Genomic DNA, 143,812 nt, shown 5'->3' on the forward strand with positions numbered 1-143,812 from the left:
ATATGTGACAGGACATAGACACTGAACTCAAGAGTCCTTTTCTCCAATTCCTATAGCTGTGTTACAGAGACTTCTTCACTATTTGGAGGGGAACAAACTAAAACAGTTAGAAATGGAGTCTAAAAAGCTAAAAATTCACCTCTAGACTCTTTAGGGTTCCTTCCCCTCCCCAGAATTATCATCCATCTAGATTCCTTTGGTCACACCTCAAGGGTTCCCCATATCCACACTAGGCATAGTGTGGACAAACCCCATATTGAATGTGTTGCAGAGACTGGGCAGGCCAAAATGGCAAAGGGGTGTAGGGAGATGAACCCCCCTCTGAATCTCGAGATTACTCAAGCTATCAACTGCAAGGTACCTAATCAGTACACCCATGAACAGTAGTAAGAAAAGAAATCCTAAAGCTGTAACGCACTGTTCTTTCATGGAATGGGCCATGTTCTCAATCTCTACTTCCTGTCCATAGGTGGTTCTACCCTAATATGCACTGGCTAAAGTTAAGAGGTTTGGAAGAGTAACCTTCTTTCCCCTCCCCCACTAGGGGTAAAAATGCCAGGAGCCATGTGACACCTCAGTCCCCACCAGCTTCTTCCTTCTCTTCTTCTTCTCCTCTTTCTCCTACTCCTCCTTCCTCTCTTTCTTCTCCTCCTCCTATTTTTTCTCCTCCTCTCTCCTCTTCTTCTCTTTCTACTTTCTTTCTCTTGTTCTCTTCCTCTTTCTTCTTTTCCTCTTCCTTCTTTTCTTCTCCTCCTCTCTTTTCCCATCTCCTTCCCTCCTTTCTCCATATTTTTCTTCTCTTCCTCCTTCTTCTTACATCTTATTCAATAAAATTATATAGACTGCATCCCTAGAGAAATAAAAAGAGCACTGTCACCTGAAAAGAGACAGAACAAGAAAATAAAGATGGCCAACTCCTTAAGAACTATAAAAAGATTGACAGCCCAATTTCTCTTTGGCTTTGGATTGATTACACAACTGCCTAGGTGAGCATGAGACTGGCAGTACCTGATCCCTAATATTAAAAAGAGTCAGATAAATGCCCAGCAATAATGGGTAAAGCCTCCAGTGTTTAACTTTTTGTGGAACATTAAGATTTACAGTGTTTTCTTCAAAATAAAAGACTGTGTCATGGATAGTATGAGGATTATTATCCCAATTTTGCATATGGAAAAGGCATTTAATTTAGTTAAATATCAGGGTCTGAATTTGAACCCATATCTCCCTTTGCCTACACCATTTATTCTTGCTAAGAATGGTTTGGGTTCATAAATTATTTGAGATGGGTCCCTAATTATAATATAATGTTTTAAGAGTAGAGATTTCATCTAGGCAATTAGATCCAGAAACACTAGCCTCCTTGTTCTTCCTCCCACAAGAAAACCCATATTGGCTCTGGGCACTGTCACTGGCCACCACACATGCCTGGAATGTTCTCTCTCATCTCTGGCTCCAGGCACTGGCTTCTTTTAAATCTTAGCTAAAATCCCATCTTCTGTGAGTTTTTCTTGGTGTCCCTCTTAATGCTAGTTACTGCCTTCCTACTGAGAGTATCTCCAAGTTGTCTTGTATATATAATTTGTACACAGTATTCATTTATTGTCTCCCCTATTAGCTCCTTGAAGGGAGGAACCATTTTTGCAATTCCTCGTATTCTTGGATCTTAACATAGTGTCTGACACAAGGCAGATAAATAATAAATGCTAATTGACTTGACTTGACTCCATTTAACTAGATGATGTGGTTTGTAGAGTTTTAGGCTTAGAGGTCAGGAAAACCAGAATTTGAATGCCAACACAGACATTTACTAGCTGCATGATCCTTGACCAGTCACTTAACCTCTGTCTGCCTCAGTTTTCTCATCTATAAAGTAAGAATTAAAAAAAAAACCTTACCTTCTGTCTTAGAGTTAATACTGTGTATTGGTTCCTAGGCAGAAGAATGGTAAAGGCTAGGCAATGGGGGTTAAGTGACTTGCCCAGGGTCACACAGTTGGGAAGTGTCTGAGGCCAGATTTGAACCTAGGACCTCCCATCTGTAGTCCTGACTCTCCATCCACTGAGCCACCCAGCTGTCCCCTATAAAGTAAGAATTTTAAAAGGCTCAGACAAGATAACATATATAAAGGGCATTGCAAACTTTAAAATGCATTATAAAATATTAGATATTATTGTGATTATTTTCTCTCTTCTATCTGACCCTAGAGCAAAGGTTCATAACTCTTTTTTGTATCATGGATTCCTTTGACAGTCTGATGAAGTCTATGGATCCCTTCTCTGCATAATGCTTTTATGACAAGGGAAAATAATTATGTTGAAATACAAAATATTTTTTAAAAACAAAGGTTCCACACCCTAGATAAACAAACCCTGCCCTACAGTGTCTAGAACAGGGCTTGGCACAAAATTCAGGTACAACAAATGCTGGCCAGCCTGACTGTTCTGGTCCAGCTTACCCACACCCTGAGCCTTCCAATTTACAAGGGGTTATATCAGGACAACACTGTCCCCTACCCAGGTTAATTGGGCCTGAAGTCAGTTAGTTCTTACTGGGTCCAGAACTTAAAAATGAATAAATTCTCTTTCTTTTCCCCTGCACTTTACACATAGAATATTCTATTCACCAAATATAAATTAGCAAGCCCAGAGCAGATCTCTGGAGCAGTGGGAGAAAGAATATGCAGCCCCTGCTACTGAGAACCAAGAAGCACCAAGATGGTTCAGCAAACACCTTGTTAACCTCAAGAAGGGAGCTGGACCTGGCCATGACTTGTTTCTTGAGGCTCAGCTTTGCTGATTGTTTCAGTACCAACTTTTGCAAAAGCTGCTTCCTTTCCTGAGCTAAAGGGATTGTATCATTTGGATCTGTGGGTCTTGTGTATCAGAATGACTTTTTTCAGAGGCTAGAAAGTTCCCTTGTTCTCCTACATGGCTGTGGGTCACAAGACCTATAGGGAGTACTTGTCCATTCAGTCTGAGACATTCAAGCCTACCAAAGCCCTCCCTTTATCCCAGGGAGTCCTGGGAACTGGACATTCCCAGAGATCCATTCGTCTGGTTAGGAAAAAAGCCCTTTTTTTTTTTTGGTCCTTGGTAAGAGTCCCAGTTTCCCTGTCATCGGGAAGTCCTATTTAGCCAGGAAATGGAAGAGGTCTGTTTGCTAACAGTGCCCAGGCAGGACACAATGCCAGACCCTCCAGGCACAGGCCAAACCCAGCAGTTTGTTATCAAGTCTCTGCTAAGTTTGGATTCATTTGTTGCCACAGGAGAGGACTGTTTCCCTCTCTCCTTATTCATAATTCCACATACTTTTCCTTCCAAAAAGTCACATTTCTCAGTTTATATAATCCTTACAACAGCCTTGACATACAGTGCTTTACATATGGTAGACACTTAATGTTAGTTTGTTGTGCTGGGTTGCATTATTTCACACTGTGCAGTAGGGAGGACTAGAATTATTAGATCCATTTTACAGACAGAACCCAGAAGAATAATAGGTTTTACCCAAGGTCATAAAATCAAGAAAAGCTTCCTGGGCTCTTCTTGCCAACCAAAGTGTTGACAATAGGAGGGGAATTTAGTTCATCTAGTTCCAGCCAGGAACTCATCCTGCCAGAATCCTTTGTCTTATGGTTTTCAATTCACAGTTGAACTCCATTAATTGGGAATTTGGGCTTTCCTCTGTGTTTACAGTATACGTACCTTGTCTTATGTCACACACCTTTGGTTCTTGGATCATCTAAAACTTCCCTGGAGCATTCAGATTTTAGCTCTCCCTGGCTCAACAGACTGCATTCAAGAGGATTGTGGCTTTCTTCCTACAGTCATATTAGTAAAAAGTACCAGCAAAGGGCAGGAAGGGGACCAAAAAAAATTGCTTCTTAACACTTCAATAACCAGGGTAGCATGCTTCTTCTTTTAAGCCTTCTGACAGGGAGCCTTAAGCCCTCATTAGGGTGACCCAGAACCCCTTGAGGGTAAGGAGATGCTCATAGATTTACAAACCAATTCAGCTTCATGGCCTCACCCTCTTTCCTTCAGACCCACTTACCTAATGGGTCCTCCTCCCTCCTCTGGGTACCATCTATCCTCCCCCCCTCCCCATACCTGTTTCTATGGAAACCACTGTGTTCCTGCATCCCTTTCATCTGAAAGTCTGGGAGGCAAGGCTGGCTCTGCTGGCACCCTCAGCAGCCAGGCTCGACCTTTCTAACCTGTCCCAAAAGACCAGAAACAGAACCAAAGAAAAAGTATCCAAAAGCAAAAGGGCTAAGGATGGAAAGAATATTTAGAGGCAGTCAAGAGATGGGGGTCTAGATTCTGAATGTTTTCCTTTGATGAAACCAAAAATACCACCAGATGTTCAAACCACAGCCAGGTGGATGTACAGCCTGGAGTTGTTGTTTTTTTCTTCCCTTTTACTCCTGCTGTCCATCATAACAGCAATCCCTCTCCCTATGGAGAGTCATATTGGAGGATTAAAGGAGGGAAGAGAATGCCTCCAGAGGGCAAAGGGGCTCCTTGATCAGGGGCATGGAGTGAATCAGCCTCAATTACCCTTTTCCAGGATGGTAGTGGGAGGAGTATTAAGCTCTAACCCCTGGGAACACTGGTATCACAGAGAGGACTTGGCCTTGGGAACACTGTCTAATTGACTTAAAAATTCCACGTCAGTTGTCTCACAGAAACACGAGTATTTGCTAAATAGAAAGGGAAATCAAGAAAAGTTCCTGTGATCTTCTTGCCAAAGTTCAAGTCTTGGCTCTGATACTTATTAGCAGGGTGATTCGTGAACGCATTTATTCACTTTGGGCCTCAGTTTCCTCATCTATAAAATGGAGGTAATAACATTTATGCCAAGAAATGTCAAACATGGGAGTAGACTAAAATATGATTGGGAGATAATTAAATAAAATATAATAGAACATAATTTTAATATGTAGTTTTCTAAGTCAATATGTAGCCAGCGGAAATTCTTATGTATGCTTTAGTGGCACCTATTTATAGTAGATTTTGACATCATTGCCTTAGATCCTTCCCTCTTAGATGAGACTGAGAGACTGGATAAATGATCTATAAGCACATTAGGACCTCAAATGCACAAAATTCTAGGATTCCTCCTCTTGACCTTCCCCAGTCAGTCAGAGTTTGTCTTTTGTGCTGGGGAGGGGGTATGAAAGAGAGGTTTGTCGCTGTCCAGCAACTATCCCTTGAGTATAGAAATGCGTATAAGGGCAGAGGGAACTTCAAAGACTTAAGCTTCCCCATTTTAGGGCCTGGAGAAATCCAGGAGTGGCACTTCCCAGAAAGAGCACAGAATAGCTGAAGTCATGTCTCAAGAATTTCAAAACAAGAGTCTATGGATGCTTGCAAGATCAGGTTTAATTGTTACCTTAATTCTATTGTAACGATATTCAGCATCTCTCTAGGCATTATCTGTCCAATTTCTACAACTATTGGAAAAAAGATACCATTCTCCATTTCCTAGTAAATGAAATGAGAAGTCTTTGGTCTTTGGCCCTAGATGAGTCAGGAACTCACCAGTTAATAACTCAGAAATCTGTTCTGCTCAATCTATGTTCCCGGTAGGAGACTGCCCTCCTATGGGGCTCCAACCTTCATGATCCACTGTCTTTCCAGGATGGTGCTGGCCAGGAAATTTCTTAAGAGTTTATCCCTACCAAAGCCACAAGGTTGATTCCATTCCCTTTAGGGAAAAATTGGCATCTGTGATCAAGGCTAGCTGAACATAGACACAAGTAGTCTTCAGTTTCCTGAAGAAGGATTTCATTCCAGTTTCCTCTCCCACTTTTCATCAGGCACAGCAAAGAGAGGTGGTCTCTATGCAACCAGCGTGGATACAAAAAACCATGTGGATGGGCAGAATCAAGGAGGGATTGAACAGGAAAGAAAGAAATAACTCATGTCATCTGGCATTTTTTAAAGTCCTAAAAATTCATATAGACATAAATCATCCTATAATTTCCATCAGGCAGGTAACCCATTCTCCCTTTTGGACCAGCAGCAGCAGCAGTACCAGCAGTTGCCCTCAGACTATGATGTTCTTTTGTCATTTACGACAGCAGTTTCATGGAGAGAGTACTGACCTAAAAATTAGAATATCTGGGACTAAGTTTGTGACATTGGGCAAGTCGTTTCATATTTCCCTGATACTATTTCTACACCCCTAAAATGGGGATTATAATTGGTTGCATCTCCTAAAGTTGATTGAGGAAAGAAAGCACTTGGTAGACTGAATGTAAACTAGTATTGTTGCTCAAAGAATATGAAGTAGAACAAACCTTCCAGATGATGTAGTCCAAATCCTCATCTTTTAGAGATGGAAAAACTAGGACCCAGATTGGTTGGTTGGTTGGTTGGTTTTTTTTTTTTCACTTCAAGGCTGCCTGCCCTTCATGTACATCTCAACCATAAAAAATGTTGGGAAAGAGGAGTAGAGTGTAATTTGCCTTGACCCAGCCTCTCTCCTTCAGGGATCTTCCCTTCACTTAACAGATAAGATCTCTTCTTCTCTAGCCTCTCCTCTCTCCTACTGACCTCTCTGATTCACCTCCTTCTCCTCCCTCCTCTTTTCTGAAGACTGTTCAGCTAACACTCATTAACACATGTTAATGAGCATTAATTCACAACTCTGCTGTTCCTAGTGATGGAGCAGGTGGGGAGCAGGAAGGGGGTACAGAGCTGCCAAGAAGCTGCCGGGTAAGGCAGGCATCTACCAGGCTGTGCTTTCCTGATGGCAAGGTCCTGGGCTAAGCTTCTATGGCCCAGGGCACAAGGGCAATGCCAACATGCCCATCGAGGAAGCACCGGCACTAAAAGTCTTCATTTTCTCCAAGAGGTGGTTCAGAACCTCCCTTGGTCAAGCTTGGACAAACTCTGGCCAAATCCCCAGAGAGCAGAACTGGGCTAGGTCTCTTCCTCCCCACTTCTAATTCTGGACGGCTCTGTGAATCCTGACCCCAGTGAACCCACATGCTCCCTCCACAAATAGAACAGGATGGAGACAGTGTGGGGACAAGTAGCTAGTCCATCCCACTTCCCTCGGGATCCCACCATTAGTTTCGGCAGGTCCCTCTTGTCCCAGACGTGGGCTGTGGGCAAGGTGAGATCACCAGGATGGAGAGGAGGAGGGCAAGTCATCAGAAAGTCCGATGGGGCAGGCTCATCACGTCCCCTCCTCATTGTGTACCTTCCTCAGGATCAACGCTGCCCAGTCCCATCCTTGCCTTCCAGATCCCAAGACTCGTTCGCTGCATCCGTGCGCCCTCTAGTGGGGGCCGCTCCCCGCGCGCACTCTCCCGAGGCTCTATATAAAGGAGGAGAAGCGCCTGGGCTGGTTGCAGTACTGGGGATCCAGAGCCGGGGAGCCGCAGGGAGAGCGCAGCGCTGAGCCTTGGTCCGACCCACCCATCCATCATGGCAGGACAGCAGCAGCCTCCTTACCTGCACCTGGCCGAGGTGACGGCGTCCCAGTTCCTGGACATTTGGAAGCACTTTGATGCTGACGGTCAGTAAGAACTGAACTTTATTTTTCTAAGCCAACCCTGGGTGCTGATGGTGGAGAGGGTGGTAGGAGATGGGGGCGCAGGGAGATGCCGGGGCAGGAGAGGTGTGTGTCCACCCATTCCCGTCCCGGGGCTCCTGGGGCTCCACACCTGGTCTGGCTTTGGGACAAAGTCCGTCCGTTCTCGTCGACAACTGCCAAACAACTTTTCCTCCCAGAGCAGTTTAGGGATGCTTCTCTCTGGCTTTCTCCTCTCCACTGCGGGCAAGTTAGAACATTCCTAGAGAGATGGAGAGGGTGGACGGAGTCTCCAACCACCGCTCCCAGATAGAATAGTTGGCTGGTTCTAGCTCCTCTGTCCCTAAGGTCGCTGCCTCGAGGCTCAGGTCCTGCGCACTCCCCCCTTCCTAAATGAAAACCGCATCCGGAAATCCCCCGCCTTTTATCCTCCAGATTCTGCCTTTAGTTTAATAACTGAGCCCCTACACTGCCTGCTGCTAACCTGTGACTATGGGGAGGGGAGATGCTCCTGGGATTTTAAGACCTGCCCTCACTTTGGTCCCTCTATGCCAGCTGCTGTGACCTCAATCCCAAACCCATTTAGATCAGGGATCCTTAATGTGGACAGTCTTCTCTCCCCAAGCGGAAGCAGTGCAGGGTGTGGCACCCCAAGAGCTGGGCAGGGCACTAGAGCCAGGGTGACGCTGAGAGGCCTCTCCTTGAAGATCTAGCAGAATGGGAAAGGGAGCCAAAAGTACTGGAAGGTCTAGAACCGGCCATCTACATAAAGACTGGGTGCTGGACAAGCCGACCTCTTGATGTTCCTTCCAGCACAAAAGCTCAAGGATTCTGCAGAGCTGTGATGTAGTCAGGCATGAAAGCTTCTTGCTATGGTTTTGCATGGCCAAGGAAATCTCCTCCATCTGTTCCAAAACAGTCGAACCAGCTCTCTGCTCAGAGATCTTAGCTAAAGGGAGCACCCAAAATCCTTTTAGTGGAAAAAGTGTCCCTCAGCAAGATTAGGGAAATGGGGAGACTGATGGTCATGTAGAAGAACTTAAATTTCTGAAGCCCACTCAGATTTTCCCCACCATGAGCACATGAAAGAAAGAAGTGAGAAAAGTCAACAAGGACTGAATTCCAAGGTTCAATCTTTTGTTCTACCTCAGAATAACCACGGGCTGTTTTCCTTATAATGCCTCAGTTTCCCAATTGGTCAAATTGGGGATGACAGAGAAACAAAAGGGAGATTGGTCTTTCAAAAAAGTATGTGTCTATCAAGTCTCTTAAGGGACTTAAGAAATGAAGAACTATCCTCAAATGATGCATGCAATTCCCTTAAGGATCCTTTGTTCAATTCTCAGCTCCAAAGACTTGCATGTGATTGAAAGAAATTTGCCAGATAGCCAGGTTATGCCAACCCTCTCTTGTCAAACAGTTTTGATAAACTGGCTTTGTTTTTCCCCCTTTAGATTTTATGGGGAACAATATAAACCCTTGTTATTAATTACACAATGACACTTGTATAAATTATACTTTCAAAGCATTTTCACATCCTAATACCCATGCACACTCCCACATCATGTCTACACCAGACCAGATTGATTTTCTCCATTTTATGCCTGAGGAAATTGGAAGACTGGTTCAAAATTTTTTTCCAAGGCCTTGAATAAAGTAGAGGTTTAACCAGGACTAGAACCTGATCCTGTCTCGATTCTATTTCTCTTTATGCCCCTTGGCTCATCTGTTTGGGTCGGACAGTAGTTTCCAGGAGTATTAAAAAGGATTAGTATGTAGTTTGTCTTATACGGGGTCCCAGAGGCTCAGACCTAGAGTAGTTGTCTTTATTCCTTAGATATGAATCATTCCAGAGAAGGATCTTGACTCCCATGAGTAGCCTCAAGAGCCCTCAAAGGCCACACCTCTCTACCCCAAAAGCCCTAGTCTAATAAATAATAACTAGTATGTCTATGCTGTTTTAAGGTTTTAAAAGCACTTTACATATATATTAATCTATTTGTTCTTCACCACAATACTCTGAGGTATGTGGCTTTATTATCCCCATTTAACAGATAAGGAAACTGAGGCTGAGAGATGAAGTAACTTGTCTGGAGCCATATAACATAAGGATCTGAAGCTACATTTGAACTCAGGTCTTCCTAACTCCAAATCCTGCACTCTATTCACTGAGTCACCTCATCTTTATGGGACATACTACCAATAGGGCAAAGGGAAGGGATTCCTCATTTACTTTCTCTCTACATCAAGTACAGAAGTTTCAATCTCTCAGGAGTTTTCTGAGAAAGCATTTGAGCAAATAATTTCACACCAGCTCTCATGTTGTCCTCATGAACACAATGAAGGAATATGGGCAAAATGGTAGTACAAGTAACTAGTTTTGGAATTGGCTGAATGACCAGACCCAAAGGGTAATTCTTAATGGGCTGATGTTAACTTGGAGGGGATCCCTAATGGAATAGTCTACAGATCCTTGTGCCATTGAACCTTTTTACCAGTTTCTTGGTGGAAAGAAAATTTGCAAAGGATACAAAGCTGAGAGGAAGAGCTAGCTATAGCTAGCATCATAGCTGTCAGAGTCACGATACAAAACAAAATCATGGCAGGCTAGAATGATGGGATGAACATACCAAGATGAAATTTAAATTGGGATAAATCTAAATTTCTTCACTTGGAAAACTCACTTTCACAAGTATAGGATGATGGAGGTATGGCTAACTAGACAATGGGGGGGTTGCAGGGGGTGAGATATAAAGACTTTAGTTGACTGCAATTTCAATGAGTCAATCGTGTGATGTGGCAGCCCAAAAAATAAATAAATAAATGAAAGAGACATCATGTCCAGAACAAGTGTGACAGTTCTCTTATACTCTGCCCTGGTCAGGTCACACCTGGAGTCTTACATTAGGTCTTGGAGCTATAGTTCAGGAAATATACTGACTACATAGGGTTCATACCAAGTAAAATGACAAAGATGACGAATCCTTGTGAGGAGGACCAGTTGGAGAAACTAAAGATTTGTGGGGAAGAGGGTAAAGGGAAGACAACACAATAACTTTCTTCAGAAACTTAAAGAACATCAAGTGAAAGAAGAAAAATAAGAGCTGGTATTTGCATAGTGCCTCAAGGTTTGTCAAAATGAAATGCTTTACACACCAACCCTGCCTTTTGTCAAACAGTCACAAGGTACTAATTTGATGCCTGCAACACATGATCTCATTTGAGAATCACAACAAGGTAAGCTACTAGAGGTATTATGATGTCCAGAGGGAAAGAGGGCTTAGATTTGTTTTGTTAAAGCCCCAGAGGACAGACATAAGAACTATGGATAAAAGTTACAGAGAGGTAGATTTAGGTTCCAAGTAAGGAAAAAACATCCTAACAACTGGAGCTGTCCAAAAGAGGGAGGGGAGGCAGTTCCCTGTCACTGAAGTCCTTCAAAGCTGAGGCTGAATGACCATTTATCAGGAATGATAGAGAAATTCCTTTTTTTCTCATCCAATGAACTGGATGACCTCTGGCATCCTTCCTACCTTATCTATCCTGGGATTCAGTGGGTGTAGATTTAACGAGTTGGAGGGAACCAATTAAAATCATAGGACAACTTTTCAGAGATGAAAAATGACTTTGGGAGGACAACCAAAGGGTACAACTAGCCTGGAATTCAATAAAGGGAGGCTGTGCCAGGTATTTAGGTTCTTAGTGCAATTTCTGTTGACTCTCCTCTCTCCACCCACTGACTTCCTCCTTTACTCTTCTGTCCATCCCACCTGCCTTCTCCTTGGCCCCCTCCAGGACTCTCCTTAATGGTGGGGTTTTTTATTTTGTTTTTGGCTCTGGCACCCTTCCAACCCCTAAAGCTCCCACTGCCACTCAAGCCCTCGGAGACATTCCAAGAAAGCCTCCCCTGGCTCTCCTAGAGGCACCTGGGGCTCACTAGAGTCCAATTATCAATTCCCTACCACCTGTGAGAGGCACTGACTCCCCATTCTCTTCACCCAGTAAACAAATGGAGAGGTAGATCCTTGGAAAAAGCTGGAAACTGAGGTATGAGTGCAACTGATTCCAGGCATCACTTCTAAAACCTTGGGAATAAGACTGTCTCCTCAGTAGAAAAAAGGGGGAGGATAGTCTTTTGCCAGGGAGATGTCTTCTTTTGCAGGGAGCTGTGTCCGTCATTTTAGTACCTTTCTCCAAGGTGATGTAATATATTCACATGGATTCATTTCATCGACTCTTATGACTCCACTTTGGGGTTGAGAAGGAACAGATTTTTTTATTCCCATTTTTGAGAATGGAAATCTGGGGCCCAAGTAGGAGAGAAGTACCTCACACTTGTCACAAAGCAAGGAAGCAGCAGAGCCAGAAACCAAACCAAGAGGTTGGTTGTCCAGTCCATGAACCTATTCCACTGATTCTTACCCTGAGGTCTTGGAACTTGTGTGTGTGTGTGTGTGTGTGTGTGTGTGTGTGTGTGTGTGTGTCTAACCATACATAAAATATTTCAATGTTGTAGATTTCTTATAACTGTATTTCAACATAATTGGTTTCCTTTGTCATTCTCTGTATTTTATTTTGCACACCATGAAACTATTCCAATAAGGAGTCTAAAGGCTTATTAGTTTGTCACCAAAGGAGCCCAGGATGCAAAAAAAGGATGAGAACCCCTTCTATAGACCCTCCTAGAGCAACCTTTCCAATGTGACTGCTGCTGTTCACACTCTCCATTATGCTGGTGTAAGAGAAAAGCTCAGGCTCTCAAAAGTGGTGTTCCTGAAAAGCAGCCCCAAGCCATTATAGACATTCATGCCATTGTTTGGCAATCCTTGCTCCCTTCCCTATGATGTGATGGGGACAGTGTTAAGATGTCATTGCTCTGAAAAAGGCAACATTAAGGAATCTTGGTGGAACAATGGATAGAGTGTTGGACGTGGAATCAGGAAGACCTTAGTTCAAATCTTACTTCATGTACTTTATTTTTTTTAAACCCTTACCTTCTGTCTTAGTATCAGTTCTAAAATAGAAGAGTCACAAGTGCTAGGTAATCAGAGTTATGTGACTTGCCCAAGGTCTCACAGCTAGGAAATATCAGAGGCCAGATTTGAACCCATATCCTCCCAACTCCAGACCTGGCTCTCTAACTGCTGAGCCACCCATCTGCCCCCTTCATGCACTTTACAAGCTAAATGACCCTGAGCAAGTTGCCATTTTAACCTCTTTCAGACTCAGTTTCCTCATCTGTAAAGATGGGGATAATAATGGCACCTATCTCCCAAGGTTGGTGTGAGGATCAAACAAGATGGCACACATACAGAGCTTACACAAAATTTAAGATGTTCTATCAAGGCTAATGGCTATTGTTATTATTACAAGCTAAAATCAGCTGCTGCCAGATCATAGGCAAGTGATGCCTTTTGCTTACCCCATAAAAGCCAACACATGTTCAAAAGAGGCAGGCTGGCATCCACCATGTTCCCTATCTCACAGGCAAATGGATGTCAAGATGCTTGGAAGGCCAGTACCTTTCCATTGCTGCTAAGGGGAGAAAAATATTAGCCAGACCAACAGTCAGGGGGAGAGAAAGAAACCAGAGCTCAGAATATCCTGATCTAAAACTTTACACAATGTTCTCACACTAGAAGCAATGTAGTTTAATGGGGAAAGGGCAAGAGTTCAAGTCCTACCACTGGCAAGAATGCCAATTTTGAAACCTTTCTTCTAGGCATCTCTCTATAACACAGTGGTAGAGAAGATACTGACTTGAATCAGGAGAGGAGATGTCCTCATCTGGAGGCTAATAATACCACTGAAAGAAGTCCCAAATCCCAAGTTATGAGATGATATAGAATCAGAGGAGCATTGAAATGGAGGTGGAGAGGCTCTTTCTATCCAACCCTTCTGTTTTACATTTGAGGAAACTGAGGCAGAGAATGGTCAAGTGACTTACCCCACAGTCACAAAAAAATAGCTAGTAAATTTGAGAATCTGTTTGAGAACATCAAGTTTATGTCAGAGCAAGGAGTGCCCATTAGATTGTGAGTTCCTGGGGGGGGTAGCAAGGTAGCTCAGTGGATTGAGAACCAGATCTAGAGACTGGAGATTCTGGATTCAAATCCAGTCACTTCTTGGATGTGTAACCCTGGGAAAGTCACTTGGCCCCCACTGACTAGCCCTTATCACTCTTCCATCTTGGAAGCAATACACAATATTAATTCTAAGTCAGAAGGTAAGGGGTTAAAAAAAAATTTTTTTTTAAGATTGTGAATTCCTCAAGGGCAGGGACTGTCTCTTGTCTTTCTTTGTATCCCAGGCACTTGGCACAGTGCCTGGCACATAGTGGTGCTTAATAAATGTTTATTGTTTGTCTGAAGAGCATCCTCTCAGAGTCAACTGGACAACTGTCTGATGGTTTAAAAGTAAGGACATTAACAATTACAGCAGCAATAATAATAATAGCTAGCCTTTGTATCCTCACAATGACCCTAAGAGTTTTTTTCATTATTTTACTTTTATTCTTTTAAATTTTTTATATTTTTTTTAGATTTTATTATTTTCTTCACTTTACAGATAAGCAAACCAAGGCATATAGGTTATGTGACTTGCCCAGTATCCCACAGATGGTAAGGGTCTGAGGCAGGATTTGAACTCAAGTCTTCTGACTCCTCACCTTATCTATTGTGCCTTATTGCCCTCTGGGGTGTACCCTTGCTAATGTGGAAGGCTCTTCATCTCACTAAGAGACCCTTCTCTTTCTTAGACAGAGGTAGCAATAATTTTTGAAGGTTTTGTTTATTTCTGAAATACTACTCCCACCTCCGATCTCTCTTCTCATCCTCAGCTGGCCAAAATGGAGTTGTTGGGTTTTAAAAAAAAACCAAGGCTCCTCAGGCTTGCCAGAGGGCACTTGTAGGGGGTAGAGGACTGACCGCAAGCACCACCCTGGTCAATGCCATGATCCCTACCCAGCACACCTTGTTTACTCCTCCTCCAGACTCAAGCAATTATTCCAACTCATCCCCTCTGAGAGGTTTCCAGGATTAAGGAAGCCCTTGAGAAATTGGTCCCAACCCCCAAGGAGCATCAATTAATAGCCGTTCAAGCTCGGAGTATTTCAAGAACAGCCTCTCAGCCAATGGCCTGACAGGCTCTCTCCGGTGATGTATTCCATCATCTTTCCTACATCTTGCCTCTCTCCTTTCTCTTGCTACCTAGTGGCTCCACCTTTCTCCCCTTCCTTTTTGTATGCATTTCTAGCATATCCCCCTTCCCTCTCGGTCCCTGTCCCTCCCATTCCCCAGTCCCAGGCATCAGCCCAGAGAAAGCCTCTGAGCATCACCAGACTGGGGGGCCTCCATCCCACTGGAGTTCCTTCCACCCGACAGACCCCAGAGTTTATTGGCCAGACAATGTGTTTCCATTTGTTGAATCCCTCTGGCAAGTATTAGGATACAGACAGGAAAGAAGGGGAATACCCAGACGCCGCTCTAACTAGAAAATGTACTGAGTAGATGCAAACTAAATTAACAAATGCATACAAGGAGGATACAAGAAGACACAGACCACCTCCCAGACACCCACTGGGGACCCATCTTTGTCTGGCTCTGGGTAACGAGGCTGCGCATGTAACTGCTCTCAAAAAGCTGGCTCCATCCAGAAAACAAGAGCCCAACCGCCAGACGGCTCACAGATTCTCGGAGCTGTCCATATTTATGAGTTACAAAAGGGGAACCAGAGCATCTTCTGTAGACTCAAGTAATACTAGCAATCTCTAGAATCTATACAGCCTTTAAAGATTTGCAAAGCGCTCGATATATTCTCTTACTCCATCCTAAAGACAATTCTTCGATGGAAGTACTATTCGTATCCTCCCCATTTTGCAACCAAGGAAACTGAGGCAGAAAGGTTAAGTGATTTACCCAGGGTCAAACAGCTGGATCTGAAGCAGGATTCAAACTCAGGTCTTCTCCACTCCAAGTCCAGTAGCCTATGCAACTGGACCACCTAACTGGGTAGGTCAGATAAGCCTAAACACAAGGGTTGGTAGCCCCCAAGGATATCTTTAGTCACTCTCTCTTTATCTGTATGTCTTTCATCCCACTCTGGGAGAAGGGGCTGATCTGACTGACCTGCATCACTCAGGTTGTCTGAGAGAAACATCTTTGGGTGCTAACTTGATCAGAACATCTTTGAGTAATTTATTTCTCAAAAAAAAAAAAAAAAGGTAATCATTGATGGAATTCTTTCCTCCTGAATTAAAAAAAAAAAGTATATCTTTGGGTTATTTCTGGTCATTCTATTTTATTTTTGCTCTTAAGAAAATTTGCATCTTGTTCATCAAAAGAACATCAAGCTACATTGAAAAAGAAGACTTACATAGATGTGTGAGGCATTTATTCAGCCTGTAGAAAGCATGTTTTTTTTTCTGGATTTAAGTATTCAGAATTTCTACCACAAGCCTGTGGGGTGGGAATGACTATGCCAACCTTCAGGAAGGTTGGGAGTGGTATGGGCTTATTGTACCAGCAAGCAAGCAGCAAGGAGAGGACGAAGGGAACTGAGGCAGGGTCTCCTGTGGGCTCCAGATGGCCTCTGAGGTCCCTTCTGTCTCTAGGTCTATGATCTCGTGATCCCTGTGGGTTCTGGGGAAATAGAAGGCAGTCCAGGCCCCTAAGGATTTTTAACCTTTCCTTTGTTGTGTCTGGCAAAGCCCATGGACTCCTCAGAATAATGTTTTTAAATGTATAAAAAAAATACAAAGGATAACAAAGGAAACCAATTATAGTAAAATAATATTATCAAGCATATATATGAGTATATATACATGCATATATATATTTATTTGTTTGTTTATTTACTTATTTATTTAAGTTCATGGCTTTGGTGGAGAAAGAGACAGGCCTGGAGATGGGAGGTCCTGAGTTCAAATGGATCCTCAAACACTTCCTAGCTAGATGACCCTGAGCAAGTCACTTAACCCTCATTGTGTAGCCCTTACTTCTCTTCTGCCATGGAACTTAATATCAATTCTAAGACAGAAGGAAGGTAAAGGTTAAAAAAAATAGTTCATGGTCTCCAGATCAAGAACTTAAGGCTAAATGGAATTGCACATCAGCTACAGGAGGAGATAGAAAGAACATGAATCTTGTAACCATGGGAAAATATTCTAAATTAATTAATTAAATAAAAATTTCCAAAACTTAAAAATTAAAAAAATTAAATTTTAATTAAATTTTAAAATAACTTAAGGCTAACAGGATTTATGACAAGGTACAGAGTACATATAAAAACTAAAACAAACTCAGATACTTCCTAGCTGTGTGACCCTGGACAAGTCACACAATTCTCTTTGCCTAGCCCTTGCCCTTCTGCCTTAGAGCTGTTACCAAGACAGGAGTTTCAAATAAACCAAAAAAAATAAACTAAAGCAAAATTAAAAGCCACATAAGTAATAAGTTGTGCAGTACAGATATAACTGCTCAGGGAATTCAGAGACGGGAGCTCTAAGCCTGGAGGGCAGGAAGCCTCAGATGGACCCTGAAACATCTGGTGGGGAGGGTGGAATCTGTATGGCAGAGGGAGTTTCATCACCTACAAGTTCCCTATCTGGTCCCAAACTCTCCCTTTGCTACTTTATTAATATTGCAAACGATCTGGCGATTTCACGGATTGCAAGTTCAGAAGGAGTCAATAGGAAAGCCAAAAAGCCAAAGGCTAGAAGAGGCAGAGGGAAAAGAACAAGAGGGGGTGATTCTACAGCACCCCTACCCCTATCAGGCCATTTATGTAGCCCATTCCAGGAGCCAGAGCTTGAGAAGGGTGCTGATGAACCAGAATGCACCCAGAAAACAGTGACTGGGGCAGGGAGAAGCCTGGAAACTGTCATACAAGGATATGGTAGTGTTTAGCCTAGAGAACAGAAGACTTAAGGATAGGCAGGATAGACATCTTCAAGTCATTTCTAGTCATTTTATTATTAAATTAATAAATTTAATTATTTTATTTAATTTATTATAATCATGTTATTATTTAAAGGGCATAAGTGCCCTTTAAATAAAGCATCCTGGTCCAGCTCAGAGTCTAGACCCAATTGAGTTGGTTTTGGTTGAGTGCAACCAAGAGTCTAGTTTTTTAAGCAGAAGAGGCACAAGCATGATTCCAACCTATTCTAGTCCCATGTCAGTAGAGCCCCTGGATGATAGGTTGGTGCCGCCATGAGAATTCCTGCCCTCATTGCTTCTATCTTAGAGCCTTGTCTCATGTGGAATGGGAAGAAGTGGAGACCTTATACTCTTGATTAGTCTCTTTGTTTGAACTCCTCAGGCTTCACTTCCTTTTCCATCTCAAACCCATTTGGAACCAAGAGCCAACCACTGATACTCCAAGAGGTAACAACTGGAGGATTAGATATTCTTTCTTTGTATCCCCAGTGCTTAGCCCAGTGTCTAGGATGTAGTTGACATTTAATAAAGCTTGTTGACTTGACTTGACTATAGAGATTTCCAGGCACAGAGTGACTGACATTTTAAGACTGGAATGTAACTCATTCATTCTAACAATATTTGTAAATACAAATCTCACAGGGATGCAAAGAGGCTTCTTTCTCTGTTCTTATGGCAGGGTTCTCTGGCACTGATAATGTATTGAGCCTATCCATTGAGGAATAGCTAAACAAGTAAATGAGTGTAATGGAATATTACTGCGTTGTAAGAAACAGTGAATAAAATAAATTCAAAGAAATCCAGAAAGACATCTATGAAGTGATGCCAAATGAAAAAACAGAAGCAGGAAAACAGTGCCTAAAACCATGGAAATGGACAGCACAACCACAAAACATTTTCACCGGAATTCTATGAAATCAAAATGTCCATGATTGAAAATTACCACAAAAAAATAAATAAATATAAGAATACACCTCCCTCCCTTCTTGACAGAGATGGGGAACTCTGTGGCACTGTGACAACCTCTGACTTTTAGATAGGATTTTCCTTTAACCAAGAAGATGGATGGCAGATGGACGTGAGCCGTTTCTTGGCACAGATGGAGTGTGGAACTCTTCAAATAATGCCAAGGGTTTTTTTTTCAGTTTGCTAGTTTTACAAACCTGTTTTTCCCCCTCTTTTTTATTCTTTGTTTTCTGGGAAGACTCTCTGGGAGGTGTGGGCGAAGGATATATGCTGGGAAAGGTGATAAGAAACAAAAGATATCCTTTAAAAATTAAGTTTTTAAAACTGCATCAATCAGTCAAGAAGCACTAAATATTTGTGATCTCAGTATTCAGTGGAAAGACTGTTACCCTCATTTTGTAGATGGGAAAACAGAGGCACAGAGAGAACAAATGAACTAACCCAATACAATTCACTGTAGCATGCCTATAAAGTCAGAAAAAAAAAGACCCAGGATCCTTGGTTTCCCAGATTAATTCTCTTTCTGTGCTGCTGTTCATGGGAAGCAGATTTGTTAAAAGGTTAAGAAAAACTGGTAACTATGGTAACCACATCCTTATCCATGCCCAGAAGTGAGGGGCTTACCTAGTGGGCAGGAGCCCTGCAGATGTTGCTTTTGAGTGGAACCAAGAATCTAGTTTTTTTTTGTTTTTTTTTACCCAGAAGGGGCACAAGCATGTTCCAGCCCCATATCACTAAAGCCCTTGGATGACAGGTTGATGTCTTCATGACAGAACCTCTAAGTGTTTAATAGCATCCTAGGAGGCACTGGTGTGCCAAGTGTTTTCAGCATACTTGATATGGACAGGACTGGCCTCAGATGGGCAGGGCCTGGGTCCTAAGAAAGACATTTGCCTGTAGATGCTTTCAGGTTTTTTAGAAAAGTGAATGGACCGCCGCCTTGGCCAGGAGCCCCAGACCTGTCCCTGCTCTCTACTTCTCCTGCGTCTGAATCCCACACGCCCACCTGGACCTCCAACCAGCTTGGTCTAGAGATGCTCCAACAGGGTACTAGACTTTTAAAAAGTCAGGAGACGGGATTTCTGGTTTCCAGCCTGCCACCATCCAGCAAACCTTAAGTGAATTATTCGACCTCTGGGTTTAGGATTCCTCGGTTGAGGAATGTCGGATGGACGTGACCCCAAGTGATGGTGTCCTCTTGACTAAAAGGAAACTGTGAATTAAGTCTGAGGCCATCAGTCACCACAAAGAGAGACAGGGGAGAAAATACAGAGGCCATAGCATTGGGGCTGGAAGAGGTCAGCTAGTTTAAGCCCAGTTTTACAGAAAAGGAAAAGGAGGACCCAAAAGGTGAGTGATTTCCCCAAAGTCACACAGACTTTGTCATCAATAACAGAACTAGGATTCCCGTTAAGGTCTTCTGACTTTGGATCCATTTAACAATATTTCCAATGCATTTTTCTTTAACATCAAGGGAAACCATTAAACAGGCAACTGCACTGTTCCCTGAAATGCCACCTTACCCTCCCCAACCAACCTGTCCAATGAACTAATTTGCTTTGGCATTTAAGGAGGTCTTGACATTTCCTCTTCCAGAAGCCTCCCGAGACTAATCAGAAGAGATGGGGCATATTCTTCTCATTCCCTTCTCCCCCCCTTCCCTCCCATTCAATATGCAATGCCAAGAAAAAAAAATGATCCTTCTTTTCCTTTCCTCCTCACATTTCTATCCTGGACTTGCAGACGGTATCCATAATTCATGTCACTTATTTCTCTACGTGTTCAATATTTAGTGTGTGATTAATAATGTGCTGGACACGTGGAGGTCCCTTTCCGGGGTTGTCGAAGTCTAAAGTCCCCTGGGTGAGGGGAAGAGAAGGAACTGAGAAATGAGATTCTCAAGAGGCCAAGAGGAGACATCTTACTCTTTTCCCCCTACAAATCCTAGAGAGAAAAAAAGGAAAGCAACAAGCATTTGTTAGGAATCTACTAGGTGCCAGGTACTGCACTAAGCACGTTTACACATATATCCTCATTTAAATCCTCACAATCACCCTAGGAGGTAGGTGCTATTATCATCTCCATTTTATAATTGAGGGAACTGAGGCAGGCAACAGGTAAAGTGATTTTCCCAGGGTCCCAGAACGAGGAAGTATCTTAATCTAAATTTGAACTCAAGTCTTCTTGACTCTAGTCCCAGGGCTCTATCCCCTGTGCCACCTACCCTACCTTTGAAGAGGTCTTTTCCAATCAAGACACTGTGTTTACTGATGACATCTCTATTTTCTTAGACAAGCCCCTTGACTTCTTTGGGACTCAGTTTCTCCCTGTGTAAAATAAGAGTTCTAATGGGCTAAAAAAATTTTTTTGAATTATCCCTGACAAGTTACTCAATTGCACATTCCCTCTGACTCAGAGAAGTCATTATGGTTTTGATCCCCTGAGAAGTTAAAGATCAGAAAAGACCCAGAGGTAGAAAAATATCCAGAGCAGCAAAACAGCTAGAAATGAAATCTGTGCCCAGCGATGGGGGGTGGCTGAACAGATTGTGGTAGATGAATAGAAGAAGATATTCTTGGGCCCTATGGAACAAAGATTGGGAGGAGTTCAGAAACCTGGGAAGATGTGAATGAAGAGAAACAGAGGGGAAAAGGTAAGTCTAAAGAACAATGGTCATGACTACAACAATGCAAGTTAAAAGTCCAAAATGGGCCATCGTGGCTTGACTTTTTCCATGGAACAGGCTCTGAGAAGGGATGCTGCTTGGTTGGTTGGCTTGTTCGGTTATCTGTTGTGTCCGAACAACATGGGTCCTTTTTGTTATTTAATTGCATCTGATTCTTCATGATCCCATTTGGAGTTTTCTTGGCAAATACTAGAGTTTACCATTTCCTTCTCCAGCTCATTTGACAGATGAGGAAACTGAGGCAAAGAGGATTAATTGACTTCCCCATGGTCACACAGCAAGGAAATGTCTGAGGCCAGATTTGGACTCAGGTCTTATCCTCGATCTACTGGGCCACCTAGTTTTAAAATCTACTTGAACTAAAATGAGGAAGCTGGGGTCCCTTGCAGCAATTCCTCTCTGTGGCTATAAGTTCTGTCTTCCATGAAACTTTCTCTTATTCCACCTCGGATGAAGCCTGACCCATGCAGAACTCTTAGTGCTGTATTATCTTGTGTGTATTTGTGCACGCACATGTGTGAACTGTGTCTTACAAATTCCACTGTTCTGCCTCCAAGGGGAGGGCAGTATCCCCCTATAGTGCCTAGCCCAGAGTCACACAGTAAATATTCAGTGAATCTTTGTTTGGTTGATTAGGTGATTTATTGACAAAATGACAATTCCAGCCCTCGCATCACCCAGACTTCCTTCTCACCCTCTTCCAGCATCATTCCCTGGCCCTGTGCTTGATGGCTGATTGTTTTTCTCATCTTGCAGGAAATGGATACATTGAAGGAAAAGAACTAGAAAATTTCTTCCAAGAATTGGAAAAGGCAAGAAAAGGAGCTGGCATGGTAAGGAGGATTTGTGTTCAAATTTTCCTTTTTTCTTCCCTTGCTTGCACTGACTCTCTTCTGCCTGTAGCTGGAACCTGGACAGAAGCCAAGCCAGTACCCCTGCCCAAGGCTTGTATGGTTTTGTTGAAAGGTAAAAGGAGCTGGTACCTTCCTATGCCTCTTTCTTTCCTTCCCTCCCTCCCTCTCCCCACTTCCTTCCCTTCTTCTCTCCCTGCCTTCCCTCCCTCCCTTCCTTTTTCTCTTTTCAGTTTCTCTATGCCACTCAGGCTAAAAGTACAGAGCCATCCCACTGCCGATCCATTCACCCCTCCTTGTCAGCCTGGGGACCCTCTGCTCTTGGGGACTTAGGGCAGACACTATTCCATCTTAGAACTCCAAAGCTCAATAATCTACCGGCGTCACTACAATTGCACACCTCCATGCCCAGCTGAGTTTTTGTTTTCCAGGGAAGAATGATGCAAATACTATGGAGCAGCTGATCCCTAAATTGAACAGCTACAGAGCACATTCCCGATTACTCTACATTCAGAGTTATTCGTATTTAGAAACCTACAAAATGAGTCAGAGAAAAAGCTCAAAATGTCTTTCAACTACACCACTGGATGGACTGGCCAGTGAGCCAAAGAGCTTGCTTGGAAACAGACTTCCCAGCCCCTTCCATGGGAGAAATGGCACCAGCAGTGCTCTGTACTTGCCCATTGGGGACTAGGCTCATTGGCCAATCCCTCATCACATCCAATTCAAGGCCAATGCTCTTAGCTGGGCATCAAGAGCTATATAATGGGCAGACACTAGAGGTCAGACTCTCATTGTCTAGTGCAGCCTACAGTTCATCTGACTTGCCTAAAATGAATTCAAAGTTACTTCCAAAGCAATTAGAATAATGAGATTATTTCTACCTTAGCCCAATGGGGAGGATGGGGCAGACAGATGTTCATTCATTAAAAGTCATCACTAAGGCCTAAGGTAAGACTTTTCCTAGAGAAAAGAGCCTCCTCCAGTAAGAAAACCAGATGTTTTCCCCAAATATGACTGTAGATACAAAGAGGACCTCTGAAGTCCCTTCCAATTCTGAAATTTCATGAATTCTATCAAATATTGCCCAAGAAATTGTTTATTATTTTAATATTAATTGTTAATAATTAATTGATTGATAATTGAAATAATAATAATAAATATTTAAAAGTTGGTTCAGACGAACGGCTCCTTAGATAGCAGATGTGGATAGATTTAATTCTTGAGCATCTAAAGGCACACTTGCAAGTCCACTAAATAAGCAACTCCCAAGAGTACTGAAGCTGAAGCTCCAATACTTTGGCTCCAGAAGAAAGGGATCACTGGGAAAGACCCTGATGTTGGGAAAGATTGAAGGCAAAAGGAAGAGGGGATGGCAGAGGATGGCCTGGGTAGATAGTGTCATGGAAACAATGAACATGATGAACAGATTCCGAGAGATAACAAGAGGATAGAAGGTCCCAGGGGGCTATGGTCCATGGGGTCACAAAGAGTCAGACAAGACTGAGTGACTGAACAACAAAAATAGTCCAAAAGCTGCATTATTAGGAGGTGATTAGGATCAAGCAAAAAGAAATTCTGTTCTAAACAACAGAAATTAGCTCTATTGCCGGCCACATGTAACATGTAACATTGTCCTCTCTGTGCCTCAGTTTCTTCTTCTGTAATAGGAAGATGCGATCCTCAGAGACTCTAATTCTAAGTCAACCTTAAATGGATTAGATGGCCCCTTCCTTGTCATTCAGTCATCCAATTGTGACTGACTCTTCATGGCCCTGTGGACCACAATGTATCAGTGCTGTCCATTGGGTTTTCTTGACAAAGATACTGGAGTGGTTTAATATTTTCTTCTCCAGTGGATGGAGGAAAACAAAGGTTACAAGACTTGCCCAGGGTCACACAATTAGATTTGAACCTAGGTCTTCCTGACTCTATCCACTGTGACCTAGCTGCCCAGTAGCCAGAATGACCACTATATGATGTTGAATTCAATGTCCGCATAATGTCTGTAGGATGTGGGGAATGCTAAAGTCCAAGAGCATTCATTTTCATTTGGTTGTAAGGTTTAGGGTGGAGTACAATTAGTTACTATTCAGTCAGACATGCTGAGGCATTGCAACTTCCTTTAGAAATTGTGTAATTAGGACAGGGCTAGGTCTTAAAAAAGTTAAAAATGGGCAGCATGACCTAGTGAAGAAAGAGCTGGGCTTGTGTCAAAGTCTGGCCTCTGACAGATATTAGCTAGGTGACCTTGGGCAAGGGGCCCAGGCAGTTCTCTAAGGTCTCCAATGGTGGTGGGGTTTCTCACCAGGAGGTCCTTACACCAATGAGATCACAATTTTTTAAAAGTGAAAGGAACCCAAACTAGATGAGCCAGCCTGACAGCCCAATGTGGAGAATGTTGGCCGTTATCCATGATGAACAACTAGCTATAAACTTGTCCCATCCAGTACCATGTCACAGAGAAATTCTGTGGGGGTAGCCTAAGGGTTCAAAAGAACAAGTCCATGAGGATCATCTTCTCTTGTCTTTCTGAAGGACTCAAAGAGTGGCAACTTTGGGGAGAAGATGAAGGAGTTCATGCAGAAGTATGACAAGAACTCAGATGGAAAAATTGAGATGGCAGAGGTGAGTTCTTGTGTCCTAATCAAGCACCAGGGCACTGGGGGGGTGTGGAAAGGTGTAGAAGTGGAGAGTCTCATGTCCTTCGGGACGTCTTCCATCTATCCTCTCTGGTTTAGGCTTTGGAGCTACCCTGAAAGGCTGGGGTTTAAGTTTAGATGGAGCACAGGATGGGATGAACCCAAAGGGCATGGGGGAATTCATACTTGCTTCCTGAGAGATGGCATCATTGAGAAGAAGTAAGAACACCTGAGGTCCAAATGGCTGCTTTGTGACCCTGGGCGTATTACTTCATCTCTAAAATAAGAACAGTCCTGGGTGGTTGTGAAGATTAAGTGAGATAACATAGGTAAACTATTTTGAAAACCTTAAAGTACTATATAAGCTATTATTATTCATCCTGTTCTTTTACCCTCCTAGGAAGTAAGAGAACAGCAATGGTTCCTTGGTCTAACATCATGGAAATTTACTAGGTTTTCTTTGGGGAAGGTTGCCTACTCCTGCCCAATACAGGCAGGAGCACTCCCCCTCTCTGTCTCTGTCTCTCTCTGTCTGTCCCTCCCTCCCTTTCCCTCTCTCTGTCTCTCTGTCTCTCTCTCTCTCTCTGTCTCTCTCTCTCTTTCTCTCTCTCTTTCCTTCTCTCTCTCTCTTTCTCTCTTTCCCTCTCTCTCTCCCTCTCTCTTTTTCTCTCTTTCCCTCCTCTCTTTCTCTCTCTCTCCCTATCTCCCTCTCTCTTTCTTCTTCTCCCTCCCTTTCCCTCTCTCTGTCTCTGTCTCTCTGTCTCTCTCTCTGTCTCTCTCTCTCTCCTCCCCCCTCTTTCCCTCTCTCTCTCCCTCTCTCTTTCTCTCTCTTTCCCTCCTCTCTTTCTCTCTCTCCCTATCTCCCTCTCTCTTTCTTCTTCTCCCTCCTTTTCCCTCTCTCTGTCTCTGTCTCTCTGTCTCTGTCTCTCTCTCTCTGTCTCTCTCTCTGTCTGTCTCTTTCTCTCTGTGCCTCTCTCTGTGTGTCTCTCTCTGTGCCTCTCTCTCTGTCTCTGTCTCTGTCTCTCTCTCTGTCTCTGTCTCTCTCTCTCTCTCTGTGTCTCTCTCTGTGCCTCTCTCTCTGTCTCTGTCTCTGTCTCTCTCTGTCTCTGTCTCTGTCTCTCTCTCTGTCTCTCTGTGCCTCTCTCTCTGTGTCTCTCTCTGTGCCTCTCTCTCTGTCTCTCTGTCTCTGTCTCTCTGTCTCTCTCTCTCCTCCCCCCTTTTTCTCTCTCTCTCCTCCCCCCTCCTCCAAATATAGCAGAGCAGGGAGCCCAAGTCAAAATGATGTGGGGCAAATTAAGCCACAAGATTGGCAGTTTCACATGTGCTCATATGGGTGGATTTTTTTACTATGGGCCAGAGCCACTGCTAGACAAACACCAAAGTCAAGGAATTGGGCCTAACTTTTGATCGAAGGATAAAACATGTAGAGTGTTTTGCACACCTTAAAACCTATATAAATGCCAGTTATTATTACTTAGTTCCTCCTTACCTTGCCTATCACTGGACCCTTCCTGGTGGGCTTCTCCCACCTCCCGGCCCACGTCCCAGATGCCCATCTAGGATTTTTTTTCTTGCCAATACCCAGGATTTCATGTTAGAGAACCCGTGTTCTATTCCTGGCTCTGCTATATACCACTATGTAACCGTGGGCAAGAACTTCATATTTCTAGTGTACGTTTTTTCATCCATAAGACCTCTGAAGTCCCTACTAGCTCTAAGACCTAAGAGGCCAATTCTCTCCAAAGCCTTCCATTCATAAGCTGTTATGACTCACTGTAACTGAATTCCAGCTGCATTTTAAAGAGCTCCTACTCTGCCCTTGTATCCCAGGACTTCAGGGGGACTTCAAGGCAGGGGGAGGGTCCATCTTCTTCCACCTCCTCTTCTGCTTCGAAGGGAATAAGCAAAAGAAGGTGCCACCTTGGCAAGGTGGCTGAGAGACCTCCCAGCAGCCAGGTGAAGGATGGGACCTGAAAGGAAATACTCACCAGCCTCTTCTCTGTTCCCTTCAGTTGGCTCAGATCCTGCCTACAGAGGAAAACTTCCTGCTCTGCTTCAGGCAACATGTGGGCTCCAGTGCAGAATTCATGGAGGTAAATTCTGGGGTGTCCTGGGAGGCCCATGCCTGCCTTTCTTCTTCCCATAAGACAGATGCTCTTCCTGAAGTTGCCATTCATTCAGAGAAATAGCCCAGAGCCCTGTTCCAAGAGGAACAGAGCCATCCAAGAAACCAAGCTCTTGGGCTTCCTCTGGGACTGGAGAGGCCCCAAGGTTGGCCTTCAGCACAATGTCCTAATGACCAGTTGGGTCGATCCAACAATTTTCTTCAGGGAGTTTTGAAATACTTTGCAGGCATTCTGTGCCCCTTCATTATAACCCCCCGAGGAAAGGAAAGGGAGAGGGGCGAATGCATTCTTGATTTTTTTTAACTCTTATCTTCTGTCAGAATCACTACTATATATTGGTTCCAAGGAAGAAAAGTGATAAGGGCTAGACAATGGGTTTAAGTGACTTGCTCAGGGTCACACAGCTAGGAAGTGTCTAAGATCATATTTGAACTCAGGACTTTCCATTTCTGGACCTGGCTCTCAATCCACTGAGCCACCCAGCTACCCCCTAGAATGTATCCCTAAAAAAAAAAAAAAAAAACTTATCTTGTGTCTTAGAATCAATACTATATATTGGTTCCAAGGCAGAAGAGAGGTAAGGGCTAGACAATGGCTTTAAGTGACTTGCTCAGGGTCACACAGCTAGGAAGTGTCTAAGATCATATTTGAACTCAGGACTTTCCATTTCTGGACCTGGCTCTCAATCCACTGAGCCACCCAGCTACCCCCTAGAATGTATCCCTAAAAAAAAAACAACAACTTATCTTGTGTCTTAGAATCAATACTATATATTGGTTCCAAGGCAGAAGAGAGGTAAGGGCTAGACAATGGCTTTAAGTGACTTGTTCAGGGTCACACAGCTAGGAAGTGTCTAAGATCATATTTGAACCCAGGACTTTCCATTTCTGGACCTGGCTCTCAATCCACTGAGCCACCCAGCTACCCCCTAGAATGTATCCCTAAAAAAAAAAAACAACTTATCTTGTGTCTTAGAATCAATACTATATATTAGTTCCAAGGCAGAAGAGAGGTAAGGGCTAGACAATGGGTTTAAGTGACTTGCTCAGGGTCACACAGCTAGGAAGTGTCTAAGATCATATTTGAACCCAGGACTTTCCATTTCTGGACCTGGCTCTCAATCCACTGAGCCACCCAGCTACCCCCTAGAATGTATCCCAAAAAAAAAAAAAAAAAAACTTATCTTGTGTCTTAGAATCAATACTATATATTGGTTCCAAGGCAGAAGAGAGGTAAGGGCTAGACAATGGCTTTAAGTGACTTGCTCAGGGTCACACAGCTAGGAAGTGTCTAAGATCATATTTGAACTCAGGACTTTCCATTTCTGGACCTGGCTCTCAATCCACTGAGCCACCCAGCTACCCCCTAGAATGTATCCCTAAAAAAAAAACAACTTATCTTGTGTCTTAGAATCAATACTATATATTGGTTCCAAGGCAGAAGAGAGGTAAGGGCTAGACAATGGCTTTAAGTGACTTGTTCAGGGTCACACAGCTAGGAAGTGTCTAAGATCATATTTGAACCCAGGACTTTCCATTTCTGGACCTGGCTCTCAATCCACTGAGCCACCCAGCTACCCCCTAGAATGTATCCCTAAAAAAAAAACAACAACTTATCTTGTGTCTTAGAATCAATACTATATATTGGTTCCAAGGCAGAAGAGAGGTAAGGGCTAGACAATGGGTTTAAGTGACTTGTTCAGGGTCACACAGCTAGGAAGTGTCTGAGGACACATTTGAACCCAGGACCTCCCACCTCTAGGCTAATGCGTTCTTTTGCTAAAGATAGATAAACTGAGGCCCAAGAGAAGGAAATATCCTGAATTCGAGTCTGTCTTCTGCTTCAGACTCATTGTGTGACTACAGACATCATGTCTTCTTCCCACACCTCAGCTTCCCAGCTAGACGCTGGGTACGCCAAGTTTCCCAGGCTTTATATATTAAAAAATAACCGGAGCATTCAAAGATCTTACATGGCCTTTGCATCCTTGTACAGAACTGACCACGGCTCAAGCAGACCAGGAATGATTTGCTAATAATCTGCTTGTCCTTCCCTTGATCGCTCCCAAAGCCAAATCCAAGCCATACCCACAGCCTGCACTCTGTGTCTTCTCAGGCAAACAGCCAGAGCTTTTACATGGAGATTTTCACAAGTGGAATTCATGTTACTGTTTTAATCGTGTGTTAACTCCATATCCATCTAATCATCCTACCACCGAATTTCATTGCCAAAAAGGGACTAGAAATCGAACCCAAGAAACAAAAAGCCTTCAATGAAATCCTCAGAGGGAATTCACACTGGCGAGGAGCTAACAGTGTCTCAGGGTGGGGGACGAACTTTTGAAATCCCACCATTCTTGGCACCACAAACTGGCATTTGCCTTCAAATGGGAGCCCCATGAAGTAGCAGCGCCAGCTGGGAGGGGATCCAGCACATCCGTAGCCTTCTTTGTCTAATATGTAACTAAAAACGGTTTTTAACTCGTTTTTCCTGCAAGGAAGTCCAAGTACATTCCTGGCTGGCACACGGATTAGGGTCACCTATGCTTGGTTATTCACCTGACTAAACAAAGGAAATAGCTCAGGGTGGCCCATCTCCAAATACACCAATTACCTCTTGAACCCGTCTAACTTCGCTTTTCCATGATTTATTTTTTTTCATACCTAGTTCCTTCTTTTCCTCATGAGTATGCCAATTAGTCAGTCAACAACTATTTTTTAAATGTGTTAAGCTCTAGGATACAAAGAAAAGCTAAAATGGTCCCTGCCTTCAAGAAAGATACATTCCTCAATAGACAGAGCCAGGTCTAGAGACAGGAGGTCCTGGGTTCAAATGTGACCTCAGACTCTTCCTAGCTGTGTGATCCTGGGCAAGTGACTTAACTTTAATTGCCCAGCCCTTACCACTCTTCTGCCTTGGAATCAATACTTAGTATCAATTCTAAGATACAATGTAAGGATTTGGGGAGGTTTTTAAGGGATACATTCTAGGGGTGGCTCAGTGGATTGAGAGCCAGGTCCAGAAATGGGAGGTCCTGGGTTCAAATGTGTTCTCAGACATTTCCCAGCTGTGTGACCCTGGACAAGTCATTTAACCTTAATTGCCTAACCCTTACCACTCTTCTGCCTTGGAACCAATACTTAGTATCAATTCTAAGATACAAGGTAAGGATTTGGGGAGGTTTTTAAGGGATACATTCTAGGGGTGGCTCAGTGGATTGAGAGCCAGGTCCAGAAATGGGAGGTCCTGGGTTCAAATCTGTCCTCAGACACTTCCCAGCTGTGTGACCCTGGACAAGTCATTTAACCTTAATTGCCTAGCCCTTACCACTCTTCTGCCTTGGAACCAATACTTAGTATCAATTCTAAGATACAAGGTAAGGATTTGGGGAGGTTTTTAAGGGATACATTCTAGGGGATAGCTGGTGGCTCAGTGGATTGAGAGCCAGGTCCAGAAATGGGAGGTCCTGGGTTCAAATCTGCCCTCAGACACTTCCCAGCTGTGTGACCCTGGGCAAGTCACTTAACCCCCATAGCCTAGCCCTTACCACTCTTCTGGCTTGGAGCCAATATACAATATTGATACTATGATGAAAGGGAAGGACTCAAATAATAAAATAAAATGAAAAAATAAAGGGATGGCAAGATCTATACAGAGTAAATGAAAAAGGGAGGGCAGGGAGTGAAGAATAGTCCTATCTAGAACCAGAATATCAAGATTAATTTGAGCAGAGTGGGGAGATAGATTAAAAGGGAGCTGAAAGCAGGCCAAATATCTGTGATCGTCCTCCTCTCGGGGGCTGAAATGGTTTGGAATCCATCTCGGGCTTCAGCTCTCCAGAGCAGCACAATAGCTAAAAGGCAGATGTCCCGGGATAATAACCTCCCGAGTCTTTCCCCCTTTCAGCTTTTATCAGCCAAAAACATGAAATAGGTTTGCTCAGAAGCCCTGAAAGGTTTGTGCTCTCAGAGAACATGAATCCCACCTGCTCCGGGCCGGCGCGGAGGCTCTCTAATTTTAGCCAAGCATCCGGACTCCTTTGGAATTTCAAAAACCTCCAGGCTAACTCTTTATCTCAAATGACAAAAGAATAATGATCCAATGGCATTATGCTAAGAGATGAGAGGCGAGCAGAGCAGAGCGAGGGAGGGAAGGAAGGGAAAGTTGGGACTTGGAATGATCTCACTTCAAAATCTGGTGCAGACCTTTCACTCTCATTCAGGGAATGGCCTGGGGTCTGAGCTGTCCTCTCTCCAATAGCCAGCCCCCCTCCCCCCCCTTCTGTCCCGTCTTCTTTCACTAGAGAAAGGTTGTGGATGTCCCTTTCCCATCCTTTAAAGGAGGCATTTATCCATTCATTCTTCCTCCATCCAGGAATCCAATGGAGTTTTTTCTCCAAGAAAGGAGGAGCTCTCCTAATGGGATATCCTCCAGTTAGTTTGCTGTAACACAGAACTGAAGCTATTGACTAGGCTTTGTTTTTCTGCTCAGTGGAAAAAGCAATAACTTTAAGAGGGGGAAAGAGGTCATTTGTCCTCATCTTTAAAATGGGGGCACCAACTACCTTACAGAATTGGGGGTTTCTTTTTACATTCTTTTTTTGAGTTCCAAATTCTTTTCCTCCCTCCGTCCCCTTCCCCACCCATTGAGAAGTCAAGGAATATGACACTCAATTATACATATTTACACAGTAGCCACATTGAGAGAGAAAAAAAGAAAAAAAGATTTTTTTTTTTAAATTTACAAAGTTGTTATGAAGAAAGTACTTGGCTGGGGCAGCCAGGTGACTCAGTGGTAGAGAGTCAAGCCTGGATACAGGATCTTCTGGGTTCAAATGTGGCCTCAGATATTTCCTAGCTGTATGATCCTTAACTCTTGTTGCCTAGCCCTTACCACTCTTCCACCTTGGAACCAATATTTGCATTAATTCTAAGACAGAAGCTAAGGGTGTATAGAAGGAAGGGAGGGAGGGAAGGAGGAAAGGAAGAAGGGAAGGAAGGAAGGAAGGAAGGAAGGAAGGAAGGAAGGAAGGAAGGAAGGAAGGAAGGAAGGAAGGAAGGAAGGAAGGAAGGAAGGAAGGAAGGAAGGAAGGAAGGAAGGAAGGAAGGAAGGAAGGGAAGGAGGGAAGGAAGGAGGGAAAGAGGGAGGGAAGATCTAAATTATTATCCTGCATATCCAACTTCAAGTTGACTATCTCTACCTCCAGAGTCTATCAGTTTTTCAAATTCAGAATGTCCAAAACCATAATTATCTTTCTCCCTTAATTCCCTTGTTCATATCTTCAGTCATCCTTATTTCTTCCTTTTCCTTCACCCCTCATTCATACTATATACAGTATTTGTGTGTACCTTCACACTCCTCTCAAATCCCTTTCCCTCCAAATTACATGGCTAACACACACACACACACACACACACACACACACACACACACACACACACACACACTTCCAAACCCTCACAAAGATTATTCTAATAGCCTAACTAGTCTCTCTCCCTGGGCAATAAGGTGACATAATGGATAGAGCATCAGATCTGATATCAGGAAGACCTGAGTTCAAATATGGCCTCAGACACTTATCAGCCAAGTGACCCTGGGCAAGTCACTAAACCCTTCTTGCCTCAGCTTCCTCATCTGTAAAATGAGCTGGTTAAGGAAATGGCAAACTAATCCAGTGTTTTTGTCACAAACACCCTAAATTGAGGGGACAGCTGGGTAGCTCAGTGGATTGAGAGCCAGGCCTAGAGATGGGAGGTCCTAGGTTCAAATCTGCCCTCAGACACTTCCTAGCTCTGTGACCCTGGGCAAGTCACTTAACCCCCATTGCCTAGCCCTTACTACTCTTTGGCCTTGGAGTCAATACACAGTCAATACACAGTATTGACTCCAAGACAGAAGGTAAGGGTTTAAAAAAATAAAGAAAACCCTAAATTGAGTCACAAAGGATCAGATATGACTGAATAACAACAAATAGTTTCCATGGCCCTAGGCTCTACCTTCTTCAATCCTGTACTGAGCTACTAAAATGACCTAAGGAACAGGTCTGATCATGTCAATCTCCTGCTCACAAATCTTCCATGGTTCCCTAGTGCCTCTAGAATAAAATATAAACTCCCCGGCATGTCCGTTAAGGTCCTTCACCACCTAACTCCAGCCTGGTTCTCTAGCTTTATTTCACTCCTTCCTTATTACAGGCAAACCACAGCAGCTTGCTGTTCCCCAGACTCCCCATTCTAAATTCACACTCCATGAAGAAGTATTTTCCCAAATATGAGAGGGATGGCTTTTTGTCCTTATCCCCACCTCTCGTCTTCCTTTGAACATCAGCTTGGGTATCACCTCCTCTCCAAATGCCTCTGCCTGACCTTCTCAGTCAGTGCTCATATACTTTGCATCTGTCTTTTGAACCTGTTCATTTATCCTGGACCTGCCCTCCTCTCACCCTCTCCATCCCAAGGTAATTTAAATTCCTGAAAGGCCAGGAGTGTTTTCATTTTGTCTTCTTATCCCCAGGGTCCATCTCTTCTACACATATCATCTCCTGATTAGGGTTGAGGCACCAAAAAATGTTTATACAATTCCAGGGAACTGGGATTGGGAAGCTGGCTTGAGAGACTAAGGCCTAGAGGGTATAGGCAAAGATGAGAAAGAGATAGCCTGGAGAAAGAAAAGGAGACAAATATTTGAGAGGATAAGTCAAAAAACGGAGCCTGGAAGTCTGAAGTACTGGCTGGGTTCTCAAAGGTCTTTCTCTTCTTCCATCTTCCAAGGCTGACATTGTATGAGAAGATGCCCTATACCCAACATGGTGAAACAATAAACACAGCAGAGTGGGCATACTGATGGCCATATGGGGCTCTCTTTGCTAACAGTCCAATAATTCCTTTGCAGGCTTGGCGGAAATATGACACTGACAGAAGTGGCTACATTGAGGCCAATGAACTCAAGGTAAGTTGCAATGGAAAAAAAGATGGCGCCCGTAAGCCTGGATGTTCCTGGGTAATGTATTATTGTTCATCTTACTATATTCATAGGATGTAGGCTTCTGGGGAGAAAGCTGCTGGTGGGGTGAGGGTAGGAAGAAGGAGGGACAAGACTAGAAAAGAATATAAACAGGTTTGATCCCTCCACTGCACATCTTGTGAAAAGGGTAATTAGAAGATTCCCACCTGGAAAGCCAAGACACTTCTCAGTTTTCTCAGCTCCAGGCCAGCCACAGAGTTAGGTGTGAGATGACGCATCCTCTGGGTGATGGGTGAAGGAGCAGTGTGCTCACACCCACACTGTGTGTTGGAGCAGTGATGTTCTTCAGGGATGGGAGCTTTCCCAAGTTTGGGTTTCTAATTTCCAGGTGTAATGATTGGGTACCACATTTGAGGTCCCAAGTGTGACTGTCCCCCTTCCCTGCCACTCTGAAACTGGAAGAAGAAATGAGAGACTGGGAATGTAACCCAACCAGACGTGCCCTTCCCTTTGGACCAGATACCAGAGTAAATTCTCAATCATTAACTAAGGCAAAGATGACCTGGGGAAATCATTGATAGCCTTCCACTCTCTTCTGTTACCTATCTCCATCCTCTTCTTTCTTCCTTGCTCTCCTACCCATGCCTTGGACCAGCCAGTTGTCTTCAGGACTTCTACTTAATCCCACCAATGTCTCTGTAGGCTTCCTAGGTCACTGATTCCTTCTGTGTTTTCAGGGATTCCTGTCAGATCTGCTGAAGAAAGCTAACCGGCCCTATGATGAGCCCAAGCTCCAAGAGTATACACAGACCATAGTAAGTACAAAGCTTCCTCCTAGGATAGAAGAATTAAACTGGAACACAGTCTTTGTCCCAAGCTGATGGGGTTCTGGTCCTTCAGTGAGTTTAGGAATAGCAGTTATGTCAGACCCAAGAACCCTTCCTCAGCCATGCCTGTGACATCCCCAGGTCCCTACTCCACCTGCTGCTCCCCACCCTCCAAGCTCCATCCTTTCAAGAACCAGCTGAAAATCTAAGCCGGTCTAAACCCCTAAGCCAGCAGGAGACTTTGGGGACTGGCTATTTCCATAGCAACCACAGCTGCTCCAGCAAGGAAGAGATGAGGGAAGAGAGCTAGGCAAGACTGAAAATAAGCCAATTATAGCTCACTGAGAAATGAGAAACAGGTTTTTTAGCTTCTCAACTCTAGGAAGAAAGGAGAGGATGGAGCTTTTGTAGCCTCCCTGCTCTCACTTGGGCACCATTTCTAAGTGATGTTGATTCCTGACCTCCACACAGGTTCAGAAGGAAGGAAGCAATCCCAGGGTGTTTCTGCACATCATCCCCTTCCTTTTCTTTTCCGACAAAACCTGGAAAATATTTGGTGAACAGGAGGTAGCTGGAAAATGGCTGAAGTTTGAAAGACTCGGTGTCAGATGGGTCTTTGTCAGATTCGAATATAGACCTGAGAGTGGATAAGTTGACTTGCCAACCAGTAACCCAAATTTCTTTGTCTCAACAGCTGCGTATGTTTGACTTAAATGGAGATGGTAAATTGGGCCTCTCAGAGATGTCCCGGTAAGAACCACCTCATACCTCCAATGTCATTATTACAAATATCCTACAAGTCCTCAGCTCTGCTGCCTGTGGCTGTGATCCCATCCCCTCTGGCCAACCAAAAAGAAAGGCATTTTCTAGCCAAATTCAAGAAATATTCATTATGTCCCTACTATGTGCTAGGGGCTAATAATACAAAGATGAAAAATAGCACAAGGAGCTGCCAACCCTGGGGAACAGGGGGAAAGGAAGAGGCAGGGGTAGAAATACTATAAGACAAATTAGAAAATTATAACATGCCTAAGAGAAATCAGAAATGGCCTAGGAAGTTCATGGAAGGAGGGATATCTTCTATCTGGGAGGCTCAGGGAAGGTTTCATGAATGAGATGGTTCCTGAAGCAGATCTTGACAGAGGAGAAGAAGGGGAAGTGGAATAATGGAGGGAGGGGAGTCCATGGCATAGTTGGTACTGTGTGTATAGACAGAGATGAGACAGAGAGAGAGCAGCATGAAATTAGGGAACAATATATGGTCCAGTTCTACTGAAACATGGAACCTTTGAATGGGAATGCCATGAAATAAGGCTGGAAGGAGAAATTAAAGCTAGAGGGACTCAAATGCCTGGCCAAAGAATTTCTGTTCTATCCCACTGACCACGAGGAAACACTGCTGTTTGGGTTTTTGTTTGTTTTTTTTTTTGAGAGGTATTGTGTGATTAAACACATATACTAGAAAATACTTGGGCAGCAACATGAAAGAAAGAAGGGAAAAATGGAAGCTGAGAGTCCAGTTAGGAGGATATATTAATAATCCAGGAAAGAGTTGAGAAAGGCTTGGGACAAGGGTGATGAATGTGAATAGAAAGAAGGGCACCGAGGACAGAGATATTTCACAGGTAGGATCAATAGCTCTTGACGACTGATTGGATAATTGGGGTGGGGAAGAGGGAAGAATCGAATACATTGGGGTAGCTAGGTGGCTCTGTAGAGTAAGAGCCAGGCCTCAAGAGGGGAGATCTTGGGTTCCAATATGGCCTTAGCCACTTCCTAGTTGTGTGATCCTGGGCAAGTCACTTCAACCCCCATTGCTTAGCTCTTACCACTCTTCTGCCATAGAACAAATACTTAGTGTTGATTCCAAGATGGAAGGTAAGGATTAAAAAAAAAGAATCAAGGATGATGCTAACATTTTGAGCCTATATGATTATGAGGGTGGCAGTAGCATCCACTACAAATGCAGAACATAAGAGGAAGAACAAGTTTAATAAGAAAACTGGATGAGTTCTGCTTTTGGATATGTTATATTTGAAATAGTTCCAAAGAGAATGTCGAAAACATAGAGATATCTAGGGTAGCTCAGTGGATTGAGAGCCAGGCCTAGAGATGGGCAGTCCTGGGTTCAAATCTGACCTCAGATACTTCCCAGCTGTGTGACCCTGGGAAAGTCACTTGACCCCCATTGCCTAGCCCTTACCACTCTTCTGCCTTGGAACCAATATATAGTATTGATTCCAAGATGGAAGGTAAGGGTTTATAAAACAAAACATAGAGATATCTAGTAGGAAACTAGCAATGCAGAATTGAAATTCAGAAAAAAAGAATTTTTGCTTGGGATATAAATTTAATCTAAATGATAAATGAAGCCACCAGAGGGGATGAGATTGGGGGCAACTAAGTGGCACAGTGGATAGAGCACTAGGCCTGGAGTCAAGAAGACCTGGGTTCAAATATGACCTCAGACACTTCCTAACTGTGTGATTCTGGACAAGTCAGTTAACCCTGTTTGCCTAGCCTTTGCCCTTCTGTCTTAGAATTATTACTAAGACAAAGTAAGGGTTAAAAAAAAAAAGACTGGATGAGATTTTCCAGAAATGAGAAAACTAAATAGTACTACATGATCCCCACCGACTCATTTCATTTGTTTTCTCCCATATTTGGACTTTTCAATCTTCTCTGTAGATACTAACCCTCTCCCAGAATCCTTTGCTCTATCTCAGTTTCTCTTGTCTATTGTCTAATCTATACTCTTAACATTTTCCTTCCAGACTGTTGCCTGTACAGGAAAATTTTCTCCTTAAATTTCAGGTAAAACAGTTCTTTTTTCTTTCCCTTTTCAGTGTCTGTTTTCCTCTTCTTACTGAAATTTGCTTCCACAAGGCTCCCCTGCCTTTTAAATTTATTTTTATTTATCCAGTCGTTCATATTTGATCCTTACAGGGCATGAAGCTGACTTCAGAAGAGTTCAATGCGATCTTTACATTTTATGATAAGGTAAAAAGAAAGCCAGCATGCATAAAAGAAATCAAAGTGCTCTATCTAGTGGGGGAAAGCCAGAGACAGGGAATCTGAACCCCCATAGCAGAAGAAAAATGATCAGAAATACACAGTCAGGGTTAGGCTGCCTTGGTCCCCCTAGACTAATCAACTCCATTTATCATTTTCCTTTACACAAGGACGTCTTTCATGGGATGTGGGGGTAGCAGCCCTCAACATCTGTCTCATGAAACTGAATACGTGCTCTTGGCATCTTTAACTTTCTCTTACAACTCCATCTCAAGAATGGCATCCAGGAAGTTCTTTGAACCTTTTTTAACGCTGTGATCTGTTCAGTCCTAGAGAATAACAACAACTGCTTCGAGGAAAATAGATGGCCAGTTTAAATAACTGAGAGATTGACTTTTTTTCTCCATTAGAATTGTTAGACTAACTGATTAGACTGGCTAGTTGGTTTAACATTAATTTCCTCCCCTTGTGATGAGTCATGGAAAGGCGAGGTTCCTGGAGCTCAAGTTGGAACAAGGATGGGTGCAGGAGGAGGGAGGGCATTATTAGAAATCCCCCGACAAGCATCTGCACTCATTGCACAGGACGGGAGTGGCTACATTGACGAGAATGAACTGGACGCCCTTCTGAAGGATCTGTATGAGAAAAACAAGAAGGTGAGCAGGAGGTTTTGGGGGGAGCTTCTTGAGGGGGTGGTACTAGGAACCCCAATTCTGACAGCCCTATCCCATAGAAATCTGAAAAGGATTTATACCAGCCAAACTGTCTCATCTGAGCAAGCTTCCTATGTGAAAGGGGATGTGGGATGGGAGGGACAGATGTGAGGTGGGAAACTCAGCCAGCAGGATAGGCTCAAGAGAGGCAGAGTAAGAAAAGGGGGACACCAACAAGTTTATTTTCCTGGAGCAGATGAGAACCCCTAAATTCAAGTAAGGCCCTCCCATAATTATGTTGCCTTTGTAACTAAATCTTCATAGCTCTGAACTGGCATGGGGTGTGGAGAAAAAAGCTTAGAAAGAATTAAAAGTACCAAGAATCCCTCTCTAGGTAGCATGAGTAGGTGGGGTATGTTTCTGGATGGCATAGGGGAGAGAGCAGAGGTGAGGATGGGCTGGCCAATGGTCTGGTAATTCCAAACAAGCAAGGAAGCAAAGTAATTAAAGTCACTGCCAGAGAAACCCAAATCTATGGCAACATTTTGGATCCGGTGGGATGGCAAGCGAAGGGAAGCCACTAGAGAGCAGAGATTCACAAAGTCTAAGTATGACTTTACTAAGACGTGGACTAGAGGGCTGCTTCTGAGGGTGAATAAAGAATATCTATGAGAAACAGGGGGAAAGCAATAGATTTGGTTCAAGTCTAAATGAGGGAAAAGTTGAAATGTCAACAAGTTTTTAAAAAATAATAAATATTGCCTTCTGTCTTATAATTAATATTATCTATTGGTTTTTAAGGCAAAAGAGCAGTAAAGGCTTTAGGCAATGGGGGTTAAGTGACTTATCTAGGGTCATATAGCTAGGAATTGTCTGAGGCCACATTTGAACCCAAGACCTCCTGCCTCCAGGCCTACCTCTCTATCCACTGAGCCACCTCACTATCCCTAACAAATTCTATTTTCTTAAAAAGGAGTACCAAGGCAGCTAGGTGGCTCAGTACTGAAATCAGGAGGATCTGGGGTCAAATCTTGCCTCAGACATTTCCTAGCTATGTAACCCTAGATAAGTCACTTGATCCCAGTTGCCTAGCCCTTACCACTCTTTCTGCCTTGGAACCAGTACTTATATTGAGTCTAAGAAAGCAATGGTAAAGGTTTAAAAAGGAAAAAGAAAAGGAGTATGAACTGAGATGAAAATGGAGAATGTGCTTATGGGAGTGGGCACAAGAGTCCCCCAAAACCCCACAAAAATATAAATATAATTGTAAATACTTCTCCTTTCTAGTAACTTGTAGCATGAAGAATAGCTAAAAGATTTAGACTCAGATGTGTGAAACAATCAGTTCTACGCTTTAATGGGGAGCATGATATACACATCCTGGAGCTATGTTCTCAGTTTCAAGTGGTTGCTTCCATCCAGTACCACTTCCCAAGGAACATTTGATTTTTTTATTCTAAACCCTTATCTTCTGACTTGGAATCAATACTATATATTGGTTCCAAGTCAGAAGAGCAGTAAGGGTTAGACAATGGGGGTTAGGTGACTTGCCCAGGGTCACACAGCTGGGAAGTGTCTGAGGCTAGATTTGAACCCAGGACCTCCTATCTCTCTGGGCCTGGCTCTCCATCCATTGAGCTACCCAGCTGCCCCCGGAACATTTGATTTTTGACCCACAATTAGGGAGCACAGGATGTTAATGCTATCATCTCACCTGAAGAACCTTCCACCTCGAGCACTCTTCAGGCTTGATCATTTAAAGGGGGAAGATGGTACAGACTAGGGGCTATTTCTATAGCCAGAACCCGGTTTTGGGAAAAGAGAGGCAATTATGGTGGACCCTTGTGCTTCAAAGACATGAGTCATTTTGGTGGGAGCTCTTAGGATTTTGTTAATAAACATTAAGTGCCTGTATTTTGCCAGGCGTTATGCTATGTTGGTAACATAGAGAGAGAGCTAAGATAATTTCTACTAATTAAGAGAGATTGAGAAAAGTTTCCTAGGGTTGGATTTTAGATGAGCACTGAAGGAAGCCAGAGAAGCCAGGAGATGGAAGCTGTGGAGTTCTTGTACATATTTGGGGCCCCTAGAAACAGCTTTATCTAGCCATCTAACCCTTTTTCCAAGAAGTTCCACAGAGAGAGCATCTAAATGGATCCTCAGTCAATTCTGTGTAAAAGACACAGAAAAGCAGCTCCCTGCTCCTAGGTTCACCTCAATGCCCAGTCCTCACACTCTTATTTCCCTGCAGTGTGGACTTGCAAAGCTCAGGTCCTGAAGCACAGGATACCAGATTTTCCCTCACCTTTTTCTTTGCCTTCCAATTGGCACAAAACCGTACTAATTAAATGGTGGCTCTCCCAGGCTTAGAGCAGGGTCTTACTCTAGGAGATGCTGACTTCCCAGTTCTCAGTTTTTTTAAAAGATGGCCAAAGCAGTGTTCAGATGTTTGTAGACCACCCTTTGCCAAAAAGCTAGAGGAGAGCAGGGAAGCAAGAAGATGAAGAGGGCAAGTCTCAAATAAACCAGGTGGTTCACCTTGGAACCACAAAAAAGAGATGCAAGAGGTCCCTGGCCATGAAAAAAACAATATGGCGGGCAGCAGGGCTCAGGGAACCAAGGAAATGAATAGTGATGAATAGGCCTGGTCCTTCAGTCAGTCACCTTTTTGGTACTGTTTTCAGCAAAATGAGGGTAATCACATGAATCTACTAGACAAAAAGGGTGACTACTAATTACTTAGCTTCCAGAAACTATCCAATATCTCTGCTGCCAGCCACCATGATGACCAAGCACATATATGTGGTGATATATGAAATACTTTAAAAAGTGAAATACACAATATTCTAGTATTGTTTGCTGATGGGTTTCTGTCCCAATGGCTATTCTGAACTTTGGACTCATTCCCTAACTTAGCTTTATAGAACAATACTGCAAGAGTATAAATTGGTCCAGATGGCCCATTTGAAATTGGCCTCCATTTAACATGCACTTACCCATTTTAAAGAGGCTAGTATTTAGACAGGTTCCACAAACAAGTGTAACCAACTTAAACATGTGTTCCCAATCCAAGAGAAGCTACTGAGTGATATGATATGGGGCTTTAGTCTCCACTGCAGGAGGGGCAAATATTTAAGCACCCCAGTTTGCACTATCAGCTTCCTTCAGCAGAGTCCATTGAAAGTTTGATTCCTGAGAACTGAGGATGATGGGATATGTCTCAAATTGCTGCTGACCCTATCAAATATCCCAAGACCTTCAGGGGCATGGATTGTTTGTCTGTAGGAGGAGACCGAGTAAGAGGGATTTGTTTCAACAATCAAGATTAGGGCTAGGATTAGAATGTGGATCAGAATCCAAGCAAGGATTCAGATTCCTGAGTTCACAGGGATATTCAAATGGTGTTTCAGGTCAGCCTTTTGTATTCTTCTGGAGTGGTTCCAACTGTAGGGGAGGTGGGGGGCTGTTATAGTCTTGCATTCATAAGTGGTCAACTTTACTGACTCCTCTCCCATTATCTCCCCTTCTTCTGGTCTCCCAGGAAATGAATATACAGAACCTCACAAGCTACAGAAAGAGTGTTATGTCTTTGGCTGAAGCTGGGAAACTCTACCGCAAGGACCTGGAGATTGTGCTCTGTAGTGAGCCCCCCATGTAAAATGTGGGGGGGCTAGTCCCCTTCTCTCCTCCAAATTCTCCTCTCCCTTCTACCCTGCTGCTTCCACTGAGATCTAGGGATGATGAGGCCCCTGAACACCCCTTGCTACCCAGCACAGTACACCCAGAGAGCAAGAGAGGAAGGAAGGAGCAACAGCTGATGGATGTCCATTGGGCCTTCTGTCCCACATCACTTATGCCCCAACCCTGCACCCCCAACCCACCCACGGCTAGCCTTGCTGCACTCTGCTTGTGACTTGGATTAGGGGAGAGGAGCCCTAGTTCTCTTTGCTGTGATGCATGAGCTCATCTGTTGTATGATTTAGGCTACTGCGTCCAATAGGGTGACAGTCTATCTTGCTCCCCTTGTGTCCCTCTTCTAACTGGTTCCCTAAGTCTCATCCAACTCCTCTAGCTGGTGGCATAATTAGTTTCTTCTTCCAGTTTCTGATCGTGGTGCGAACGTAACCTGCCTTGCCTTTTCCATTTTGGTTTTTCCCTTTTTTCAGTTTTGATTTCTTGTCTTATTGTTTACCAAAGAAGAGTTTACAAACAATAAAATGGAAAAGTTCTGCTACTCAAGCTCACCCGCTGACTTACAACCTGTACTTCTTTCTGGTTAGCTACCTTAATCCTCAATGGGGCTAAGGAGGTGAATTTGCCCCCTTTGACACAAAGAAAGTGAGAAATTGCCATAGGAATTTCTTGTCAGTGGCACATCGCCCACCTAGGAAGAGTAGCTCATTCATGAAGACACAGTCATGTATTCTGGGAGCTCAGGACACTGGGACAAGAAAAAAACCTAGACTGAGAGCCATCTCATCTGTATAGAGATAATAAGGAAACTCTAGTGAAAGAGAAAGAAGAGGGCACAGGACAGAGCTTTGGGCTATATGCCTAGTGAGGAGATGAGATAGAGGATGGAACAGCAAAGTCAATGGGCAAGACAAGAACCTAGAGAAAATAGAGAGGAGAGAGGGTCATGGCATCACAGAGAACACAGCAATGTTCCTGTAGAGATATCAAGAAAGATGGCAGCTGAGAAAATGCCATCAGAGCTAACAATTAAGAGATCATTGGTGACTTTGTAGAGAGCAATTTCAGATGAGTGAGGAGTCGACAATAATGAAAAGATTAAGAAGTGGAGACAGGAATGATGGTGATTCACTTAATGGAAATAGATTTGGGGAAAGGGTAGTTTGGAAAGAAAGATAATGCAATCCCATCCCATCCAGGCTGATCACTCTTTCCCATCAAACAAAGAAAAGTGAGTAAAGAGAAAGGAGGGTAATGGAAAGGGGAGGATTTGTCACTGAGCAACCTGGATCAAAGAGCTTGTTATGAAGTGCACCTCTAGGCACCATGAAGTGAAAAAGGAGAATGAAGGATATGGGATAACGGGATAATTTTGCCTTCACATTTAGTGTGGGGGGCTAGGTCATTAAGCTTTTGTTGTCCTGAAGATCCTCATCTTGTGCAACCAAGAAAGTCCAATAATGGGTGAGATAGAGCAGGGGAGTACCAAAGGGGGCGATGTAGTTGCATTGGAGACAAGACCAAAAATTCACTACTAGAAGCTAAGGAGGGCCCCTTCTTTGGAGACCTTGTCCTAGTTATTCCTCCACATGTGGGAAGCAAAATGGGCACTGATACTGAGGTTGCCTGAGCAGAGTCTCATCCAAGAATTCTGCACCCTACATCAGTTCCTGAAGGCACCACCTCCTTCACACTTTACCTTGCTCTTCTTCCCAGATTAAACTTGAGAAAATAAACCTACCATTCTCCCATCCTCACCTCATCTCACAAAAGCAGAAAAATAAAAATTACCAAACCTCTTGTCAACCAATAGTATTGATTGAGTACCTACTATGCATCTGTGCTAAATGCTATGGAGGGGTACAAGAAACAGAGATATAGTTGTTGCCCTTAAGGAGTTTGGACAAGGGTGACTCTGTCCCATTCCAGTCAGTCATACAAGCCAGTTTCACCTTTGCCCCTGACTAATTCCAACAAAGGACTCAACTCAGGATGAGTCAGACATTTGGGATCATCCCTCTCCACTAACCTCAGTCTCTGTATACAGAGATAAGGAAAGAAGTCCAGGGTTCAACACAAAATCTCTATTAACTGGAGAGATCACGTAGCTCTTAAAACTTGAGGGCATAGGGGGAGGAAATAAGAATTTATTAAGTGATTACTGTGCACTTAAAAATATTATCTCATTTGATTCCCACAACAACCCTGAAAGGTAGGCATTATTTGTTATTAAGGGAAAGTTGGAGAGGACAGGGAGCATTTCAAGGCACTGGTGTCAAAAAGACCTTCAATATTAGCTAAAAATAATTCCTGTATGAGAATGAAAGACCTTGGGTTTTTTGGTCGTTTTTGTATCCCCTTTAAAATTGTTTTTATCTATCTTCCACTCCTCATACTCCTCAACCACGACTACTTGGCAAATCTTGGTATTTCTACCACCATATCTTCTGTCCCTTTCTACCACCATGGCCACCAACCTAGATCAAACTTTCATTGCCTCTCTCCTGAACAATTCCAAATTAGTGGCCTCCGAATTGGTCTCCCTGCCTTAAGTCTTGCCCAAATTCCAATTCATCTTCCACCCAGCTGCCAAAATGATTTTCCTAAATAGGTATTGAGTGATAATACATGTATAATCCAGTGAAATTGCTTGTCAGCTCTGGGAGGGGAGAGGGAAGAAGAGAAGGAGACAAGAATCATGTAACCATGGAAAAATACTTAAATAAATAAATTAAAATTTTAGAAGTAAAATAAACTGAAATTATTTTCCTAAAATGTAGGTCTGATCATGAACTTATCGACTAAATCCAATTATTTCCTTTTGGATCAAATAGAAACTTTTCTGTTAATTTCTTAAAAGCCTTAACAACTTAGCTCCAATCTACCTTTCCAACTTTGTTAAACACTCTGCCCTTCTCTGTACATTGTGGGTCAGCTAGACTGGCCATACCATAGAACTCTAGCTCCCATCTCCAAATTTTTGCTTGACTAATCCCCGTGCCTAGAACATACTCCCTCTTCCTTTTTGCCTCTTATTTCCCTTATTTCCTTCAAAATTCCACTTACAATTACCTTCCAAATGAAGCCTTTTCTGTTCCCCACTGCTGTTACAATCCTTCATTAAAATTTACCTGATTCGGTCTCAAACAGAATGTAAGTTCCTTGAGGAGAGGGACTATTTCATTTCTGATTTTGTATCTCCAGGGCCAAGCACAGTGTTTGGCACACTTCGAGTACTTAATATGATAGTTCTTGTCCTTCATAATCAAAGAGGTCCAAAAGGTCAGGGTCAATGTACAATATGTTCAACTATAGCTGATCAAACCAATGCAAGCTTGGAAGGCTCTCTGCCAAGTTGGGCACAAATAGTCCACAGGAACATTTGAAATGGAAATGTTTCTAAATTCACACATCTCATGTTTGCTTAATATATACTTGTTGACTGACTGCCAAAAATAAGCAGGCTCCAGAGAGCTAGCCTTGTAAGCCAAAACCACCTAAAGTCATCCATGTCATAAGCTTCCATTGGAGGCCTTTAGGACAGTATGTATTGTCTTGAGGAAAAGCCTGAAGTCCAGAGAACTGCATCCGATACCTAGTTCTGCTACTTACTAGCTGTATGATCTTGGGCAAGTCTCAACTTCCTGAGCCTCAGTTTCCTCACTTGTAAAATGAGAATAAAAATATTTATGCTAACCATAAATTGCTACATAAAAAGAACCCAGCTCTGCATATATTTCCTTTAGGATCTTTCCCAGACCAACTCAATCGTGGATGTGCCCCATTTTTAAAACAAAAACAGAGTAATTTTCATACTCTCATCTGGAAGGGGTCAGTCATCAACTTATATTCTTAGACTACCAGCAAGGCTAAATTGTCTTTATGAGCCCTAGTCTCAGTAAAAATAATCCATCACTACAAAACATGCATTTTTTAAAGGTTCTAATCTTTACCATTGCTCTCGGACCGACTGAGCTCCCCAAAGTTCTGGACCTTATTTATCCAAATCCTACTGGTCCTTCTCTATTTTCTCTATCTTCCCTCCTTCATCTTGTCATGCTCAAATGAGATAACAAGTATGTGTGAAAGCACATTACAAACAGAAGCATTAGGATTTTTTAATATTGCCACAGAATGAAATTCATTGAACAAATACTGAGTGCTTCCTTCCTGCAAAGCACTCTACGAGGCTCTAAACAGGCTTCATAAATGTCTAAAATCTTGGAGAAATAAGGCTTAACATAAAAACCTATAAAAAAAAAGTTCAGTAACATTAGAATCAAAGAGTTCAAGGGATGTTCCAAGTTCACTGAATATTATATACCTTAGATACACCTAGGCAGTACCTAAGAACCCCTCAGGGAAGTTTGGCCAACATCTTCTCAGTGAGTGATTCTCTGTCACTGGCTGCCTGGTAAACACAGAGATCAAGAGAGATGATTTCCCTTTTGGTCTCTAGCTAGTAAAGTCAGCCTTGGCTCTCATCAGTCCTTTCCGTCACAACTGTCCTTTCTGAGATGTTCACCACACTGTGTCTCATGCCAAAGCATTCTGGTGCCAGCAGCTGGACAGGCTGGAGTGGGAAGAACAGGTGGCCATCTTTCTAGATTCCTGTGGGGGCACAGCTTGGCCTTTCTCCATCTCATTAACGCTTCCCAGAACTTGGTTTGTTGAAATCCCTTTGCTGTCATCCTGTCATATCAGAGGAGCCTGGGGAACTTGAGCTCTAGCGAAAACACGATTTTTCTTTTAATGATCACTTTTAGCCTTTTCTGAGAGCAGGTATCTTTGTTCATCTGGCTGAAGGGAAAGATGACAGCAGTCCTGCAGATGACTGAGAGGAACATTGTTAGTGGTTTCTTAAGGTTCTTTCAAATAAAAGGAGGCGTGAGAAAAGCTGTTTGGGACGGAGCTTACAAGGGACAGGGGGTGATTTGGGTTTTTGCCCTTTTCTTCCTCTTTCCAGAATGCCAGATGAAGGGCTGCCTACATTGGGACTCACCAAATCATTAGGAGTGGGCGAGCAGGTGTATTCACTTCTTTGCAACTCCAAACAAGAGACTTGGGAAAATCCTACCACAAATTTCTTCAACCTGGTTATCTGGAAACCTTTTCTTGCACTTTTTGAGTTAGCAGTTTGGAGCCTGCTATAGAATCAAGAGATTATTGGATTAATATTAATATTCATTGTGACCAATATTAACATTAATTAATATTAGACATATTTTCAGAGTCAAAGAGTCATAGAATGTTAGAGATCATCTAACCCAATTGCTGTAGTTTATATATGAAGAAAATGAGTTTCATTGAGAAATGATCTTCCCAAAGTTACCTTGCAAAACTACAACCCAGTCTCCTCTCTTTCTAGCCAGTGCTCTTTCCACCCTGAGTTGAGAGAGTTCAGCCGCTAAAAGATTTCATTATAAATCCTTGCAGAATAGCATAATTGTTCCTTGAAAAGAATTTGTTAAATTGAGTTGAAGTAAAGGGGGAAATAGACCCTAAGGCAAACTTCTCAACTCTTTCCTGTATCTACTGTTTCCTTTCAAAGTGGGGAAACAATGAAAAAGTTGGCAATTTATCTACAGAAATTATGTGCCTGATTGGGATACACAATGTCCCCAGAGCAAAGCCTATGTATGTGTCAGTTGTGTATAGCACATGCCTAATAGATCTTTGTTGAACTAGGCTGAATCTAACAGCTGCAAGCCAGTTCTCCTCCCAACCCAAGAATAAAATCCCCCAGTTCAGAATCCTCTAGGGAATTTCTTATTTCTCTCTGGGAGTCAGCCCTAGTCTGAACAGCCTTTGAGTATTATTAGGATATATTAAGATGACAGTGGAATAAATATCTTCTATCTAAAACTATCAGCAAGCATTTGTCTGTAAAGGAGACAAGCTAGAAGCCTTTCCAATAAGCATACTTCCCTGCCCTTAGTTCCCCAAAAGGTATATAAGACCCATATGCTTTATTATTCTTTAGAAAATCATCTTTGGCAGTGAATTTTTCCGAGAGACACTGTCCCCAGAGTCCCAGAGCTTTGGTTCTATGTGGTATTTAGTACTTGGCTCTATGTGACAGCTGGTTATTAAGGACTTGTTTTTATGACTACATTAGTGGCTCTGTGTTTTTCCAAGTTGACAGTGTCAAAAACACCATTAACAAACAGTTGTTGCTCAGTCATCTCTGACTCTCTGTGGCCCCATTTTGGGGGAGTCTTCTTGGCAGAAATACTAGAATGATTTGCCATTTCCTTCTCTAGCTCATTTTACAGATGAAGAAACTGAAACAAACAGTTAAGAGATTTGCCCAGGGTCACACAGCTGGTAAAGTTCTGAGGCTGTATTTGAACTCATAAAAATTACTCTCTACTGCCCCACCCAGCAACAAACAAAAAATTAAGACTGATGAGGAAAGGAGAAAGGGGCTGAGAGAATAAGGAGAAAAAGAACAGTGACAGAACAAATAAAAATGAAAAGGTAAGGGTGATTTGGGCTAGGTAGAAAAAGAAAACAATATTTGCTGTTTCATCAAATGTTTTAGGTGAGAATAACCTTAGGACCTTTTGTCAGGGAGATCCCGTCTAAAGGCAACACAAAAGAGAGATTCACAGTTGCCTACTTTTAGATGGATGCAGAAACAGAGAGCCACCTCCTTCCTAGGCTGTGATTTGGTTCACATGAAAACCTAGCCATTGGCCCAAAAGAACCCAAGAATGCAGATTTAACTCATGTTACAATGGCCTCTCCTAGTGGCTTTCTGATGAAAATAGCAGCCAGCAGAGAAAACGCTTAGTCAATGGACTATGATGTAAAAACCAAAGGCAACAATACAGATTTTTTAAATGCAACCGATAGGTTTCCTATTTACCTACTATCCAGACACAAAACAAAAGCATCGCTTCTAAGGTAGATCCATAGAAATACAACTGTTATCAGTGACAGGATTGCAAAGAGAAGATGGGCTGGTCACGTGCAAGGGGGGGAGCTAACTGATGGATGGTTCAGGCGTTCCCCTGGCAACCAGGAAGAAAAAACGGAGGAAGGCACTTTGGTTGACCCACGCTGGTCATGCACGATGGCCATGCACGATGGCAATGGAAGGGCAGTGCAGGACTGAAGACGCGGTCAGACCATGATAGTGTAGTTCGCGCAGCAGAAGGGAATATCCTGAAATCATGAACCTTTCCAGGACAGCAAGAGGAGAGCAGAGCCTACAGGAGGCCTGCAGGGGGCGCTGGAGCATGCGCAGAATTGCTTAGTCCCTGCACGTCGGCCTGCATACGGTCCTCCTGGAGAGCAGGGGGTGCTACTGCGCCGGAGCGGCGCTTCCGGGGCGGAGCTTTACGCGACGATCCGGGGGCGGGCTTTCTCTTTACCTTCAGCTGACCGGCAGAGGAGGCTCTGTGCACTCGCGTACGTTCGTAGCCGTTCACTTCTCTTGTCTCTTCGCCCGCCATGGCGCTGCTGCAGTCCTGCCGCCTGCTCTCCGGAGCCGCCACCTTCCACCCAGGCCTCGGCGCCGCCGCTGCCTCTAGAGCCAGGTAAGGAACCCCCAGCCTCGGAGGGCGCGTAGGATTCCCCCATGGATGAGCAATTTTGTCCTTCCGCAGCTCCCGGAGGCCATGAGGACTTCGGGCCTGGCCGGGGCGTGAAGGGCACGCCCGCGGCTCTCTGATTGGCTCCAGCGGGCCGAGGGGGCGGGACTCCCGGCGCTGAGGTGCGCGTGCCCTTGAAGGTGCCCTCGGCGGAGGCCGGCATCCTTGTACTGAATGTAACCGTCCACGCTGTCCAGAGCGCCGCTTAATCCTCCGAAGGAAGAAGCTTTATAGCTTAGCGGCCTGTGGAGGCCCTCTGGCCCCGGGGCTTGAATGCGAAGGGTACTCCTTCCTCTAGACCTCCGGCCCGGGAATCCTGGTCTTGTGTTGCTTTTCAGAGAGGTCCAGGAGCCGGAAGAATACCGACACGTTTTCGGTTCTAATATGATGCCCCACAGAGAGCAGGGCTTCATTTCTTAAGAATGTCCAGGGTCTTTGACCACTGCTGCTTAAATCGATGGATTAGCTTTTCCCGGTGGATGGGGTTAACTAAGCCTTCGGCCCTCGGGACAGAGATATCCAGCCTTCTGGACAGAACTTAACCTTTTTTTACGTTGCAGACCTTTTTTGGGGCAAAGCCTCAGTAATATTTTTTAAATACGTAAGGTTTTAAAAAAAACAAAATCCGTAAGTTAAATTACGTAGGTTTATGAAGGAAGCCAAAAAATCAAAATATATTTTTAAAGAAACAAATTAACAGACTCAAGAACACTATTTAAAACGGGAGGTCGTGCATTCATATGTGACCTCAGACATTTCCTAGCTGTGTGACTCTGTAAAAGTCACTTTGCCCCCATTACCTAGCCCTAATCTTATGCCTTGGAACCAATATTGGTTCTAGGATGAAAGGTAAGGGTTTTTTAAAAATATATTTGAGCCATTCTAACTGAAGTTCTTGAGAGGTTCCACACACACAGATTTCCTTTCTATGGGTTTTTGTTTCTCTTGGTCTGTATTCAAAGCATGTTGTTTCAAATCTGGCCTTAGATACTTCCCAGCTGTATGACCCTGGGCAAGTTGTTTAACTAACCCTAGTTGCCTAACCCTTGCCCAATCTTCTGTCTTACAATTGATAATAAGACAGAAGGTAAGAGGTTTTTGTTTTATTTGTTATTGTTTTTAAGTGTGTTCTTTAAATGTGGATACATGCATACCTGGGAGATATTTGGGTTCCTGACCACTGTGGGGAAAATGCAAATATCTTTTTGCTTATGGAGAGTCTTGCCTTCAGGTTGATGGCTGCTGACTGGTCAGGGTGGTTATGGCAATTCCTTACAAAAAGACAACAATAAAGTTAGCTGCATTAATTGGCTTTTCCTTTCACCTGACACTTAGAAACCATTGTGGGTTAACTACAGCTATCCCTTCCGTAGCTGAGGATTAGGGACGTGACAGTCCCCACCTCACCCCCCCCTCCCCCCATATGAAAAATCAAAGTAAAATTTTTTGGTCCTTCATACCAAAGAAGGTGGGTACCTTGTTATTTTGGGGTTAATTATACTCTTCTGAGTTATAAACTTTTTTGGTGTCATCTGCTGGCCTTCTGGGAGAGAGATGGAAAATTGCTGGTCAATGGAGCAGTCAGAACACATATCATTTGTGATTAAGTTCATTGTCATACATGGGCGCTTGGTTCATGGTGCCCCAAAACAATTACATGCTAACATAAAAAATTATTGATCACAGATCACTATAACAAATACAATAATAATGAAAAAGTTTGAAATGTAAGAATTACCAAATGTGACACAAAGACATACGGTGAGCACGTGTTTTTTGGGGAAATGGTGCAAAAGGCTCACTCAACCCAGGATTGCCACAAACCTCTCAATTTGTAAAAACTGCAGTATCTGCAACACTCAATAAAAAGAAGTGTTCCTGAACCTTATATTTCAGGGACTGGAAAAATGTTCCTAAGCAAATTTGGGGAAGGAATGATTAATATGAGATGTATTATAAGAGGAAAAACTTGCATGCCTCAGTAATAAAACTACCTAAGTAATTTCTTTTGATACTAGCTATGTGAACAAAAGCAAGAATTACTGATAGGGAAAACTGAAAATTCTTTGTGAGACACTGAAGTCTCCTTTTAGCTTGTTCTTACAAAACAGGAAAAACAAAATTGACAAAGGATTGGAGAATGATAAGGTCTTTCATCAAACTTTCAAATATAAATTGCTTTTATTGATGCACTGATAATGAATGTGTCCCCATCCAATGGCCAAATTATTTGTAATTTTTTTTTAGTAGTTACTTTCATCTAGATGTAATTTCCTGAAAGCTAGCAACTACATTTTTCTATTCTGTTAGAATGAGTGTGATAGAACAGAATCCTGGAGGAACCTTCACTCTTTAATGTGGGGGATGAGGAAATGGGCCCAGAGGAGCCAAATAGTTTGCCTATCCATGTGTCTTTCTCATTTTCAGCTATTTCTCATGGATTCCATGAAATCCACTGAAGAGAAATAAAAACAACTTGGTGCTTAGAGAAAAATTAGGAACTTTGACATTCGGTAGAGTGAGTCTGTGGATATAGACATGGGCTTTTTCAGAAGCAGTTCTCTGCAGAAGGTAAAATAATTGGAGGGGGATCTAGATAATATGTTGTAGGGGAAGAGTACAAAGATAGTTTCATGACAAAAACTAAGGTAGGTTTATTTTCATATTTGAATTTTAGTATGAAAATTTTTAACTTTTTTTCCATTCTAATTTTTTTTAAACAACAAAATAACCCAACTCAGTATCTGTGTGCCAAAACTGAACTCTACTTTGACAAGTAAATCTGGATTTATGTTAAAGGAAAACTTTATTGGTACAAAAATATAAAGACATTTCATTCCATAAATATCTAGGGGATGCTTCCTATGTTCAAGATACTCTGTTTAGTACTGGTTTAAACATTAGTAAATGCTGTCAGTAAACATTCTAAAATATGAGTTCCTAGAAAGTGAGGTCAGATTAGATAGGGAGCCATTCACTAAAAATTTCTCAGTTGTCCCCTGCCAATCTAAAATCATCAACAAAAACTGGAGACAGTAGCTCTAGCTGTAGGTATGGTGTGATAACTAGAGGGTAAATCAACAGGGTATTTGAATATAACACTTAGATTGCCTTCTCTTTGGCAGAGCTACTCTGAAATCCAAATGCAAGTTCTCAAAGTGCTACTAGTTCACATTCAACATTCACAATCTAGGATAGAATTGATCTCTGCAAGTCTTTGTTTAATATTGTTCTTTAGCCATCTACTCAAACACTGTGAGACTCATCTTTGGGACAAGAAAGGAAAGGAAGCATGAAGTGCTGACCAACTATGTGCCAGGTGCCTAATAAATATCTCACTTAATCCAATAACCCTGGAGCAGTTGAGAAAACTGAGGCAGACAGATTTAGTGACTTGCCCAGGGTCACACAATGAGTATTTGAGGTCGAATTTGAATTCAGATCTTCCCAACTCAAAGTCCTGAATGTTATACACTAAACCACCTTGATATCTCTAGGGAGCCAAGCTTTCCAAGTATTTGAATGTTAACTGCTTTGAAACAGTAAAACTTATTTTGACCATTTTGGATAGGATCTTCTTAAAAATAGATTATATACTTTCATAGCATGTTTCATTTAAAGTATATAATTTGATCTTTAGTGCCTCAGGGTTATCATTATGCATGTTAGTTACTCTTAACATTCAACAGACACATTAAACTTCACTTTACCTGAATAGAAATCAGGAAACCTGAGTTTTAATGTGCTGTACATAATACAGTGATAGCATTAGAGACTTACTGAGGTCAATAAGGGCTGTTTGCCCCTTTCTTGAATAGTCCCAGATTATTGTACTTTTTGACTTAGCTTGGTAATTGATTTTTCCTTCTTGGCTGTCAGTCAGAGTCCTCACTTCTCCTTATTGTTACTGCCTAGTATACTTACACCTCTGAAATGTAATGTGACTGCTGAGGTCCTTTTTGGTTTACCTTTTTGGTTCTTGGTTATGAGCTGGATAAATGAGATAATATTATACCATTCCAGATGATCTGATAGGAAAGCTTCATTGAGTATCTTTATGAGCACCTTTCTACATCCCTTTTTTTTTTAACCCCTATCTTCTGTCTTTGAAATGGTACTATATATTGGTTCCAAGGCAAAAGAGCAGTAAGGGCTAGGCATTCGGGATTAAGTGACTTAGCCAGACCACACTAGGAAGTGTCTGAGGCCAAATATGAATCCAGGACTGGCTCTTTTATCTTTTTAGCCACACTCTTCTGCATAGTTTTAACATACAATTCTGACTTACAAATTAACAATTAAATTTTTGCTAAGTACCTGTAACTTCTAAAAATTTCAGCATTTCATTCATTAAACCTAAGATTGAAGAAAATTATATAAAACAAAGCAAACCCTTTTACTTAATTGCCTTTTGGATGATCATTCCATATTACACAGTTTATTTGTCTAAAACACATGACCTAGGTTTATATTTTCACAGAATATTAAAGGACATGAATTAAAGGACCTAAAATAACTTGATTATGTGTGGAATTTTCCCCTTTCAATGAAATGGGGGCCACACAGATGGTCTCATCAACCCAAAGCTCCTTATATGAAGGCCTCCCACCTACTCTTTCCTAAATTTAAATTGCCCCCAAAACAGAATGCTTAGACTTGTTTCCTCTCTTAAGCTACAAAGTTTTTTCTCTTTTAAAACCTTTAACTCATGGAGAAATGTATCTTGAGTTATTTCAGGAGAATAGTATCATCTTTGTATCCCAGGAACAGAACCAAATAATTAAAAACAAGGTAGTTTATGTTATGTCATTTGTATAGTGCCTAATAGTTGTGTAGAGCAATTACGTGTATTATCTTGTTTGAATCTTCCCAATAACCCTGTGAGACACGTATTACAGTGATTCCCCATTTTGCAAATGAAGAAACAGATCCAGAAGGGTTGAGTGACTTGCCGTTGCCCACGGCTAATAAGTGTCCATATCAGGTTGACTGGGTCTTTTTTCCGAGACCAAAACCCATACATTGAGCCATTAAAATTTTCAGTACCAGATAGTTATGATTCTTGGGTGTGGTAGAAAAACTCACTCCCCTTTTTTAAAGTAAAATATAGTAAATGAGGTTTCTTTCATAATCTAGTTTAGTTTCTCCTTGATATTAAACTGCTTTAATTCCTTCCTCAGGAAGGTGAATACAAAATAAATAGTATTGGAACAAGTACCTATGTGATGTGTTTAGTCTCATCATTTAAGCCTTTCTGAAAACTGATTGGGGGAGGGTAGTGAAAATATTCTTTAAACTCATTTTAGATACCTGTTCTTGCTGTTTCTTAGTACTTAATGTGTGTTCATTTTTTTAAAACTCTGCTAACTACAGTAGCACATGATGTAGATACTCCTTAAGACCTTTTACTAGATATAGGGATTTATTTTCCCCATGTCTTTTAAGGCATTCCCTGTCTACCAATTTTACTATTTTATACTCGAGTTTCATTTACACAAAATAAGTACAATCCCTCCAAATGTCCATTAAGACACATGAAATTAAACAGCTTTATGAAAACTAGTATTATTTATTAAACACCTGAAATTTCTATTGACTTGATTTTTATTGATCCTTAAAATGACATCTCAGCACATCCTGCCAAGATGACTGCCAAGAGTTAAGCAAGGCTGCCCAGCACCCCACATGGACTGTAGCAAAACCCTCAAGTTCTCAGCAGGGCAAATAATGATGAAGAAATCCATTGAGAAGCTACTTCCTCCCCAGAACTACACAAAAAAAAAATTAGCTAGAAACCCAAATACAATAGGAAAGGATGTCTACCAAGTCCTCTCAAATTGACTAGAATTTCAGGGGATACTGCATCCAAAGGTAATGTGGAGGGTTCTCTGAGAACATCTCGGGGTGGTAATTGGAAGGTCCAAGTAGCAACCAGCTAGTGCCAGCCATCGTGGTGCCACATTTAGATCAGGCCCAGGCATCTGATTTCTCTAATAGTCTCTCCTAAGATCTCTGAAGATAGGGTGCTCTGAGCCTAAAGGGGCAAAGAGTTTCACCCTGGGAGATTGATGTCATAAGAACCCATGGCACAGGACCTTAAAACACAGCAGCAGGCAGGGTAACTCTGTTCAACAAATAGACTCCCCAAAACTAAAACAGATGAAACAAATTAAGACTGTGAAACAGTAGTATTAAATATTAAAACAAAATAAAAAGATGGAAAAAAAATAGAAGAAAATGCCAACTAAACTAGATGTTTGGTTCTATACATTTGTTTTTAACTGACCTAGAAAACAAGTTGTCCCTCTGTGTTTTCATGTCACTGTTCTCCTTCTGTCTCCTTTGCTGGGTATTCATCCAGGTACCCCACTAAGTTTGGCAGTATCTCAAGGCTCTATCCTGGGCCTTCTTATCTTTCTCTATACTATTTCACTTGGTGAGCTCAATAGCTCCCATGTTTTTAGTTATCTCTTTATCTAGATGACTCAGATGTACCTGTCAAGCCCTAACTTTTCTTCTGATCTCCTATCTTGCATCTCTAACTGCCTGTTAGACACTGCAATCTAGGTGGCCCATAAACCTCTTAAGCTCACCATGTCCAAAACTGAACTTATTTTCTTTCTCCCCCAAACCCTCCCTTCTTCCTAACCTTCCCCATTACTGTCAAGGATACTGCCATTCTCCCAGTCTCACAGCCTAGTTATCATCTTCAACTTCTTGCTTTATCTCATCCACCATATCCAATTGGTTATCAGCTCTTGTCACTTTTGTCTTCCTAACACCATTCCTGTATGCTCACTTTTCTCTGGACAGTGCTACCATCCCAGTGTAGGAACTTATTACCTCAATTAGACTTGAAGAATCCTGATGTTTGTTCTCCATGCCAGAATGCCCTCCCTACTTCCATCAGCTTTGGTCAAATTGCTCTAAGTAGAATCTAACCATATAAACCCTACCCCCCAATTCCCATATAGTAAAATCACATGAATCCCTGTTACCCCTGGACCAAATGAAAATTTGGCTTATAAAGGCCTTTGTCTTGACCTCTTCCAACCTTTCCAGTCTTCTTAGACATGCATGCGCACACACATGCACAAAACTATCCAGTGACCCTGGTTGCTTTGCTATTTTCACAAGATACTCCCACCATTTTCCAAGCCTATGCCTAGAATGCTCACACCACCACCACCCCATTTCCCCTTCCTGGCTTCAAGTCTCAGCTAAAGTCACATCATCTACAAAAAGTTTTCCTGATCCTCTTTAATGCTAGTGCCTTCTCTGTGGGAAAACTTCCAAATCATCTTATATAGATCTTGTTTAGACATACATAAAAGTTGTCTCTTCCCTTAGGCTTTGAGATCCTTGAGAGTGGGGCCTGTTTTTTTGCCTTTCTTACCTCCCCCTTCCACCCAGGCACCTAGTCCAGTGCCTGGCATATAGTAGAAACTTAATAAATAGTAGCTGACTGATAGGGATCTTGGGATATACTTCCAAAAAGGAAAAAAGATGGGATTACATCCAAAAATAACTTAATCAGCAAAGCTCCAGTATAACTTGGGGGCAGAGGGGGACAATATAATGTGATTAGAGAAGTTTTAAGAAATCCTAATGGCAAAACCAAAGCCGAATATGAATTTCAAGATCAAATTTATGAGGCCTTCATGATGAAAACTGCTGCTCACCTGGGGCAGTGGGCTCAGAGTGCATATTGAGACATAATTTTGGACTCGGTCAATGTTGGAATTTGTTTTGTTTAACTATATAATTATATAACTAACCAATATAATAAAGGCTTTGTTTTTCTTAATAATTAAGGGATCTATATGGTTATGTAATGGGAGAAGAAATAAAATGCCCTTCTCTTTCCCAGTAAATTGAGGGAATCAAATCACAGGACCAGGAGGTGGATTGGGTTTTATTCTCAGGTTTTAACAAGGGGGAAAGGAAGAAGAGTTGAAGAAACGCATGGATGCACAAAGAACAAAAAGAAGGAAGGCCCGAGTATAAGCACACCATTGGCAGTCAGGAGAAGTATGTGCTGAGAATCTTAATCAATTGTTAAGCTGAGCCCTGAGCCCATTTCTCTGAGTATAGCCTCTTACATTCATAGGAGCTCACAATCTAGGATGCGTCAATCTTGCAAATCTGAGCAGAAAGACCCTTAGTGAGGTCTCAGTTTTTTATATGGACAGAGATATGTCTTCCTTCTGATTAGCCTAATTAACTGTGCATTATTTCAATCTCCCCTAGCAGACCGAATTGGTGGATAATTTAATAAGGAGGTGGGCTTCGATCTTAACCCCTTCCCCATTCATCTACAGCTTCGCTATAGGTAGGTTGGCCCATCCCTCTCTGGCACTTAAGAAATGACATTTTGGTTTTGGATAGACAGAATAAGGATGCCTGCTTAGGGACTTGGGAATGATTGCCTTACCTGACCTGACCTTCAAAGGCTGGATGGAGCTTGAGGGAATTAATGGATTCATAGATATATTGCTAATAACATAATCCAACATTGATTTTCATCAGAAGAATATACAGACTTGAAGGAAGGACTGGAGGGAGTGTGGGGATCGTATGAGCATACAGCGACCTAGTTTGGTGTTGAAATACAGCAAATTCAGGGCAGCTAGGTAGCACAGTAGATAGAGTACCAGTCCTAGCATTGCAAAAAAGTCATTTAACCCCAGGTGCCTAGTTCTTACTGCTCTTCTGTCTTAGAATTGATACTAAGACTTCTAGTAAGGATTGGGGGAGGGGGGAGGTTGTTTGTTTTTAAGAAAGAAAGAAAAAGAAAAGAAATACTACCAAGAAATAAGATGGGATGGTGGGCAGGAGGAGATGTTAGTTAAGAGGGAGGTAATTGAGGTGGGGTAGAATTTAGATTCTATAGAGAGTTGCTTTGGATCCTCTCTTAGACTGTTTGGGAGTGGTTGAACAAATTGTATATGAATGTCACTGGAATATTATTATACTCTTAAGAAATGGTGAAAGATAATATCAAAGAAATCGTGGGTGGTTAAGAACAGATGCAGAGTGAAAGGAGCAGAACAAGAGCAGTTTGCACAAACTCTAAAGAAAACAACTCTAGAAGACTTAAAGAATTTGAGAGCACTGACCAGCTGAGTTTCATGCGCACCCATTTCAAAGTGGTAATGGACAACATTCAGACATGTGCGTCTTTGAACATGGTCACTGGATGCCTTCAATTAGCTCAACAACTACCTTTCTTACTCTCACTTAATGAGGGAAGAGAGTGTCAAGGGGTGGGTAAGTTAATAATACTTATGCCCAGAAAAAAATCATTGTAACATTTTAGGTACACAAAATAGAAGGAAGCACAGAGGAACAGGGTAGTTTTAGAAATGACATGGAAGAAAAGGATCAGGAGTGGTCATTTAATAATAACAATTAGAGGATGGAAAACATCACTTTTGTGTACAGTAGTCCCCTCTTCTCTGCAGTCTCTGGAGTTTCAGTTACCCAGGCATGGCTGGCAAAATCTCCAGAGGTCTGTTCTTGGCTGTGGTCTGAAAATCAGTTCTTCTGCTTTCACTTTCATGGGGATGGGGGGGATCATGGAGCAGGAAGAGAGAGCAGCTCACTCATATATGAGGTCAGTAGGTGTTCATTTATATCCATGGTTTTATATAAAGGGGCCCTATTGTTATCAAGTCAACAAGCTCTTATTACACACCTGCTGTGTGGCATGCACTTCAAGGGCAAGAGATATAAAGGAAGGCCAAAAAATAATCCCTGTTCTCTAGGAGTTCACAAACTAATGAATGGGACAACATGTAAAAAATGATGTACAAACAAGATATAAACAGGTAATCAGCAGAAGGAAGGCACTAGCCTTAAGAGGGTATTGGTGGGAAAGGCTCTAACTGAAATGTGAAGGAAGCCAGGGAAACCATGACATTTATTCAAAAGAATTGGTTCTGATGGTAGGATATTTCATTGAAAAATTACAAAATCAGATATAGAATACAACTTATATTCTTTAGTACCAGAGACTACTAGCATCTAGTACATTTTTAAGTATTATTATCAACAACTTGTTGGTAGTTGGAGGGGGGGGCTTCAGCAGATATTAAATGCCTACTGTGTGCTACAGACAATAGAGAAGCATAAGACAAGCCCCTTAGGAAACAGTACTTTTTTGCTGAAATCTTCAAATAGTGTGACTATGACTGATAATATAGTATTTCTACTTTTGTAGTTACTATTAAACAATCTCCCCCCTGCCCTCCAATAGATATTCCCTTAAATTTTAATGGTGTGGTACAATTGTGAACTGCTGGTTTTTACCTGAATTTTGTTACCCCTTTTTGACTTGATATTGGTCTTGTTCTCTTAACTATACTTGCTACATTACATATAAGCCATCTTATGTTCCATTGCATTCTTCGTGATCATTTCTTGCAGTACAACTGCTAGTCCATCACATTTATTTACCATGGTTTGTTCAGCTATTTTCTTGAACTGCTTTCTGATAGAGGTATGAGTAGTAAAATTGTCCAAAACCCAAGTAGTAAAAGTGATGAAAGTGAAAAGGGAATGGTCTAGAAAATCCAAAAATTAAATAAATCTACCCCAGAATAGCAAAGATGTACCTTTATCTGACAGTAAAGAATTTAGAATTGGAAAAGAATTTAGAGATAATTTAAGCCCATCTTGTCAAACTCAAATAGAAAGGGAACCATTCCAAGGTGTACTGATTTAGAAGATCACAAGTTAACATTATGTTGTATTGTAACATTTCCCAATTACATTTTAATATGTTTGGGGCAACCCTCTGATCTAGGCCAATCCCTCATTTCCCAGTTGTGAAAACTGAGATCCGGAGAAGGAAACTGGTCTTCTGGATGAGTTTGGGCAGATATATAACAGATCTAGGTTTAAAAATCCAGTGCTCTTTCTGCCACATCCAGAATTTGTACCCAATTGCAGGAGTACAAGCTTGACATCCTATAATCTCATTTAACACTGTTATTAACTGTGATAAGCATTCTCAACAGTAGTGCAATTTGAAGAGTGAACCGTTGAGAGAACAAATTAGAGCAAGTTTCTTTAAAGAACAATTAAATAGACTGGTCAATGGTGGTGAATGTAAGGTGGCATACTTGGAATTATGCTTTTCTAGTAGGCATTTAATGAATATTTGGTTTCATTTGTTGTCTAATTGCTGAACCAGCCTAGATAAGGCTCTTTTATCTAGAGTTACCTGGAAACAGGACAACTAAATATTGAAGACCAAAGTATTAAATATGTACCAGTATTAAAAGCTTTCTCATTTCCCATAATAAAGATGCAGAATAATGACCTTTTTGGGGAAAATGGTTTATGTCTTGAAACATTTTATGTCTTATTAGATGCTCGGGACTTTAGAAAGTTCATTTTGCCAGAATGGTGGTCATGAGTCCAAAAGAGCATGCATGCACTAACCCTTTCTGTAAGAGAATTCCATTATGCCTTTTCATTTGGAGAGCTTTGCCTTTTTTGTTTTCTTTTTTTTCTTTTTCTTAACATCTGGCTGCAGCTCAAGTTGGGGAAGAGTGGATAACTTAATTGATTTCCTGTATTTCTCCTTTTAGCTCCTGGTGGACCCATGTGGAGATGGGCCCTCCTGATCCTATTTTGGGGGTTACAGAAGCGTTTAAGAGAGACACAAATAGCAAGAAGATGAATCTGGGAGTTGGAGCCTATCGAGATGATAATGGAAAGCCTTATGTTCTTCCAAGTGTTCGTAAGGTGAGCATAGTATATGCTGCAGGATTGAGATAAATAAAAAAGGGGAAGCTTCGATGTAGAGAATTGCATGAAATTCAAAAGATTTGGGCCCTTGTTCTAACTTTGCCATTAGTATGACTTTGGACAAAGTCCTTTATTTAGACTCTTTGGACCTTTTGGTTTCTGGTTTTTTGTTTGTTGTTGTTTTTTTTTTTTTAAGAAGAGATTGAGGTAAATGGTCTCTAAGCAGAGATTACATTTGTGTACTGTGGGCACATTGGACAAATCAAACTTCTGTGTTACTCTTCACTCAAGTTTTTGTTGTTTTTTTCTAACCCTTACCTTCTATCTCAGAATCAAGACTGTATATTGATTCCAAGGCAGAAGAACAGTAAGAGCTAGGCAATGGGGGTTAAGTGACTTATCCAGGGTCACACAGCTAGGAAGTGTCTGAGACCAGATATGAATCCAGGACCCTCTGTTTTCAGACTTGGCTCTCTATCTACAGAGCCACCTAGCTGCCCTTCCAGGCCACTCTTGAGACTAAAGTTGCAGAAGACTCACCCCTTTCCTCACCAGGGAGCTCCCCCCACACCTATTCTTTGTTATTGATATGAAAGGCATCCAATACCTTCTACAGGCTTAGAGACACATTTTCCTGTTCAAACCCAGCTTTTGGTATGTTGTGTATTTTATGTTGGAGGGGATGTGGGTGGGAGCTGGGGTTAGGGGAAATATCGGTCATCTCTATGCTTCTCCATTGCAGGCAGAGGCTCAAATTGCTGGGAAGAACATGGACAAAGAATACCTGCCCATCGCAGGATTGGCTGAATTTTGTAAGGCATCAGCAGAGTTGGCACTGGGCGAAAACAATGAGGTGCTAAAAAGTGGCCGAGTAAGTGCAGTTTTCACTTTCCATGAATATCATGGCTTCTTTTCCTCCTTCCTATACCTTTACACAAGAGTGTCTACAGTGATTCTTCAGGTGTCGCTGCAATCATAGCTTCAGAGTAGTGTCAGTTAAATCCTGGAGAAGAACAAAAATGCATTTTGCCAGTTAGTCAATTTTGTTTCATGTGTCTACTTTCAGCCTATATTTAAGTAGAAAGTACTTGAGAAATAGCTTTTCAGCCCCCAAATCCTAAATAAAGGAAGGACTAGGTGGGAACTTGTCACACTGTTGAGGAACATAGACCTACCCTTCATTTCTTGGGCCAGGCTGGGAGCTGAAGAAGAAAAGGTTGACCTTCTCTTGTATCTGCCCTTCTTCTCCAGAGGATTTGAGGGCGGCCTGGACTGTCCCTCAGGGAAAGCATCTGCCTGCCTCCCTCCTTTATTATCCCTTCTCCAATGGAGGAAGGAAGGAAGAGATGAGATTTCTTAAAGTTCTGCTAGCCACTCTCCTTCCTTTTTCATTTTTTAACTTAAGTAACCTTGCCTACTAGGCATAACCAGTTAGTCAGCCTAAGAGCCCCTACTTAACAGAAGCCTGGCACGTACAGTCAGGTAATAAAAGAGGGGCCAACCAGATAAGTGCGATGACTTGGCAGCAGTTTAAACTAAACAGAGTAAACGAAGGCAGTGCACAAGGCCAAAGTAAATAATTACTGGCAGGAGACAAGTCCTGTTTGAAAGGCCGTCTGACCTAAGGTCAGGTATGTTAGAATTCACAGATCCAGAATGTCTTCCTTGACTCTGGGGTCCTAACACTAAAAACACTGATTTTTGGGAGGTGGACGATTGAGTTGATGGATTACAGAATTATCTATATTGAATGTACACATTTTGAGCCCCAGTTTGCACATTTTGGTCTATGCCAGGTTTTCCGCCTTCATAGTGGAGGAACAGTTGTTCTGTCTTCAAGGAACTGTGTCCTTAGGATTTCACTAGGATTTTAGAATTTAGCATTTGTCTTTGCTTGCTTAACTTGTGACCTAAAGGATGATTTTGTAATTCCAGCATGCCGAAGTTCACTGAGGCAAATAGAGGTTCATGGTTGGGTATTTCTGTTCTTAATTGTTTTGTTTTGTTTTTTGAGGGGGGGGGGGGCGGAAATCTCAAGGAACTCAATGTATTAAATTTATTAAAATTGAATTGAAAATTTGCTTCAGGGAAGCTGGGTAGCACAGTGGGTTGAGCATCAGACCTGGAGTCAGGAAGACCTGAGTTTAAAAATTATCTCAGATACTTCGTAGTTCTGTGATTCCAGGCAAGTCACTTGATCCCGTTTGCCTAGCCCCTTACCCTTCTGTCTTAGAGTACTAAGACAGAAAGTGTTTTGTTTGTTTTGTTTTTAAAGGAAAAAAATTCTCATTTTTTCATGGTGTTTTTTAATAGTAACTAGCCATTTATATATTATGGATTCAAGGCCCTTGTGGTGGAATGGCTTACAGCTTAATGAAGGAACCAGGCTAGTTAACTTGTCACTCCAAAGAAAGGCTAACTCTTTTTAATACCTTATTTCCTTCTGTGTAGGAATCAGACTTTTCCAGGCTAGATAAATTTTTTGCCCCTATATGCCTCCTTAAGTCTCAAAGTTTTACAAATTTAAGAACCTTCAGAAATTAGCTAAGCTTTTGTGCTTGGGACATACTGATCCATCAGCCCATCTCATGGCCAAGTGAGCTGGCAATGTGGCTTAGCCCAGTGACTGCCTGACCAAGAACTTTGGAACATGATTTCAACTTCTAAAATGAGACGTGGTACACATGGTGTACTAACAGTTCTGCTCAGTTTAAACCATGTTAAATTAGTGCTGTACTAAGAGGTCCTCCCTCTCACTGGCTTTTTTGTCTCTTTCTTAGTATGTCACTGTACAGACCATTTCTGGAACTGGAGCATTGAGGGTAGGAGCCAGTTTTCTGGTAAGTTGAGAACTCTTGGACCTAATAACACTCCCTTTCAGATGAAGAATACTGCTTTTCTCCTTAGGTTAGAGTTTTACAAATTTTGCCTTAGTAGAGTAACCTTTTCAGAGAAGACAAATAAAGTGACAACCGTAATGTAAACATTTTTCTTTTCTTTTTGTTTCCCTTTTTGCCCATTTCTCACCATATCTTTTAGCAACGGTTCTTCAAATTTAGTCGGGATGTTTATCTCCCCAAACCATCCTGGGGAAATCACACCCCCATCTTTAGAGATGCTGGCATGCAGCTGAATGGCTATCGCTATTATGACCCCAAAACATGTGGCTTTGACTTCACTGGAGCTATGGAGGACATTTCGGTAAGTGTGGCTTTCAGGGGAGAGGAAGAAGCACGTGAAAAGTGATGGGTAGTGGATGTGGGCTTCCCCAAGCACTCTGACCCATCACATTCTCTTCAGCAGATCTTTATGTAGTAAATGCTGCTAGGCTCAAGTTCCCAAGAGTGCAAAGATATTGGCGAAGTCCCTGCCTTCCAGGTGCTGCTGTTCTGTACATTTTAGGCGCCTTTGTAGCTCATACAGTTGGCCCCTTCACTCTAGGTAAATGGCTGTTTTTAATCTGTGCAGAAAATCCCAGAGCAGAGTGTAATCCTCCTGCATGCCTGTGCCCACAACCCCACAGGAGTTGATCCTCGTCCTGAGCAGTGGAAAGAAATGGCATCTCTGGTGAAGGTAAGTTATCTAGGACAGATAGCACAATTGTGTAAAATTGAACTTGCTTGGAGTGATAGAAATTAGAATGATGATAGACCTTCTTTGGGCTCTAGAGGGCCGGCAGAGTGGGGTCTCTTCATCTATGGTTCCCTTTCACGAGAATCACCCCAGCAAAAACCTTAGTAACATCCCAAAGGCAAGTCAGTAAAAACATTCGAGGTTTTTTGAAGCCAGAAAGGGGGAGCCCAATGCCAGTAAAGATGGCTGCTGAATCTCATTGAGTGGGGAAGGATATAGTATGATAAAGGGGGCGCAGGGGACAAGGCAACTTGGATTAAACTCATTGGTTGTGACGGGAGGAGGGCAAGTGTTTTTCAGGAGGGAAATGTTTCATGCATGGTACGGTCAGGCTACTCATTCGTCTTATGTCAGGTTAAAGAACGAAGAGTTTCAGTGTTCTGTCATGTGGAACAGGTGCTGTCTCTGTTCCACAGCTGGTGGGGGAAGGGTGCTGCTAGTTTCAGTAGATGTTGGGGGAAGAGGAGGAGGCTATGGTCTATCAAAAAAAAATAAACAACTTATCAACCATACCTTATCTTTAAAGGTCTTCAGGTTGATCTAGTATATTTCCATAAGCCTGTCCTTTACAAGTTGGGAGGGTCTTAATCTCCTTAACAAACCTTTCTAGACATTAGGGGAGTCTGCTAACTGAGTTTCACTAAGTGGGTCTGCAACATGTGGATAGGTCTCATAAAACAATTTAACATCCCTTAATTATCAGAGAGGAATGGTATCAGCCCCATGTAGGTGCTAGCCCATTTTCTTTTAAATGATGCTGTCTGCCCTACAACCAATTGCATTTTCTCCCTCCCCTGCCACCCAATTCTGTACTCCCCAAACCTATATTAAGACTGATGAGCCCTACTTCAGGGTCTTTTGGTCATTGAGAGAGGCCGTTAACCTGATTTACTTATTACCGGTAGCTTAACTAAGAACTTGATCATGCTGAGACCATTTTCTTTCAGTTTACCCTAATTTTCTAAGATAATATTTAAAATGTACCCATTTGAGGTACCTGGTCACATAAGATTTCTCTGTGGCATCTTCAAAGTAACTAATTAAAACTTTTCTCCTAATTCATTTGTAGCAAAAGAAACTCTTTGCCTTTTTTGACATGGCATACCAGGGCTTTGCCAGTGGAGATGGCAACAAGGATGCCTGGGCTGTTCGCCACTTCATTGAGCAGGGCATTAATGTGTCTCTCTGTCAGTCATATGCCAAGAACATGGGCTTGTATGGTAAGTAGGGACACTTGACCTGATTGGTTTTCCTGTTGCGTTCCAAGAAGGATTGGGGATGGAAGGCAGTCTACAAATAGGGTCTTGATTCATTGGATTTAACCCTTTTATTATATTAAGTTTTACCTTGAAGAAATAACTTGATCTAGAGAAATGAACTGACATTTTGTCAGCTAAGCCATTGTCCCCATGTCCTTTTAACATTGGAACAAAAAATGTATTTCCCAGTATCTAGTAAGGATTACCAGCTACCTCTTTGTTCTTCAAACTGGCAATTTCTAATCCCTAAAGAGGGTGAGAAGTTATCATCCAGGCTTCTTTTTCTGCCTGGATCTCTCTTATCCCATGTTGGTCAAAAAATGACTTCACACAAAGAAAGCTTATTTTGTAGTGCTTCTGCTTACCAAAAAAAAAAAAACACTGTAGGACAAATTCACTGTCCACTCTGGCAGGGTAGATCATTAAATGGTGATATGTAACCTGCCTTGTCTTCCAGGTGAACGTGTGGGAGCCTTCACCATGGTTTGCAAAGATGCTGATGAAGCCAAAAGAGTAGAATCCCAGTTGAAAATTCTGATTCGTCCCATGTATTCCAACCCTCCTCTCAATGGGGCCCGAATTGCCTCCACAATCCTGAATAGTCCTGATCTGAGGAGCCAATGGTAAATGTCCAGGGCTACTTCCTGTCCTCTTGCCTGTGCCTCCAACCACCCCCTTTCTACCCCCTTCAAGGTTGTGTTTTCTTGGTTTCCAGTGAAGTTTAGAAATGGCCAGAAATTGCCATGAAAAGATTAGAAAATTACCTTATGGGAAGAGGGGTCATCATAAGACCATTAGCAGGCGGTTATTTAGTCCTAACTTCTTCATTTTAGAGATGAGGAAACTGAGACCCATAGGAGCAAGGTCCTCTGATTACAAATGCAGTACCCTTTCTGATACATACCATACTCCCTTACTAGATCCCTATAGTCAAGTGACAAGACTTTTTAGAAGAAATAAAAATCTGCAAAACAGTCAAAACACTTCCCATTCCATTTCTGTGTACTTCCAACATGAAAACCCAAATGCCCCTGTGAAAGAGTTGAAATCAACACACTAAATATAGCAAGGGACTTTATTTTACTTCTCCCTTTGAGAACATCTGTAACTGGCTCTAAGCAATATTCTCTGAAAGTGTATTTATTGTGCTGTTCAAAATTCCTTGAAGGACCTAGACCCCAAGGAGCCCAGACGAGGTAAGAAATAAGGAGCTTCTTGTGCAAAATGTTAACTGTTGTATAGATTCACTCTTCCTTTCCTGTTCATCAGAGAAAAAAATTAAAATGAAGAGGGCCCTATTTCCATAACTAGTAACTAACGGTTCCCCAGCTTCATTGAACAGTTTCAGCTCGTTCTTATACTAGCTCTTTCAGACTGCAGCTGCCTTAATCAGAGTAGCCTTCTCACACAAAACAGCAAAATGTGAGGCAGTCAACATAAAATAAGAATAAAAGTCCTGTGGCTTCTGTCAGAAGGAAACTGGAGAGGAAGGAGCTGAATAGAACATGATCTCTCTGACCTCTGAATCCAGTGATTCCCTTTTATAGGTTGCAAGAGGTAAAAGGCATGGCAGATCGGATCATCAGCATGAGGACCCAGCTGGTTTCCAACCTCAAGAAAGAGGGATCCTCCCATAATTGGCAGCATATCACTGACCAGATTGGGATGTTCTGTTTCACAGGCCTGAAACCTGAGCAGGTGAGTCGGCTGCTTGTGCTACTTATTACACAGTAAGAAATCTCTTTCAAAATCACATGTGGGATTTTCACGAAGATTTAGATGTTTTTCAGTTAAGGGGGCGAGGTTGAAGAGAGGCACCAGAGAGGTGCAGAAAGACTTGAGTCTTTTTCCTTAAAGTAACAATACTTAATAAGCAGTGATTGTTAGGAAGAAGACCAAGTTCTCCCTAATTTTCCTATTAAATGCTAAATTTGGGGGTTTTAACCTATTTACATGCAGCTTACCTTTTCTCCTCTGAGGTCATTATATATGGTCTTTCTTACTTTGTCTTTTAAAACAGCATAGTATGTCAGAGATTACGGAGAGATTATGTGTGAGATAGAGAGGCATAAAAGCACTTTGAATTTTAGTTGAGTAAGAAATTAGTCTCCCTTAAGCAAAAAGAAATGCCTAGATTCTCCTCTCTTTGCAGGTAGAACGGCTGACCAAGGAATTTTCCATCTATATGACCAAAGATGGCCGCATTTCTGTAGCTGGGGTCACATCGGGCAATGTAGGATACCTTGCCCATGCCATTCACCAAGTAACCAAATAACTCCTTGGCGAGACGGAGCAGAGATGACCTTCCCACCTTCAGACTCTGCTGTTTGAAATTCAAAGAGATGACTGGGATGGTGAGGCTAGGAGTGGTGGTGAGAGTTTCTTTCAACCACAGTGCTTAATGCTCAGCCATTGAAAGTATCTCAGAAAAAGACACGTGAGTAGGCTAAAGGCATCCGAAACTAGTGTTTGGAGCTTTATGGGTCTAACCCAAACTCCCCAACCCCATCTTCCACAACTTTTCCAACACATTTTATGTTTACAGTCACTCAACCAAAAATCCCACCCTAAAACCAAAATTCCTCTCCCTCTCCCCTTCCCCTAGTTTTAGACCTCCTGGCTTTGCAGTGTTGGTCAAGAGCTTTAATCAAGGAGACAAATATCATTAAGCCAAGGTGACAGAAATCTGTGGTGCTCAAAGCTTCCACAGAAAACTACCCAGTTCTAACTCCTCTGCTTCTTATTGTCCTCCCATAACTGATGGAGTCACCTTGGAGAGAAACAAAGAGTTTGTCTTTTAAAATCATGGATGCTGCACTTGTGCAGCATAGAGAGAGTGGGGCCTTTTCTTCCCTTCTTGACTTCAGAAAAAAAGCAGAAAAAAGAAGGTGGCTCTCATTTTACACCTACGACCTTTAGAATTTTCCTCTCCTCTCCCCTTTGACCCAAAGAACCAAATCTGCCCTAGTTTCTCCCCCTCTCTATGTGTGAACAGGATGCATATACTTTGAGAATTAAGTAAAATGTAATTTAAGAAATGATCATGTTATCTCTTCAACGTTCTCAGCAAAAGATGGAGGAAGAGAAGTCAATAAAATGACTGCACTTTAATATGATTGCATCGCTGTAAAGTTTTTAGTCGTCCTCCTTTCTGCCATCACCCAGCCAGTGTGGGTATGCAATAAATAGCCTGTCTCATGATGAGTCTGTATAGGGCAGTCAATCCTAGAAGATGAGTATTTTGAGCTGTGGTTGTAAGTTTCTCTGTGTTGCTAGCTGAATTCAAACTTCAACCTTGAAAGATCACCCTCCAATGTAATCATATAGGCTTTTATGCGGCCTGGTTTCTCTGTTACAATAAAATTATGTAGATTGGATCACCGTCTGTAAGGCTATTTTTGAAGAGGAAGAAGGGGTGGGAAGTGGTATCAATCACAGTGACCCATAACTAACTCTATTTAGCTCCCTCTGACAGCTAATGGAGATTACTGGGGCCATCTCACTCTGCAGATTGTCTTTTGCAAAGATGCTGGTTCTCCAGAGTCTAACCATCAGAGATAACAGTGAAGTTGCTTTGGATCCTTTTGGATGTCAGAAAAAATAAAGCAGAGTCTTAGGGTGTGGGTAAAAAATAAAAACAATGTTTAGGAGCTTCCCTACCCTGCTTTCAAATTGTTCCTTTGCAAATATTGCTGCCCATTGTGTGCACAGTATTCTGTATGGGGGTACTGTGTGTCCCAACCTTGGCCCTTAACCAAAGGGAAACAAGACTTGGCTTTGTCTGTTATTTAAGTGTTTGGATTTCTTTCCCTTTGACCCTCCATTGATCCTGCTTATCCCTCAGGACATTGAACTCAAGGAGCAAAGTAAAACCTTAATTTTTGTCTCTACTGTTGCCTACAAGCCGCTTAATGGTTACTCTCAGTTGTTAAAAAGTTTTCATTTTATGAGGATTGACTTGACAAAATGTTTTGGAAAATAAACCTGCAGGAGAATTTTTCTGTCCTCTTTCCCTCGCCAAAGTTACATCCAAAGGAGCTAGCATCCTTTCTCTGAATAGTCATTTGGTGTTTTTAGAGCCTGTGTGGAGAGCAGCTGAAAACTGGCTCTCAGCAATCCAAACTTGGCAAGAAACTTGACCACCCTGAGTGCCTTATTTTGAAGTGCATGTGTTCATCTTGGGCTAATGCCCATTTTTTTCTGAAAGGAATTACATGGTATTTTGATCTTGTTACACTTTTCACAGAGACTGAATCTTTGCTTTACCAATGCTTCTTCTCTAACTTCTGTGGGAGTTAACCAACCTCAGAGCCAGGTCTGAGTGCTTAATGCCAACTCAACTGAGTTTTAGCGATTTACTCCCTAGCTTCCCTGCCTGAAAAACAGTGATCATACTCACTGCCATTTCCCAGGAGCATTTACTATTTATTACAGGCATGTTTTTGGTCTTAAAACTGTATGAGTGTCTTAAATCCTGAGCGTTACAGATATCATTGATACTTGTAAAAGTGCTATTCTGCACAAGTCATTTCCCTTCTTCTTTTGCCTGTAGAATAAGTCTGTCTACGTCTTAGCCCAGCATTAGAGGCCCTTGGCAAGCTGACCTTGACCTTTTGCAATCTCCAGAGACCTAGTATTTTGGTTATCTTCCCAAAGCTCTGATATTCCTAGCTTGCATTTGCCCAAACCTTCTATCTGAAATGTGTACCCCTTCTGTCTCCCAATTTTCCATGTCCTACCCTTCAATAAGTGAGCATTTATCCAAAACCTATTCTGTAACAACTACGAGCTAAAGACATAAAAACAAAAGTAAAACTCTCCCAGACCAGAGAGGAATAAACATTTGTTAATGACTAATGCAGATAGGTACCTTTTCTTTCTTTTTTTTTAAACTTTAACTTCTTAGAATTGATTCTGAGGATCAGTTCCAAAGCAAGAAGAATAGTAAAGGCTAAGCAACTGAGGTTAAAGGACTTACCCAGGGTCTCACAGCTAGGAAGTGGCTGAGGCCAGAGCTTTGCTCAGGTCCTCCAAATTCCACATCTGGAACCCTGTCCACTGTACTACCCAGCTGTACTGGAATAAGCATCCATTAAGTGCTTTCTGAGTGTTTTATTTACACTGTTAGGCACTTTACTAATATTCTCATTTGATCCTCACAACAACCCTGGGAGCTAGAAAGTAAAATGCCCCATTTTACAGATGAGGATAGGGATTAAAGTGACTTGTCCAGCGTCATATAGCAAGTACAATCTGATCTCGGGCCTCCCTGACTCCAGGCCCAGTACTCCATCTACTGAGCCACCAGCTAACTAGATAACAGCTAACAACATAACATTAGGAAGATGGGGGGAAATATGTAGTCTTGGGGGGGAAAGGCTTCCCTTAGAAGCATGACACGTGAATTGAGCCTTGAAAAAAATAGAGTTTTAGAAATGAAGGGGAGGGAGGAGGATACATTCCAGCCAGGGAGAGGCACAAAGTGTCCTAGACAGAAGAGCCAGTTTGTCTGGACCGTGGTGGTGGGCATTTATGGAAAGTAATAAAGCGGAGAAGGTACATTGGGGCTAGCTTGTGAAGTATTTTTAGTGGAAAACAGCACTGTGTGTTTGATCCTGGAGGGAATATAATCTGACTGACAAGGGCTACAAGAATCACTGGAACAAGTAAATCAAAGAAAATACAGAATGTTGGATGAAATGACACCTAGAAAGGAAAGAATGAAAAAGAGATCTAATAGTTTAGAATATTTTGGGTCGAAGAGGTAAACTTTATCCCCCCCAAAAAAAATTTAATATTAAATATCAAAAACACATTTTTTAAAAATAGCTAAACATTATCCAAAAATTGGACTCCCTGAACATCAGAAAGAGCCAATGAGAAAGTCAGGACTCTGTGAGACAAGAAATACTAAAACAAGGATTAGGAATGAAGAAGAGAGGAAGTATGGCATGTGGAGCCAACCAAAACTCATTTCTAACCTCTGATATGCCCTGACTCTGGGACCTTGGGCAAGAAGAGGTGTGTGGCTAGAGAGCCAGACCTGGAGATGGGAGATCCTGGGTTCAAATGTGTCCTTAGATATTGTGTGACCCTGGATGAGTCACTTAACCCTGGTTGCCTAGCCCCTACTGCCTTGGAATGAATAGTATCAATTTTAAGAAGGTATGGTTAAAAAAAAAAAGTTGTCCATCTGCATTAGTAAAAATTCCATGCCAGGAGTTGCTCCTAACATCTATGATATTAAAGATCATTATATGTAACATTGCCTGTGTGCCAGCTATGGCATCGAGTGCTGGGAATACAAAGAAAGGTTAAAAGACAGTTCCTGTTCTCAAGGAGCTCACAATTTAATGGGGAAGGAAGAAGCAAACAAATATATACAAACAGGCTACATGCAACATAAATAGGAAATAATTAAAGAAGGAAGGCACTGACATTAAGAGGGGATGAGGAATGGTTCCTATAGAAGACAAGTTTTAATTGGAATTTGAAAGAAGCTAGGAGATGAGGAGAGAGAGCATTCCAGACATGGGGGACAGCTAGGAAATTAAAATACCTTTTAGAGCTGAGTAGAATTCTTAGAACAGCCAGGAGACTAGTGTTACTGGACTGAAGAATGTGAAGTGCAGTAGAATATAAGAAGGCTGGAAAGGAAAGGAGATGGCTAAGTTATGAAAAGCTTTGAATGTCAGAGTATTTTGTATATGATCTTGGAGGTGATAGGAAACCACTGGAATTTATGGAAGCAGAGAAGCAAGTGAGACAAAAATCTATGCTTTATTTAAGAAGATCTCTTTGGCATTGTAAAGATTAAAATTTAGGAAAACTGAGGCAGGTAGAAATTTAGTTTCTCTCTGCAAGGAGTATTATATTTTTATGAGGTTTATTAAAGGTTAAGGATTAAAGAAAATACAGAATAAGAAAGCACATGTCTAGGCCAGAGAGGCCTAGACAAGATAACCTCACATGAAAGAGACGCATCTACTCCAAAAAGGAAGTCCAAAAAAAGGCCAAGCCTATTCACAACCAGGTTTAAATACCCCATCTCGTTCTCTGCCCAGGTGAGAATTCAGTGAGATTAGAGGGCATTCTGGGGAAGTGGAGCAAGGACTTGTGGGGATTGAAGCCCTGGATTCGAGTCTATTTTTACATTCCTCTGTTTGATCCTCTGAGGAGAAGGACTTCCCCAAAGGATCATAAAAACATAATCAATTTTAAAGATTACAATAATTTGAGGATAAAAGAAAAAAAAAGAACAAAACCAATAACTGCTGGACGCATTGACAAAAAGCCAGTTGGGGGCAGTCCCCTTTCTGGCATGAAAGTATACATAAAAATAAATGTTCAATCAACTACACCCAAAGTTCATTTTTGTGTAGCTTGTGATCTGGAGGCATCTTCATTGTGTCTTCTCCAACAGTTCAGTTTCTAGATTGAGAGGTAGCATCTTTCTTTACCTAAAATTCTTCTCAAAAGGAATTTAAACTTTGCAATTTAAATAATGATATTTTACATTTCCCTATTAAGAGGGTGATTGAAAAATCACTTAGGGATGCATGGCTGAGGGATGAGGTATATGAATCAATTGGTAGAAGAAATTAAAAAGATATCAGAAAAATCCAAATAAAAAAGAAAATACTGGATGAAAATATAGACTATCAAAGTCTTATGTGTAAAAATTCTAAGTAAAAGAAAAATAAATCTATAACAGGTCCTTGAATCAGGGCCCAATTAAATGATCTAAGCAGTGATGCATTTACCCAGTCAGTAGCCAGGACTACAGAAAGGTACCACACTATGAGAGGCAGAAAAGGGGACCAGATTATTGGGGCCAAAGTTTTGGGGATACTCGTCTGAGTATTTTCAGAGTGAGTGTGGACACAAGGAAAGCCTATGTCTAGCATATTAAACACAGTAACCTTGAGACTTCACACTAGGTTCAAGACCTTTGTATTGGCCTAGAAGGGCATCAATCCATCCTGGATTGGCTTTTCTTTAGCTCTGTGCAATGGCTCTTTTGTGTATATCTTGTCCTGGAATCAGAATCATTAAGCAAAGTCCTATAATTTCTTTTAAATAATTAGTGGCATCATTTTTATAGTCTCTAGCTTTTTGGGCATGCATTAGCAAATGTATCTTAAACTTATATTACTGCAAAATCAAAAGGTTAAAGAAAATCTTAATACTGGTGACATGTGCTTGAAATATAAAAAAGAGAGAAAAAAAACCTGAAATAGTATATTGCACATGCAAGAAAATATAATAATAAAAGAGCTTTAAAAATAAAAATGTAGCTTATAATCATTGACACTCTGTGTCAGCTAAGAAAATAAAGATTACAAGGCTTTCTCACCAAAAATGAGATCCATTTCCTCTTCATGTCTGGCCATGATCACTGTGACTTAGAAGGCAAATGAATTGAACAAGGTAACATTTTTCATTTTTAAAGAACAGTATTACAAATATGTAGTTATCAATATCCCCAAAATTCTCAATAGCCCAATTAATTACAATAGCAAACAAACACACTTTCATATTTCACATAAGTTGCTGTATGGCATTTTTTAAAACCTATGAATTGATGGATAGTTGTCACAATTTTTTACAATCATAGCAATTCTTTTAACCTTGGTAATAAACATATTTTTAAACAAAGTAAAACTCATCTTGGGTTAAGAACATAATCAAGAAATCTATATATCATTCTGGTGAAAGTAAAATAGTGAGCTGAAGAGTATAAATGAGATGCTCCTTTTTTGGAGGCTTTTTTAGGGGTACAAATGCCCTGAGATTAACTGCCCCAACTTCCATTCACATATTTAGAAATGCGGGAAGGTTGGGGGTTATAATTGTATTTCACTTCAGCTAGAAGTGGCCTTACACCTCGTGTTAGGGGCAGGCAAAAATAACCAGAGATTGTTAAAAAAAAATTCTAAAAATCATATTTTAAAAACCCTTAAAATCATTTGAGATATTTAGCACATTAAATTTTCCAAAGGTTGTTATAGTAATTGTAACCAGTTCTGATGAAGTCCATCTATTATCTATGTGACAATTTACAAAGGCAAAAATAGAAAAACTTCTTTTTATATATGGGCTTAATTACAATGATATTTTTTCAATATATGGTTATAGGGGAAAAGCAACAGAATTTTAAAACTCAGTACATTAAATGAACAGTATAAAAGAATAATATTGAATCCAGTAATATATGAACTTAAAATCACAAAGTTATATCTTAAACAAAACAATCAGGAAAATGCAATAGAATACAGAGATTTGTATAAACCATTGGAGTCTGAAATGCCTTAAAAATCATAACCTCCAGTCTTTAAAGTTCCTTAGGTGTGTTTTGTTTTTGTTTTTAATTATCCATTTAAATGTCTATTGTCCAAAGGCAAATTGATAAGGGGTAAGCAATGAGGTCCAAGCGATCTGCTCAGGTCCACACGGGCATGAAGTGTCTCAGGCCAGATTTCAACCAGAGACAGACGCCCCTCTCTGGGCCTGGCTCTCAGTCCACTGAGATACCCAGCTGCCTCCCCAAAGTTAGCTGAATCTTCTCCCTGACACGCAGGTGAAGTCAATAAAATTACCACAACAGTCAAAAGGTAGCCTTTTAAATAGCCCATTGCTTTTAAGTTCCTGTTTGGAAAAGTCTCTTTCTTCTCCTCTCCCTTTTCTCTCCTCCTATGATCCGCCTATGTGGTCAATACCCCCATCCACGTGGAGGCTTAGCCTAAGGAAAAATTACCAGTTCTTTCCCTCTTGTCTCCCCTCTTCCCACGTGGCCAATACCCCGCCCTTCCCCCCCCCCCCCCCTCCCGTTTGTTACCAGCTGGTAGAAATGAGTCCTGAGCAATGTGCTCCAAGGATCTGGGTGATGAGCCGGCTGGGGTCAAGCTCATGGGTCTGGGGGGAAGAAACAGGCAAGCAGCAGCCAGCAGATGGCTGCAGGCAGGGCCAGGAGAGCAGGCAGGTGAGAAGCCAGGAGCTGGAGCGGGCCACTGGGGTGGGCAGGTGACCAGGACCAGGTGAGGACGGAGAGAGGTAAGGAGCAGCAGCAGGAAAAACAGGCAGGCAGAATGAAGCAGCTGGGAACCAGGTGAGAGGCAAACAGCAAACAGGAAGGCAGGGAGAATCGGCCAAGCCGGGTGGGGTGGGAAGGGCTCCAGAAAGTCTGAATCAAATGGCTGCCGTCAGGAGCTGATCAAGATGGTTTTCTAAAAAAGCATCTTGGAGAAATGTGGCTTAAACATTTATTAAAGGAGACAACTAAGTAGCTCAGTAGATTGAGACCCAAGCCTGGAGATGGGAGGTCCTGAGTTCAAATATGTCCTCAGATACTAACTATGTGACCCTAGATGAGTCACTTAACCCCCATTGCCTAGTCCTTAACCACTCTTCTGCTTTAGAACCAGTATTCTAAGATGGAATGTAAGGGTTTTCAAATAAATGAATTTTATATTTATTAAGCCTTTACTATGTGCCAGGTACTGTGCTAAACAATGGCGATTCTAAAATGACAAAAGGCATTCCCAGCCCTCAAGAAACTTCCAATCTAAGGAGGGAGACACCAAGCAAACACATATGAACAAGTAGAAAAAAATAGAGACAGAAGACATTAGATTTGAAAAGTTGGGGAAAACTTTCTGTAGGAGATGGAATTTTAAGTGAATATAAAGGATGCCAGTAGCAGGAGGAAAGGAGGAAGAGCATTCCATCTTCCAAGACAGCCAGAGAAAATGTGAGAGCCAAGAGATAAGAATATCTTGCTCCTAGAACAACCAGGCAGTCAGTGTGGAACAAGCAGAGGATTTTGTATTTGATTCTGGAGGAAATTGGGAGCCACTGAAATTCATTAACAGGGACAACATGGTTGGAAAATCACTTTTGTGGCAGAACAGAGCATGAATTGGATTGGGGAGAGATGAGGCAAGAAGACCACATCCCCCAAAATAGGCTCTTGCTATCATCCAAGCTTGACTGGGGAGCTCGAGATAAAACCCAGCTCTTAACTTCAAGGATAGGGTTATTGCAGTGGTAATGTCACTTTACTGAGATGGGCTGCCGTGGCTCCTCGCCTTGCAGCTGGTGGTGAAGTGATGAAGGTCTCCACTAGAGTAGTGGCAGCATTTTGGTTTTGAACATGTTGAGTTTGAGATGTCAAGATATCAGAAAGATCACTGGAATTGAGAGAATGTAGGTCAGCAGAAAGACGGAGAGAGGATAGGTAGATTGAGAGTTATCAGCATGGAGGTCATTAAATTAACATGAATGAGATCACCTGATAAAATAGTGTAGCGGGAGGAAAGAAGAGGGCCTAGGACTGAACCTTGTGTGTGGAACATAGATAAAGATCCTGCAAAGGTCACTGAAAAGAGGTAGATAGGAGGAAACAGTAAATAGGAAAGAAGCAAAGATAGCAAAGAAATGAAAGATAATCGATAATCGTGGGGGCATTTCTGTTGTAAAAGATAAGAAGGGATAAGATCACAAATACATGTAAAAAGGTTAACATCAGTGAGACTGATCCCCTTGGTTTACTAGATTAAAGGAGAAAATTGAGGATAATGTAAAGGGCTGTGAAATGTAGATTAAAGGAAAAGGGGCACATGGCAGATGGTTATTTTCTCTGTAAAATACATCAAAGTTCTCGACTATGAGGGTGGTAAAAGGTTTGAAAGTTTTGAGAAAAGAAGAGATGGCCTGAAACAGCTGCTACAGGAAGCAGGAGAGAAAATCAATTAAGGTGGGGGTGCAAAAAATGCATTGTTGCAGCAAGGGTCCAAATTGGTAGGGAGCCCCAGAGATGACTTTCTTCAGCTCCCTTCAGAAGAGCGTAAGAGCATAAGAAGTAGGGCAGATGATGGGAATAATTAATCCAGGCATAGGACGAGGAGAACAAAGGATTCCAGAGTAGGAGATAGAGCAGAACAAATAGTATAGACTTAGGAATAAGAAGCAAACAGAAATAGAATAATAAGGAGGTTAGGATCAGATGAAGAAATAGCAGAGTTCTTGATCCTGGGAATGGAACAATTGTGGATGACAGCAAGATCAGCTAAATTCCATGTAGAGCTAAAGTGGAGTGGAGGATAGAGGATGGGAGTTGAACTTGAGGATCTCAGGAATCTGAGTTTAGGGCATGTGAAGGGGCATGAGCATGCATACACAGTTATCTACATATATATTCGTGTGTGTGTGTGTGTGTGTGTGTGTGTGTATGTGAGATAATAAGTGCAAGTATTGAGGAAGAGAGGAAACTGAACCAGGCATTAAATCCTTCAGAAAAGAGTGAGCTATTTACTCGGGTTCTGTTAGATAATCACCACCAGGATCTGAACTGGGTGATCAATTAGAATAGAAAAATCTAAAGGAGAGGTTGTTCCATGATGGCAGCCAAGGGAATGGCAACAGGGAGCAAGGAGGGGTCCAGCTTCCCCTCTAGAGTGAATTAGTTGGAGTCTGAAAGAAGAGACAAGCAATAGTGGATGACTGGGGATGTAACTTCATCTACAGGAAGTAGGGTTTCTGTGAGTGCCAAAAGATGGAAAGAGCATGGGAAGAAAGGATGTAAAATGAAGGGAAGGGGTAGCTGGGTGGCTCAGTGAATAGAGAAGCAGGCCTGGAAATGGAAGATCCTAGGTTCAAAATGACCTTGGACACTTCCTATATGTATGTCCCTGGGCAAGTCACTTAACCCTAGTTGCTTAACCCTTACTGCTCTTCTGCCTTGGATCTAATACCCAATATTGATTCTAAGCTAGATGGTGAGAGTTGTTTTGTTTAATAAATAAAATGAAGAGAAGTTTACCAATTATGGAATGGATATTCCAAAGGGCAAAGTTGAAGAGTTGAAGGAATAAACATTTCTGTGGTTCAGCACTTGACAAATATTCACTCATTGGATCCTTATAGTAACTCCAGGAGGTGGGCGCTTTTATTATCTCCATCTCACAGTGGAAGAAATTGAGGTTGTGATTTGCCCCAAGACCACCCAGCTAATGTGTCTAAGGTCAGATTTGATCATGGCTCTTCCTGATTCCAGGCCCAGGGCTCTATCCACTCTGTCCCCAGCTTCAAGGAGAGGAACCATGGAGGTCCATCTCAGTAAACTGATACTAGGTGCCACTGCAATCACCCAAATGTTGACAGTAAGAGCTCCCCAATCAATGTGTCATTTTCTCTCTTAGAGCAGGTAGAAGAAAAGCACTGAAGTGCCACCAACATCTTAGGTTTGAGTCTGCTGGGTTAAAAGTGGCTAAATTCAACCCAACATTTGTTGTTTTAACAATATACAGAGGCATGCAAATAGTAACAGAGCTGACCCAACTGGGAGAGAATCTGGAGAAAATCTCAGCTTCCAGGGGAATCATTTTTTTTTAATTTGGTAAATTTCAAACATTATTCCTTGGTTACAAAAATCATTTTCTATTCTTCCCGCCCCTCCCATAATGCAATTCCACTGGGTATTACATGTGTCCTTGATCAGAACCCATTTCCATGTTATTGGTGTTTGCATTAGGATATTCATTTAGAGTCTACATCCCCCAAAATATCCCCTCAACCCATGTAATCAAGCAGTTTTTCCTCTGGGTGTGGATAGTGTTCTTTCTCATAGATCCCTCCGAGTTGTTCAGGATCACTGCATTGCCACTAATGGAGAAGTCCATTACATTCAATTGTACCACAGTGTATCCATCTCTGTGTACAATGTTCTCCTGGTTCTGCTCCTCTCACTCTGCATCAATTCCTGGAGTTTGTTCCAATTCACATGGAATTCCTCCAGTTCATTATTCCTTTCAGCACAATAGTATTATATCACCAACATAAACCACAATTTGTTCAGCCATTCCCCAATTGAAGGGCATCCCCTCATTTTCCAATTTTTGGCCATCACAAAGAGCGCAGCCATGAATATTCTTGTACAAGTCTTTTTCCTTATTATCTCTTTGGGGTACAAGCCCAGCAGTGCTATGGCTGGATCAAAGGGCAGACAGTCTTTTAGCACCCTTTGGGCATAGTTCCAAATTGCCCTCCAGAATGGTTGGATCAGTTCACAACTCCACCAGCAATGCATTATTGTCCCTACTTTGCCACATCCCCTCCAGCATTCATTACTTTCTTTTGCTGTCATGTTAGCCAATCTGCTAGGTGTGAGGTGATACCTTGGAGTTATTTCGATTTGCATCTCTCTGATTATAAGAGATTTAGAACACTTTTTCATGTGCTTGTTAATAGTTTTGATTTCTTTGACTGAAAATTTCCAGGGGAATCATTCTTGCCAGCTTCAGGACTCACCTGTCACAACTACCATTTCCTCAGAAGATTCATGCACCCTTCAGGACACACAGAAGACCTAACATGTACATGTGAGATGGTAGCCTTTGGGAGGGGAAAGACAGAGAAAGAATGGGAGAGGAAGAGAGAGAAAGAGGGTGACAGAGACAGAGAGAAAGAGACAGAGGCAGAAAGAGAGGGAGAGGGAGAGAGACAGAAGGGGAGAGACAGAGAATGGAAGAGAGACAGAGAGAGAGAGGGAGCGAGAGAAGAGGAGAGACGGGGGGGACAGAGAAAGAGAGAGAAAGACAGAGAGACAGAGAGAAGGGGAGAGAGAGTGGAAGAGAGAGAGACAGAGAGAGAGGGAGGCAGGGACAGAGACAGAGAAAGGAGAGGGAGAGAGACAGAGAGAAGGGGAGAGGCAGAGAGAATGGAAGAGAGAGAGAGGGAGACAGAAGGGGGAGAGACAGAGAGAAAGAGAGAGAGAGAGGGACAGAGAAAGAGAAGGGGAGAGACGGGGGAGAGACAGAAGGGGAGATACACAGAGAGGGAGAGAAAGAAAGAGAGGGAGGGAGAGAGACAGAGAAGGGGAGAGACAGAGAGAATGAGAGAGAGAGAATGAGAGAGAGACAGAGAGGGGAGAGACAGAGAGACAGAGAGACAGAGAGAGAGAGAGAGAGAGAGAGAGAGAGAGAGAGAGAGAGAGAGAGAGAGAGAGAGAGAGAGTGCTGGCTTTTCTAGGAGATTCGTAAAGCTGTTATGGAAATAAAGACCAAATGATACCGAAGGCCAAGACACTTAGAAGGAAGTAAATGCTACCAGCTGAGAGGCTCTACTTTAAAATAAATCAGTTTTATTCAAGCTGGTGCCAGAGGTCAGGGAGCCTGGTTAGAAATAGTAGTGATGGGAAGTCTTTACCCAAAAGCCAATTTCCCTTTCAAATCGATTCCTGCTGGCTACCATGGTGAAATGTCTGGATCTGACTGCTTTCTACAGACCTGGTAGCAGAGAGAAATCCCTTCTAAGGGACATATTGATGTAGGTCCCGGTAACCTTTGCCAGGCAGAGATTAGAAGAGGGAAGGGGAAGAATGGGTAGAGCTGCACATCTTTTGCCAGAAAACAGACAATACTACAAAAGCACCGTAGGACATTTCTGATCCTGCGTTTGGGGTTCTGTTTTCCAAAATGAAACTTATGAAAATGGCAAACAGTCAGTGATCAAGGGTCAACAGGGCTATAACGGATCTAATGTTCAGAATTGGCAGTCAGCCATCTCAACTACAGGAAGAGTATTATTTTTCTGAGGACTCTAACCGGTGTTGAGTCACCACTTGGTCCCTGTTGGATCCTTCCCACCCCCTGCCGCCATGGATTACTAGTTACTATGTTAAGGACAGTGATAAAATGTTCAATCCATGACCCAACAAGGCCAAAAAGGAATCTCTTTTGTGAACAAAACTAAGCAGCTGCCACCATGTGAATACTGAAAAAGGAATGAAATGGACATATTTGTGTGTATATCTCCAGTCATGCAACATGACTTTCCATTGCTTTGAATGCGTATATCTGTATGATTTTGGTCAATTCTTCAATAAACTACTATAGCCCTTAACAAGACCTGTTTTGTTGAAATAATGAAGTCCAGGGGTAGCTGGGTGGCTCAGTGGATTGAGAGCCAAACCTAGAGATAGGAGGTCCTGGGTTCAAATGTGGTCTCAGACACTTTCTAGCTCTGTGACTCTGGGCAAGTCACTTGACCCCCATTGCCTAGCCCTTACCACACTTCTGCCTTGGAGTCAATATACAGTAAGAGTTTAAAAAAAAAAAAGAATGAATGAAGTCTCTGTATTTTCATAGTCCTCATAAAGTGGACCAACTCACCTGCCAGAAAGATCAGTGACTTAAAAGGCAGAATGAGACATACAGTTTCAGTCAGCCAATGGGACGAAATTGTTCTGTGGGACTACATTGGTAGAAGAGTTTTCTTTTCCTTTTTCCTTTTTTTATTATTCAGTGGGAAGGGGCAGTGAGGAGGAGATGTAATAAAGGCTTGTAAAGAAATAAATAATTTGTAAAAGAAAAAAGTAACTAAGTGGGATAGTTTCTCCCACTGCTAGACATAAACCCCAAAAAAAGTCAATGACAAAAAAAAAGTCCCACATACACCAAGACATTTTATAGCAGCACTTTTCGTAGCAGCAAAGAATGGAAACAAACAAAAAAAATAGATGCCTGTCAATTCGGGAATGGCTAAACAAATTGTGTTCCATGAATATGACAGAACATTAATGGCAGCAAAGTGGCACAGGGGATGGAGCCTGAGACCAGAAGTCAAGAAGATCTCACTTCAAATGTGACCCCAAAGTTGTGTGACCCTGCGCTTAACTTCTGTTTGCCTCAGTTTCCTTGCCTGTAAAAATGAAGATAATTATTATAGCGCCTATCTCCCAAGATTGTTGTGATGATGGAATGAGTTAATATTTGTAAAGTACTTGGCACAATACCTGGCATATAGTAGGTGCTATATAAGTGTTATCTGTTAGTATTATTATAAGGGATGGCTGCAAGGGGATGGGAAGAGAAGAAAAATAATGGGAAGTGTGGGTCATGTTATCCATTAAAATGTAATTTTTTAAAAGTAGGGCAATCTATAAGGCAAATGATGTAGTTTCTGGGTGGGCAAGCTCCAGACCCCTTTTGGAATTATCCAATCTTGCTTTGACTTTGAGTGAGAGACAAACAGACAGACAGAGAGAGACAGGAAGAGACAGATATTGAGAGAGAGAAAGACACAGAGACAGAGAAATTGAGAGAGGAGGAAGGGGAAAGACAGAGAAAGAAAAAGGGGAGAGAGAGAGACAAAGACAGACGGAGGGTGAGAGAAAAAGAGGGAGAGAGAGGAAAAGAGGAAAAGGAAGGGAAATGGAGAGAGAGAGAGAGAGAGAGAGAGAGAGAGAGAGAGAGAGAGAAGAGAGAGAGAGGAGAGAGAGAGAAGAGAGAAGAGAGAGAGAGAGAGAGAGAGAGAGAGGGAGAGAGGGAGAGAGAGAGAGAGAGAGAGAGAGAGAGAGAGAAAGAGAGAGAGAGAGAAGAGAGAGGAGAGAGAGAGAGAAGAGAGAGAGAGAGAGAGAGAGAGAGAGAGAGAGAGAGAGAGAGAGAGAGAGAGAGAGAGAGAGAGAGAGAGAGGGAGGGAGGGAGGGAGGGAGGGAGGGGGGGAGCTGGCTTTTCTATGAAGTTCATAAAGCTGGTATGGAAGCATGGGCTAGAATTAAGACTCCATAGATTCCTGGGCTTCTCCAAACTGTGCTTGGAGCCCACAAGTAAAAGTTCATAGAATTGCATGATCTCTAAACCCTGTTGCACTTTGAGGAGGGTCATAATAACTTGTCCCCAGCGGGGGGCCTGGTAAGATTGGGGGCTTGTGGGATCCATTGGCATAAAGGAATTTTTCTCTAGAGATACTCAGGATCCAAATCAATTCCGTGAAATAACAGCGACACCTAGTGATGGTAGTAAAGGTGAGGCCAACTGGAAGTAGGCAGCTGTGTTGCTTGGTCTTGATCATAGAATTTCAAAGGTGAATTTCTGATTTCTGAGGCCTAAAGTGTTCATTATTCTAGACTCCCAGAGGCCACAGAAACTTTAGAGATCGTCCAGGTTCCTCTCCCTTTATAGATTAGGAAAAGAAATTAAGGCACTCACTCCAGGTCATCCAGCAAGTTAGCTTCAGAGAAATCAGGTTTTCTAATTCCTGCTTTCTATTACCTACAATCAGAAAGTTGTCCATTTGAAGTCCTCCATAAGCAGTCCTTCTCCTGCTCTCCCTTTGTAGTACTGTATTATTACTCCTTATTCTCTTTCACGTGCCCTGGGATCCAGTGACACTGATCTCCTTGGCTAAAACAGCCCATCTCCTGATTCCAGGCATTTTCTCTGGCTGTCTCCCATACCTGGAAGCTCTCCCTCCTCATCTCTTCCTGGCTTCCTTCAAATCCCAGCCATAATCCCAGCTTCAATAACAAGTCTCTCTATGTCTCCTTTAATGCCAGATAGCGCCTTCTCTCTGAGATTATCTCCAGGTTATCCTGTATACACTATATCTTGTTTTTACAAAATTATTTGCACTTTGTCTCCCCCATTAAAGTGTGAGTTCCTTGAGAGCAAGGATTGGGTCTTTTTTTGCCTTTCTTTGTTATTTCCAGTGCTTACAGACAATGAATGGCCATGTTGGCATTTGTTGACTGGAAAGATTTATAATAATAATAACATTTTTAAAATGAAGAACTTTGATCAATACAGTGACCAACCAAGCATGATTCCAGAGGATAGAAGCTGAAGAATGCAGTCTACTTCCTGGCAAAGATGGAATAGACTAGATTATGCCCAATAAGGCACTCATTTTTGGATTTGCCTAATGTGGAAATTTGTTTTGCTTCACTGAGTATTTGTTATGAGACTTTTGATTTTCTTCTTTTGTTGTTGTTAGCACTTGGGGAAGTGGGAAAGGGAGAAAAATAATATTTTTTTCAAAATGAAACTTATAAAAATGGTATTTGGAGAATTCATAACCAAAAATCAACTGTGAATATAGTCGACCTAATGTTCAGAACTGGCAGTCAACCACTGCCCATTTTAATTTCAGGGAGAGTACTTCTGACATCTGTGTGAGGGCACCAATTAGTCCCTGTAGGATCCTTCCCATCCCCTGATACCATGGATTACTAGTTACTATGTTGAGGACAATGATAAAATATCCAGACTATTACCTAGCAAGGCCAAAAAGAAAAGTTCTTTTTTGTAGCTATTACTCATGTAATAAGTGCCTTTATGTATGTTTCAAATCATACAACATATAACTTTCCATTGCTATGAATGCTAGCTGTACAATTTTGGTCAATGGTTCCTTTTCTTTAGTTTTTAAGTTGAAAAAAATTGTTTTTCTCTCTCAGTATCAAGAAAGTATTTTTTTTAATATCTGAAAGCTTTGGACTAATCTGAAAGGGAAAGCATCTTTCTTTAACTATCAGTTTCAAATCCATACCTCTCTTTCAGATCATCCCAAGAGGAACTCCTTCCCTGAAAGTCTGCATGAAGACTTTCTGGGCTTTCCTTCCTTCTTAGCACTATTATCATAGTTTGGATCCTTACCCCCCTGATACTTATTTCCTTCTTATTACCTTCTTTGTGTTCTATCAAATTCAAATTTATGTGCTGCGGAGTGGGCCATCCTCCCACAGGGGATGGGGTCTTGGAGGTGGGACGGTATAGGCAGAATGATGAATGGGACACAGCTTTCATATTCAACCTGCAGCACAAGTTTCACAGGAAAAACTGCTCCGCTTTGGCTGAAGATCGACTTTATTTTATGCCCTCATGGTCACACATCTTCTTGGCGCACAGTTTCATTTTCAACATACATGTTTCCATAAATCCTAACAACAGAAGCAAAGCCTAAGGAGATAGTCAACAAAACATTGTTGCTAAGTGTGGGGTCAGAGGGTAGAATCAACATGACCCAGATTTAGGCTGGGAAATTCTGAGCACAGATTTGCCAGAAGTTTTATGCCTAGAAAAAAGGGTCCTCTTTTTTTCCCTTCTAGCACACTGAGGTATTACATCAATAAGACCCATGTTCAGTCCCTCTGGGGTATGCCTTCTCTTTAGGATTCCTAATTAAAGGAGAGAAGCAAGAATGGTTTTTCAACTCTTCTGTTTTGGTCAAAGTTAATATTACTACAAGCATGAAAGTGGTTTTAAAATAGGTTCTTGGATAAGACACTTATGGTATCACGTCAAATGTTAGTTTGTAGTTTTAGGGACCAAAATAATAAAGATAAAATCTTTTTTTCTGTGAAAAAAGAGGGTCCTATCTAAGTGGGTACATAAGAATCCTTAGGTTTAATTCTATAATTATAATCTTTTGGTGATATTCTGGGGGAATTAAAATGGGACATGAGTATTACTCCTGCAAGCACTTTGCTCTCACCTATTTTTCCTGGGGCTAAGTAAGAATAATAATCATAGTAATTACAATAATAAGGGGACATTAATAAGGAAAGTCACTCAGGAGGGTTTCAGTGGATATTTCCATCCTTCCTAGGAGCCACTTTGTGACCTACTTGTTTCCACAAGTGACCATGTCAAAACATTATGACTTGACGGTCTCCAGCGTTTGTGCTCTTATTTTAATCAAGGGGACCCATCAATATATATTGGCATGCCTTGTATGGGATCTGATATAAACTAACATCCATTTATTCTGTACTTCTGTCAGGTTGCATGTTCCCTGAAGGTAGGGACCTTGCCTTATTCTTCTAGGTCTCCATCCTCAGAACAAAGTCTTGTCTATTAAATTAGATGTTCCTATTAAATTAAGGTTCCTTACATCTTTATTAAGATAAATCTTTGATAATCCTCTCTGCCATTTAATTTATTCATCCATCCATCCACCCATTCATCTAAGAAATAGTTATTCAACACCTGTTATATACACAACACTGCTAACTGCTAGGGGAGATACAAAGTTGAGACTCTACAAGGTTTCTCTTTCAATGGAATTCTGTCTACTGGTAGGGTAAGACACCCCTTGGGAGAGTAAAGTTGCCTAGTTCTTTGTTCATAGTATGGGTACACCATGGCCAAAGAACTCACCCCTCAGCTGGCCATTACGGAGCAGGTGATGAGCCTCATTTGCCTTAGCAAGGCTGGTCCTTTGGACAATAGACACTTGTCCATCACAGGGCTCAAGGTGGAAGTCTCAGCATCTTGGTAGGACTTCCCACAACTTCTGTGCCATTTTGGTTTTGCTCTCAAGAAGCAAGGGTCATTTTCGACCCTTCAAAACTATGCTGGCAGCTAGATGGTACAGCAGCTAAGGGAGTTGCCAGAATCAAGAAGATTCTCATCCTGAGTTCAAATTCACCTCAGTCACTTCACAGCTGGTTGCCTCTAGGTAAGTGACTTTACCTTGCCTTGGTTTCTCCACCTGTAAAATGGAGATAGCAGCAAATGTCTCCCCAGATTATGAGAATCAAACAAGGTAACATTTGTTAGGCATTCTGCAAACCTCAATGTGTGCTGTGGTTATTACTGTTTCCAAGGAAAAGAAATGTTTCTAAGCCACAGGGAGGAGGGAAGGCTGGGGTGACAGCAGTTCCCAGAATTTCTCCAGATCCAGGAAGATATTTTCCGTGACTTCTATGGGGAAGGGCTTTGGGGTGCAGCAGAGATGGGGAGTCAGTGCCCTGGCAGCAAATGGACTAACAGAGACAAGGAGGGAAGGATTAGCAACATTACTACAACACAAATTGCCCCCCAATATCGTTTCTTGGCTCCATTATTTCCTCTTGCAAAAACTGTGAATTTGTTGAGTGAAGTTTTTGGTAACAATTTGGTTTTTGTTTTTGCAGGTATTAGAAACGTTACAGAGGTTTAAGGACCCCAATAAAAGGGAATGAAAAGTATTTAATTGCTTGCTGATGACCTCATTTAAGGACTCTCAGTTTCCCCCCCTCCCCAGTTTCCTGATGAGAGCTGTACAAAACAGCCCATCTATTTGGTAGGATCCTAGAAAAAAGGCCTCATTCCTAAAAGAGTATTTGGCCTGTCCCTAAACTGTGTTTGTGAAGCCTTATGCAAACCTTATGAATCCAAAATATATTCTTTGGGGATTCTTGCACTTATAAGCATTTTAAAATAAAAAAGCATTCTTGTTCTTTTAGAATTTTCTCTCCTTAAGGTTGTGTCAGAGAGTACATAGAAGTCTTGCCAGGAAGAAACTTGGTCAACAAGACTTGGGTTCAAGTTCTGTCTTAATGCTACTCATAAGCCTGTGAACAAATCATAGAACCTCTCAGCATCTCTTCGCAGTAAGTTATCAAGAAGTGGCTAATCTATCTTATAAAAGGGAGTTTTCACACCAAATGTTCCCTCCACAGATAGAAGCATAGATCTAGGTCAGAAACACCAGATTCTTCCTGCATGGTACCACCTGAATAGATTAATTTCAGTGCCTGCTGGTGACCCAAATCAATGATGCAAAGATTATAGATGGACATCAGTTAGTTGAAGTTAAATATTAAATTTTAATTACATTCTGGGAAGTTGGGTTACCATATTGTGATGATGACGGTCTTGGTAAGAACAGCGGAGCTCTTCAGTGTTGTGTTTTAGGGTAGACCTAGGGTCCTTCTTTGCACTGAAGTCTTTTCTGTTCTTTGTATTCTTTGGTGAAATGACTTTTTCTCTGACACCCTGAAGGACCATCCCCATTTGGGTTGGCATTTGTCCTCCACTGGTCATTTTCCTCGGTTCCTTAATCTCCTTAAGGAGGTAAGGGTGCTTGATGGTGTCAACCTTGAAAAACACAGAACCACCGAAGTAGTTAGAAAGAACAAAGCTTTCATCAGACAAGGGAGATGATGCTCTACGGGCCACCACAGAGTCATGGGCAAGATACCACACAAAGACAAGCTGTGGGACTCTGGGGACACTGTCTCTGGGGAAATGCACCTCATAAGGAGATTTTCCAATGAGATGAAGAATTTGGGGTCCTATATACACTTTGGGGGAATAAAGGACAGGAAGGACAATTGATTGGCTTACAATGGAGATGAAAAAAGGAGAATTCCAGCCAGGGAATTTTCAGCCTGGGAGAGGTCCACATACAATGGAAGAAACTTCTAAGACAAAGGGGTACTTAAGACTTGACTATATCTACCAGTTCTCTCTAGGCTGAGATCTTTGGGGTACCTTAAGGTTTATTGTTCACCCAAAGGCCAGGTTTAGTCTGGGACTTCCCCAAAGGCCAGTTCCCAAGGGACAAAGGCAAATTTGGTAGTTCTATAAAATAAGGTCACCAGTGGTTACAAACTGAACAAGAGGCTTCTGGGCTTCAGTTTGAAGACTCCTTTTTATCTTGTGTCACAGTATAAATAATTTTTAACAAATGGTAATCAATAAACTACTAATAAATGTGATTCCTCAGCATCTAAATTTGTGAAAAGTTGGGTCAGTACTTCAAATTGACATGAGTTATTAATCCTTTTATGTAAAGTTTATCTGTTATTCATTTTGTAATTTATTTCTTTGCAGTCATGTATAAATGTCTCATAACCTCTTTTTTCAGGTTTTGATATTTAGGTTCTTTTAAATAATGCAATTTTATGGTAGGTCATTAGCCTTGCTAATTAAAAGCATAAACATATCTAATTTATGAGTGCTTGCAGAATTCAGAGATGTTATCCAATTTGCTAATGTATTCTTAAATTTTATTATTATATTTTATTATTTACTATTGTTATATATTTTAAAGCAACAGTATTATGGAAAAGGCAGAGTTTTTACAATGCCAGCGTTCTTTAATATACAGTTATCCCTTCCATGTCATAACTTTCCCTGTCATGGTTTCGATATATTTTGGGTTGGCATGAGAAATTAAATGGGAATTTTTTTGGAGTTTTGCAGAAGCCATAGAAGACAGTTGCCCACACAGAAATAATTTAGAATCTCAGAAATGCATTCTTGACCCAAAATTTTACAATAAGGTACTATAAACACCCTATAAAAGAAAAAGAAAAAAATCCAACTTCTCTGGAATGAAGTGAGAGCCAAAAATTTTATACAGCTTTTTCCAGATTGTGGGGACACCATGTTCCTAACCCCAAGATGTGGAGGGGATAATTGTATTTATGTTGAAGGAAGTTTCAGACCAGGTAAATTTTACTGCCTTTTATAATGTCTATATACTATTATCCACAGTGATCTTATCTATTCTTATTACATTCAGGTATAGCCTCTATGCACATGAATTCTCAAATGTATATCCTGAGCCTTGATCTCTCCCAGGCATTAGACACATATTTCTAACTACTTGTTGTTCATTTGTCTAAATGAATTCATCCTCTTGGACCACTTTCTTGCCTGTAATACCAAACTTGTCCCTTCTGTTTTCCCCATCAAAATAATAGAATTTGAAAGTAGAAAGAGATGCCTGCCTCATCTAGTCCAGCTAGTACAGTGAAAGGGCTCCCTTGATAAAAGTCCATCTAGTTTTGTCTTAAAGATCTCTGGTGAAGGGGGAGCCCTCTGGCTCTTGAGGCAGCTCATTGATTCCTCTTATGTTCAGCTTTTTTTTTCCTTTTTTTTTAATATTTATATATTTAGGTTTTTCCTTTGGTTACGCCAGAATTTACCTCTGCCACTTCTTTACATTCTTTCTTTGTGTTTTTGGCTTAATCTCCAGCTTCAGCTCATCCTTAACTTCAGCACTTCTGCCAGTTTTATAGGGCCATGACAAGCTTTTATCTCCTCTCTCTTACCTACCTTAACTGCCATCTTGCAAACCTACCTATTAAAACAAACAAAAAAAAACAAAAAAAAAAACAAGTTGTTTGAGGAGTTCCCTTTGCATCTCCTTTGCATTTTCCCTTTGGAAAACACCTGTTTTTCTTGAATTCTTCTGTTTTATTATTTTTCTCTCTTCTCTTTCTATTAAGACCATCAAAACAAAACAAAACCACTCCCAGGCTTTCTTGCTTATCTCCTTTTATGATTCTTGATGACATTAGAGTTCTGAGGGAACAACTTGCATCCCCTCTCCCAGTAGGATCTGAACACTAAATCCTTTTTTATTCTGTTGTGATTGCTTGCTTGTATTTGTCTTTTTTTATCTCTTTTGAAGACAGTGTTTGTATTTTCATTTCTATTAAGCTCTGGTCGTTTTATCAGGAATTCATCAAAGTTGTCCATCCTTTACATTAAGGGTCTAATTTAATAACCTCTCCCCCCAAAAAAATCATACTTAGTTTTGCTGAGAAAGTTATTTTTTATTGTAATCCTATATCTTTTGCCCATAGAGTATCCTTTTCCTAGCTCTCTGCTCCTTTATTGTACTTGCTGCTATATCTTATATGATCTTGACTGTGACTCCTTGGTACTTACTTGGATTATTCTTTCTGGCTGTTAACAGCCTAGAGGCTCTGGATTTTGCCTATGATATTCTCAAAGGTTTTCATTTTGGGATTTCAGGAAGTTCCCATTAGATTTTCTCCTGTTTTCTCATTGTCCTTTGGTTCTAAAAGAGTTGCTTTTGTTGACTAATTAGAAGATGAAATTTGAATTAAGTCAGGTTATGAAGGGATTGACTGATGTGCTTTTAGCAGAGAGAGTTGTAGCAATTTCTGGATGAATAAAGCTCCTCATCACTATTTGTATCATTCCTTTGTTCCATATGTGTGAATTTTGTCATTCTCAGTCACCAAGAGACTACCACTATACTATATATGTGTGAATTATTTCCCAAACTTATATATTTCCTTTCCTTCTGTACTTTTTAATTGTCTCACTTTTTATGAAAACCAAAATCATTACTTATAGTTTATTCCATTATAAATCCCCTTAGTTGATTTGCAAGCATCACAAGCACCTTTTTTATGGTTAAGATTGTATTAAGATCCCTCAATAACAAGATCGGGACTGAAAGGGATGTGTTAAAGTAGGGTTAAAATGTTGTTGATAACTTTGGTTTTTCATATCTGCCTTCTACCCTCCCACATTAAACTCTCCCTTGCAATAAAGAAAGCAATTAAGCAAAGACAATGAACAAGAGGACCTTTTCATCATAATAGAAAATTTAATAGTGACTGAGGAATAATTTGGTTATAATATAAGTGATTTATTGGCCAGGAAGTCAAAAAGTAACCGTCTATGGACTCCTCAGTTAGTCCAAAGACCCCAAGTACATAGTCAATCAAATTATTATAAATAAAAAACAATTAATTAAATATATTCAAAAGATCAATTAATTATAACAAAAACAATTAACTAGGATACAAAATTAAATAATCTGATTTCTAATTAGAAAAAAGTTTCAGGGCTTTCCAACTTGGAAGGAAGAAGGAGTTTTCAGCCTAATTGGGATGGGGACAAGTAAGTTTCAGGATTTTCTATTCTTAAAATGAAAAGATGATGCTTAATTATAACCACAGTGCTGTGGGGTAACTAATATGAACCCCAGGTTTTGGACAGGTACCCTTTGCAAGAATGCAAGACTCCAAAACTTAGCTTAGAAATAAAAAAAGAGAAAATTATTAATTTGGTATTCATGTTGAAGTGGCTGGGAGGCCAGTACAGGTAGGACATTGCCTCCCTGAGGAGATGGGGTAAGGAGATTTTATGACCCTTTCACAGCAGAATAAGAAAAAGGAGGATGGGGGGGTTAGGGATGAGGTAATTTCTTTGAGGCTGGGGGTGTAGGGGATGATCTATAGAACTCAAAGGATGATTAAATTAGGTAACATCCAGTGTTTTATCAGAGTAAAACCTGCAGGTGTATATCTATGTTAATTGAAGGTCTAGGGGAAAGTTCAAATTAGAGTGGGATCAGGCAGTGCATATCTATGATAAATGGAGATCTAGGGGAAAGTCCAAAGGGGGTTAGGGATGCTTCTTTTGGAACCAGAAAGGAGTTTACTAAGTTCTCTTTGACCTAGAGCATTTCTGGGGTTTTGGGGTGTCCTGGGGGAGCCTGTACTCCCATATCAACAATAGATGACATATAGTCTAGTTCCTCATGGATAAATAATAGAAAAACAATAAAATAGAGAAAAGTACATATGGCAGCAAAAGATGGAATCTGTGCTCTTAAGTTAAAGTATGATTGGTCCTTCTGATTCTCACACTAAACTAACTTTATTTTATACATGATCTTTATTTTCTCTTAACTTCTGACAATATAGGAAATATTCTGTACCTATAATACCCCAATTCTGGCTCCAAGAGTGGGGATGGGGGTGGGGGTGTATGGTGGGATTGGTAATGGTGCATTTTTAAAAAATGTGTTCTCTAGGACTTCTGGGGGAAAATAGCAGCAGTGTAGACCCAGGATGCTTCCTCTTTTCAACACCTACTGATATAGTAGTAGTAGTCTCTCGGTAACCGAGGATGACTATTGTCTTTGTGTGTTTTTGTGCACAAAGACACTTGTGCATGAAGATTTAAGTGGAAAAGTCGATGCACAGAGACAGACCCACTCTGTTAGTGTTGGAAGCCTGGGTCCAGTGGCACGAAAAGTCGTTACATCTGGAGACTTCCTCAGCTGCATTGGATGGCCATGTTGTCTTTTGTGCTCCAACATGCCCTAAGCACTCCACAATGCCTTGCTGCGTCACCATCTCAGCTGTTGAACTTTCTTATTGGTTTCTTCCGTCTGTTCAGCCGAACATGCTGGGTGAGCAAAGCCCTAGTTCACCAGGGGTCCACAACGACCCGATGACTACCCTCACAAGGTTTGGCCGGCCTGTCGAAGCTGTTGCCCGGGGTATAGCCACTGCCGCATGCTAGCAGCTACTAGGAGCCACAAGTGAGAACTGGGTGTCAGGTGAGGGTCAGAGGGGTGTATGGGGTGCTCAGGGAGGAGTAATATCTTTGGTATGGAGGGCTTGTCATGCCCTCCTAGGGCAGCTCTCCAGCCTCTGACCCTACTGATATAGTGTAATGGTAGAAATTTAGGGCTTTTGGGAGAGGTTATAATATTGTAATGGTTAAAGTGTGGCTACAGGATTTTTTTAATATTGAACAATGGCCGCCAAGGAATTTACTTATGAAATTCCTAAAAATGAAACACTCAAGTCAGAATGGAGTTTATGGAGGTTTAATCACACTGGGAGTAGGGAAAGGAGAGGGAGAGAAGAGAAAAGGGAAAGGGCTACTCAACCTCTGACCAAGGCAGAGAGAGTTTTAGGCCCAAAGGGCCCAGGTGGAAAGAATCAGTCCTTAACTCACGTGACCAATCTGAAGGAAAGCTGTCTGCGGGCGTCCTCTCCCTCCAAGCTCCTAACACCCACTCCCGTCTCGCTCTCTCCACAGGAAGTGAGCGAATTCCAGAGGCTGTTCCCTACCTCACTTCCTGTGTCTCACAAATGCCAATGGTTGGCTCTAGCTTGGCTTAGGACAGCCCAGGTGGGCAGTTAGTTATTTCTGATTTGTCATTGACTAGCACATGCCCGTGTAGTGTGGGTGTGCACAATTTTTGGGTGCTAGACCAAGATGGAGACTTTTTAAAATTCACAATCCCCCCTGATGATGATTGGGAGACTAGTCTCCCCAATTGATCACTAAACATAAGCATACTGCACCTCAAAAATTTCTAACTATAAGTGTATACAAAAATTTTTCCACTAAAAGGAAAATTATAATAGTTGTAAATATGGGGAAACAGAGGAGAGAGAAAGACAGCAAACCAATGTTTTGCTGGGCGCATTGACAAAAACCAATTAGGGGGCAGTCCCCTTTGGCATAAGAGTGTACATTCAAAAATGTTCAATCAACCACACCCCAAGGTTCATTCTGGATCTTCCTGTAGTGAAAAGGTTTAGATATCTTTCTGCAAACAGTTCATTCTTTGGATTCAGTTAGTTAGCAAGCTTCTTTCTCTGAAGATTTATCTCGAACAAAATTTAAATCTTGGATTTGATGAAATACAATCCCCCCTGAAGAAAGTGTTGAAAAAAACACTGAGTCCAGCTGAGGATTCAAGTTTTAGTTGTGGGGGTGTGTGAGTTAATTCAAAAGAAAAACAAAACAATATGAAAATAAAATCAAAATTCAAAATCAAAAGAAGAAAAAGGGAAAAAATTAAGGGAAAAATTATAAACCCTTTATATATACATATCTATATTAAAGAAGAATTTAAAATCAGTATCAAAATTCAAAAAAATCTATGTATACAAAATTTGAGAAAGCAAGAATAAAAAAAAATTTTTTTTTAATTTTTTTTTCACAGGCCCCTGTATTAGGGTCCAGTTAAGTAATTTCTAATCCCACAAGTCTGTAGGACAGAATGCAGCATATTTTACTTCCCCATTCGCAGCCAAGGCTACAGGAAGTTGCCATACTATAGGAGAGAAAAAAGAGGACCAGATTTTTATTTTATATCTAGGGAAGTGTTATTCCCTCGTCTGATTTTACCTTCGTTCTCAGGAATGGATGGAGCCAGGATGGTAGCCAACCTTAGGTACTTGTCTGTAGGTATTTTCACAAAGAGTGTGGATACAGGGAAGGCCTACATCTTAACGTCTGTCAAGTGTCGCAACCCCGAGTCTCACACTAGGTTCAAGTCCTTAGTATTGGCTTAGAAATGCATTAATCCTACCTGGATTGGTCTTTGATTTTTAGACCTGTGAGCTCTTTTGGCATTATCCAGGTTATCTCTGTGCTCCTTTTTTGATCTCGTTCCTAGAGTCAGACACAAACATTAATCATAGTCCCACAACAATTATCAATAAATGGCAGGTTCCCATAGTCTAAAGCTGTTTGGGTGCGTATTAATAATAACAACAAGTATATATATTTAGACTAATATTGTAGAATAAAATTAATATTGATCATATGTACCTTAAGTACATAGAAATGAGAAAAAGGGAAAAAATAAAATAATGTAAAAATAATAATAATAATAAAATAAGGAAAAGAGAAAAAAAAGAAAAAAGGAAAAAAAATTAAATTTAGGAATTCAATGTGTCAAAAGCAGAATAAAACAGTTCCACTTGTCAATGGGTAGTTATCTCCAATGCATGTATAGGATACAGTCAATCAGTCTCAACAGAAGATGCTCTCTTTACATGAGAACAGTGAATCCAAGAGTCCTTTTCTCCAACCTTTATAGATGTTGGAGTAGTTAACAATATTTGGAATGGTCCTTCCCATGAAGGTTCAGTTGCTCCAGTACGCTTGAAATTCTTAATATACACATTGTCTCCTGGGTTCAGGTCGTGAAGTGAAAAGTCTAGTGGTCCAGCTTGTACTGCAGCTCCGGATTCATGTAGCTCACGCAGTTTGTGCTGTAATTCCTGTATATAGGAAGCAATAGTAATATCTCCCCCTAATAGCGACGTATAAGCCGGGGAGAAAGGCTTAGCCTGTATAGGCAGATGTCCAAAAAGCATCTCAAATGGTGAAATATGTAAGTCTCCTCTAGGCCTGCTTCTAAGATAAAATAGGGCCAAAGGGAGAATTTCAGGCCATTTTAAATGGGTCTCAGTGCATAATTTTCCAATCATAGTTTTAAGTTCTTTGTTCATCCTCTCAACTTGGCCTGAGCTCTGGGGATGATATGGAACATGGAATTTTGGAGTTATCCCCAAGCAAGAATATATCTGGTTTAGAACAGAATCAGTAAAATGACTCCCCCTATCGGAATCAATACGTGCTGGTAGGCCAAAGCGAGGAATAATTTCTTTTAAAAGCACCTTAGCAACAAAAGCTGCTGTGGCTCGGGCTGTAGGAAATGCTTCCGGCCATCTGGTCAGTTGGTCTACTATGACCAAACAAAATTTATATTGTCCAGCCTTTGGCATCGTTATAAAATCTATCTGCAGGTGCTCAAAAGGTGTGTAAGCCAGAGGACGTCCACCAAAGGCTTTACCACGAAAGGTATGTTGGTTATATGCCTGGCAGGTAGAGCAGGATGAACACACTTTAGAGGCTATGGTAGTTATACCAGGGGCTATCCATACTCTCTTAACAGAATCCACGATGCCCTGGGTACCAAAGTGGCCATTATTATGAACAGATTGGCAAATTTGGTGATAGAAACTTCTAGGGAGCAGGGGTTTTCCTTCAGATGACACCCAGACTCCATTGATCTGTTTTGCTTTGAATTTCTGTTTCCATTTTTCCACTTCCTTCTCATCATAGGAAAGTGATAAATTTGAGTCATCAGTAGTTGTTAATGTTAGAAGTAGTTCAGGCCCTTCTATGGCTGCTAGCTTTGTAGCAGCATCTGCTCGGTCATTTCCCCTAGAGACAGGGTCGGTGACACCTGTATGGGCTGAGCAATGAACTACAGCTAGGGCTTCAGGCAGCTGAAGAGCAGAAAGGACTTCATTAATAATTTCAGCATTAGCTATGAATTTTCCAGCTGAGGTTAAAAATCCTCTCTGGAGCCATAGCATCCCGACTGAGTGACAAATGCCAAAAGCGTATCTAGAATCCGTATAAATTGTTGCCTTTTTATCCTTGGCAATTATACAGGCATGTTTCAGAGCTATGAGTTCAGCTCCTTGAGCGCTAATGTTAGAAGGTAATGAGGCTGACCACTCAGTGGCAAATCCTGAGACTACGGCAGCTCCACTATAGCGTATGCCATCCCTCATGAAAGAAGAACCATCAGTAAATAAGATCAGGTCTGAGTTCTTTAAGGGAGTGTCCAAGAGATCATCTCGAGGCTTTTCTGCCATGGACACTAGTGTTTCACAACTGTGTAAAGGTTCTCCTGAAGTTGGTAAGTCTGGAAGCAAGGTGGCAGGATTAAGCGTTGAACAGCGTTTCAAAGTAATATTTTCATTATTTAGCAAGGTTATTTCATACCTTGTAATTCGCTGATCAGAAAATGCCTGTGTTCTATGTCTTAACAACAATGCTTCTACCTCATGTGGACACATAATTGTCAATGGGCATCCTAATACTAGATCAACGGTTTTTGTCACTAGTAAAGCAGTAGCAGCCACTCCTCTAAGGCATGGTGGTGCTCCTGAAGCTATTGGGTCCAGCTGGGCTGAATAATAAGCAACTGGACGCTGAGAAGGCCCCAAAGTCTGAGTTAAAACACCTGAGGCTACTCCTCTTCGCTCATGTACATACAAAGTGAATGGCTTGTTGTAATTTGGGATGCCTAGAGCAGGGGCAGATAAGATAGCCTTTTTTAGCTCTGATAGAGCTGACATGTGTTCAGAAATTATTGGTTTTATTCTTTTTTCTCTTATCCTCACACTATTGTAATCTTTTAAGTTGATTTTGTTTTCATGATCCTTTGGAAAAAAATTAATTTTTTTGCAAATGATCACACGGGGGAATGTGAAAAATAGACTCGAATACAGGACTACAATCCCCATGAGCCTTTGCTCCACTTCCCCAGAATGCCTTGTAATCTCACCTGGGCAGAGATCGAGAAGGGATTTAAGCTCATTCAAGGCTTTTGAGAAGGCTCTTGGCTTTTTTTGGACTGCCGTTTTGGAGCAGACACGGCTCTTTCCATAATGTAGGTGAGGTCTAGGCCTCTGGCCTAGACATGTGTTTTTTCTTATCCTGTATTTTCTTTTAATCCTTAAAGTAAGCCTACATCAGTAGAAGATGTGGCCCAAAGAGACTCTGGTATATCTGTAGGTATTTCAAAGGTGGGAGGCTCCTTTGCCTCCTGGCTCTCTGAGAGAAATACAGGGAGTAAATTTAAGGTTTCCTCAGGCACTTCTAAAGAAAGGGAGCCATCTGGGGCACACATTATTGTGGCTTGTAATTTGCATAGTAAATCTCTCCCCAGCAAATTTGTGGGAGATCCAGGCATTAAAAGAAAAGAATGTTCAACAGTTAGGGGTCCCACACGTACCATGCGAGGAGAAAGTTTTGGGACCTTTAACGGTTTTCCTGAAACACCTACTACATTTAAAGAGCCAATAGAATCACATTTCTCATCTGGTTTGCTTACTAGAACTGACCTAGATGCTCCAGTGTCTAAAAGACAGTCATAGTATGAATTTCCTACCTTTAAAGTGACATGAGGTTCCTTACTGTTTGGGGGGGAATATATAGGGATTATTGGCATTAAAATATCAGGGTCTGGAAAATCAAAGGTCTCATTCTTTGATTCCAAGGCCCTCACCCCCCCTTCACACCTTCATAAAGATGCTTGGGCAGTTTTTTGGGACCCTCCACGCTGTTGGGGTTGTTCACCCTGAGTGTAGCGTGGTCGAGCTCCATTTCTTATATATTGTTGTTGGGCATTTTTTTGGGTAGTATCATTTTCTGTATTTTGAGCACCGTCATTTTGATTGGCATTGTGGTTCCTATATTTATTATTCCTAAAGGTGTTATTATTTCTTGTTTCCCGTAGCCTGCTCCTACAGACTATCATTGCATGGCCTCTCTTCCCACAGAAGGTGCATATTAAGGGGTTTGTTAATGATCTATCTGTGGATTCCTGCAAAGGGGCCATGGTCTCTCCCTTACTTTTCAATTGTTCCTTTAAAATTTCAATTTCTTTTTCTAAGTCTGACACTGATTTATTGTGTGTTTCAGGTTTTTTTGTACGATTCTTATAGGCATATGCTGCTACTTTCCTCAGTTCTTCGAGGTCCATAGACTCCCAGTTGGGACAGCTGGTTTCAAAGTAGTCTTTTACTGCTGAACAACAATTCCTAACGAATTGTCTGCGTATATGTTTAATGTCTTTTTCTCTGGACAAATCAAGGTCCATATATGTACTTCCTACGTCAATAAGTCTGTCCATAAAGTGGGAGGGGGTCTCATTAATTTCCTGCCGGGATTGTTCAAATTTTTCCCATGCATCAGGGCTATCAGAGCAGTCTCTCATGGCTTTTAATAATGCTTCTCTGGCCAGGGCTAGTTTTGTGTGATCCTGTACAATATTAGGGTTCCAGTGTGGATCTACAGTTGGCCAGTGATGAGCTCCTCTACCACTTTTCTTATTAGCTAGAGAGATGACATTATTTTTCTCTCTCTTTGTCAGAAATGTATCTAACAAATTCTCCACATCCAACCAAGAAGGGTCAAAGTTTCTGAATATATTTTCTAATTTTTCTATAACCAACATTGGTTCTGCCTCAAATGATTGAACATTGTGCTTGAATTTTTCTAAATCATCAGGTTTAAAAGGTGTATAGTGTCTTACAGGCACCAAGTTCCCTTCTTTATTAAAGGTGGGTACTTCCCTCAATGGAAATAAACTTCTGTCTAAACTATCTGGTGTTACTGTTTCTAGGCTACTTGCTCCATTTTCAATGTTAGGATTATTGGCTGTTGGAGCATGGGGGTTGGAGATTAGAGCATGAGTGGAGGGAAGGGTAGGGGGAAGGGCTGGGGCAGGAACAGGGGGTGGGGCTGGAGCATGAGCATGGGTGGGGGGAAGGGTAGGGGGAGGATCCGGGGTAGGAACAGGGGGTGGGGCTAGAGCATGAGCATGGGTGGGGGGAAGGGCAGGGGGAGGATCCGGGGCTGAGGAGGCAGGGTAAGAGGTATGAATGGAAGGAGGAACCAGGGTGGGAGGGGCAAGAATGGCAGGGGGAGGGGCTGGGTGGTCAGGATGGGGAGGAGTTGGTTGGTGGGAAGGGGCTTCTATTTGAGCCAAATCGTTTTTGGCAGGGTTGGTCAGGGAGTCTGATAATGATGGGGGATGGAGAGTTAAATCACTCCTATTGTGGGATGTTTTTAACTCCCTATCAATGTTTTGCAGGAAGGTTCTTATCTCTCCCCATTTGTCCTGTTTAATTTCATCCAGGGAAGTTTTTATCTCTCCCCATCGTCCCTGATTAAGTTCAGCCAGGGAAGTTTTTATCTCTCCCCATGTTTTCTCCCTAACTTCATCCCGTTCCATCAATTGTTGATAAATAAGAGTAATTTCTTTTTTAATTTGTTCAATACAAGCATTTTGGTTCCGAATTCTTTGATCAGTGATAGTAATCAATTCTTTATGTTGCTGATCAATAAATGTGTGCAATTCTGTAATTCTCTGATCAGTTATAATATTCTGTTCCCTAACTTTTTGAGTAAAAATATTATTCTGTTCCTGAAGTTGCTCCCCAATAAAAGTGTGGAGTTCCCTAATACGTTGATCAGTGATATTATATTGCTCCGTGATTTGGTTTTCCATAAAAGTGTGTAATTCCTTAATTTGTTTAGTAATAGAAGGAACAAGGGAGTGTTCTCTCTTAGAGGTTAGGTATATCATTGTAAGTACAACAATTACAATCCCAAGGAAGATGAATATAATGGTCACGAAGAGGTTTATAGTTTCTGAAAAATACCATCCTAGAGGAACACCTACTAAAAATCCAATGCACTTGGTCATTGAACTTATAAGCCAATTTCAAAGTAAAGCAGACATTGGTTGTAGCCACATTTTTTTCTTTCTTTGAGTCAATTGCTAGGTTGCCTGTAGCTTTTTTTTTTCTAGTCTACAACCCTATACAGGTTAAGGGCCTATTGTGTTGTAAATTCTCCTTATCAAGCTTCTGGGAGGGGTTACAAAAACCCTCATACAGGAAGGTAGAAGCTATGAAAGGGCTGATTAGGAGTGAATAGACCGTAAACAAAAGGCAAAACTAAACCTCCTTCTTTTACAAAGTGGGTATGGGTGGGTCCCAGCAATCTTCTTTAGCCCTCAGGCTAAAACCGCTAGGACCATGTGCTATCTTCCTTGAGCAAAGCCCACTTAAATTTTTAAGACTAGAAAGGCCAGGAAACAGAAAAAAAATGGGTTTTAAGTTAGCTCCCTAGCTGTATTCAGCTGGGTTTTTTTTTTGTTTTTGTTTTTTGCTTTTTGCGGGCTAGGAGCTCCTAAGAGCTCCTTCTGAGATTCCTCGTTGCTAATCAGTTGATTAGGTAAGCCTGGCCTGCCTCTCAATCTACTGAGCCACCTCCTTAAAGTAAAAGGAGGTGGAAATGAGAGACAAAAAAGGGAGAAGAAAAAAAATCCTGTTGACCCCAATTTAACTTAAGGGGTAAAGGGAAAAGAGAAAAGGTGTTTTATACTCACCTGTTCTGGCAGCTGTGTCTTTAAGTCAAGGTATTTGGTAAAAGGACTGACGGAGTGAGTAGGAAGTATGGTGAAAGGGCAAGAAAATTCAGGCCATTTATTGAGGTTCTAGAAACCTTTGAAGCACTAAAGCAGGGCCAAGAGCCAGAGGGGGTAGCCGGGGTGGGACTTCTCCCAGGTGATTATTAAGGAGATCAGAAGACCGATATAGTTCTTTTTCCCGTAGTGGTTACGCCAATACTGTAATGGTAGAAATTTAGGGCTTTTGGGAGAGGTTATAATATTGTAATGGTTAAAGTGTGGCTACAGGATTTTTTTAATATTGAACAATGGCCGCCAAGGAATTTACTTATGAAATTCCTAAAAATGAAACACTCAAGTCAGAATGGAGTTTATGGAGGTTTAATCACACTGGGAGTAGGGAAAGGAGAGGGAGAGAAGAGAAAAGGGAAAGGGCTACTCAACCTCTGACCAAGGCAGAGAGAGTTTTAGGCCCAAAGGGCCCAGGTGGAAAGAATCAGTCCTTAACTCACGTGACCAATCTGAAGGAAAGCTGTCTGCGGGCGTCCTCTCCCTCCAAGCTCCTAACACCCACTCCCGTCTCGCTCTCTCCACAGGAAGTGAGCGAATTCCAGAGGCTGTTCCCTACCTCACTTCCTGTGTCTCACAAATGCCAATGGTTGGCTCTAGCTTGGCTTAGGACAGCCCAGGTGGGCAGTTAGTTATTTCTGATTTGTCATTGACTAGCACATGCCCGTGTAGTGTGGGTGTGCACAATTTTTGGGTGCTAGACCAAGATGGAGACTTTTTAAAATTCACAATAGACTACCTCAAAAGGCCAAAAAAACCAAATTCGTATGAATGAAGGGACTCTACAGTAGGGCACAGCATTGAAGGTACATGGGATTTGGGCATTTCCACACTTTAAGGGGGTGAAATAGCTTCCACCAAAAATGAGCTGATCAACCCTGCCCCACTCCACCTACAGAGCCAGAGTCAGAGCCAGTGCACTAGAATCAGTGAGCGAGGGGCACCCCTAGAGAGAACAAGGGGCACCTCTAAGTCCCTGGCAGCTAACTAAGACTACCAAAGACCTACCCCTGGGAGCAGCTAGACCAGCAGGCTGAAGAGCACAGACCTCGGGTTCCCACATGGAGATAGCACAGAACAGTAGAAGCTACAGAGACTTGAGAGGTGGCCTCGGGCAAAAACTGCACTCCTTAGCTCCATACACAGAGAGTCTGCCTTCCTCACTCAGACTTCTGACTGGAAAGGGAAGGAAAAACCACCATAGTGATGGCAAAAAACACCCAGGAAAAACAACTTCCAAACATCAAGAAAAACACGAAAAAGGCATTGACCCCGGATAATTTTTATGGAGGAAAAATCCAGACTACAGAGGAAATAGCAGAAGAGGACATACAAATAAATGCACCCAAACCTTCCCCCAAAAAAATGAAAATTGGCCACAAGCTCTTGACAAATTTAAATCAAGTTTATCAAAAAGATGGAAGGATTTTGGCAAGAAAAGTGGGAAACAGTTCAAGAAGAAAATAATAGTTTAAAGGACAGGAACTCCCAATTGGAGAAACAGCTAGAAGCCACAAAAAGCAGGATAGACAAAACCAAAAAGGAAAATCAAAAGATTATAGCGGTAAACCAGTCCCTAAAGACTAGAATCAGGCAATTGGAAGCCAACGATCTTGCAAAACAGCAATAATTAATAAAGAGAAAATCAAAAGACTGACAAAATAGAAGAAAACATAAAATATCTCACTGACAAGATAATAGATCAAGAAAACCAGTTTTGAAGAAACAATTTGAGAATCATTGGTCTACCTGAAAAACCAGAAATAAACAGAAATCTTAACATCATACTATAAGAAATTATCCAAGAAAACTGCCCTGATGTTCTTGAACAAGGGGGCAAAATAGACATTGAAAGAGTTCATAGAACACCCTCTACACTAAATCCTCAAAAGACAACCCCCCGGAATATAATTGCCAAATTCAAGAGCTTCCAAGCTAAGGAAAAATTTTTACAAGAAGTCAAAAAGAGGCAATTCAGATATCAAGGAGCACCAATCAGGATTACACAAGATCTGGCAGCTTCCACAATATAGGACCACAAGGCTTGGAATATGATATTCAGAAAGGCAAGAGAATTGAATCTTCAACCAAGAATCACCTACCCATCAAAACTGACTATATACTTCCAGTGGAAAGTGTGGGCATTCAACAAAATAGAAGGTTTCCAAGTATTTGTAAAGAAAAGACCAAAACTAAGTGGAAAGTTTGATATCCAAACACAAAAATCAAGAGAAATATGAAAAGGTAAATAAGAAAGAGAGAGGAAAGGGGGAAAATGTTTTTTTTATTTTTTTATTTATCTTCTTTAAGGACTTCAATAAGATCAAATTGTTTATATTAATATATGGGAAAATGTTACTTGTAACTCTCAAAAATTATATTCACTATTATAGTAATTAGAAGAATCATTTACAGGTAGAGATTGGGGTAATAAGTGGTATAAGATGATATGCAAAAAAAAAATTAAAAGGGAGGGGCAAATAGAAGATGGCACCAAGAGAATGTTGAAGGAATAAAATAAATAGGATAATCTATATCACACAAAGAGGCACATGGGAAGGGGGGGGGGGGAGAATACTATTATAAGAAGGAGAGGAAGAGAGTGCTAATAGGTAATACTTAAACCTTATTATCGGTGAAATCAATTCTGAGAGGGAAGAGCATCTAGATCCATTGGGGTATCGAATTCTATCTTACCTTACAGGGAAAGTGAGAAGGGAAAACTAAGGGGGGGTAGGGAGGTGAGGAGTACAAAAAGGGAGGGAAAGGGGGGAGGGAACTTAACAGACCCTAAAAAAATAAGAAGAAAGGAACAAAATGGGAGGGGGTGGAAAGGGAAGTACAAGGGAGGGAGGGAGGGAGGGGGTAGTAGTTGAAAAATTGTAAAGAAAATAAGAGGGGGAATAAGAAGGGGGTAGAAAGGGAAGTAAAATAAGGATGGGAATTAGGAATTAGGAGGATTGATTAAAAACAAAACACTGGTGTAGAAGGAAATAGTGAAAGAAGAAAGGGCAGGACTAGGAGTGGAAATCAAAATGCTGGGAAATACACAGCTGGTAATCATAACTCTGAATGTAAATGGGATGAACTAACCCATAAAATGCAAGCAAAATAGCAGACTGGATTAGAAACCAAAACCCTACCATATGTTGTCTACAAGAAACACACATGAGGAAGGTAGACACACATAGGGTAAATGCAAGTGGATGGCACAAAATATATTGGGCCTTGACTGAGAAAAAGAAGGCAGGAGTCATAATAGTGATATCTGACAAAGCCAAAGTAAAAATAGATCTAGTCAAAAGAGATAGGGAAGGTAATTACAACCTGATAAAAGGCAGTATAGACTATGAGAAAATATCAGTACTCAACATGTATGCACCAAATGGTATAGCAGCCACATTTCTAAAGGAGAAACTAGTGGAGTTGAAGGAGGAAATAGATAGTAAAACCATACTAGTGGGAGACCTGAACTTTCCTCTATCAAGTCTAAATAAATCAAACCAAAAAAATAAATAAGAAAGAGGTGAGAGATGTTAATGAAATCTTGGAAAAATTAGACTTACTAGATATATGGAGAAAAATAAATAAGGACAAAAAGGAATACTCCTTCTTTTCAGCAGCACATGGTACATTCACAAAGATTTACCATGTACTAGGACATAAAAACATAGCAAACAAGTACAAAAGAGCAGAAATAATAAATGCAACCTTTTCAGATTATACTGCAATAAAAATAATAATTAGTAAGGGTACATGGAGAGGTGGATCAAAAATTAATTGGAAATTAAATAATATGATTCTCCAAAATCAGTTATCTAAAGAACAAATCATAGAAACAATACTTTCCTTGAAGAAAATGACAATGATGAGTCATCCTTTCAAAATCTATGGGATGCAGCCAAAGTGGTACTCAGGGCGAAATTTATATCCTTGAATTCATATATTAACAAAGGAAGGGCAGAGGTCAACAAATTGGACATGTGAATCAAAAAACTTGAAAGTGAACAAATTAAAAATCCCTAGATAAAAACTAAATTAGAGATCCTAAAAAATTAAAGAAGAAATTAATAAAATTGAAAATGAAAGAACCATTGAATTAATAAATAAAACTAGAAGCTGATATTTTAGAAAAAAACAGTATCAGAGATGAAAAGGGAGACTTCACCTCTAATGAAGAGGAAATTAAGGCAATCATTAAAAACTATTTTGCCCAATTATATGGCAACAAATATTGCAATCTAGGTGATATGGATGAATATTTACAAAAATATAAATTGACTAGATTAATCGAAGAAATAGAATACTTAAATAATCCTGTATCAGAAAAAGAAATTGAACAAGCCATCAAAGAACTCCCTAAGGAAAAATCACCAGGGATTGATTCATTCACAAGTGAATTCTATCAAATATTCAAAGAACAACTAATCCCAATACTATACAAACTATTTGACAGAATAAGCAAAGAAGGAGTTCCACCAAATTCCTTTTATGACACAAATATGGTACTGATTCCAAAGCCAGGCAGAGAAAACAGAGAAAGAAAACTATAGAACAATCTCCTTAATGAACATAGATGCAAAAATCTTAAATAGAATACTAGCAAAAATAGGTATCTGGGCAGCTCAGTGGATTGAGAGTCAGGCCTAGAGATGGGAGGTCCTAAGTTCAAATCTGGCTTCAGACACTTCCCAGTGTGAGATTTAAAATGGTTGAGGTCTTAAACTATAGTGATTAAAATAGTGGAAAGATATAAATTGTGATAGATATAAGAGAGGGTGAGTAAATTTGGCCACAGAAATATGTTTCACTACAGTGTCTTGGGTTTAAAATCAAATATAAGGTGGTCACCAGGGAAATATACCCAATTATTCAAATACCCAAGTCAATTGGGTTTTATAGAGATTTTAATTAACAATACAATGAGTAATCAAAGAAAGAAAGAGTGAGTAAGAAAAAATCAGTTTTTTTAACACTCACCACAAGGTCTGACTAAACAAGGATGCTAGTAACACCAGGCCATCGTCCTTCCTCAAAGAGTCTTCCAGCCAGAGATTGTTTCAAAGGGCCTCTCTCAAGAGCCTCCAGAGCTCCTATCCCAGAGGGACAGAGCCCCTCAGAGGAGCTCCTCAAGGAGCTCTCCTTCAGAATGAGAGTCAGAAATTGTGATCCTCAGAATGAGTCTTCTCAAAATGAGTTCCCTCAGAATCAGCTCCAGCTCTTCTCTGAGCTCTTATTTTTAAGGGCAAAATCTCCTATGTCACCTCCCCTAAGTCCTTACATCTACCAATTACTGTAGATGTTTCTAAAGCACCGCCCATTTTGAATTCACAGCTGAGTAGTTTTAATCTCTTTAGTAAGTCGGAAAAAAATGCTGCTGTGTCGACAAATTTCATTAAGAAAAAACCTCTGAATAAGTTATCACCCTTTTAGGTTTAAATAGTTTACAAGTTGCCCCACCTTTATAGTTACTTAGTATCTCATTGTATCAATTCTAAAACAGTCATGACTCAAAGAATTTCCTGTCCCTTCCATAAGCATGGATCAAAGTACTTTTCATTGTTCTCAAGGAGCTCTCTGTCCTAAAGCAGTCCTAAGTAGGGTGGAGTAGGGATATTCCCAAGGCAAGGAGCCCTCACATTCAAGTATAATTCTCACTATCTGCTAGGGAATTTTTTTAAGTAGAAGATTCCCCAAAGGGGGAAACCCCTAACATTCATAAGTCTGAGAAATTTTGAGGTTTACACCAGCTGTGTGACCCTGGGCAAGTCACTTAACCCCCATTGCCTCGCCCTTACCACTCTTAAGCAAGATGGAAGGTAAGGGTTTTTTAAAGAAAAGAATACTAGCAAAAAGACTCCAGCAAGTGACCACAAGGGTTATTCATTATGATCAGGTAGGATTTATGCCAGAAATGCAAGGATGGTTCAATATTAGGAAAACCATTCACATAATTGATCATATCAACAAGCAAACCAAAAAAACCACATGATTATCTTGATAGATGCAGAAAAATCCTTTGATAAAATATAACATTCATTCCTATTGAAAACACTAGAAAGTATAAGAATGGATGGGCCTTTCCTAAAAATAATAAACAGTATATATATAAAACCATCAGCAAACATCATCTGCAATGGGGATAAATTAGAAGCATTCCCAATAAGATCAGGAGTGAAACGAAGATGCCCATTATCACCTCTATTATTTAACATTGTACTAGAAACACTAGCAGTAGCAATTAGAGAAGAAAAAGAAATTGAAGTTACTAAAATAGGCAATGAGGAGACTTAACTATCACTCTTTGCAGATGATATGATGGTCTACTTAAAACTAACTAAAAAGCTAGTGGAAATAATCAACAACTTTAGCAAAGTTGTAGGATACAAAATAAATCCACATATATCATCAGCATCTTTCTGCCAAGACAAACACAAGAACTATATGAACACATCTACAAAACACTTTCCACACAATTAAGACTAGATCTAAATAAATGGAAAAACATTAATTATTCATGGGTGGAATGGGCCAACATAATAAAAATGACAATCCTACCCAAACTTATTTACTTATTTAGTGCCATACCCATTGAACCACCAAGAAACTTTTTTTACTGAACTAGAAAAAAAAGCATAACAAAGTTTATTTGGAAGAACAAAAGATCAAGGATATCCAGGGAAATAATGAAAAAAATGTGAAGGAAGATGGCCTAGCAGTACCAGATCTCAAACTATACAATAAAACAGTAGTCATCAAAACAATATGGTACTGGCTAAGAGACAGAAAGGAGGATCAGTGGAATAGACTTGGGATAAGTGACCTCAGCAACACTGTCTATGATAAACCCAAAGATCACAGCTTTTGGAACCAAAATCCACTATTTAACAAAAAACTGCTGGGAAAACTGGAAGACAATATGGGAGATATTGGGTTTGGATCAGCATCTCACACCCTACACCAAGATAAATTCAGAATGGGTGAATGACTTGAATATAAAGAAGGAAACTATAAATAAATTATGTGAACACAGAATAGTATACTTGTCAGATCTTCAGTAAAGGAAAGAATATTAAGACCAAGCAAGAGCTAGAAAAAATTACAAAATGTAAAATAATATAATTTTGATTACATTAAATTTTAAAAGTTTTGTACAAACAAAACCAATGCAACCAAAATAAGAAGGGAAGCAACAAATTGAGAAAAAAATCTTCATAACAAAAACTTCTGACAAAGGCCTAAGTACTCAAATTTATAAAGAGCTAAATCAATTGTACAAAAAAATCAAGCCATTCCCCAGTTGACAAATGGGAAAGGGAGTTGAATAGGTAATTTTCAGATAAAAGAAATCAAAATTATTAATAAGCACATGAAAAAGTGTTCTAAATCTCTTATAATCAGAGAAATGCAAATCAAAACAACTCTGAGATACCACCTCACACCTAAGAGATTGGCTAACATGACAGCAAAGGAAAGTAATAAATGTTGGAGGGTATGTGGCAAAATTGGGACATTAATGCATTGCTGGTGGAGTTGTGAATTTATCCAACCATTCTGGAGGGTGATTTGGAACTATGCCCAAAAGGTGCTTTTAGCTTTTAGACTTTTAGTCTGTCTTTCCTTTGATCCAGCCATAGCACTGCTAGGTTTGTACCCTAAAGAGATCATAAAGAAAAAGACTTGTACAAAAATATTCATAGCTGCACTCTTTGTGGTAGCAAAAAATTGGAAAATGAAGGGATGCCCTTCAATTGGAGAATGGCTGAAAATATTGTGTTATATGTTGGTGAGGGAATACTATTGTGCTCAAAGGAAAAATAAACTGGAGAAATTCCATGTGAAGTGGAATGACTTCCAAGAATTGATGCAGAGAGGAGCAGAACCAGGAGAACATTGTACACAGAGACTGATACACTGTGGTAAAATCAAATGTAATGGACTTCTCTACTAACAGCAATGCAATGATCCAGAACAATTCTGAGGGACTTATGAGAAAGAACTGTTGGAGTAGAAACACGGAAGAAAAACAACTGCTTGACCACATGAGTTGATGGAGATATGATTGGGGATGTAGACTCTAAAGGATCACCCTAATGCAAACATCAACAATATAGAAATGTTTTGATCAAAGACACATGTAAAACCCAGTAGAATTGTGTGTTGGCTATGGGAGGGGGGTGGGGGGAGAGGAAGGAAAGAACATGAGTCTTATAACCAAGGAAAAATATTCTAAATTGACTAATTAAATAAAAATTCCCCCCAAAAAAATGTGTTCTCTAGCATCAAAATGACTCATTTTAATTACTCATTTTGGTTGGACATCTGTTTTTTGAAGAATTTAAAAGAGATCTTAATGAGTAAACATTTTGATCAGGTTGCTAGAAGTTCAAATACTGACCTCTGTTTCATTAGTAAAATGGTTAGATAACCAGATTCAAGGAGCAATTCCATTATATGTCAATACTGTATAAATACCAGAATTTGAGATTTATGCTGGTGAGAGCGCACCACAGAGAAAACCTTTTCAGTTTTCTAGTTCCATTACAGTTAACCTCTGTAGAAAGTAATTATGATGCCAAGACAGAATCATGCTTTGAAGGAGTATAAATGGCCCAAGAAGTAAAGAAGATAGAATTAAAAGCCCTAAAGTCAAGTCAGTTCAACAAATATTTATTTAGTGCTGACTGTGCCTAGCTGCTAAGTGCTAGTGATTCAAAGAAAGACAAAGACAATACCTACCTTCAAGGAGCTCGTGGTCTAATCAGGGGAGATAACATGAAAAAACAGCTATGTACAAGCAGTGTATATATAGGGCAAACTGGAAATCATCTCAGAAAGAAGGAACTAGCATTGAGACGTACTGACAAAAGCTGGAGATAGTGGGATTTTAGCTTAGACTTGAAGGAAAATGGGGAAGTCAGCAGGCTGAGACAGGGAAAGGATTCTAGGAATGGAGGATGGCCAGTGAGTCAGGAGTTGGACTGTCTTGTGTGAGGAACAGCTTGGGAAGACCAGTGTCACTAGATCCCTGAGAACATGGAGGAGTGTGAAAATTAATATTAATGTACAATAATTTAAAATACTATATTTTAAGAGATGTATTAATGATCATTAAAAATAAAGGAATAAAAAGGTGACAAAATAAAAAACCACGTGTCCATGGCTAATCTACCTGTTCAAAAACCCTGTTTACCACCTCAATTGCAACCCAGGAAGCAAAAAGAGACCGAGACCAGGAACTCCACCCAATATATCCCCTTGTCTACATCAGAATATAATGACAGGAAGTCAGTGGGCTCCTGGGAAATGCAGTTTTTGGGTAACAGATTTCTAATTACACAGGAATAAGGTGTATAGAGCCTGGAAAGGCAGAGCCAAGGCAGGTTATCAAGGGCTTTAAATTCCAGAGAGAATTTTGTATTTCATTCTGTTGGTGATAGAGTGTCACTGGACTTCATTGAGTATGGTGGGTAAGGGGTGACAAGATCAGATGGAGAATGGATTGGAATAGGGAGAAATGAGGGAGGTAGACCCTTCCCAGCAGTTTAGAAGAGAGTTTTCACTAGGGTGGCAGTGCCAGAGGACAGAAAGGAGCATATTGGATTGGTATTGAAAAAGTTTTAAATTAATAGATCTCCTTTCCCTTTCTTTCACTCTCATATTCCCCAACCTAATGAATTCTTTTTTTCTTTTTAGTACATTGAATATGGACAGCAATCTAGCTGAGGCTGCAACACAAGCCCCTCTTGCTGGTTAAGTCAGCATTATTACTGGAAGAATTCTAGTTTGTCTCCATTATAGATAATGCTTGTTGATTTTAAGTAGATGCTTCTTATCATTTTAAGGCAGAAAATCCATTTATACCTGTGTTTTCAAATGTTTTTTTAATAGAAATGAGGATTGTATTTTCTCAAATTTTTTTTCTGTATCTATTGATACAATATGATTTTTGTTGATTTTGCTATTGATATAATCTTTTTTGTAAAATAGGTTTACTCTATTTTCCTTTTTGTTAATCTGGACAATTTATATTTTTGTAAGTGTTCTTCCATTTCACTTAAATTGTTAAATTTATTGTCATATAATTGGGCAAAACAAGTTCTGATAATTGCTTTAATTTCAGCTTTGTTAGTGATGTATTCACCCTTTTCATTTTTAATACTGCTAATATGGCCTTGTTTTCTTTTTAAAAATCATATCAATGTCTATTTTATTGATTTTAAAACTAGCTCCTAGTTTTATTTAATTCATTGGTTTTTTAGTTCTATTAACCTCATCTTTAATTTTCAGGATTTTCAATTTGGTGTTTAATTTGTGCTTTTTCTAGTTTGATTGATTTTTTAGTTGCATGCCTAATTCATTCATCTGATTTTTCTCTTTTATTCATGTAAGCATATAGCAATATAAAATTTCCTCTGATTACTGCTTTTACCATTATTGTCATTCTCTTTAAGAAAATTGTTTCTAACAGAAGAAGAACAACTGCTTGATCACATGGTTCAATGGGGATATGATTGGGGATGTAGACTCTAAATGATCACCCTAGTGCAAATATCAGTAATATGGAAATAAGTCTTGATCAATGACACATGTAAAACCCAGTGGAATTGTGCATCAGCTATGGGAGAGGGATGGGGGAAAAGGAGGGAAAAAACATGGATCTTGTAACCATGGGGAAATATTCTAAATTAATTAATTAAATAAAATTTTCCCAAAAAAGAAAGAAAATTGTTTCTATTTGTTCTTTGATCCACTCATCTTTAAGGTTAAGGATTTAGTCTCCAATTAGTTTTTAGTCTCTGTTTCCTTTATCAAATATAATTATGCCTAAAAAAGATTCACAATATTTCTGCTTTTCTGCATTTGATTAAAAGGTACTTATGGCCACCTTTTTTAAAGATGCCATGTTATAACTTTCTATTACCCTTGAGTTCTCTTCAGGTGTCCATCATATCTAGCTTATCTAAAATTCTATTCATTTCCTTAACTTTTTTCTTACTTATTTTTTGGTTAGATTTATCTAGTTCTGAGAGAGGATGATTGAAGCCTCCTGCTATTATAGTCTTGCTATTTCTGCCTATAATTCAAGATTCAATATAATTCAATAATTAACTTTTCCTTTTAGAATTTGGATGCTATGTCATTTGGTGCATATTGGTAATATTGATATTGCACCATTATCTGTGGGACATTTTTTTAACTTTTGCATTCTGTCTTAGTATAAATTCTAAGAGAGAAGAATGACGAGGTCTAGGTAATCAGAGTTAAATAACTGATGTCAGATTTGAACCCAGGTCCTTCTGACTCCAGGCCTGGTGCTCTATCCACATAGCCACCTAGATGCCCCTATCTTTAGTATTTTTTAACATAATAAAATTTCCCTGCTTATCTCTTAATTTTAGTTTTTACTTTATCTGAGATCACAATTGCTACCCTTGCTTTTTTTTATATCACCTAAAGCATAACAAATTCTTCTCCAGCCTTTTATTTTTATTCTCTGTATATCTCTCATTTTTAAATGTGTTTCTTATAAACATGTTGTTAGGTTCTTGTTTTTGATCCATTCTGCTATCCTTTTCTTTGTTATGGGTGAGTTCATCCCATTGGCCTTCAAAGTTATAATTATTAGTTGTGTATTTTCGTCCATCCAATTTTCCCCCACTGTCTATCTTTCTCTCTGTGTGTCTCTCTGTGTCTTTGTGTCTTTGTCTCTCTTTCTCTATTTGTTAGTCTCTCTCTCTCTCTTTCTCTCTCCCTCCCTCTCTCTATATCTCTCTTTAACTTTCTCTTCCTCCTCTCTTTCTCTGTCTCTTTCTGTCTCTGTCTCTCTCTGTCTCCCTCTCTCTCTTTCCATATCTCTCTTTCTCTCTCTCCCTCTCCCTCTTTCTCTGTCTCTTTCTCTCCGTCTTTATGTCTCTGTCTCTGTCTCAATCTCTCTCTCCCTTGTCCCTCCTCAGAAATCTAATTTACTTCTGACCACTGCCTCCCTAATCCACATGCCTTTCTAAGAATCCCTCCCTTATCCTATCCCCTTGCCCTCCTCTTTCTCTGTGAGTTAAGATTTGTATACCCAACTAGACGTATCTCTTACTCCCTATTTGGTACAGTTCTGATGAGACTTTATCAGACATGAGATGATCAGACTTCAGGTTTAGATAAAAAAAATACTTTGTTGCCTGAATGGAGGGCATCTATGTGGCTTTGTAGATAGAGCACCAGGCCTGGAGTCAGAAGGACCTGGGTTCAAATCTGGCATCAGTCATTTAACTCTGATTACCGAGACCTCATCAGTACATATTGTTAATAAGGAACAGGTTAAAAATCTTATAGAATCAGCCTATAGAAAAGTGATGATCTATTAATCGAGGAGGAAATGTATGTTTGTTTATAGTATAATAGTGATTTTATGTGATGACTTAGAATTATGAAGATTATCATTATACCATAAATAGATTATTGAATTTATATTATATATTGAACTTATATCTTGAACCAGCTTAAACTGTTTTTACTCCTTACCTTTCCATCTTAGAATTCATTGTAAGTATTTATTCTAAGGCAGAAGAGTGATAAGGGCTAGGCAATGGGAGTTAAGTGACTTGCCCAGGTTCACACAGCTAGGATATGTCTGAATCCATATTTGAACCCAGCATCTCCCATCTCCAGGCTTGACTCTCTATCCCAGTGATGGCAAACCTTTTAGAGTTGGAGTGCTGTGTCCCCCTCACCAAGTCCTGGAAGTGTCCCCCACCCACCCCACACAGGGGAGGGAGAAAGTGCTCCCATTGGGCTGCTGAGCAGAGGGGTGGGTGATGTGAGGAATGTCCTCAGCAAGTGTAGAGATGGGGAGCAGAGTGGCTTGGGCTCTCTGCTCCCCTCCAGCTCTGCTGCCTGTGAGCCACCCACCATACCCCCTAGGTGCTCCCATTGGACTGCTGGGCAGTGGGGTGGGTGATGTGAAAAAATGTCATCAGATTCAGTAGAGAGGAGAAGAGGAAGAGAGCAGTTCTTCACAAGTCCCTCTGCCTTTCTAGTAACAAATTCTGGGGGTGGAGGGGTGGAGGATGACTGTGTGCTCACAGCTAGTGCTTTGCATGCCATCTTTGGCACCCATGCCATAGGTTCACCATCACTGCTCTATCTAATGATAGAGCTGCCCTACTCCCTTACTTAGTTTTAACAGATTTCAATCTTAAGAGATTTAATTTTGCTTAAGGAGTTAACATACAATAGCTTAAGAGATAAATATCTCTTAGTCTGGAAATTTACAGTAATTAGCCAGTGTTTTTCTGAGTTGGGGAGTTGAGTAAACTATCATATATTCACTATCTCTGTAGGATTCCAAAACACAATTTTTTTTCTTGATTTCAAATTATTGATTTTGACAACAGATGAGTTCAAACTGGGAAAGAAGAAGAAAAATAAAAGATCTTGAGTGAAGTGTGTGTGTGTGTGTGTGTGTGTGTGTGTCTCCTGGTAAACTTTTGTTGTGTGTAGATAGAATCCACTCCCCAAGCTCATCCTACCCCACATCTCATTTTATGTGCCTACGTTGCATGATGGAGGGAGACAGAAAGAAAAAAGGTCTGGTGCAGAATGTGGAGGGCTCTCTCTCTCTCTCTCTCTCTCTCTCTCTCTCTCTCTCTCTCTCTCTCTCTCTCTCTCTCTCTCCCCCTCTCTCCTTCTCTCTCTCTCTCTCTCTCTCCCCCTCTCTCCTTCTCTCTCTCTCTCTTTCCCTCTCTCTCTCCCTCTCTCCCCCTCCCTCTCTCTCCCTCTCTCTCTCTCCCCCTCCCTCTCGCTCCCCCCTCCCTCTCTCTCTCTCTCCCCCCTCCCTCTCTCTTTCCCCCTCTCTCTCCCCCTCTCTCTCCCCCCTACCTCTCTCTCCCCCCTCTCTTTCACCCCCTCTCTCTCCCTCTCTCCCTCCCCTCCCTCTCTCTCTCCCTCTCTCTCTCCCCCTCCCTCCTTCTCTCTCTCTCTCTCTCTCTCTAGACTCTCTCTCTCTCTCTCTCTCTCTCTCTCTCTCTCTCTCTCTCTCTCTCTCTCTCTCTCCGTCCCTCTTTCTCTCTCTCTCTCTCTCTCTCTCTCTCTCTCTCTCTCTCTCTCTCTCTGTGTGTGTGTGTGTGTGTGTGTGTGTGTGTGTGTGTGTGTGTGTGCTGGGATGGAACAGGGGTTTGAGCAGGAGCTCTGGTGCCTGTTGTATACTCAGGGGCTTTTGCAGACTTTGGTGGCTTGGCAGGCTTCAGATTTCAGCTTCCTGATTCAGCTTAGCTAGTGATATTTTTCGGTCTCCTTCCTATATTTCCCTCTTTTTGTTTTTTTCTCCATTTTTATTAAAACTTAATTGTTAAGAGCTTCTAACAGACTCGTGACTTAAGAGTTAATTTTATAGTGACCACAAAAAATTTTTTAATCAATATTACATTTAATATTTTACTTTCATTATTATAGCTGCTAACAAACTTATTGCAACAACTTGAGAGTAAAAATAGCTGTATCCAGCCTTAAGCTATGAGTGAGTGAAACTTTGCTGTTTAAATTAAAATCTTGAGATTGTGAATTTCCTTTTTGAGTTTTATTTTTGACATGTTTGTGCCATTAAGCTAATGTTTCAGCTCTTCAAGAAAAATGCCAGCAGCTCAGTGGGAGTGAGATCTATGAACTGCCATCAGGCAGTATTTTTCCCTTGGGGAATAGTTAGAGATGGTGGTAACTTTCCCCCTCCATTCAGTTTCCCATACAAGAAAATTTCTGACCTTATTCATTATGTGATATTCTGTGACTGTGATATTCTGTCATACAATTGACTGCCTATGTGACTATTGCCTGGAATAAATAAAGCTTGTAAAACATTTGGGTAGCTGGGTGGTGTAGTGGATAGAACAATGGATTTAGGGTCAAAAAGATTCATCTCCCCTAATTCAAATCCAGACTCAGACATTAGCAATGTGACCCTGGGCAAGCCATTTAACCTCTTTCTGCCTCTGTTTCCTCATCTGTAAAATGAGCTGGAGAAGGAAATGGCACACCACTATAGTATCTCTGCCAAAACAAAACAAAACAAAAACCAAATGGGGTCATGAAGAGTTGGATATAACTAAACAACAACAATGCACTACTCTTTGAATACAATTTGGAATTAATTACTTGGTACATTTATACATCTTATCCCAAGTCTTTTGTTGTTTGTTATATTTGTAGTTACCTAAGCATCTTTAAATGTAAGATTTAAATTAATGTCCAATAACTCGAAGTATTATATTTTATAACATTTATTAATAATTACTTGAAATAGAAGAAATAAAAGAACAAAAGTATAAAACCCAAGTAAAACCACATGGGTAAAATTCTCCTGCCTGGCTTTCACCCAACCTCCACAACCGCCTTCTCCAGAGCAGAGAAAGAGGGAGAAATTGCATGAAAACTTTATCTGATGTACATATGCACACAGTGTTCGCACTCAGCATGAGCATGCAAATGGGATGCTGGGTAACAGAGTCCTAGGGAGCAAATTCTATCCACACACAAACAAGTTCATCTGGGTAGCCAATGAACCTAGGAACAAAAAGCATCTACTTACAATGAGTGTTAAGATTTGATCCCAAAAGTCTTTCTTCCTGCTAAGGAGGGAATTAGATGGAGCAGAAAATTTTGAGAAAGCAACAAGATCAGATGATTATGGAAGCAGCCAGGTAACACAGTGGATAGAGAGCCAGACTGGAAGTCAGGAGGTCTTGAGTCCAAATCTGCCCTCAGACACTACCTAGCTGTGTGACCCTAGACAAGTCACTTAACTCTGCCTGCCTAACCCTTGATGTTCTGTCTTAGAATTAAAGGCAACTAGGTGGCTCCATGGATTGAGAGCCAGGTCTAGAGACAAAAGATCCTGGGCTCATATTCCAGCCCCAGACCACTTCCTAGCCTTTAAAAAGACACAAACAACTAAAGAAGTACCTGTCCAATTTGGCTCTTGTCTTTGGCTTGACTCCTTTGTAGCTGCTTTTTAGGAAAGATGCTGTAAGAGGAAAGGACTTCAGTCCAGTTCATTGAGGCTGGCATGTGACCCTATAAAATGGGCCCTTGTTGTCTCTATTTGTTCTCTTCCTTTTGATAGCAGAGCCAGTGGTCTCTCAGAGGGGAGGGTCCTTCTGTCTACATGTAATGATTCAGTCAAATAATGAATGAGAGGCACTGCATGCTCAATCCCATGTCAGGCATCACACAGTGCTCTGCCATGGCACAGGGGTTTGTTTATTTTATAGGTTCAATGAGTACATACTTTCTTGGCACACAATCATTTCTCAACATACATGTTTCCATAGAATCTAATATCAGATGTGAAGCCTAAGGAGATAGTCAATGAAATGTTGTTGCTACAACAGAGATGGAAATAAATGACATGGATAGGGTGATTTGGAGGTTAGTCCCTCTTGACCTAAGGGATGACCAGTTAGGAGAATCATTGTCACTTTTGGTCAGCTTTCACAATCACAATTACTTAGGAGATGGGTAATTTAATGACAGACTAGATTTGGGATTTTCCTCAATTTATAAGTTCTATTTTTCTTGTGTTATTTTAAAGCACCTGGCAATGTTGCCTGATTTCTGTCCACAAACAGATTCAGTGGAGTGTGTCCTGTAGACCTGGGCTTGGAGGTGATTGATGTTCTTGGCTTGCCTGGCTTGTAATGGGAGTGAATGTAACTCTGTGGAGAGGGAAAGGAGGGGGGTAATGGGTAATGATCTTTAGGTTTCCTGTGAATGTAATCTTTTAGGGTAATAATCTGATGGGATTAAGGTGGGATATATATGTGTTAACTTTATAAATATTTGCTCTCATATTATTTCTCCTGTATTGGGGAGAGAACAATAACCATAATGATTCCATTAGTAGGGGAAGTTAGAGGGAGAAGTCACACAGAAGGGGGTTCAGTGGATGCCTTATTTTCTGGGGGCTGCTTTGCAATCTCCATTTTCCCAGACTGTGACTCTGTCAGACAGCAGGGGTGATGGCTCTCCACACTCTTCTGTTTTAGGTAAAGGGACTATAGATTCCCCATGGTAAATTTTGAAAAAAGTCTGAAGACTGAGCTCTGGGCATCTTGGGGTCCAGATTTTACAGCCATCCCAGCATCCATGACATGAAGAACAAAGAATGATCTTCAGAAAAAGATCCATCCCAACCGTGGATGAGATAGGGACTCATTTAGCGGTCATGGCACATCTGGACATGAACTTGATAGGTCCAATGCTAAGTAGGAATTGAGCCAAATTTGAGCCCACACTCTCCACAAACCCAAGTGAGATGGAAGAGAGTGTGTCCTCGGAGGTGAGGGAAATGTTTGTACTTTGATCATTGTTTTATCTTCAAAATAAATATCCCTTTGTAAAAGTGTATCCATGTTACATGGAAATGGAGAAATGTTACAAGGACTCTGCTAGTCCTTGATGGCTAGCAGAGGTAGAGAAGAGACACAACAGACAGGGGCTCAAGCCAGTGGCACCAGAGAAATAATATCCCCAAACACTCAAGGTACCCCTCACCCTTATGTCTTCCCCTTAAGGGAAAGATTCACTCTAGAAGATGGAAGCTAGAAAAATCATCACTACTTAGTGCTCAAGTAAGACAAGGTCCCTGCCCTCAAGCTAAAATACACACACAAATATCTATCACACCATCTTTCACAGCTAACACAATAGAGAAGATCTACAGTCCCTTTATTTTGTGGAGGAGGAAACTGAAGCCAATAGAATGACTTACCCAAGGTCTCAAAATAAGCCATTAAGCTGGTCTTAGAATTAGAGTATTTAAGGTTCTATCTACTACACTTTGGTTGGCTCTTTAAAGACCCAAAAGGCTGGCTAACTTTTGCTGCTGGTTTCAGTTTGCCCAGAAAATACAACGGTTGTGGTCCAAGGGAAAAAGTGTTAAATTTGGAGACTGGGGTCTTGGGTTTGACTCTGTCAGTTGGGTCATACTATTTCATTTAAAATCTGTACAAACTTAATAAGTTACTCTCTAAACCTCAGTTTTCTCTGCTGCAAAATGAAGTATAAATTACTATTTTGAAAATGTGGTTTTGCTTATTTTAATAATTCTGATTAGTTACCATAATTAGAAAGTTGTTTTCCTTTAAAAATGAAATAAAATAAAATTTAATAAAATAAAATAATAAAATAAAATAAAATTTTAAAAATGAAATAAAATAAAATAAAATAAAGATAAAACTTTTTTTTAAAAGAATGGTATTTTAAGTTTTGCTATGTTCTTTTTTTTAACCCTTATCTTCCATCTTAGAATTAATAATATGTATTGGTCCCAAGGCAGAAGAGTGTAAGGGCTAGGCCAGCATTGGCAAAGTATTGGCACACGTGCCCAGCTGGCACTTGGGGAGCTGCTCCGTTCCCCCTCTTCCCAGTACCTGAGGACATTTTTTCCATGTCCTGCCCCTCTGTCTAGCCACTCAAAGCAAACACTTTCTCCCTCAGAGCTCTCTCTGGTAATGGGCACTTGAACTTGAAAACCTTTGCAAATGCTGGGCCAGGCAATGGGGGTTAAATGACTTGCTCAGGATCCCAGAACTAGGAAGTGTTTAAGTCCACCTTTGAACCAGGATCTCCCATTTTTAAGCCTGGCTCTCTATCTCCTGGACCAGTTAGCTGCCCCCATTTGCTATATTCTTCAATATTCAGGTATCCTTTCCACATCGCAACTTTCCCCATGGTGGTTTCAATATATCCAGGGTTGGCATAAGAATTTAAATGGGAATTTTTTTGGAGTTTTGCAGAAGGTACAGATGACACTTGAAGACCAGCAGATAACACCAAAAAAAAAATTAAAAAAACTTAGAAATGTATAAATACACATAAAGTAATATCAATATATTTTAGCTTTTAATACTATAAATATACTCAGTAAACACCTCATTAGAGAAAAAGAAAAAAATCAGATCTTCTCTGGTAACAAAGGGAGGGCCAAAACATTTTACTCAGATTTTCCACTAGCCCCCAAGATGTGGAAGGGATGCCTGTAATGTTATTCCATTGTAATATCTGGTCACTTAATTAATCTTCTTGGCTTTTATTGGCTCTTCCCATCAAGTCAAGGAGTCTTACTAGGTCCAAAATTATGCCACAAAGCCCCATCCAGGGAAAAGCAGGAGCCCATTGTAGGGGGCTTGACAAGAAAGAGCCCTAAAAGGGGTGAGATAAAGTGGGAACAGAAACAAATGGAAACTACCCTAGCCAATACAAAGTTCTTTCAGCCCAGGGTCAAGTAGCCTGCAGACTGCTGGAATAAGCAGGTGCCCCTATCTATGCTCCCACTAATCCCCTATAGGAAAAAAGCTGACCACAGGGCCAGCTTTTTCACCCAAAGTCACACATCTTTGACTTTATGATAGAAATAAGTGGAGAGCTGATGTCAAATCAACAACACCCTAAATGATGTCATTGATGCCAAATACAAGCTACCAGTGGGGTGAGCTTTTAGGTGAAGCAACAGGAATTGAATTCTAGTTTTAAAAGCTAGATTGGCTCATAAGAACCCATTAATTAAGAAGTTTTATTAACTCTAATATATACGTATGTGCACGTACATAAAGATCCCAGAAATTCATTCACACGAATTAGTAAGTGTTCATGAGCAAGTTACAAGATTCAAGCAAAGGGGGCCAACCCTGGGGTAAGGAAGAACCAGGGAACTTTGCAATTCTCAGTAGATTCTGACATATTATGACAGAACTTTCAAAAGAACCTCAATTCTAGCTGTGTGACCTTGGGCAAGTTATTTAACCCCTAATGCCTACCTTTGCCCTTACCACTCTTCTGCCTTGGAACCAACATGCAGTATTGATTCTAAGATGGGAGGTAAGGTTTAAAAAAAAAAAAAAAAGAGGGGGCAGCTGGGTAGCTCAGTGGATTGAGAGCCAGGCTAGGAGATGGGAGGTCCTAGGTTCAAATCTGGCCTCAGACACTTCCCAGCTGTGTGACCCTGGGCAAGTCACTTGACCCCCATTGCCTAGCCCTTACAGCCCTTCTGTCTTGGAACCAATACATAGTATTGATTCTAAGACAGAAGGAAAGGGTTTTTAATATATACATATATTTGCTCCATAAGAAATTACCAAAAAAATTTTCAGAGAAATCTTAGGAAGAATTAGTTGAACCTATGTAGAAGTAAGGAGCAGAACCAGGAGAACACTTTATTCAATAACATTGTAACACAGTATTGACTCCAAGACAGAAGGTAAGGGTTTAAAAAAAAAAAGAGAGAGAGAGAGGAGGAGAGGCTCATTTCACTGAATTCTTATAAATTAAAATATTCCACTGGGTGTTCATCCAAAGACACTGGATTTGGAATCAGAGGATTTGGATTCAAACCCCAGCCATGTCTCTTATTACCTATGTGACATTGGTCCTTAATTTCCTTTTCTACCAAATGAGAGATTTTGGAGTAGAGGACCCCTCAGATCCCTTCCTGCAACAAAGCTCTGATCCTTATGGTTTACAAAGCCTTCTCCTTATGTTATCTCAGTTTATCTTTACTACAACCCTATGCTGCAATTATCTCTATCTCAAAAGGAAACAGTGAGAGATTAGGTGACTTGGCCAAGATCACACAGCCAGAAAGTGCCTGAGGCCAAAATAGGAACTCCTCTTCTTGACTCTGAGTCCAGCCTTTATTCCCCACACCAAAGGGCTACCTTCTGAGCCCAAATCCAAATCTCACCTCTGAGGCGTGCCTCAGTTTCCTCATTTGTAAAGTGAAGGGGTTAGCCTCCGAGGTCCCCTCCAGCCCTAAATACTATCCTCGTGTCTCTTTGTGTCTCTTCCCCCATCAAAAAAGAGAGCGAGTTGGATACCACGAGCTCCAAGGTCCCTTCCAGCCTTAAATCTATGGAATTGGTTTGGATCACGCTTAATAAATACCGGCTGAGATCGTGTGCCAGGGTCAATTAGCAGAACCCCTCTTGCTTCCCACGTTAGGGTCCTTGGCACAGGGAGGCTTCCTGCCTCCAGTCTTTAAATGTCGTGTTTACAACTTCTTCGCAGGTGCCAAAGGCTGACAGGTTTTGCTTCGCACTGCAGAAAAGGGGATGGACTACAAGTCCCAGCGTGCTCCGTGCAGAAGTCCGCACTCACGTGATCAGCAAGTCAGCTGGTTTAGCAGCTAGATCCTAAGGTGAGAAGACGGAGCAGCGTGAGCAGCCCTGCCGCCCACGGTGAGCCGGGACGGGTGGGGTGGGGCTGCACGGAAAGAGACTAGGGAAAACTCTCAGGCCTTCCTTCTCCCCCCGGACCCCGAGGTGCCCTGGCTTCGGCATCCGGGGCCTCCACGGACCCCGAACCCCAGCGGGGACCAGCCGAGCCATTTACAGATGGATAAACTGAGGCCCGGGGATGTTGCAAGTCCGGGGCAGAGGCGGGATTCGAACCCAGGGATCCCTCCTTCCTCCCAGAGGGGTTCCGGCATCCTGCCCCGTCCTCCCTGGGTTGCCTCGGCCCGTTCTCCCATCCTTCCCCCGCACTCCTAAAGGGCAAGTCTAGAAGGGGCATTTCTGTGAGCTTGGAACTGGGAGGGACCTCCAAGATCATCAGGTACTCCCTTCCCCCCATTTTACAGGTGAGGAAACTGAGGTAGGCGGGTTTCAATAACTTGCTGAGCATCACCCAGGGAGTGTCAGCGGCAGGATTTGAACTTGGGTCTTCTAATTCCAGTACCGCATTTGAACCCCTCCCTGGACTGAAGGGAGGGCAAGGCACCAGAGAAAGAAGACCAGTCTGCTCCACCTACCTCGGATAAGGCAGAGAAGGCAAGCCGCCTTCGGGAGGAGGAGCCGGGGCAGTAGTGCCCTGGAAGGGCTGGCTGGTGCCCTTTCACCCCTTTGCTGTAGCATGTGACCCGAGTCGCCAGTGCCCTCCCCATTTCTTAACGCTGAGCCAGGAGTTTGCAGAACTCTAGGGGCTCCTCCTCCCCCCAGACATCTGGACAGTGAAGGGAAGTCCCTGGAGCTGAAACCAGCCACCGAGAATCCCCACTTTGCTGTGGGAACTTTGCAGATGTTTATATTCTTTCTCTTTCAGCTACCCAAAATCTACTTCATTTCCTGCCCTCCCCCCACTTTTTGAAAAAGAAAGACAGACCAAACCGTGTAACTGTCATCGTCAAACAAAAGGGAGCTTTTCCCAGCCTGCTCTGCAGCCTGGGTGTTGGCTCCCTTGTGATCTTTGCTCAGCCCCTGACCCCCACCCAGGGATCAGGTTGCATAAGAGGAAACCCACCTGCTCCAGATGTTTTCCAGGCCTCGTGCTTTGTGGCTCTTAGATTTAAAAGCAGCCTAGTTTCAGTTCTCCTTGCCTTCTGTCACCCTCCAAAGAGATTCCTTGTGGCATGTGATCAGGAGGAAGGGGAAAGCTTACAGCCTGGTTTTGAGGGGTGACAGATTCTGATTATGTTCTTTATGAGCTGTAGTAGGGGACAGACAGACAGACAGACAGAGAACACCAGATTGCTGTAGTTTAGACCACTTACTGCATAAAGGGGAGAGGTGATGGGGAATTCTTTGATGTCCATGGAACATTTGGAGGAATGAGAGTCCTAGAGTCCAAAGTGCCATTTTATCCCCATTGTACAGATAAGGAAACTGAGGCAGAGAGAGGTCAATGAATTTGCTCAGAGTCACACAGGTAAGTAATATCTGAGATGGGATTTGAAGTCAAGATTTCTTGACTCCAAGTCCAGGCCTCTGTCCATTGTACAAGCTGAAACTAGCATTTCAGCCAGTTTTTTACCTAGTGTCCAGCTCAGGCCTGTAGCCTAATGGGAAGGACTCTATGATTGTCTTAAAGTATTAAAAAAGTGGTCACAGGATTATGCTTGTCCCAAGAGAACAGAGCTGGTAGTTGTGGGGAGAAATTGCAAAGGAACAAAGTTAAAACACAACACCAGCAATTAGGGCAGTCCAGAAATGGCCACCCTTCGGAGCTGGCGTTTTCTCCTTTCTTTAACTGCTGAAGCCAGTTGAAATGACCATGTATCGTAGAGGGAATTCTTGTGCAGTGTGAGTTATACTGAGAGTCTGTGACTGAACTCCAGGACCTGTTACCCAAACTGTGGCCACACCCCAATATGGATTTCTTTGTTTCTTTGATTTAATCTTGCTTTCTTTGACTTAAATGTATTTATTTTTAAAACTCTGACCTTCCATCTTAGAGTCAATAATGTGTATTAGTTCCAAGGCAGAAGTGTGGTAAGGGCTAGGTAGTGGAGGTTAAGTGACTTACCCAGGGTCACACATCTAAGAAGTGTCTGGGGCCTTATTTGAATCCAGACCTCCTGTCTCTAGGCCTGGATCTCAATCCACTGAGCCATCCAACTGCCCCCTCTTAAAACTTATTTTTAATTAATAAGCATGTATTTCTCTTCCCCTGTTGAAAAAAAGGAAAACCAAAACCATAACAAGTATGTCTAGTCCAACAAAACATCCCCACATTGGCTTGTTCAGAAATGTACCCCTCTGGCATCTTGAGCCTTATCAGCTCTCTCAGAAAGTGTCCTCACTGGGCCTCTGGAGGCCCAGTTGGTCATTACATTGATCAGAGTTCTTGACTCAGCATTGTTATGAATGTATAAATGATTCTCCTAATTCTGTTCCCTTCATTCTACCTGAGTCCATGCAAATGTTCCCAGACTTCTGTCTCCCCTTTTGTCCTTTCTTGTAACTCTAGTGTTCCATTGCATTCAGCTACCCTAATGTGTTCAGCCATTCCCCAACTGATGGGATCCCCTTAATCCTCCGTTCTTTGCCACTCTAAAAAGAACGGCTTTATTTTCTTTCTTATAAATTCCCTTTTCTTTGTTCTTTGATCTCTTTGGGGCATAGACCTAGCATCCGGATAGTATCGGTGGATCAAAGGGTAATGCTGCTTTTCTGTGTTCTCTTCTAGGGTCCCATAGTGCCATTCCGAAGGCAGCTAGCCCTTGGTCATGCTAACACTGACTACTGCCCATAGGACACACATTTCTCCCATGCCTGTTGGGAAATGAGGTGGTGATTGAGAGCAAAAGGCAGAGACCAGCATCGGACGGAGGGCCCATGTGGCTATGGCTCAGACCAGTATGGTCATCAACAGTGACTATGGGGATTGGAGTTGGAGTTCAGATGCCGGAGAGCGAGCTCGCCTCCTACAGAGCCCCATCGTGGATGGAGTCCCAAAAGGGGAGGAGGAGGAGTCAGGAGCCACAAACGGGGCCACCACCTCCACATTGGGAGCTGTCTTTATTGTGGTCAATGCCTGCCTGGGTGCTGGCCTACTAAACTTCCCTGCTGCCTTCAGCACAGCTGGGGGAGTGGCAGCTGGAGTCTCCCTGCAGATTGTGAGTGAAGCCAGGTTTCCTGTGGGGGAAGAATGGAGCCAGACTCCTTGGCTGCAAAGAAGGAGAGGGATTTGGGGCTATACGCAATGGAAGGGCATCCCCTTCTGAACCTCTGGGGCCTGTATCCCTCTCTCTGCTGCAGGGCATGTTGGTCTTCATCATCAGTGGGTTGGTCATCCTGGCATATTGCTCCCAGGCCAGTAATGAACGAACCTACCAGGAGGTGGTGTGGGCAGTCTGTGGCAAACTGACTGGGGTACTGTGCGAGGTCACCATTGCTGTGTATACTTTTGGTACCTGCATTGCCTTCCTCATCATCATTGGGGACCAGCAAGACAAAAGTAAGCCCCACCCATCCCCTTGGGGCTGCCTCTGGTTGGGGGAAATAGGGAGTAAGGGAGAAAGTCATTCCCATCACTATCTAGCTTCAGCCTCTAATGGCCCAGAGTATTGACCACTCAGACTTCCCTTAAGTCCCTAAGATCAGAAGTACTGAATCTATTATTTGGAAGGGGAAACAGACATGGAGGGAAGGGTGTGAGACACAATGAGTCCATGGGAGGGAAGGGAGGTGTCCCTGCTAGATGGGTCTGCCACCTTGCTGATGGTCTTCTCCTGACTCTCCCCCTAGTTATTGCTGTATTGGTAAAGGAGTCGGAAGAGGCAGTCAACACCCCCTGGTATACAGACCGAAAATTCACCATCAGCCTCACCGCTTTTCTCTTCATTCTTCCCCTCTCCATCCCCAGGGAGATTGGCTTCCAGAAATATGCCAGGTGAGGCAGTTATTGCCTTAAACAAGTTCAAGGGGATGCCCTGGGTCAGGAGGTCTCAGGGCTCCTAGACTTCTTCTCAGGCCCAGGCTCCCTTAGGTTCTTCCTCTTCCTTGCCCACTTGCTTTCTGGGAATGGGACCTAAAGGTTAGAGAAAGAATGAGGGAGAAAGAAAATCAAGCTTGGGTCCATCACAAGTCTTTGTTCCATTATAGCAAAGAAGATGATGACTCTCAGCACTCGGGAAAGAAACTGTCTCCAAATCTCTTACTCATTTTCTCTAAATACTTTCTCCCCTCGTGTCCCTTGAAAGCCCCCTTCCCATAAGCAGGTTTATATTGTTCCTGACCTGGTAGGAGACCCTGATCCCAGCTGCTTCCTGGCCTTGTACCAGCTTAGATTATTCAGTCAGCCAGCTTTGTTCTCTTCTTCTGTTTCCTTCACACCCTCTCAGATAAGCTCTAATCTTTATTAGAGGAACCCTGGCACATATTGAATTGGTGGGCAGTAACATCCCTCTCTCCTCAATGTCCTTTCTTGACATGTGGGATGGGGAGCTCTGTATGTTCGGTTTGGTTTATCCGAAGGCAGGGGGAAGCAGTGAGGACGGGCTCACGATTCCATGATTAGAGTGGGACTCCCAGTGTAATCTGAAGAGCTTCCAGCTTGTTAAACAGAGGAAGACTCATCCTAGCAGGCAGGAGGACTCGGCTGGGGAGAGCGTAAGCATGGATGCTGCTCATCCAACCCTGATTCTTTCTTCCCTGGCAGTTCCCTGAGTGTCCTTGGCACCTGGTATGTGACAGCCATTATTGTGATCAAATACATCTGGCCCGACAAGGAGATGTCCCCTGGGGATATACCCACCAGGTAGGTAAAAGACTTCGGGAGCCCAGTGTGGGGGAGCTCCCCCAGCAGATTCCTGGAGCCTTTATCCTTATCAGATGAAGTGTCCAACAGGATGGTCTGTCCTTTCGCTTCAAATCACAGCATCTCAGATTTAATCACAGAGTTGAAGGGGGTCTCAGAGTCCATTCACTGCCTGAAGCATGCATCCCCTGCAGGGAGTTGTCTGGCCTCTGTTGAACATTCTCACAGGCAGTGAGGCCACTTTCTCCCAAGGCAAGCCATCCGTTGCACCTGTGACTGGGTGCTAGGTGCCTCCCTAAGGACTAGCACTACATTTGTTATGCTTGAGAAGAAGAAAAAAAATCTTTGTGACTTGCTTGCAGGGCCCCAAACTCTACCGTCCTTTTGATGATTTATTTCATCCTATTCCTTGTATTAATACAATGCCCTTCCTGCTAAGGAAAGTGCTTAGTGTACAGCTTAATCGTTGGTCCTCATAAAGATAAACAGAGAGGAATATCCCCAGTTTTGTTGTTGTTCAGTCATTTCAGTCATATCTGGCTCTTCATGACCCCATTTGGGGTTTTCTTGACAAAAATACTGGAGCAGTTTGCCATTTCCTTCTCCAGCTCATTTAACAGATGAGGAAACTGAGGCAAACAAATAGCATCATGACTTGCTTTGGGTCACACAGCTATTAAATGCCTGAGTCCATATTTGCATTCAGGTCTTCCTGACTCCAGGTCTGGTGCTCTGCCCGCTGAGCCACCTAGCTGCCCATCTCTACTTTATAGGTGAGACAGTTGAGTCTTGGAACAAAACTTGGCCAGCTACATCAACAGAACTAGGTGAAGATAGGACCCAGGGCTCCTGGCTACCAGCCTAGAGCCAGCTGGGATCCCCTTTCTTGCTAGGTTGGAGGTAAAATTCACAATGGCCAGTTTCACTTGACTCCCCTGAGGTTCCACTGGGAGCGGTGGACAGTGTAGCAACAAGGCCGCCCAGTAGAGTAAAAAGAAAACTCCCTTGCTGGGGAAGGGGCCCAGAAGCCTACAAGCAGTGCTGGCCATGGTCCTGCCAACTCTTGGGCCCTTTCTGAGTTCTCGACTGCAAAATGGAAGTACCTCATTCTTCTCAGGAAAGATTAAATGAGAAAATGGATATGAAAGCACTTTGTAAAGTAGGAAGCCTTCTACCCTGGGGGATTAGTTATTTCCATTTCATTTGAGGCATGCAAGGTGGATTAGCAAAAGGCCGAGGCTCTGCCTTTCCAAATTTGGCTTCTCAAAAGCCTAAAAGTAGCCTAGAAGAAGATTCTTTATTTTATGCCTTTTTATCTTCTCAGCTCTCTTCCTGGCGATTCCATCCATAAAATTGAATAAAACATCTTCCTAAATGAAAAGCTCTGTCAAAAGCAAAGGGAGACGATGCAGCCTTTCCCCATCTACGTGTATTAGAATGATGATTTCTCAGGGTATATGTCTGTGGCCAGAGCAGGGGAGGGCAGAGTTGGGTGGGACGGGTGGAGGGCCCTCTTGAGCTTGGCCCAGCTCTGGAGCAGCATTCAGAGATCAGAATTCATGCAAAGCCTCATGGCACAGCTGAGGGGCCTTGCTTCAGAACTGGGGGGCTCCAGTCTGGCCTGTCCCTCAGCTCCGGCCCCCACATGATTGTGCTCTGCTTGCAGACCGACCTCTTGGATGGCCGTGTTCAATGCCATGCCCACGATCTGCTTTGGATTCCAGGTACCAGCTACAAAATGGGGTTCCTGACAGTTGCGATCTCCTGTGTTGGGGTGGGGGGAGGCGCATTGTTAGGACCAAACAAGCTACGTCACAGGCAAGGCTTTGTAACCTGTCATCAGCCTGACTCTTCTCACTTTGGCAGTGCCACGTGAGCAGCGTCCCCGTCTTCAACAGCATGAGGCAGCCCAAGGTGCAGACCTGGGGCGGGGTGGTGACAGCAGCGATGGTCATAGCCCTCTGTGTCTACATGGGCACAGGTAAGGTAGCCCTGGCAGAGCACTCTTCTGGGAAGGACGACACGAGGCTGAGGGTTCTCCCATGTTCCAGTCCAGTCTCCAGAGGGATGAAGGGGGAGGGACAGACTTAGCAGCCAGGCCTCTCCCCGTACCATTGCCCTCCTTTCTAGGGAAGAGCTGGACATCGCTCAGAGCTTCCTGCCCTCTACCTTCTCCACAGTCTCTGCTGGAGCTAGAACTCAGGTGCCCATGACCTCTCCCCAACCTGTACCTTAGACTCTTCTCCAGCAAGAGATTATAGACACCCCCAAACTTGTGCTTAGCTCCTCAGATCCATTTCTACCAACTCTTCTGTCTCCTGGGCCACAGATTTGAGAGGTTCCTTCCCCTCCTCCCAAAAACCTTTCTGTTTTAACCCTCCTTTCTCACTGTTCCCAATGACTGGATTTTCCTCTCTCCATCCATCCCCTCAGGCATCTGTGGCTTCCTAACCTTTGGAGTCAGTGTGAACCCAGATGTGCTCCTCTCCTATCCCTCGAATGATGTCCTTGTTGCCATTGCCCGTGTCTTTATCATCATCAGTGTGCTGACCTCCTACCCCATTCTGCACTTTTGTGGACGGTGAGGCCTCAATTTGGGGTGGGGAGGGGGACACTGTGGCCCTCTGAATGGGGTGAGCTTCATGTGTAGCTGAGGGAATGCTGTCTTCCATAAGGGAGGAGACATTTCCATGCCCCAGAGGACTGCTGGGGGTCCTGGGTCTCTCTGCACAGAGCTTGACCACCCTGCCCCAAGTCCTCAGTTCACTGCTCTGTTCCCCCTTTTCCTGAACTTGTCTGTGTGTGATTTGTATGCCTGACTTCATTTTGGGAGATTCCTGTTTCAGCCAGACTCTTCCCCCTCAAGCTGCACCAATCCTTGGGAAAGTGTGGCAGAGGCAGACTGAGGCACCCCCTGCCCACTCCTTTTCTGATCTGTGAGCTTGTGCACAGGGCTGTCCTGGAGGGCCTCTGGCTGCGATACAAGGGCCAGATGGTGGAGGAAGATGTAGCCAGGGAGAGGCGCCGTCGAGTGCTGCAGACTGTCACCTGGTTCCTACTGACTCTGCTCCTGGCCCTCTTCATCCCAGACATCGGGAAGGTCATTTCCATCATTGGTGGCCTCGCAGCCTGCTTCATCTTCGTCTTCCCAGGTACGGGCACCCCCACCATCACCCTCCACGCTGGTCATTACTGACTTGGAACGCCCTCTCTCTTCTGGTCATCTTTAGTCTCCAGCCTTTAAAACCCCCATGGTCCGGTGCCCCCTCCAGTCACTGTCCGAGGCACAGGCAGATTGTACTGGCCGAGTAGAATAGGAATATCTGTCAGAGGAGGAAGTCAGTGAAGAAGGTGCCCAGACTCTTGGGCAGTCCTTGACTGACTTCAGCTGGCCGACTGGTTGATCAAAGATTTGGTTTCTCCTAGGACTGTGCCTGATTCAAGCCAAACTTTCTGAAATTGAAGAAGTCAAACCAAGCAGGTAAAACTCAGTATTATCTCATGACCTCTGATCCTCCGGGCACTTGGGGAGAAGCAACATGGGGCAGTGGAAGGGACTAGGAAGCCAGGGTGCAAGCCCAGCTCTGCCCAGAGGTCACTTACCTCATGGAGCCTATCTGCTGGAGATACATAAGTCCTTCCAAAAGAAAGGGTGAAAATAACAGAAAGGAAACAAACGGAAAGGACTTTCCATCTCAGCATACATGGTGAGGGCCCACAATGGAGTCCTCTCCCCTCTTCTCTCTGTTTACAGCTGGTGGGCACTAGTCAGTTATGGAGTCCTCATGGTCACCCTTGGAGCCTTCATCTTTGGCCAAACCACAACCAATGCCATCTTCATGAATCTCATGGCCTGACCGCTCAGCTTGGGACTGGACAGCCAAAGTGGCCTTTTCTGCTGAGACCTTGAAGAACCGCATCCGAACACTAGCCCCTGGCTATTACCAGGGGGGAACCATATCATGTCTCATCTTGTTTGATCACATCCCATCGTCGTTAGTACCCTCATGAGGCAGAGGGTTGAAGCCTCCTTTCCAAGGGGCTCTTCTGGTCAGAGGACAGTCCTGAGGACTTCCCCAGTCACCAGCAGTGCTGGGGATGGTGGGGAAGAATCACCTGTCAGCCCTGAATCTTCTCAAGGATCTCCCATTATCCCCATATCCAAAATTGAAATCTATTTCTTTTACCAGTTGGTAGAGAGGAACAGGAAAAGCCCTGAAGGGAGAACCTAGTTTTACTTCAGTGAGGAGAAAATCCCTTCCTCTGTTGGAAAGCTTTTTGCAGAAAGATGGCACAAGGCAGGGAGGCACTTCTGGGAAGGCCTCATGCTGGGAACACTACATAGTCACTGAAGCCCTTGTAAGTTCAAGCGTACGGTCCACATGTGAACCCAGGAGCTCACACATTTCCAAAATCATGTAAATGATCATCCCCAAATGGAGGACTTTTCCCTGCCCAGAGAGAGGCCAAGCTCAATTCCAGGCTCCCTCTTTGTTCTGGTAAACATCTTTACACTATCCATGAGTTATACTCGGGCCTTTTGGAACCTTGGCTCTTCCTCCCAGCATCATGTAGACTGGAACCAAGGAAGAGTAAAGACCACTAATCCATGGCCACTGAGACAACTCCATCTCACTACATTCCAGAGGGGCTTGAAGAGGCCAGGGCTGGGCTTCTTGGTCTCATTCAGCCCCAGAATCTCACTAAGTCTAATGTTTACAGAGACTATTGGGCTTCCCTGTGTGCAGGAGGGAGCCAACACATGTTAATGGTGCTTCATGTATTTCCATCTGTTACCTCCAGGTTGGAAATTCTCTTCCCTCTCAAATTCCAAATTGGCATTTCCTTAAAGAGTAGAAAGGAGGAGAGGATAGCAAGATAGCTGTTTAAGCTTCCTTTGTTCTCAGAAGCTCCCAGCCCATGTTCTCTTGCTGTTCTCTGCCTAAACTTCCATTTGCTATTTTATTTAAGGGTGAATACAGCCCCTAGGTGGGAAAAGATCTATCTGGCATTGGACTGTCAATGGGAGCTGTGACACTGGTCATAGAAGAGGATCAGAGCCCCTCTCTCTGCAGCCTGGCAGATTACAAAGCAGTCATGATTTTCCATGCCTAGAGAGCATCCTTCCTGTGCCATGGTCCCCTTCATTGGATTTCCTCTTGTATCTGGTGAAAAGGGGCAGTCAGCTCTTGAGCCAGTCCCCTGCCCTCCCTTAGACCCCACTGGCAAACAGATCCTAGTCTGGCATCCTCATGAGATAGATAGCGTTGAGAACATTGTATTCGATTCTTTGGGGGCATGAGATGAAGGATGAAGTCCCCAGAAGGGTAGAGCCAGGCTTCTAAGAATTGTAGGATTTTAAGATTTTCCATCTCAGTCAACTCATGCTATCCATTTACCTTTGTGTCAGTGTCTGTGACTTCATTAAGCCATGTGGCTTTGGGGCCCTTCAGCAGCCCCTGCTTGCTTTGATAATCTCAGGAAGACCAAGGGTCATAAACTAGAGCTCTAGATCCACCACCCTTCCGAGGCAGAGAGGCTGCCAACAGCTATTGCCCCAAACCTCTCCAGCTCACCAATTGGTTTTTCCATGCTGATGGATCCAGAAGGAGTTGGTTTATAGAGAGTAGTCTTCCCCTTAAGAACACTGTACTCTCGAAGGTCCAGCTAAGGACCTGGTCCTCCCTCTTTCCAAATAAACAACCTGAGCTTTGAGGTTCGATTGTGTGGGAAGCCAAGATTGGGTAACAGGCCTCAGTCTCCTCCCATTCTTTCCTCCTTCCTCTAACCTGTAATACAGGCCCAACTTCTTGCCAAGGTGTGGGCTTTTATCTTCTCACCTGGCACTGCCAGTGGGGGAAGTGATCTGCTCTAGCCACCCTTGTCTGCTGCCCCTTTACAGAGTTGAGATGAGAGCAGGGGTGAGGAGATTCCAATCCCAGACTGAGTATGTCAAGTCAGAAAGGAGGATACATTCTGGCTCACCTCCCAGTGTTCTCACTCTGCCTCCCCCCATCTGTGATTTTTACTGGGGTTTTTCTTCCTGCCCATGTACCCTCAGCCATGAGAAAACATAATAAAAGGGAACTTGTGCTGCTGAGTTGTCTTTGTGTGATTTCAGCCTTGAAGGCAAAAGGACAGTTACTGTTTGAATTGGGAAGATGAGAAGGCAAGGATTGGGCCCAGGCAACTTGACTTCCTCAGAGGGGGTCTTCAAGTGATCAAGCTTTTAAGCACCTGCTGTCTGCCAGGCACTCTGCCAAGCCCTGAGGATGCAAAGGAAAGCAAAAAGACTTTGTGCTCCACAAGCTTAGAGTCCAATGAGTGAGACACTATGAAACCTACACACAAGATAGATGTGTATATGTGTGTGTGATATACGTGATAAACTAGGTATCATCTCAGGAGAAAGGCACTAACATTCAAGACTGGGAAAGTCTCCTTGAACAAGACAGAGCTGCAACTGATATTCCGAAGAAGCCGAGAGGGGCCCAGGGGAGGGTTAGTGACATAGTCAGACCTACTTGTTAGGAAGATGACTTGACAGCTAAGTGGAAGTGAGGAGAGACTTGAGGCCTAGCAGAGGACTGCTATGGTCCAGGTGTGAGGTGATGAGGGGAGGGATGTGGTGGAGAGAAGACATATTTGTTAGAAAGATGGACAGTAAAGTTATGAAACTGGGTGACTGGGGGGATGATGGGCCCCTTGACTATAATAATCAAGTTAGGAAAGGAAGAGGGTTAAGGGAGAAGGATTAGTTGGGTTTTGGACATATGGGTCTTCCACTTAGCTCACCAATTTGGGAAATATTTGACCGCCTACAAGTACTCAGCTGTCGGCAGGAACTACAAAGTATGATAACAGTAGCTCATAGAGCTTTAGTGAATTGTGTACATGAGCTCATTGGTTCCTCACAACCTGTGGGGTATGTCCTATAAGTATGATTCCCATTTTACATTTGAAGAAACTCGAGATCAGAGTGGTTAAGCAACTTACTCCGCATCCCACATTGTGTTGGAAAAGGGATTTTTAACCTCACTGAGCACTTTATGAAGCCTCCTCAGGAAAAGAGAATTTGCTGTGAGGAGCTTGAACACTTGGTGAGCATTTTGTGGAAGAGCTCTAATTTCAGCTGCACCCCTGGAGAAACCACCATGATGCCACCACGCCTCCTCCAAGAACTCACCTCACTGCCTCTTATTTCTGGACTGGCCTCAACCTCCCCAGGTTGAGGGATTTACTAAGGGATGCCCAGTGCCCCAAACAAACTGGGTTATGTATAGATTCCTCTTTCCTTTGGTTTTTCATGTCCCAAAGGGATTGGAATGGAAGAGACTGGATGACTCCAGGCACTATTCATGACTGATCCACTTATATCTCAGGAACTCTCATTTTGCAGATGAGAAAATGGAGATTCCAAGGGGTAAAGGAATTTGGCCATCATCCTGTGGCTTTCAAGTGTTAGAAATGATTTATAACCCAAGTCTTCTGGTTCTAACTGCAGTTCTATTCACAAGAACATGCTTCCTTCCACTCCTCCTCCTTCTTACTCTCATCCCCAAAATTATGCTGGGAAAAGATCCTAGGAGATAAAGGTCCTGATTCTGCCTAATAGAACCTTTCTGAGTCTTAGTTTCTCCTTTGTAAAAGGGGATAATAATTCCTGTCCTACCTATTCAACCAATTAATCAAGTATTAAGTGCACTGTTCTAGGCACTCGGATTACAAAGACAAACATTAAACAGTCCTTGACCTCAAGGAGTCTATCTTCTATCACAGGGTTGTTTTAAGTATCAAATGGTCTAAATGAAGGTGATAGAATTTCAGATTTAGAAGAGACCTCAGAAATAGTCCAGCCTAAACAAGAACTCTACTCAGACACATCTGACAATAACTCATCCAAATTTTGGTCAAAAGACCTCCCTAGTGAGGGATATTCCACTACCACCCCAAGACAACCATTCCACTTTGAGATCAGGTCTTATTATTCCACTCACTTGCTCAATGAATTTCTATTAACTCTTTTTAAAACTCTTACCTTCTGTCTTAGTATCAATACTAAGTATCAGGAAGAAGAGTGGTAAGAGCTAGGGATTTGGGATTTTAATGTATCCAGGGTCCCACAGCTAGGAAGTATCTTGAACTCGGGACTTTCCACCTTTTGACCTAGTTCTCTATCTAATGGACCACCTGGCTGCCCCCCTTTTAACTCTTGATCAAATACAAACTCCTTTCTGGCATTTAAAACTCTCTGCAACCTGCCTTCAACCCACCTTTCCATATTACTTCACTTTACCAAAGAAGTCTTGATGTTCCTCACACAAGTCATTCCATTTCTCCTGCTTTTGCATGGCTTATCCACTACACCTGGATGACATCCCTCTTCAATTCTGCCTCTTAGAATCCCAACCTTCTTTCAAAACTCAATTCAGGGGCACCTAGGTAGCTTAGTGGAGAGAGAGCCAGACCTAGAATCAGAAGGACCTGGGTTCAAATCTGACCTTAGATACTTCCTAGCTATGTGACCCTGGGCAAGTCACTTCACCCCCATTGCCTAGCCCTTACCACTCTTCTGCCTTGGGACCAATACACAGTATTAATTCTAAGATGGGAGGTAAGGGTTTAAAAAAACTCAGTTTAAAGGACATCTGCCAGTGTCCGGATCTATCCAATTGCTAGATTCTCCCACCCACCCCCAAATTACTCTGTGGATAGCCTTAAATGTGGACACATTGATTTCCCCAGTGGAAGAAAAGCTCTTTGAGAGGAGTCTGAGGACTGAGTCACAGTTTGTCTTTGGACTAAGTTGACAACCTTCTATCAAGCCTAAATCCATCTCTCTCCCCCTTCCACCCATTGCTTCTAGATCTACCTTCTGGGGCCAAGAAGAAGAAGGCTAATTGCTCATCCCCATGACATGCCTTCTAATACTTGAAGACATCCATCTTTCCCAGCAGCCCTTCTCCACCAAAAAAACAAACAAGCCCAGACTCTTTCCTAAATCCCTCCAGTCCTTCTGATCAGTCTCCGATGACATGATTTCAAAGTAGAAACCATGCAGCCTATCCGCGTGAGGATGAAGTAAAGTTTAAGAGAAAAGCATAAACTCAATGCCAAGCTCAGCAAGACCAGTGGGTGTGCTGGTGTTAATATCCCTCAGTTGGATTAGGGAAAAGAAAGGTCAATTGCTCTACGGATCTTCGCTTCCCCTCTCTGACCACTAGGGGTCACCTTTGTTTCATATCCATATCCCTGGATCTGACCAGGGTACTACTTGCTCTGGGGAGTCTGACCTGAGCTCTCCTGCTCCATCCCTGGTCTTTCTCCAATCACCATTGATGGTAGCACCTTCCTTCTCAGATGACTCCCAGTTTATCCTGTATCTATCTTATTTTTTTTAACATAGCTGTTCGCTTTTTTTTCTCCCTCTTTAGGCGGAATTCCTTGAGGGCAGGGATCATGGTTCTGTCTTTTTTGTGCCTAGCACATAGTAGGCTCTTTTTAAATTTTTATTTTAAAATATTTTCCCATGATTTCCATGATTTTTCTTTCCTTCCCCCCTTCCAGAGCCAACAAGCAATTCCACTGGATTGTATAAATGTTATCACTTGATAAGTAGGCTCTTTTTAACAATAACAAAAAATGTTTTGTTTTTTTTAAATCCTTACCTGCAATCTTGGAATAAACACTGCATATTGGTTCCAGGACAGAAGAGCAGTAAAGGCTAAGCAATGCGGATTAAATCACTTGCTTAGGGTCACACAGCTAGAAAGTGTTGGAGTCCAAATTTGAACCCAGGACCTCCCATTTCTGGGTCTGGCTCTCAATCCAATGAACTACCTAGCTGCCCCCCCCCCCAATACAGTAAGCTATTAATAAATTCTTGGTGACTGTTCACTGACTTTCCTTGATTACCTGGTTGGGTTGGCCAAACTACAGGAGAGATTTGGGCTGCAACAAAGATGTGGGCCTTCTCTTTGGGCCCCTTCTCCACCACATAAACTCAACTCATACCAAGACATCATGGAAAGAGTGCTAGATTTGGAGACAGAGGGTCTGAGTTTAGATTTGGTCCAGATATAGACCTACTTACTACCTGTGTGACTGGTCAAATTCTCTGATCTCCCTGGGCCTCAGATTCATCCTCTGTATAATGAAGGGGGTGGATTAGGTCACAGGTGTCAAATATAGCTGCTAGCAACACTCCCCAGTTTAATGAACCAGCTCAAAATGTAATTAGGAAAGGATGGCTAGGAGGTCCTGGGCTCAAATCTGGCCTCAGACACTTCCTAGCTGTGTGGCCCTGGGCAAGTCATTTAATCCCAATTTCCCAGCCCTTCCTGCTCTATCTGCCTTGGAGCCCATACTTAGTATTAATTCTAAGACAGAAGGTAAAGCTTTTTTAATGTAATTGGGAAATATTTAACAAAATAAATAAAACTACAATAGAACATGCTGGGGATCCTTAAGTAAGGTTTAGTGGCCCCCATCTGAATTTGACACAACTGGATTTAGATGTCATCTAAGGTCCCTTCCAGCTCTAAAATCAATGATCTCATTATCCTTAAGTGAGATAGCATGCAAGCAACCATTGGGGGCGGGGGGGGGGGGGGGGGATTGAGAGGGGAGGAAGGGAGGGAGGGAGAGAGGAGGAGAGAAAGACAGAGACAGAGAGAGAGGAAGAGGAGATTGAATGGGAGGGAGGGAAAGAGGGGGGAAGGGGATTGAGGGAGTAAGAGAGAGAGAAATAGAGATACAGAGAGAGAGGGAAAGAGAAACATAGAATGAGGGGTAAAGAGGGGGAGAGAAAGAGGGAGGGAGAGAAACAGAAACAGAGATACAGAGAAAGAGATGGAAAGAGAGACAAAGAAAGGGTTTGTAAAGGGAGAGCTACAAAGAATAAGAAAGAGGGACAGAGAGAGTGATAGGAGGGAAAGAGACAGACAGAAGGAGGGAGAGACAAATAAAGAGAGGGAGGGAGGGAATGATGGAGGGAGAGAAAGAGAAAGGGGAGGAGAGAAATAGAAGGGTAGAGAGAAAGAGGGAGGGAAAGAGGGAGGAAGAGAGATGGGGAGATAAACAGAAATGCAGAGAGGGAAAGAGAGACAAAGAAAGGGTTTGTAAAGGGAGAGCTACAAAGAATAAGAAAGAGGGACAGAGAGAGTGATAGGAGGGAAAGAGACAGACAGAAGGAGGGAGAGACAAATAAAGAGAGGGAGGGAGGGAATGATGGAGGGAGAGAAAGAGAAAGGGGAGGAGAGAAATAGAAGGGTAGAGAGAAAGAGGGAGGGAAAGAGGGAGGAAGAGAGATGGGGAGATAAACAGAAATGCAGAGAGGGAAAGAGAGACAAAGAAAGGGTTTGTAAAGGGAGAGCTACAAAGAATAAGAAAGAGGGACAGAGAGAGTGATAGGAGGGAAAGAGACAGACAGAAGGAGGGAGAGACAAATAAAGAGAGGGAGGGAGGGAATGATGGAGGGAGAGAAAGAGAAAGGGGAGGAGAGAAATAGAAGGGTAGAGAGAAAGAGGGAGGGAAAGAGGGAGGAAGAGAGATGGGGAGATAAACAGAAATGCAGAGAGGGAAAGAGAGACAAAGAAAGGGTTTGTAAAGGGAGAGCTACAAAGAATAAGAAAGAGGGACAGAGAGAGTGATAGGAGGGAAAGAGACAGACAGAAGGAGGGAGAGACAAATAAAGAGAGGGAGGGAGGGAATGATGGAGGGAGAGAAAGAGAAAGGGGAGGAGAGAAATAGAAGGGTAGAGAGAAAGAGGGAGGGAAAGAGGGAGGAAGAGAGATGGGGAGATAAACAGAAATGCAGAGAGGGAAAAAGAGACATAGAATGAGGGGTAGAGGGGGAGGGAGGGAGGCAGGGAGAGAGAGAGAAAGAGAAAGAGATACAGAGACAAAAAGAAGGAAGAGAGACAGAAAGAGGAGAGAGAGAGAGACAGAGAGAAAGAGACACAGACACAGAGACAGAGATAGAGAGACTATATGTGAAGTAATCTCAGAGGGAAGGCACTAGTAGTGCCAGGGAAATGTTCGTTTAGGGTGGTCCAGGAAGCCAGGAAACAGAGGTAAGAAGGAAAAGTATATCCAGCACAGCAGCTGGATGACAGCCAATGAAAGTAGAGATAGGAAAAGGAATATTGCAGACAAGGAACAACCAAAAGGCTTGTGTGCCTGGTTTACAGGGTGTGTGAAAGAGAGCAAAGTAGAAAATAAAGCCTGGAAAGGAAGAGTGAAGGGCTTTAAAACCAAACAGAGCATTTTCTATTTGATCCTAGAGGTAAGAGGGAGCCACTGGGGATTATTGAGTAGGGGGATGGGACGATCAGGTTTATCCTTGGGGAAATTACTTTGGCCTTGAGTGGAGGGTGGCTGGAATGAGGAGACTTAAGAAATAGCTGAGGAGGTTGTCGTGATATGAAAGGGAGAAACAAGGCTTACAGAGCAACATACACAAGAATCCACAGTGTTGCCAATAGAGTTCCATTGTATCTACCTAATATTTAAGAGATATGATTTTGTCCTTGTAAGCGTACCCTCCATAAATAGTCTTGAGTTGTCAAGGCCAGAAGGAAGAATGTGTATCAACTAGTAACTGATCTTCTAATAATGAGAATTTCTTGCATCTTTGTCACTGCCCACTAACCTACATCTCCTCGACTCAAATAGAAATTCTTCTTTGTCACAAGTCAAAACAATTAGCAACAGTGTGACCTTGGGCAAGTCACAACCCCATTACCTAGCCCTGACCATTCTTCTGTCTAGGAACCAAAATATAGTATTGATTCTGAGACAGAAGGTAAGTGTTGTCTTTTGTTGTTGTTGTTGTTTTTGTAAGCCATAAAAGAAAAATGTTCAATAATCAGCATGTTAACCATATTTGAAAAATGTATGCCTCATTCTGCTCCTCTAGTCAGTCACCCCTCTGCCAAGAGGCAGGAGTCAGGCTGAATCAGGCAGCCTTCAGGAGTGATAACTGGTCACTCCATTGGCCCAAGTTAAGTCTTTCAAAGTTGACCAATTTTGTATTACGGTGATCATCATGGGAATTGTTCTCCTTATTCTCTGCTCATCCCACATTGCATCTATTCATACGAGATGTCTCCATTTTCTCTAAATCTGTTATATTATCATTTCTAAAATAAAGATGTATTCCTCAAGAATACTGCTCTCCAGTCCCTCAGTCCCCACCACGCCATCCTAAGAACCAGATTCATCCAAATAGAAACTCATAGGGGTTTTTTTGTTTTGTTTTGTTTTTTAAAAGCCATCCCAAGTTGATTAAAAAACAACAACAGAAACACATCAGCAGGTACACAAAACAATAGAATCTCTCATCAGGTCATATATTCACAAGGCAGAAGCTTGACAATGCCAATGCCTTTGGTATCACTTTTTAATAACAATATCCCTTCACAACGTAAACAAATACAATTGTGTTTTCTCACAGATCCAGGAGGAAAGGAAGGCACAACTTGGCAAAAAGATCATATATAAGAATAATCAAATCAGGTCAGAAAGGGAGGGAGTCCAGGAGGGAGTACATCTTTTGAGCATATTCTAGGATCAAAGGCTGGGGTTCTCTTCTGGACTTAGAATTTCTTAGTCAGAAGAAAGGAAGGGAGGTGGGATTAGAAAGAGGAGATTTGTGTAGAGAGTGACAATAAACCTTGGGCACCTGATTTTGATTTAATGGATAAAATCATTCCCTATCTCTTCTGTCATGAAAGCATTTGGTCCTTCACACCTATCAGCCTGGCTAACATGATTTTTAAAAATTATAAATGTTAGAGGGGATGTGGAAAAATTGGGACACTAATACATTGTTGGTGGAGCTGTGAACTGGTACAACCATTCTGAAGAGCAAATATGGAACCATACCAAAGGGTACAAATCCTTTGACCCAGCAATACCTATACTAAGTTTATATCCCAGAGATTAAAGGTAGGGGAAAAGAACCTGCCTATACAAAAATATTTCTAGCAGCAATTTTTGTGGTGACAAAGAATTGGAAACTGAGGGGACGTCCTTCAATTAAGAAATGGATAAACAAGCTGTGGTATATGATTATAATGAAATATTATTTTTCCATAAGAAATGACCACAAAAAACCTGAGAAGATTTATATGAAGTGTTGAAAAGATAAATGAGTAGAAACAGGAGACCATTGTATGTAGTAATGACAATAGTGTATGATGATCAACTGCAAATGACTTAATTAATATCAACAAAACAAGGCTCCAGGACAACTCCAAGGGACCCATGACAAAAAAGGCTCTCCACAACCATAGAATGCAGATTGAAGCATGCCATTCTTCACTTTATTTCCTCCATGAATTTTTCTTCAGTGTAAGCAATATGTGACTTGTTTCACAACATAATGAATGTGAAAATATGTATTGCATAATAACTTATATATGGCCTATATTATATTACCTGTCTTTTGGGGAGGGGTGAGAGGTGGGAGGGAGGAAGAGAACATGAATGGCAAAATGCCAGAAAACAAATATTAAAAATTGTATCAACATGTAATCTGGAAAAAAATAAAAATAATAATGTGGTCTCCGAAAATACATAGAGATTTAATAATAGCATATTATATTAATGTGATCTGTACACTTTTCAAAATATTTCCATTTATTGAGTTTGCCCAAGACGAATCGAGATCCATTTTGCAGAAAGGATTCACCATAGGAAATATTTAAAATTTTTAATACTGATAACTTCTTATTAAAATTGAACATAACTTTATACAGTCTCATCTCATGCTATAAATCACTCTAGAACATTTTCACACTTTATACAAAACATCAACAGTTGTTTCTCAGTGACTGGAAGGATTACATTTTCATCTTAGCCTTATGAGCATCTAAAGAAGGAATTTTTTTTTATCCTTTCCCTTCTGTCTTAGAAACAATACTAAGCATTGATTCCAAGGCAGAAGAGCGGTAAGGGCTAGTCAATGGAAGTTAATAGAGGTCACCCAACTAGGAAGTATCTCAGGTCAGATTTGAACCCAGGACTCCAAACCTCTCTATCCACTAAGCCACCTGACTAACCTTTAAGAAGGACATTTTAATGCATCCATAACAGTTTTGACTTGACCCCACAAGAAAAGGTCTAATGAAGAGAGATCAGGTAGATGAGGTAGCCAAGCAAGAGAACCATCTTTACTGAACCAAACGACCTGGGAGAAGGTCATCCAGAAACTGTCACTCATGCAATGTACAATCACAGGGTACCCTGTCTTTTTATAAACTTAATTTTATTGATTAATTATGAAAATTTTCCATGGTTACATGATTCATGTTCTTTTCTTCCCACTCTCCTCCCATAGCCAACATGCAATTCTCAAGACCTATTTCCATATTATTGATAATTGCATTAGAGTGATCATTTAGAGTCTACATCCCCAGTCATATCCCCATCGAACCATGTGATCAAGCAGTTGTTTTTCTTCTGTGTTTCTGCTCCCACAGTTCTTCCTCTGGATGTTGTAAAAAATAGCCTAGAACTCTGGACTTCAATCCCCACAAGCCTTTGCTCCACTTCCCCAGAATGCCTTGTAATCTCACCTGGGCCGAGATCGAGAAAGGATTTAACCTGATTGCAAAGGTTTTTGTGTCTCTTTTGGACTTCCGTTTTGGAACAGAGGCATCTCTTCCATGATATGAGGTTATTTTGTCTAGGCCACTCTGGCCTAGGCACATGTTTCTTATC

General features: G+C 41.9%; 3 protein-coding genes and 1 long non-coding RNA gene across 5 annotated transcripts; 3 read left to right on the top strand and 1 right to left on the bottom strand.

Annotated features, from left to right (window-relative positions):
- Positions 1 to 6,393: 6,393 nt before the first annotated feature.
- On the top strand, positions 6,394 to 42,450 carry CALB2 (calbindin 2). Of its 2 annotated transcripts, XM_056811635.1 has the most exons (12): positions 6,422 to 6,719; positions 7,219 to 7,527; positions 21,889 to 21,965; positions 24,522 to 24,611; positions 26,638 to 26,718; positions 33,643 to 33,699; positions 34,452 to 34,529; positions 35,236 to 35,291; positions 37,316 to 37,355; positions 37,488 to 37,541; positions 38,138 to 38,209; positions 41,748 to 42,450. In XM_056811635.1, the coding sequence occupies exons 2-12, from the start codon at positions 7,437 to 7,439 to the stop codon at positions 41,862 to 41,864; spliced, it is 813 nt and encodes a 270-aa protein (XP_056667613.1). In that variant the 5' UTR covers positions 6,422 to 6,719; positions 7,219 to 7,436; the 3' UTR covers positions 41,865 to 42,450. The 2 variants fall into 2 exon arrangements, with proteins under 2 accessions (XP_056667612.1, XP_056667613.1); XM_056811634.1 differs by having other exon boundaries at positions 6,394 to 7,527.
- A 6,408-nt stretch (positions 42,451 to 48,858) lies between these two features.
- GOT2 (glutamic-oxaloacetic transaminase 2) lies at positions 48,859 to 69,523 on the top strand. Its single transcript, XM_007477530.3, has 10 exons — positions 48,859 to 49,443; positions 61,095 to 61,251; positions 61,997 to 62,125; positions 64,035 to 64,094; positions 64,294 to 64,455; positions 64,723 to 64,827; positions 65,957 to 66,107; positions 66,604 to 66,769; positions 67,694 to 67,844; positions 68,299 to 69,523. Exons 1-10 carry the CDS (start codon positions 49,358 to 49,360, stop codon positions 68,419 to 68,421), a joined length of 1,290 nt encoding a protein of 429 aa, XP_007477592.1. The 5' UTR covers positions 48,859 to 49,357; the 3' UTR covers positions 68,422 to 69,523.
- Positions 69,524 to 120,942: 51,419 nt separating this feature from the next.
- On the bottom strand, positions 120,943 to 123,940 carry LOC130456403 (uncharacterized). Its single transcript, XR_008915190.1, has 2 exons — positions 123,862 to 123,940; positions 120,943 to 123,244 (listed from the first exon to the last, which is right to left on the bottom strand). It is a non-coding gene; the product is annotated as an uncharacterized LOC130456403 (long non-coding RNA).
- Positions 122,904 to 134,187, top strand: SLC38A7 (solute carrier family 38 member 7). The gene is made up of 11 exons (XM_001362906.3): positions 122,904 to 123,289; positions 126,015 to 126,444; positions 126,587 to 126,785; positions 127,076 to 127,220; positions 127,989 to 128,087; positions 129,754 to 129,811; positions 129,954 to 130,068; positions 130,521 to 130,668; positions 131,040 to 131,239; positions 131,514 to 131,568; positions 131,842 to 134,187. Exons 2-11 carry the CDS (start codon positions 126,172 to 126,174, stop codon positions 131,942 to 131,944), a joined length of 1,395 nt encoding a protein of 464 aa, XP_001362943.1. The 5' UTR covers positions 122,904 to 123,289; positions 126,015 to 126,171; the 3' UTR covers positions 131,945 to 134,187.
- The last annotated feature ends 9,625 nt before the right edge of the window (positions 134,188 to 143,812 follow it).

Source organism: Monodelphis domestica, chromosome 1 (genome assembly GCF_027887165.1).
Source record: "Monodelphis domestica isolate mMonDom1 chromosome 1, mMonDom1.pri, whole genome shotgun sequence".
NCBI classification, from domain to species: Eukaryota; Metazoa; Chordata; class Mammalia; order Didelphimorphia; family Didelphidae; genus Monodelphis; species Monodelphis domestica.

Bases quoted from the DNA above. Each gene is read 5' to 3' on its own strand.
- CALB2 (XM_056811634.1), top strand. From the start codon at position 7,437: ATGGCAGGACAGCAGCAGCCTCCTTACCTGCACCTGGCCGAGGTGACG. The intron at 24,612-26,637 runs GTGAGTTCTTGT...TGTTCCCTTCAG, and splicing joins GAAAAATTGAGATGGCAGAG to TTGGCTCAGATCCTGCCTAC. The intron at 26,719-33,642 runs GTAAATTCTGGG...ATTCCTTTGCAG, and splicing joins CCAGTGCAGAATTCATGGAG to GCTTGGCGGAAATATGACAC.
- GOT2 (XM_007477530.3), top strand. From the start codon at position 49,358: ATGGCGCTGCTGCAGTCCTGCCGCCTGCTCTCCGGAGCCGCCACCTTC. The intron at 64,456-64,722 runs GTAAGTGTGGCT...TAATCTGTGCAG, and splicing joins GAGCTATGGAGGACATTTCG to AAAATCCCAGAGCAGAGTGT. The intron at 64,828-65,956 runs GTAAGTTATCTA...ATTCATTTGTAG, and splicing joins AAATGGCATCTCTGGTGAAG to CAAAAGAAACTCTTTGCCTT.
- SLC38A7 (XM_001362906.3), top strand. From the start codon at position 126,172: ATGGCTCAGACCAGTATGGTCATCAACAGTGACTATGGGGATTGGAGT. The intron at 127,221-127,988 runs GTGAGGCAGTTA...CTTCCCTGGCAG, and splicing joins GGCTTCCAGAAATATGCCAG to TTCCCTGAGTGTCCTTGGCA. The intron at 129,812-129,953 runs GTACCAGCTACA...TCACTTTGGCAG, and splicing joins CGATCTGCTTTGGATTCCAG to TGCCACGTGAGCAGCGTCCC.